The sequence below is a fragment of the Ochotona princeps genome, chromosome 14 (assembly GCF_030435755.1).
Source record: "Ochotona princeps isolate mOchPri1 chromosome 14, mOchPri1.hap1, whole genome shotgun sequence".
Taxonomy (NCBI): domain Eukaryota; kingdom Metazoa; phylum Chordata; class Mammalia; order Lagomorpha; family Ochotonidae; genus Ochotona; species Ochotona princeps.
This window is the reverse complement of record NC_080845.1, coordinates 18387227-18530172: the sequence shown is the minus strand read 5'-3', so window position 1 is coordinate 18530172 and position 142946 is coordinate 18387227. Positions and strand designations below refer to the sequence as shown.

Here is a 142946-nt window from a genome sequence, read left to right as displayed (position 1 = left end):
ACTGCAGGCACATGATTAGCTTGAAACACCACTACACTGCCACCCCTTTTAAAAACAATAAATGTTTATTTTTAGATATTTAAAACTGCACACCATTCATCTTCCCAAAAAGCATGTGCCCACAGTACACATCATGTAAAATATGTTTGTCAAAACTGCAAAAGAGGGGCCCGGTGTGGAAGCCTAGTGGCTAAATTCCTCGCCTTGAACACGCTGGGGTCCCATATGGGTGCCGGTTCTAATCCCGGCAGCTCCACTTCCCATCCAGCTCCCTGCTTGTGGCCTGGGAAGGCAGTCGAGGACAGCCCAAAGCTGGGACCCTGCACCTGCATGGGAGACCTGGAGGAAGTTCCTAGCTCCTGGCTTTGGATCGGCATAGCACCGGCCATTACGGTCACTTGGGGAGTGAATCATTGGACAGAAGATGTTCCTCTCTGTCTCTCCTCCTCTCTGTGTATCTGACTTTATCATAAAAATAAAATATTTTTCAAAAACTGCAAAATACATTAAATATATCACAATAGTTGCCTAGAATAGGAGAAAGAGGAAATTTGGGGCAAGTTTTAGGAGGCGCATAAACTGATAACAGAGAATTTGGCAGATTAGTGGTGATAATAAACTCAGATGGGCTTAGTGTTCAGCTCCTGAGGTCCAAAAGTCAAACACTCACGGTGAAACAAACCGCGAGAGCTCCTCCCCTTCTCTTGGCAGCGTAGACTTGCCAGAGTCCAGAGTCCAGCTCTGTGGCACAGACCGACTACCTCTCCGTTTTTACCTATTTGGCCCATGTGGTAACACCCAGTTGCAGCTTGTCCTTTTCTGTCTGGGGCAGAGAGAGCTGTGGCTGTCTCTGTTTTCTAACAAAAATGCTGTAGAGTTGGCAAAAGAGCAAGTAATAGGATGAATGCACAAAGCCACATACAAAGACTTTAAAATCCTCTTGGGCTGGATATAGCCGGTGGTAGATCGTGCTGGTTGCCTGTCCCTTAAACAGCAGTACCTAAATAGCCAACTTGGCTTAGTGTAGCAATATCAGCCCAGATCTCTACTTCACAGGCCTTTTGTAGTTGGGGTCGTGAGAGTTGTGATCAACCAGGCAGAAGCAGAAATCTGAGAAGGTAGACTTTTTTTTTTCCTGATTAAAATCTCAAGTGACAAACTCACTAAGGCACTCTGATGGTTCTTTCTCCTTCTCTCCTCTTTCTTCCTTTCCCATTTTTTCTCCTCCTTTCTGCCTACAGCGAAGTTCTTGAGGCCATGGAGAAGAAACTCACTACAGACACAGTGGAGGAAGAGCAAAGCACTTGGCTTGGAGCAGGTACACCAGCCCTGAACTCCTTGAATTGGATCCCTTGTTGCACGAAGGAAAAGGTGCTTCTGAAGTGGCTCTGGTTTGGTTTCTAGGATGACAGAATCCACCCTGGATGCATGGAGCCTCTGCTGCCCCTGTATTCCCTGCTGACAGTGTCTGAGTTCTCTCTCCTGGATGAAGGGCATGTTGTCACTGCTCTAGGTTCAAAAAGCCCTCTCTGCTTGCAGAGTGGTTGTCAAACACTTACCTGGTGCACCGGGGATGAATTTTGGGGGCAGTGTCTGCGATGCCCACTACACAATTCAACAGAATTCTGTAAAGTACTGGCCAGCAGCAAGGCCTCTAAACATCTTCATTTTCCTCCAGTCTTCCATGTCTTGATTTTTAAGAAATACTTCAAGATGTAAATATTGAGCACATTTGGGGGATCCAAGCATATCTTAGATATATAATGCAACATATGGTCACTGATGAGAAAAGCATACTGCTTTTGCATATTGACAGAGCTGATAAAATCTAAGTCTTTGCAAACTAATAAATAGGAAAATACAGTGCGAAGACACGCAATGCCTCACGTACCAACTCCCTTGGCACGAATAAGACCTGCTGGCCAAGCCATGTCAAACAAGACCTCGCTTCTATCTCCGTGACTCAGTAAAGCTGAATAAGGGTGATTAGCTGAGTCATGGTGACCAGACAAATGCTCAGACATAGACACCGCTTGCAGAGATGGACTGCGGCTGAAGGAGGCAAGGAACGAAAGAGTCCCTCTACCTTGCTTTGAGAAAAGAAAACCATGTTTTGTGCATTCTGACCTTAGACGTCGCTGAGCTCTGGTCTGGCACCCTGAAGAAGCACTTCACTTAAAACAGTAACTTACACAAGTCATGGAGGTGTGCTTCTCGTCCAATAATCCAGTCATGCTACTGTGTACAAAGCAACAGTCGTTACCTGCTTGGCAGAGGATTCCGCTGAGATAGTTTTCTATGGCGACGCCCTCAAAACAGACTCCACCTTCTCCCTTCCCTACTGCTTCCTCGTTTTAGTCTGGTGAGAATGCATGAAATCATCATAAATTGAATCATTCTTTTATTCCCATAATGTAACTGCATGGATGGGACAGCAGGAGAGAATAAGGTTGGCTGTGCCTCCCCCAGAGCACACAGGAGCGGCGGCTGCCACAGCACCAAGTGTGAGCCCTGCAGGAATAGAGACCTGGGAGTGGGTGTTTATTACCCTCACACAACCAAGGAACATGGATGGCTGTTCTCTTCCTCAGAGCCTCAGCAAACTGTCATTCCCAGTGACAGAATGACTCATATAAGATCACAGAGCCTGTCAGCTGCAGGGTTGAGAGCTGACAACTGGAAAGTCCTTTCTTTGCTTCATCCCATTCCTCCTCTAAACACAGGTGAGCCAGATTCCTCTCACACCTCTGACCAAACCTAGAGAAGGCCACACTTGGGGGATTTTGTAAATTACCGTCTGTAGTGGTGGCAGTTCTGCAGTGCAGATGTCTGAGTGTCTCTCAAGTCACTATGTCCCCTTAAGTCACTCCTCCCATCTATCTGGCTGTGTCTTGGCAGGGCTTCCTTCTGTGCCCTGAGAGCCAGAGCAGGGTGAGAGCAGGGAAAGCATAGGAGGGAACTGAGGACGGAGCCTGGTGGGGAAGACTTGCACGTATCACCCTGGAGAAGCTCGGTGCCATTCCAGGTCCTGCCTCCCGACTCCAACTTCCCACCAGTACATACACCTTGAGACAGCAGTGATGGCTCAAGTGATGGGTTCCTGCCCTTCACATGGGAGACTGGATTGTGTCCTGGGGTCCTGCCTCCAACCCTGGAACATTCCTGGCCAGTGGAAGCATTTGAAGAGTTAACCACTAATTGGGAGCTCTCTGTCTTTCCATCTTTTTTCTCTCTCTCATAAACAAATGTAGGGAAATTTCTAAAAAGAAGCATATTTTTATTCTAGTATATAATAAAATATGCAAAATATAAGGGAAAATAATAGGATCCTAGTCCAAGGGTACAGAAGTCATCTTCAAGAAGCTTCCACTGGCCCAGTTTAAGACAATTTGAACATCAATGCAAATTTTAAAATTCCATATTAGCAATCATATAATTAACAATAACCATGTTTGTGAAATTAACCCACTCAACCACCCATAAAATAAGTTTCTCTGAATTCATAAACAGATAAGAGAAGAATCTGCTTTATAGATGAGTGCCAACTAATAAATGCAGATAGGATGATAGAATTAGTTAATAATTGACTCAGGAAACAGTCATGAAAAATGGGTGAAAGTGTGATGACAGTGGTCTACATGTTTCTCTTCAGATTAGTTACTAATAGGGAGAAAGGTAACTGAGTACAGCAAACCTGTGCAGCATGTGGTCAAAGTCAACATCATCTATAAGGGTAACTGATAGAATCTTGCGTTTTCTGCCATTAGGCCTTGAGAAGGACACATTAGCTCTGTGGTATCCTGTTTAAAAAAATGTGGCAGCAAAGAAGATAGCATAAAGCTTGCCATTCTGACCATTTCTGACTACACATTTCAAGAGTGTCGACTCTGCTTATGTTGCTACGGAGCACATCTCCACACCTTTTTCATATTGCAATCAGAAGCTCTGCACTCACTGGACAGCAACTCTCCAGCCCCCTGCTCACAGCCCCCATTCCACTTTCTGTGTCTCAGTTTGACAACTTCAGGTATCTCCTCTAAATGGCATGATGCAGTATTCATTCTTCTGTAACGATATAACATCCGTGTCATAGCATTTGACAAGTTTTTTTAAGGGCCAAGTAATAGTCCATTGTATATGAAGACCACATTTTCTTTATTTGTCTAGTATTCAGCTGTGGTGAATCATGCTGCCATGAACAACTCAAATATCTTTGAGAGATCCTGCTTTCAGTTTTCTTGGGTGAATACCTGGAAGAGGATGGCTGTATCACAGGACAGTTATTTGTTTTATTTTTTAGAGGAACCACCATCCTGTTTTCACGTTTCACAAACCCACAATGTTCCAAGTTTACAATTTCTCCATAACCTAACCAGCACTTGCTATTTTCTCACAGAGACACTTTCTCTTTTTTTTAGATTGCTGGACAGCTATTGCTTAAAAATATATTATTCTACTTTTATATAGGATTTATTTATCATCATCATCATTATTATTATTTTGGAAAGTCAGACTTACAGAGAGAAGAACCAAGGCTGGGAGTATCCCAGACAAGGTCAGCTTACAGTATCTGTCAGCATATACATGGGTCAGGTCTGGGGTGGGCCAGGTTGGACCAATTCATAGCTCCCACTAGCAGAAGTGAGAACAAGGAATGTGTGTAGGATGGACTGGGTTGGGCCACAATGCCAGCCAGTTTACATTAGAGCCAGAACTGAGGGCTGGCTGGGCTGCACTAGGCTATAGCACCCACCAGCATGAGCTACATCTGGGGACGGGCTGGGTTGAGCCAGGCTGCACAATGCACTGGTGGATGCTGAAGTGAGGTGAGCCGTGCCAATCTAGGCCATAGCTTCCTCCAGCACACACAAGACCCAGGATGGGGGTGAGCCCAGCAAAGGAGCCCCTGCAGTTCCCCTGCTGGGGTGCTGCTCCCACTGGTAAATGTGAGAGCTAGGACTGGAGGCAGACTAGGCTGGTCAGGACTACAACACCTATTGGCCCACATGTGAGATGAGCTAGGGTAAAGCAAGTCTGGGCTAAGTAACTATATTCACTGGTGCATGCATGAGCCAGAGGAAGTGCAGGCTGCTTGGGGCTTTGTTGCAGTATCAGCTGGCAAGTGCTGAAACTGGATGCAAGTCCTGTCAGATTAGACTGTAGATCCACCTGGAAAGTGCAAGATCTAGGGCTGGGAGTAGGCCTAGTAGTGAAAGGTACCTTTCTGATGGTGAACATGAGAACCAGGGCTAGGGGCGGACCTGGATAGACATGTGGTGGTACCTACAAGCATGAATATGGGCTGGATAATGGGGTTGGTTGGGTTGAGCTAGGCTCTAATGCCCCGGATGTGTATGAGAGCTGAATGAGATGTAGGACAGACTGGACCAGTCTGCTGCACATACTGGCATTTACAGGAACCAGGTCTGAGGGCAGGCCTAGTGGGTGTGATTGAGGGTTACTCTGACTAGGCTGCAGTTCCCACTGGTGTATGTAATGGTCAAGTGTGTGGTGAGCACGGTTGGGCTGTGTCACAGCATTCATTGGTTTGTGAATGAGGTGGGGCTGGGGATAGATGTGACTAACAACTGCAACCTTCAGTGTGTGCGTAGGTTTATGTGAGTGTTGGACTGAGCCAGACCATGCACTGGCTGACACATGTAGGAGTTAGGCTGGGGTCAACTCTGGTGAGGTTTCTTTGGGGAAACCCCTCCCCCACTGAATCACTGGACTCAGAACTCCAACCATGGTGAAAATCACAGGATCTGTAGTCTGACCATGGAGTGCATGTGTCAGAACTAGGTTTCCGTGGTTGCTAAGGTATGTGCGGTGGACAGCATGCTCAGATGCTAATGGGGAACATGAAAACCAGTTCGTTGAGGCCTGCAAAGGACATCTAGTAACATGGAGGGCAGAACGAATTGTACAGCTCTCTTAGACAGGTAGCTGGGTGAATGGAGACTCTAAAGTGGAGTTTGTCAGCCAATGGATCATGGAAGGATTTCCTCAACATTGGAGCAATGAAATCAATAGCATTTCAGAACTATCAAAACCACTTGAGCAGAACACTTGGAGCATGCTGCACATTGGGAACTCTGGGATGACATCAGGGACTGCTTCCCATCCTTGGGTACTGAGGCGATTGGGCTGCTGGGAGCAACCCTCTCTCCTTCTTTGTCCTCTTTCCCCAGATACTAGAAGAAAAAGGAGATTGGAGACAGTTGTCTCATCCACGTTCTCCCATTTCTGAACGCTCCCCACCTTAATTGGTGGTCCATGAATCCCTCCCAGCTATGTAAACATTATCAAAAAATAAAATGATTCCATTATATTTTCAGCAAAAAGTCATCCTTTACGCTGCACTAATAATAGAATTTTTCAAGTGAGTAGCCTTATTTGGTGCTTTTGTGAAATATTAATTGGAAGTGTCCTTAAAAGCAAGAAATTCTTGACATGCTATATCACAATTTTTCTTAACAGGGAGTTTATCTTTTGTTTTCGGGGGTGGAGTTGGGGTGAGGAGGCCAATGTGCATATGGATAACAAATTGAAACCCACACAAATAGTCCCCAACTTACAACAGATCAGCTTAACATATTTTGCAGGCTTGAAAATGACCTATGTTCAGTAAATATCGTGCTTTGAGTTTTCACTTTAAGCCTTCTCCTGGGCTGGCACTCTGCTGTCCAATCATCTGTTGGGATGCTATGAACAGCAACTGCAACGTCCACTCAGCCAGGAGTTCAAGGGAAGATAGAGCTAATACGTTGTCATCAGGTGCTGTGTTACTCAGTCAGGACATTTGGCAGGTTAAGTGCATTGAATGTGTGTGTGACTGCAATATTTTCAATCTATACGAGGTTAATTGGTAATGTACCCCCATTGTAAATGGAGGTGCATCTGTAGGAATACATAACTCGTCATGGTTTCCTGCTTTACGTTAGAGCCAAGAAACTCAGACTCCAACCCAAAATATGTCTGGTTACACTCTTCTCTATTTCCTACGAATTCTCTCTTGTGACTTTCAATTACCATATGTTCATGTTTAATTGCCATGCTGCCAGTCCTTTTCAAAATAGGCAATACTTTTTTTGAATTTTAAGTTTAAAATGTTCTTCCTATAGAATATATCTAAAAGAGTAACTGCCAAAGGCAAGTTGATTGAAACTGATGGTAAAAGTTTCATTGCAGTCTCTAATTTGTGGTAAATATCATGTCCTGAAAGTAGTCTCAAATGCTAAGGATTAAATCATTTACAAAAGGAGGATGCACTCTCTACTTCCAAATCAAAGAATGGACTCCCACTGAAACTGCTGGATGTAGTTGACAATAGGATGCTGGGCTGTCTGCCATTGTCTGTACCAGAAAAGTCAGAACACACTTACATAGCAGAATGATGGACTTATGACTACTTATGAAGGACTATACTCTTATAATATGGGGGAAATCAGTTGGGGAGAAGGAAATTTAAAGAGCAGGTAGGAAAATCCCAGACCCTATGGAATTGTACCATAAAATTAGAAATAAAATAGAGCAAAGAGAAAAACAGAACTGTAATACTGTGACTCTAAACAAAACACACATTTCAATACACTTAACGCATGGAATTGACTTTAAGTGGGTTTATAGCGTAACACAAAAAACAAACAGAAAGAAGGGTGCACACAGAAGCATAAAAGGTTTTGAAAGGAATGTGTTGAGAGTGGAAGGACAACAGTAAACTCAGGTTTCAAATTTTTATTCAAGTATCTAGAAAATACAGATTTAGAGAATGGCTATTAGATTGATTATTATGATCCAATTTTCTTTTTTTTTTAGGTTTATTTTGTTTATCTGAAAGGCAGAGTTACAGAGAAATCTCCAGTCCCAGATCCACAGATCCCATCCAATCCTAATACAGATCCCATCCAGAATATTCCTTAACCATGCATTTTTCCTTATTACCTCACCTACTGTGTGCTCCAAGCCACCATTATCTACCACGATAACCTACTACTCGTCCCCTTTTGTTTCACTCCCGACCATTTCCAATCTTTTTACTTCTAGAGAAGGAACTTGTGAAACACCAGCTATGACCAGCCTTGTGGCACACTGGGTAAAGCAGCTGCCAATTATGCTGGTAATCCATAAGGGTTCCAATCCAAGTCGTGAGCCCCAGTTGTGTGAAGCAGGCCTCGATGTTGTGGCCAGCTGGTGGAATGGGCCAGCAGATGGAAGCTCTCTGGCTCTCCCTCAGATAAATAAATCTTTAAAAATATTAAAATGAAATTTACATTGTGCAACTCCTTTTGAAAAATAATTTTGTCCCCCTCCCTTCTGTCCCTCTTTTGCTTAATACTTAGCACTTCAGCATTCCTAACTGATTTCAAATCTTGGTGCCATTTTTCCTACTTCCACTTAACCATTACACTCATGCCAAGATGGCTTTCAATCATGTCTACAAAAAATAAGTTCTTTGAAATCTTTGTACATGTTGTTTGTCTTATCTAGAATATTCCTTCTGTTTCCCTTTACCTGGCTGCCTCATGCTCATTCCTTAGATTTTTGCCTAAATGTCAATCTTCAGAGTCCTTGCCAGGCCTTCCCTATTTACCTGTGTCATCATGCCTTTTCATGATTTGTGATTACCTAATTATTTGGTTTCTCATTTACTATCTGTGTCCATATAACTTATGAGAACAATAGTGGCTGTCCTGCTCATTGCTGTATACCCCCTGTCTAGCCAGACCTTGGCAGCAGAAGGTCCCTAACACAGTCCTTGAACGCATGAATACCTCAGTGTCACCCAAGTTCTTGGGCAGACATGCTGAGACTTCATGGGTTCGTAGCTTTTCTTGACAAAGACTTAAGAGGAGTCCTTGCTTCGGGAGCACAAATACTAAAGTTGGAATGATACAAAGAAGGTTAGTATCACGCCTGTGCATGGGAAGACTTCAGAGGAGCTGGGACCTGGGATCGCAGCACAGAAGGCTAAGTCACCAGGTATGGTGCTGACATCCCATAATAGAGTACAGGTCAAGTCCTGGCTGCTCTGTTAATGTGTCCTGAAAGCAGATGATATCCCAAGTGCTTAGACTCCTGCCAGCCTTGTGGGAGACCAAGAAGGAGTTCCTGACTCCTGGGAACCATTTGGGAGATTGGTAATACATAGCAGACCTCTCTCTTCTGTCACTCTGCCTTTTAAACAAATAAGTAAACAGATTGTTTTTTCAAATGAGGAATTGATTTGGGTTCTGCATATAGCCAAGGGGTCCTATTTAAGGCCCCCATTACTCAGGCAACAAGGCAGTATTTCCCCCCTTTAAGAGGCTGGAACTATAATTCCTGAGAATTATCTTTGACAGTAAATGTCTTACCAAGAGATTTCATTTGGAGTCAAGGAGTTGTGCTACTACAGGAGATGGGCACAGCAGACACTCAGGCTTTGTAGGGCACAATGAATTGCTTTGCTGAGGAGAAGGAAAGCAATTTAGAATACCAATTTTAGAAGAAAAAAAGCAGTGAAAGAGTGGAAGAAAAGGCCCTGTGTTGCACAACAGATTCCTTCTCATGGTCTCTTAGTTATTCGCAAAGTCATGCCAAAGATTTCTACGGATCGAATGAGTTAATTGTGCAATCTGGTGAAGAGATCAAATGCCACAGTTTATCTTGGAACAAAATATGAAAAATCTTCAAGAAGATCGTGGAAAATGAATGTTAAAAAATGTGAATTAAAATTTTTTTCTACCAAAATAAATTTATCTTTTAATTACATTTTCCATGAACTTTCTAAAATGCTCTTACAGAGACTGCAGATTTTAAAAATAGTAATATTAAACAAAACAGAACAGGAGAGATGGCCCAGAACTCACTGCGGGAGGACTCTGGACCCCCACGGAACATGGACCTGGGACTTGAGCCAGGTTGAATCAGATCTCTGCAGGGCACAAGAGCTTCCCACAGCTGGTTTGGGATTATATCTGGGTTTTCTTTGTCAGATTAGGGACATTGTTTAGTCACTAGGTATTAGTCAAGGTGGACTGTAAAATAAGAGCCTTTAAAAAAATGCAATTTGAGGGCCCGGCGGCGTGGCCTAGTGGCTAAAGTCCTCGCCTTGAACGCCCCGGGATCCCATATGGGCATCGGTTCTAATCCCGGCAGCTCCACTTCCCATCCAGCTCCCTGCTTGAGGCCTGGGAAAGCAGTCGAGGACAGCACAAAGCCTTGGGACCCTGCACCTGCGTGGGAGACCCGGAAGAAGTTCCAGGTTCCCGGTTTTGGATCGGCACAGCACTGGCCCGTTGCGGCTCACTTGGGGAGTGAACCATCAGACGGAAGATCTTCCTCTCTGTCTCTCCTCCTCTCTGTATATCTGACTTTGCAATAAAAATAAATAAATCTTAAAAAAAAATTCAATTTGAAAGAGTTGCAGGGTTGAGGTGGGAGACAGATAGAGGTCTGCCATCCACTGGATCATCCCTCAGATAGTCGCAACAAGCTAGTGCTGGGCCAGGCTGAAGCCAGCAGTCAGGAGCTTCTTCCCACGTGGTTGCAGGGTCCCAAGGACTTGGGCCATCTTCCGTTGCTTTCCCAGGTGCTTTAGGATGGAGCTGGATCAGGAGTGAAGCAGTTGGGACTTGAACCAGTATGCATACGGGCTGCAGGCAGTGCCTTTACTGGCTACACCACAATACCAGTCCCAAGGGCTGTTTCCTAATTGGGATTTGAGCAGCAAGCAGAAGCAGGACACCTGCTGGCGGGGATTACTCACTATCTAGAATGAAGAGAGCTTGGGGGGAGCTTGTAAGCGACCCTCACTAGTGTTTCATTTGAGATCATTATTTCATTATTCGAGATTATTATTTCATTCAGATAATTTTGAGAATTCATGTGAGAATAAGAGCAATCTGTAGGAAAAGAAAGCTTGATAAGGAACAAGTCCAGGCTCAGAAAGCACAGTGAGTCATTCATGGTCAAAGTGCCTCACTTCAGTCCACACTTGGGCTCATGCTCAAATTCCAACATAGGGAGGCTCTAAAAAACAAACAAACTAACTAAAGAAAAACCCGAAAACAAAAAAACAAAAAACAAACCTTCAACAAGTGGTTTCATCGAAATTGGAGGATGTTTGAGATTAACCCATGATTTTCTTAATTGTTTAATTTATACAAGGTGGATAGATTTCATGTATTTTATATATACAGATTTAGAAGCATACTGATACTTTTTCCCTTCCTCCTACTTCCTTTTTTATTTTTCTCCAATTTTAACAATGACATACAATTTATTTTATGATCACAAACTTAACCGTCCACTAAGTAAAGGATTTAATCAACAGTAAGCAGATAAGAAATGCATCACTGTTCCTCAAGGGTATAGACAAGGGTTGTGAACAATAACCAAATCTCAAAATGTCAATTTTGCAAATATAAATTACTTTTCTATACGTTGTATTTTGATTATCAGGAAAAAGCATAGGATACTTGTCTGTTGAGGACTGGCTTATTTCACTAATTTCACTGGCTTATTTCTTAATTACGATTATTTTATTTTTCAGTTTGAGAGGCTGAGAGGAGGATAAACAGACAGATACACAGACAGACAGACACACAGAGGGGGAAACGGGAAGAGAGAGAGAAAATTCCAATCTGCTAGCTCACATTCCAAATGCCAGCAGTGACTGGGACTGGGCCAAGGCTGAAACCAGGATCGAGGAGCTCCGTCTGGGTGTCCCAGCTCAGTGGCTGGAACTCGATTACCCGAACCTTTACTTTCTTGCTCCCAGGTCTACAGAGCCAGGGACTGAACCCAGGTACTCTAATGTGGGATATGGGCATCCTCATAGAGTACTAGACATAGGTCAGATGTCTGTGCAACCCCTCGTATTTGCACGGTCACCAGGACTCACAAGCCTCAGTACAGAATGGTGCTTGCACCTGGATTCCATGCAGCAGTGTAGTTAGGAAGGAAAAGGCTCAGGCGCAGTCTGAAAACCTTCATGAGCCGAAATCCTGTTCCTTCCCATGAGGAACTGCACAGTGTGTTCCCTGGCAATAAGCATTGGAGGTTTCTTCCCAGAAAAGGGTCTCAGAACTCAACATTTTTCCTGGGGAGCTGATCATGTAAGCTCCCTGGTTAGGATGTGCCAAAATCCAGACTCCTGGAGGGAAAGCAGGTATCCCACATAAAGCACACTGTAAAGATGAGTGAGTTGCCCTATCAGTTAGGCAATGGTGATAATTCTCCAAATCCAAGCCCTAGATGCTAGCCAAAGTCAAGGCTTGTCTATGACTCCCAGTCTCAGGCCTGCTAGGATAATTCTTCTATATACCAGTAAAATATCCAGCAACAGTGAAGTCATGAAGAGAAGTTTCAGCCTGGGCATTTTCTTTTGGAATTGCTAATGTCATGTCATATCTGTGCAGAAATTAAGACTGAAGTTAGGGCAGCTTTTGTAATTGTTCCCTAAACAAAAAATATAATTAGAGCTTGACACTGGAAAAAGAACATAAACAAGGATGTAGCCACTACTTCCACATTTGTTCCTACCAGCACAGCTGAAAATTAACCCTTCCTAATGGACTTTAATGTCGGGGGGACAGGTGGGATCCTGGCAGATGATGTGCAAGGTGGCTTTGATGTGCATGGTCATGTTAGTGGGCACTGTAAACATGGCACAATGTAGCCAGGAATGTTTACCAAAATATCTAAACTTCTAGCAAAATAGTGCCATGGAGTGCAAGTAATTTGAGCGAAAACTGATTTAGGGCTAGATATTACCCCACAACGTAGCGCCATATGGCAGAGACAGACATGGTTTCAGAACTGAGAGCTAATGGGGCAATAGGAGGATAGAGGGTGAATATTTCAGAACAATAGTCATTACTTTGAATTTATCAGGCCTTTCTTCATGCATACAGAAAATGTCAAAGTAAGGAAACATAAAGAAATCATTTCACAGGCCCTGTATTCTCCAATACAGAAATTTAAAAGAATAGGAGTCATTCCTGAAAAAGAAACCAAAGACCTAGGACAAGTTAGAACAGCAATGGACTCTGGGCTGCAGCCAGGTACCAACATGAATTCTGAGGACAGACATCTGGAATAGTCGTTGAGATGCCACTTGGGACCCACATCTCATATGGCAGTGCATGGTTCCAGTTCTGGTTCTGTTCCTGATTCAAAACATCCTGCTGATGTGCAGCCTGCTAGGCAGCAGGTGATGGGTGAAGTCCTTGGGTCTCTTCCACCCCATAGAATACATGGATTGATTTCCTGGTTCCTGGTGTAGAGGTCACCCAGCTCCAGCTGTTGGGGAAGGCTTCTTTCATTCTCTCTCTCACTCTTGATCTTAGCCAAAAGGCTGAGAAACAATCTTTCTCTCTTCTTTCCAAATAAATTAGGTGCTTTGAAAATAAGATGAAACTGAGACTTCTGTAGACCTGTCTAGGGGAAGAAGAAATGCAGATTAAACGCACGCTGAGCAACACAGCAATGTTGTGTTATGGGACGGAAAGTCAAGGAAAATGAGACTAAGACGATGCAGAGCTATGTGTGGGCAATATGAACGGAAGCCAGAAGCTCTGACACTTCTTAAATGATGCCACCTTCGGAACAAGATTTTGGCAAAGGAGACACTACCGAGGAAGTGTGAACTGAGCTTCCAAGCCTCCCCATTGAGCAAGGGATTGCGTGAAATACTGTGAATTCTGCTGTCATCTGTGAAGTTGATCTCAGAACTTTCACACAACAGCAAACTTGTTTATGGAGTTATAATTGTCTCATCCTCCTCGCTGATATTTTTCAACTTCAGGGGCTTTTCCTTTTTTTTCTTTTTTCTTTTTTTTCTTTTTTGTAGCATTTCAGAGAGAAAAAGGCATTTGTGGGTTTGATTTGAGCCAAATGGTTTTCCCATTTAGAGAGAAAAAGACAGTAGTGATACATCTATGCAGACAAAAAAAAAAAAAAAAAAAACAAGTGAGAAAATTAGAGTTGTCATGAACATGATCTGCTTTCCAGCACAAGTGCCTTGAAAACAAAATTTATCTTGAATCCTGTGTATACAACACGGTTGTTCTTAGATTGTGTGTGTGTGTGTGTGTGTGTGTGTGCATTTTAAGAAACACTGATTTAGCATCTTTGTTTCTACTCTGTAAAAAAAAAAAAATCAAGAATTTCACATTGTGGCCAAATGATTAAGTCATGAACAAAATTTTATTTGCACAGCCTGTAAGTGGCGACGCCTAGACTCAAAATCAGAGCTCTTGCACAGTTTCTGATACCAATGAACTTAATGACAGCAGACCGAGGAGGCCATGGTCGAGTCTATCTCAATGATAGTAACAAACTCTATTTCCTAAAACAACATTGATAATCCGGAGAGAGAAAAACAATCAAGTCTTTTAATAATTTTCTAATAGTGATTCTACATGGTCTTGGGGTTACAGCTTGCGGTTAAGGCATCACTATCTTTGCTTAGCGAAATTTAGAAGCATACTAGTTGCTCACAAGAGACAGAACACGTAAAAATGTAAACCATATTATACCTCTCTTGGCTGAGAATCTTTTGTCTTTGACAGTGATATTTCAGAAATCCCCATATGCCAGTAATTCATAGCTGAAGAACCTGCTGCATTCATAAGCCGCATGGCATGTAGGCTGTCACTCCAACCCAATGAAGGCAAAACACAACGCCCAGACCAGCATCCTTTGGACTCAGTGCTGAGTAAAATGCGTACCGGCAGCAGTGGGGATAATGATAACGGCCATGGGCCTGTTGCTGCTGCTGAGTTTCTTGGCAAATGCAGTTACAGAAAACACACTAGGATGAGGCAGAGCAAATGCTCTCAGTATCCAAAAAAAAGAAGACAGAATACATTCCACCAGACAAAAACTTCTCAGGTGGTCAGGGACCCTTTGGAACAGATCGGGGCAGTTAGGAAAATTCTTTCTAATGCTCTTATGTTGACTTTATTAGAGATCTTAGACTGGTGTGGCCTGGGAAACATATATGAACATCGTTATGCATACATCATTTTCTGCATTCTTTCTTTTTTTTTAAAGATTTTTTTTTCATTATTATTATTGGAAAGCCGGATATACAGAGAGAAGGAGAGACAGAGAGGAAGATCTTCCATCCGATGATTCACTCCCCAAGTGAGCCGCAACGGCCGGTGCGCGCCGATCCGATGCCGGGAACCAGGAACCTCTTCTGGGTCTCCCACGTGGGTACAGGGTCCCAAAGCTTTGGGCTGTCCTCAACTGCTTTCCCAGGCCACAAGCAGGGAGCTGGATGGGAAGTGGAGCTGCCGGGATTAGAACCGGCGCCCATATGGGATCCTGGGGCTTTCAAGGTGAGGACTTTAGCTGCTAGGCCATGCCGCCAGGCCCTGCATTATTTCTTTTTTTTTTTTTAATTTTTTTTATTAAGTATAGCAAACATTTATTAAATTGTGATAAAAACATTCCATCAAATTACAAAACCTGAGTAAGAAAAACAAACAGCACATGCTTAACTGTAGTTGACATTCAAATAAAATTTGCATTCCCAAAATATTATACAGTAATTAGAAAATACCAGCCAAAGTAATATTAGGATACTTATACGTGCGGTCTCAACAAATTTGAACAGAAGCAAATTTTAACAAAGGTAAATTTTACAGTGAAACATAGCAGTAGATTAAGGATCTTAACATGTTTGTTTTACTGCTATTTGACACTATGATACAAAAATAAGAGGATTTACTTGACATTTTTAATAAATATCTCATGGGCTGTTGAGTGCCTTACTGGTGGAAAGATTTAACTGGCTAATCTTATCAATCCATTTTGTACATTTAGTAAGCATCATCTCTGCCCTACATAACTCTTAATGCAATTCACAGCACACAAATGGTTATCTTATTAAATACATAATCAACTCGGACTTCTCAACAACGAGGAAATTAGTAAACCATCAAATGGACTGCTTACCATACACTTTCCTCATAACTAAATAACACACAAAAAATCAAAATAATATTTGTCTGCATTATTTCTTTAAGATATAAAGTACAAGGTCAAAGGATATGAATGTTTTCTGTGAACTGAAATAATACCCGGGGTTTTCTATTGCAAGTATTATAGATACTGTCTACTACACGTATTACAGATATAAAACAGATTACTTTGCAAACAGTTATCCCAGTTATTAATTTATGAGTCCCCAAGAAAAGTGGAAACCTACCCTTTTTCACTGACCATGTTAACATTGGCCATTGAAAATCTTAAAGTCTTGGCTAATTTTGTGCATTAATGATAACTTGTGGCTATTTGCATTCCTGTAATAACCAGTCAAATCAAGTGTTTCCACTCTACTAATTTCTTTATCTTCTTTTTCTAAGAATGTCTATTCAAAAGCATTGCTGTTCAAAATGACTTTACAGTCTTTTAACTCATAAAAGTATTTGTAGAATTATTTATATAAGCCTACTAACCCTTTGTCATATTTTTTTTATCCATTTGCAACTTGCTATTTGTCTTTCAGTGAGTTTTAAAGCACACAACTGTTAAATTTCACAAAATTCATGTAAAGAAAATGGAACCCTTGTCACAGAATTTAATCATCAGACATTTGAACAGTGTGTAGGAATGGGCAGCACCCTCTGCTGGACAATATAGGTACTGGTATGATCTCTGATGGATGCCCTGAAAGTGGGTTGAGGGAGGTTAGCAGTCAGGTTGTTGTTCTGCAAAAGTCTTTGGCAAAAGTCCTTGAAAAGACAGATCCACAGAGAGAGAGAGAGAGAGAGAGAGAGAGAGAGAGAGAGAGCGAGAGCGAGAGCGAGCTGGGCATCAAGTCAGCAACTGGTTTCTGCATCTCTGATGAGCAGGTCAGGATCTAAACCCAGGAAGATGGATGGTGTGAGCTCTATGATTCTCCTGCTTGCCCCAAATACGAGAAAATTGCCAAATGAGTTCCTCCAGCGAAGTGACCCAGTGGGCTCAAGAATGAACGGCAGTGGATGTGGAAAGTACAGCTGACGCTGGCAGATTCCCTCCTTTCTTCAAGTGGGTGCGTTTCAGGAGAGAAGATTAAGAGCCGGATACTTTGAAAAAACAGCCACTACATTGGGGAAGGCAGAGAGCACACTCATATTCACATAAGTCTGGCCAAAGTACAAATTAGGGTGGCAATGAACCTGGAGGTGTTCCAGTGCCTATATCACTCCATTCTCTGCACAGCCCACCAGCCTGGCAATCCACCTTCTGTGAGATGGACAGGTCATCAACATGACCCAAAAAGGACATTGAAGGACAATGCTGATTTTGCAAATTTATGATCAAAATACATGTGCATGGGAGCATTATTTTCTTTGCTTTAAAAAGAACGATTTTGAGACATTCTGATATGTATGCGAACTAACCGTGAGGTTACTGGCAAACTTGCAAACTCTGATTACTAACTGAGACCTGTATTTTGGAACTAAGTGTGCACACTAAGTCTGTGATAAGTTAGTATCAAATCAAATGAGCTCATGGAAGTCCCAAGTCTATATTGACACTAGTAAATGTTAATTGTGTTCCATACGCACTACCATTATTGTCTATAAAATTTCAGAGATGCTGTACAGGTCAGTCCAGAATCTGAACCACAATTGTAATCAAACTGTTAATCACAAATTCATGCCAGCCTACAGGTTCACTGAGTCATTGAGGTTGTCTGGCCAGAGCATCTCTGCAATCTTTGTTTGCTGTGCTGATTAGTTCTCCCTTTATAGACATTGCAGAGAAAGGTTGAGTGCAAACAGACCACTAAGGAATGGAGCACAGAGGCTATATACCAAAATACACCTGTGGTCATCTAATCTTGAACATTGGACCAAAAGAAACAGAATCAAAGGCCAGAATTTAAGTAATAAGAATGTTTGGAGTTAGCCTGTTATTATTCAACAATACACACTGGTCAGAAAACAACCCTTTTATTTTTATTGCATTGACTTACTGAACACATTGACCTAAGCAACTGAGCCAAGAGTAATAAAGAACCCACACTGCAGTCTTTGGCCTGACCTAGTATTAAATAAGACAATAAATGATAAGCTTTCTGCCTCTTCTATCATGACCTTGGGAAAGCCTGAAAGAGGGCAATGTGTTCTGTGGGCAGAGATTGCTGGGAACACGTGATGGTATGACCCTGACGTTGCAGTCACATATCCAGACTGTACCTTACACTGTAGGGCTCTCCCTAAGATTGGGAAGATAAAGATAGTTCCAGGAGAGCCAGAGACATTAAACTTGCCATAGATGACACTATTTCAAACATTTAACAAGCATTTTTCTTGCTTTATTCATAGCTTGCTAAACTCTTTACAAACAAAAACCTACAGAAAAGTTGTGCTTAGCAGAGAATTTCCTGTAAGACCAGAGCCGGAGGGGGAAAGCGCCATTGCAATATATTACTATTGCAATAGAAGGATTATAGAGGACAATATAAATTATCAATATTTGCAAATGACGTGAGCATCTAGAAAACTAGCAAAATCAACAATCAAGCTATTATATAAGGTTTAGCAAGATTATCAGATTCAATCCAGTGGAATTAATGCCATCAATCAGTATTATCAATAACCAACTATAAAATATGTTGTCTACTACCAAATATACAATATTCAGCATATATAGGTTCTCAGTAAATGCTTGTTGTCTTTTTTTTTTGTGAAATACCTATTCTGGTGCTTTGACTATTTCTTTACTGGGTTGTTTCTTTTTTGTTGCTGATATCTTTTCTGTTAGTGTATTAATTATTAATTAGTTGAATACAAACCATTATGTTCCTGCAAGACTCACACTGGATCAAGACCCAGAATTTAAACAAAATGGATCCAGTTAACTACTACTACTGTCTTCTTGTTTTGCCCTTATTTGGTTTTAAGGCTAGTATGCCACTAACCTTATAAAATGAGTGATGCTTTTTATTATTTGTGATGGCTTTTTTTTTTAGGAGAGATGGTCTCTGATAACTGAAGTTTCCATTACATTAATACAAACACTGACTTTGATGTTCTGTGTTCTAGAAACTGTTGCATTTCATCAAATTTTCAAGTTTCCTAACTACCCAGTGGCTTTCTCAGGACTTATTCCACATTCTTAGAGTTTCCTGCTGTGAGACAGGTACAATAAGAGCTGGAGCAAGCAGCTTTTTGAAGCACATTTCTTCCATCTTTGTGTAAGGCAATCTCTGCAGGATGTGTCCTACATTATTAGTTTAACGTCTGACCTTGTTTGACCTGGAACTCCTTCCTGGCTTTCCAACAGCTCATGTATGTTCCTATCTAATGCAGAAATCGGTCTCTGCTGAGATCCAACACCTGCTTCCAGCAGGACAAAGCCTTAAGTTGCATTAGTGTCTGCCTCCTGTTGAAATAAATTACCACACGCTGGATGACTTAAAACCACTGAAATTTACCATCTCACAATAATGGAGGTGACAAGTCTGAAATAAAGGCATCAGCATGTTCTGTTCCTTCTAGAACCTCTGAAGCTGTTCCATGCCTCTGAGCTAGCTCCTGGTATTACCAACAGATCTTGGCATTCCCTGGTTTGTGGCAGCCTCACTCCAATCTCCGCTTTTATCTTCATAGGATAATCTTCTCTGCATGTCTGTCCTTATTTTGTCTTTTTATAAGGACATGAGTTACTGGATTAAGATGGGACCTCATTTTTTTTTTTTTTTTAAGATTTTATTATTATTGGAAAGCCGGATATACACAGAGGAGGAGAGACAGAGAGGAAGATCCTCCATCCGTTGTTTCACTCCCCAAGTGAGCCGCAACGGGCCGGTGCGCCAATCCGAAGCCAGGAACCAGGAACCTCTTCCAGGTCTCCCACGCGGGTGCAGGGTCCCAAAGCCTCGGGCCATCCTTGACTGCTTTCCCAGGCCACAAGCAGGGAGCTGGATGGGAAGTGGAGCCACCGGGATTAGAACTGGCGCCCATATGGGATCCCGGGACTTTCAAGGTGAGGACTTAGCCACCAGGCCACGCCGCCAGGCCCAAGATGGGATCTCATTTTAACAAAATACCTCTGAAAATACCCTATGTATTTCCAAATAAGATTGCCAGCACAGCTACCAGGGGCTAGAACTTGAACCAACCTCTTTTGAGTGATGAGAAGACATAATCCAACTCACAATGTGGAAGCCTTCACCAATGTAGTATCAAAGAACTGACACCAAACCCCTGCAGAACTCTGCCCTTTGATCTGATCGTTTCAGGAAGAAATGTTCCCTTTTCCATTTCCATCCTTGTAATGTCCTCCAACTGTCAGCTGGTATTGGGGAAAATACAGTCTATAGAGTGTAGTTCCTGGAGCAAGGGGTGAGGGAGTGTCATCACGTAATGACTGGCACAGCCAGGAATCAAAGCTCTGGCCGCTTTCACAAGCGCCTTCACTCACCTCACTATATCCTCTGTTTACATCTGTAGTTGTATTTTATTGTGAGAACATGTACCACAAGATCCACCTCTTAACAGACTTTTTTTAATTGGAGAAAAAAAAAAGGTAGAGGTGAGGTAGAGACATGGTAAAGATGGAGATATATACATCCAGAGAGACAGAGAGAGAGGGAGAGAGAGAAAGATTGGGTTCTTGTCTCAGCCTCATTGTCCAAATGCCCAGCACAGCCACTGCTGGGCCAGGGTGAAGCAAGGCACCCAAGTCAGCTCTCCCCCACGGATGGCAAGGACCCAAGTACTAGGGACAGCACCTGATGTCTCCCAGGGTCCACATTAGCAAAAAGCTGGAGGCAGAAGCCCGAGCTGAGTGCCAAGCCCAGGTAGGATGCAGGCATCTGAAACACTGGGCCAAGTGCCTTCCCCTCAGGTTCTTTTTATTTTTTAACAAACAACAGATTTCTAAGTATACAATCACACAGATTATAATCTACAGACACAACGTTGTGCTGTCATCTCTAGAACACGCTCTTCTTTTGTAGCTTCAGCTTCCTCCCTGTTGATGAGTAGCTCCTGTTTCCCTTCATCCCCAGCACTTGTTCCTTCGTTTCTGCGAGTTTGACTGTTTTAAGTACCTCTAAATCAGCTGCGGGACTCTGACCTGGAAAAGGCAGAGAGTGTCAGGGAATGTCTTCCACACAGAGGAGACATGTAAGCTAAGTGCTGCAACGCAGGGGAGTGCAGAGCACGAGGCTGGGGGAAGGCTGCTTCCAGGCAGAGGAACTGGAATGAGACAACACAAGTGTCTGGGTTTTCCCACAACCCAGAATGTCATCTTAGCCTGTTCATGCTATTACAAAAATACCATAGATGGGCGATTTTATAGATAACAGAAATTTCTTTCCCATAGTTTTGGAGGATGGAAAGTTCAAGGTCAAGAAACTGAAGAGCCCAGTTGGGCTTGCTCCTTGCCTCCAAGCTAGCATCTTGTTACTGTGTCCCTTAAAGAAGAACATGATGTCTTTACTTAACACATGGCATAGAAGGGTGAAAAGGGGGAGGTAGTTAGTTCCTGCATCTCTTCTATAAAAACATCAATCCTTTCTTGAGGGAAGAGTGTTCACATCTGTTAGCTCATTGCCCAGATGGCCACAACAGCTAGGACTGGGGCAGGCCGAACTCAAGAACTTGGAGTTCCATCCAAGTCATAAGGGTGGCAAGAGCCCAAGCTCACAGGTTATCTTCCCAGGAATATTAGCTGGGAGCTGCATTGGAAGTAGAGCAGCTAGGACTAAGGCTGGAGCTCAGGTGAGTTGCCAGGGTTGAAGGTGCCAGATTAACTCCCTGTGCCACATGATATGCTGTCCTGTTCGGAACAGGACTATAACATACGAATGTTGGAGAGACACTAATATTCATACTGCAACACCATGCTAAGGTCTTTGAATTCTGAAGGTGAAGTTTGGTGGTGGTGACCAAACCTGTAATACAGAAGATTTCCTCTTTCTCAAGGTGGATGGGAATTTTTCCAGGTGGGAAAGAGAGCCCCATATAGATGGTAAGGTGCTTCCATAAGAGGAGCTAACCATGGAGGAAGTGGATTGGGCAACCAGCATCTCCTAAAAGCCAGTGTGGGATGGCTGGCATCTCACACATGAAAGCATCACCCTAAATCAAAAGACTACTCTCTGTGGTCCCTACTTCAGGGATAGTACCTGGGCTGCCCCAAACAGAAACCTGAACATGACCCCGATTCTCCCCTTTTCCTCGCTTCTGTAGCATCAATGACTAATTGCCCATTTTGCCTCAAAAATGTCTCTACCTTCTTTTTTCTTTTTCTGCTCTCAGTGCCACTGCTTGGAACTAGGTTATGTGATCTGCTTGATACTGTTATATCCTGTACAGAATATTGTTTTTCTGACATTTTCCAATTTCTTTCCTGAAAGCAATTGTTCTGAGATGATTGTTCTTTTTTAAGATTTATTTTATTCTTATACAGAGAAGAGAGACAGAGAGGAAGACCTTCCGTCCGATGATTCACTCCCCAGGTGGCCGCAATGGCAGGCGCTGCACCAACCTGAAGCCAGGAGCCCATGCGGGTGCAGGGTCCCAGGCTTTGAGCCATCCCCTACTGCCCTCCCAAGCCACAAGCTGGATGGGAAGTGGAGCCTCCAGGATTAGAACCAGTGCCCACATGAGGTCCCGGTGAGTGCGAGGTGAGGACTTTAGCCACTAAGCGGGGCTGAGATGATTGTCGTTAAGATAAGGAGCAACATTACTGCAGAATACAGTGACTCCCTCAAGCACACTTCTCTAATTCACCTCTTTGCTCCTGCTCCTTGTTCCTAGACATACCCGCTTTCATTTCCTGAAGAGCTTCACTTCTCAGCCTTACCTTGGCACTTACAAGGCTCTTACCCTTAAATTCTCCTCCCATCCCCACTCTTCAGGTCATCCTCCATTTGTCCTTCTAGGACAGTATGCAGTCAAGAATCAACATTCATAGTTGACTCTAACCGTGATAATACGGATCAGATGGCCTTCGTACATGCTTCCACTAATTCTGTGTCTTTCCTTTTTTGCACATTTATAGTGATGATGCTGAGGCTATTTAATGACTTGTTTCTGAAAGCATATTTGAAGGTAGAATGTCCGTCTCCCTCCCCAGAACACACTCTCTGAGACGCAGCGCCTTGCCCGTCCTGCTCCTTACAGCATGTCCAGCGCCTGGCTCAGCGTAGACACTCAATAAACTGTATTTGAATGGCAGGTATAATCTTTGAGATAAAGTTCTAAGTGTTGCTATCCGGAACATATTTATACCCAAACTATTACTTACTGTTTATCTGAAATTCAAATTTAACTGAGCATATATCCACCACCTCCACCACAACCACCCCGGCCCTGGAAACCCTATCACCAGTAGATGTTTTATCATCTCTAGGAACGTTTGTGCTTGTCAAGCCCGGGGCTTGTGGTTGTAACTGCAAGCCAAGTGGATTGTCCATCTTCCATTGCATGGGACAGCCATTCCAAGGCAGAGAATGGTCTGGTCCAAATGGCGAGGGGTGAGAAAGCCTGAGCTATGCGGTTATGAACTACCAGGGTTCCTGGGAGACCACGCTTAGAACTCTTCCAGGCCCATTGGTTTGGAAAGCAGTAGGGGTTTACTGAGAGGAAGCTGTCCTCGATCAGAGATATGCTTGCTAAACCTTAATAACAGACGCAAGAGAGGCACCAGGCTGAAGTCTCGTGTCTTACACAGATAGTGTCTAACGGGCACCTGTGCTCGGCCAAGCTCTCTGCACACCCTGGCCAAGGGCGCCCAGGACACAGAAACATCCTCCAGGTACAGCCCAGTACCAACCCTCGGGCTGCTGGGACCCAGCAGGCGTTCCGGAGGAAACCGGAAGCGGCCGAGGGCCGAGGCGTCCTTCTCCCCTAGCAACGGGTCGTGCAGGAAGCGGCCGCGTGCGCCTGCGCGGAGGCCCTGCCTGCAGACGTGGAGCTGGGCCCCGGCGGCCGAGCCGGGCGGGCGCGCAGGGTGGGAGGGCGGCCGGGATGGCGGCGCCGCTGGGCCGGCCCGGGCGGCCCGGAGCTGGCGGCCGGCGCTGGGGGGTGCTGCTGCCGGCCCTGCTGCTGGGGACCATGCTGGCGCGGCCCGCGGCGGCCCTGGTGGAGGGGCTGTACTGCGGCACGCGGGACTGCTACGAGGTGCTGGGCGTGAGCCGCTCGGCCGGCAAGGCGGAGATCGCGCGGGCCTACCGGCAGCTGGCCCGGCGCTACCACCCCGACCGCTACCGGCCCGAGCCCGGCGACGAGGGCCTGAGCGCAGAGGCGGCCTTCCTGCTGGTGGCCACCGCGTACGAGACTCTCAAGGTGAGACCCGTGGGCGCGGACGGGCTGTGGGCCACCTGCGCGGGGAGCGCGGGGCGCCGCTCCTGCGGCTACCAGCCCCTGGCCCGCGCGGACAGGTCCTCCGTGGCCCGACACCTGCTAAGCGTTCCCCACGTGGTCCTGAGCCCTAAGAGCACAAGGGAAGGGAGCCCATCGGGCAGGGTGGGGTTGGGGATGGAGGGAAGCCAGCCCCCAAGCTGCTTTTTGGTGACAGTCGCTGTCTGATGCTTTTGGCGACCTTCTGATAATCTGCAGTGCATGCTCAGACAGCGGGCTCATTCTTACCGGGATCTGGGGTAGGACAGCGGGAAAGATCTCGAAAGTTGAATGACCCTGATTGCGCAAATTTGAAAGCGCAGAAGTTGGGATTCTGGGACGGTATTGACGACGTGTAGCTTGGGTTCCGAGAAGTGGGCCAGCACTAAGCACAGCGAACAGCCTTGGAAGCCGGGATGGCTGGCTCTTGGCAGAGACCCCTCTGATTGACTTTGGACCTCTCATGTGGAGGAGCGGTTTGTTCTTGGGCAGAATTAAGGCCCCGGTGTCACCTCGCACCAGATGGCAGGGCTGGGAAACCCCTTGAATAGCACCCGTACGTAGGTGCTCAACCTAGGCATGAAACAGAATCTCTAGCAGGAAGTATCTTGTGAATAAGTTACATCATTTGGCCAAGGTTTTGTGTCCCATAGCGATGTGGAAACGTAGGGAGATTTAACCTGACACTTGTTCGTTCCATGTCTGTAAAAAGTTAAAACCATATAAAGAAAAAAGTCACCAAGCGCATTTCCTGCTCTAAGGGTCCAATTCATTCTAGGTGGTTTCCTCATCTTTATTTCCAGGCCCTAAAAAAAGCCCAAAAAACACACCTTCCCGAACTGTTACAGTATATTTCTTTCCCGCTGTGCTGTGCGTGGGCATACATAACTTGGCCATGGACTGATTCCTGCGGAGTGGCTTCTCTCGAGCTGAAAATACCTCATCAAGAGATTCTTCCTTTACACCTTCTAGAACTTTTTTCTCTCTCTCCCTCTCTCCATCCTCAATTTTTAAGTGCATGGAAATATTAAAGAAACTTTTTAGAAACCTCTTATCTGGAGACTGATTCAGATAGGTTGGAAATGCGAAGTGGATGTTTGGCCTTTTGACAATGTCATTCCCTTTGCTGTTTCACACAAATTAATTCTAAAGAATGCTATAGGTAAGTAAGTTGGATGATTGTGAATGAAAAATTGCTTGCATGAGAGGAAAATTACACTTTTAAAAGTCCCGAGGATTTTTAAGTGAAAGTAACCACTTTTGGCTGCAGATAACTTGGGTAAAATGAATGAAATATGAGAAATGGTACAGAAATAAGCAAATGTGGGTGTAGCTAGTGAGACTGCACTTAGAAAAGCCATGACTGGTAGAAAATGGGAAAGTAGTAGAATGGGATAGCATTTTGCAAGATCCCCAGAGAACGGCAGAGAAAAGGACTTGGGAATGTCATGGGCCTGAAGGTGCTCTGATGCGCTGGAGAGGAGGGGTGGAGGGAGCCTTCTGCCCCTAGCTTCTCTCAGGAGACGTAGTCATGGCAGCCTTCAGCATCTTGTCACTGGTCTGGGTGAGGCGGCAGGGCAGGGTAGGGCAAGGCAGGGCATCAGCACTTGCGGGGAGTCTGTCAAAGAGGGGAGCCCTGTTGCATTCCTGCTTGTTGGCATTTCTTAGTGCATTGTCTGAACAACTGGTACGGACAGAAGTACTGAGCAGGAGACCGTGGAGTGGCACAGTTCCTGACTTGACGCGCAGGAGACAGGTAGCTTACTGTTGGATGAGTATGTTAGTTATGTAATGAAAGCACTTGTGGATTGCATCGCAGCGCTGGGAGGAAGCAGTGCTTTTTTCTTGGGATTAGAGAAGAATGTGTTCTTTGAACTAGAACACAGTTACCCGGATTGACAGTGGCGGGAGGTTTCCAGAAGAGGGAAAACCAGATGAGTAGAAACGGGCAGTCATAAATAGGCAGAGTTCGAGGAGTGAGAAACTTTGGTGAGATTGTAACAAGCGTTTTGTCCACCAAGAATCACAGGGACTCTCATTTGGGGGGAAAATTCAATGTAGGTATTAGTGTTACTTCTCAATGTCTAGGTTTTAGTCGGTCATCCATAATGATTGAGCAGTGCCAACTCTCTGCATCTAGATTGGATTCAACCAAGCATAGAAGGAAAATATTTAAATATATATTTTATATATAAATTATATAATAAGTATATAGCATATATCTACATATTATATTCTATATTATATAATAAAACATGCATGAATATATGGATATATCTTTAAATAGCATTATGTCCTGAAAGTATGCAGACTTCTTGTCACTATTGTATAAGCAGTGTAACATTACAGCTATTTGTATAACGTTTGCGTGGCATAGATGTTACAAGAGATCTAGGGGCCAGGGCTGTGGTATAATGGACCAAGTGCTGTCTGCAGTGCTGGCATCCTGGCTAGTGTCTTCCAATGCAGCTCCCTACTAATGCTCGTGGGAAGACAACAGAAGTCCCCAGCACTTGGGCCCTACATTGACAGGGGAGACCTGGATGAATCTCCCAGCTCCTGGCTTTGACCTGGCCCAACCCCAGCCATTGCAGCCATTTGGAGACTGAACCAGCAGATAGGAGATATTTCTCTCTCGCTCGCTCTCTCTCTTTCTCTGCCTTTTAAATAAAATATTTTGAATTGTTTTCAGAAAGTAATCTAAAGATGATTTGAAGTATATAGGAGAATGTATATAGGTTATATACAAGTATTATGCCATTTTATATAAGGGGCTTGAACGTCCATTTATTTTGGTATTTGCAGGGAGATCCTGGAGCTAATCCTTCTGGGGTTCCAAGGGATGACCATATTCATGGAAGGATTATGCAGTTCTGTACATTTCTATGATAGTTACAAGGCTGATGACCATGTCAAGCAAGTCTGTCACTGTGAGGGAGGGGCAGTGGTTTTCATTGCCGTGCTCTTCCCAATTGCTTGTATGTAATCATTTGAAGCCTTTTCCTGCTCTGGGGTTAGTGGGAAAGAATGGCATGTTGGTGGTGATCTTTCCCCTGGGCCAAGTGGAACTTGGTGGCCTGTATGCCACAGTGACCGTTTTTGTTGTGAAATCCCAGTGCTGTTTATTTTTTGTGGAGTCCCTAATTTCAGTTGTTACTCCCTACTTAGGACAAAGGTTGATTATATACCAGATGTACCTAATTTCTGTTCTCTGATCGCTTGACACATGACATCATCAGCAACCAATCAGAGCTCTCGAGCAGCCTGAAAATTACTGAGCAGTCTTTCTAGCCAAAACCGAACACTTGGTGTTTTAATTTAGCTTGTGCAGATTTCTTCTGGGAAAATGGGACATTTGGAGCTGTTCACAGAGCGCAAAGATCCTTGGTGTGCCTTTCTTGGACTTCTGGAACACTGCGTCTTTTAGACTGGGAGATGGGAGGGACACTGCTTCAGGAGCTTGGAACCTAGTTTGGGGTCAGATGAGGAATGACCCCTTCAGCTGTGCTCAGGAATTTGAGCTTTGTGTATTTTAGAATTACCCGAGTCTTTAAAGTGGAGAAAAACAGTCTTAACATCTGTTTCAAAAAATAATATGTGGGGGCCCGGCGTGATTAAAGTCCTCTCCTTGCACGTCTGTGATCCCATGTGGTCACTGGTTCTGATCCCGGCAGCCCTGCTTCCCATCCAGCTCCCTGCTTGTGGCCTGGGAAAGCAGCTGAAACGGCCCAAAGCCTTGGGACCTGCACCCGTGTGGAAGACCTGGAAGAGCTCCTGGCTCCTGGCTTCAGATTGGCTCAGCTCCAGCCGTTGCAGTCACTTGGGGAGTGAACCATCTGATAGAAGATCTTCCTCTCTGTCTCTCGTCCTCTCTGTATATCCGCCTTTCAATAAAACTAAATAAATCTTTAAAAATAATAATAATAATAATATGTAGGCTTGGCCAGATAACATAGTGGTTAAGGTTCTCGCCTTCTATGCCCTGGGATCCCATATGGACCCTGGTTCTAATTCTGGCAGCTCCACTTCCCATCCAGCTCCCTGCTTGTGGCCTGGGAAGGCGGTCGAGGACGGCCCAATGCATTGGGACACTGCACCCGCGTGGGAGACCCAGAAGAAGCTCCTGGCTCATCTCTGATTGTTGTGGCCATTTGGGAGTAAACCAGCAGAGGGAGGATCTTTCTGTCTCTCCTTCTCTCTAAAAATCTGATCTGCCTTTCCAACACAAACTTAAAAGATCCTAAGTCAGCTGCCTCTCACCTGTAGCACAGTTGCCGGTAAGTGAGCATGCCAGAAATGAGTCTTGTTACCCTTGTTAGAACATGAACTTTAAACAAGGCTGTAATATACCCCACTGCAAAGTGACCATATGTGGCAGATTTTCTCTAACTCATTAGTTAATGGGAGGACCAGTAAGAAACGTGGACAGGTTCAAGAGAGGAGTCCCACACTTTTGTATCAAGCGAGGAATTCTGGCAGGCCTGTGAGGTTGGCCAGTGCCCGCCAAGCAGTGATCAGCTCTCTTCCACTGGACACCATTTTTTTCTTCTTGATGAGCAGAAGTTATTCAGGCTATTTCCAGTTTTTCCCAAGTTCCTTCTGTTTTGACATTTAAACCTAATATCAGTGTTTCTCTGCAGGCTTCAAAGAGTGAAAGGATTTACAGCAGTTTCTTTTTTTCTCCTCCATTTGAAAATCTCCCAAAGTTTCCACACTTGTCTTCACATTTGCTGTCCTCTTCCCCACTTCTGTACTGTACAGAGAAACATGTCCACAGAGCAGCTATGATTGGAAACTTCAGCGCCATGTTCGACATTCTTTGCATTCACCCGTACCCCTTCATGATCAGGGCCCACTGTTGCGCTTCTTAGCCACTGACACATGGACTCCCTCATTCTGCCTTTTTGCAATAGTGCCAGAGTAGTCTCCTAGAAATATACTTCTACTCAGGGTTATTTTTCTCAGACTTTAAAAGATTTGTTATTGAGGGCCTGGTGGCTAAACTTCTCACCTTGCACGTGCCGGGATCCCATGTAGGCAGTGGTTTGCGTCCTGGCTGCCCCACTTCCCTTCCAGCTCCCTGCTTGTGACCTGGGAAAGCAAAGGAGTATGGTCCAAGGCCTTGGCACCCCGCACCCACATGAGAGACCCATAGGGGAGGCTCCTGGCTTTGGAGCAGTTCAGCTCTGGCTGTTGTGACCACTTGGGGAGTGAACCAGAAAATGGAAGATCCTTCTCTTTGTTTCTCCTTCTCTCTGTAAATCTGCCTTTCCAAGAAAAAAAAAATCTTAAAAAAAAAAAAAGATTTATTGCTTGAAAGGCCTGACCAAGTAAGGGAGAGAAAACTCTTCCTTCTGCTGGTTCACTCTTTGCAGAGCTGGGAGCAGGCTGAAGACAGAGCCAGGAACTCTCTCCTGGTCTTCCTGGTGGTTGGCAGGAGCCCAAACACTTGAAACATCTTCCACTCCCGTCCCAGGTGCATTAGCAGGGAGCTGGATTGGAAGCAGAGCAGCCAGGACTTGAACCAGCACTCTGATGTGGGGTTCAGCATTTCAAGTGGCAGCTTAAGCCACAGCAGTGCAACTCTGGCTTCAAACTATCTCATCTTTTAATAGTATGCACAGTAATTCTCTGTTTGGTATGACATGCAAGACCTTTCACGGTTCTTATCCAAACTTACTTTACTTTCTTAGCTAAATTTCTGACTCCTTTCTGCCTAAGCTTCCCCGGTTCTCAAGTTTCAGTGGAGCTGTTCTGTTCTTGAATGCCTCTGTTGCTTAACAGTTGCTGTTTCCTTCACACTCATCACACTTTAGACCCAGCTCTCATGTCTTCTCCCTGGGACTCCCACGGCCCTTGGCCCAGGCAGTCCGTCTGTCCCTTGTTTCCTGGTGCAGTGACTTGTGCTTTTCTACATGGGAGGGTTTTTGAGGCTAAATCCTTATCTCGTCTGGCTTTGACTCCTCTTTCTGTGCTTAGCACACAGCCTTGCATCATCATTTGGTGAGTCAAAATTGACCAAGGTTTTCAAAAGGTCAGGAAACTAAATAGAGGGGGTGTATTAATAAGTTTGGGTTCTGAGCATATCGAATTGGAGATATTTATTTTACATTTAGAAAAGATGGGCCATAGCTGTAGTATAGGAGCAAGCCAAAACAAAAACCCAGATTTGCCTCTAGTGTTCAGGTAATGTTCCAAATGGTGCAGACTTTTGAGACCACAGGTGGAGTGGGGAGTGAAACCCCACGGGCAGGTAGCAGCGCTGAGGACCGCTGGCGGGTGCAGGAACAGAGCTGGAGTTGAGAGCAGTTTTCTTCCTCTGTAGTGGGACGTAACAGCTTAGAAAAACTTGGAAGAGGACAAAAGTTATTTTTCTAAATATTACTTGTGCTGGTGTATATGTTTTTTTAAATAATATATATTTTTAAATATGAACAACCTATTTTAACATTTTCCTATATTGTCAGTTCCCAGCCTCTACCATTTCAAGAAGGATTTCTGTACTCTGTCATAGAAGCCATTCTCACATAACACTTGCTGCAATATTTGCTTATTGCAATTGACATGTATCTCATGATCAGAGAAGTCATCATTTATCTCAAGGGCGCAGGCGCGTCTGTTGGCCTCGGGGTGGGGGATGGCATTCCCGGCAGAGGAGGAAGGATTCCGTGCTCTCTGTGCTCGTGGGTTTCCTCTTGTTCCCTTTTGACCTAGATATTGGTGGTTATGTTCCAGTCCTCCTGCCTGTGTCCACGAGGATTGGGAGTGGAGTGGACACCAGCAGCAGTAGAGATTAGAAACAAGGAGCTTATTGCCCTGCTTGTCCAGGCTCAGGACAGAGAGGAGGACGAAGCCAGTGTAAAGGTTTTGGTTTTGGAAAGAAGTTGGAATCTCCTGACCCTGGGACCTTAAAGATCCACAAAATTGCTGAAAGGAAAAAGTACTACCTTATTGAAAGGTAAGATATTAAACTGTTTTAAGGTTTAAGCTATTTTAGCCACATAAAGCATATTTTCTGAAGCTGTAAATCCAAGCATTCATTTTTGGCAAGCTGTGACGTAATCACCCATCCAGTCCTGCTGGTGAAAGTGGAGAGCTGTGGCTAGTGAGGGAACCCCTGTATAACATGTCACTTGTTTTTAAATGCCAGGCATCGTGCTAGGCCTTGGATATACAGAGGTTAGGGAGCTGGCATGCCTACCTTCTGAAAATTCTGGTTCTGGGGAAAGAAAAAGCTGGTGGTTACAATGTGATAAGTGCTACCATGCTTAGCAAGAGAGGCCCAGCTGGAGCTGAGGCAGTAACATCTGTTCTCAAAGGATTCATAGGAACACATGAAGTTGGAGGGCAGGAACAGGCTTGCAGTGAGAAAGAATTGTTTTCAATAACTCAGATGGCAAAAAGCTTGTCAGAGGAGAACATATCAAATTCCAGAAATTGCTCTCTGAATGTTTGTTCTGGCTGCAGGGGAAGAGGGTGATAAGAGAGGTTGTTAGGTAGGTGAGTTTGGGCCAGTTGTGGAGGTCTCGTTGCATGCTGAGGAAATTTTCGCTTTGGCCATGGGGAAGCAGTGGACATAAAAAACAAACCTTAGTCTGGGATGGATAGGAGAAACCCAAAATATGTGCTGTTAGCTCTCTGATTGGGTCCTGGAAAGAAAGGTAGCCCTTGTTTTGTCTTTACTCTGCTAATATCCTCATGCTTACTAAATTAATCCTAAACTATAGGTTGCTAAAGAGGGCTTTTTGATTAGGCCGTTGAGAGCTCCTTTATTACCTATGTGTGTGACCTTGAACTGCTGTTAAAGTGTCTGCATGCCTCAGCCTAAGGATCTATTTCCTTTTGTGTAGAGAAAGCTGGGAGTCCTACAGTGAAGAGAGAATAGATGATGAGATGCTATAGCAAGGGTGGTGGTCAATTCCAATTAAAAATGGAAGGTGTTGGGGGGAGGCGGGCAGGGAAGGTTTTTCTTTTTGAGACGCAGGTGAGGGAGAAAGCTCCCGCTTAGTTTACTCCGGAAATGTACCCAGTTGCTGGGGCTGGAGCTGGGAGCTGGCAGCACAGTCCAGGCCTCCCACTGGAGAGGCCAAGGTCTGAGCCATGGCTGCCATCTTTGTACTGCATCTGAGGGAAGCTGAGGTCAGGAGCCAGAGGCAGGAAGCTGACAGGACAGCAGTGGCTTACCCGTCAGCCTGATGCTTGCCAGGGTGGCCAGATTTCTAGTCTCTCCAATCATGACCCAAAAGCTGCCATCAATTTCATGACTTTGAAGAAAAGTAAACCACCCTAAGAGAAGTCTGACTTGACCCTGAAACCTTTTGTGGGAACCAAGTGGTTTGAGGACTCGATAGGGGGGGGCCTGAATGGACCCAACAGGCTCCTCTCACTGTACAGAGGCCAGGGGAGAGAATCTGGAGCCGCTGGTGCAGAGGATGGTTGACTGTCCTCTTGGAGGAGCTCAGGGTGTGGTGAAGTAGCAGTGAGATGACGACAGTAACCCCTGGGGCAGATCTGGGCAAAAGGCTTGCAGGGTTTGGGATCTGCAACCTACAGTACATGACCTTCACCTAGATAAGAGAAGAGTGAAGGGAGGGCCACTGTTGACCACATGACATGCATTGAAGACCTTGCTGTCTGCTCACAGCCTGACTGGGCGCAGGGCTCCGGGTAAGCCCTGCCCTGCTGGAAGATCACTGAAATCTGATCTTAGTGTTGCATGTACTCCACAGTGTGCCTAATCCAGTGGGAAGAACCATGTTGAAAGAAATACATTTCAGAAGGTCTCTGCCAGGATTGGGAGGATGAGTTAAAGTCAAGGATTTCAGAACACAGGGCAGTATTTATAAAATTACTCCAAAAAAAAAAAAAAATGAGGGGAAGAAAAGGATATTTTGAAATACGGGAAAGGAAATGAGACAAGAGCTGTGGCCGTTAGTCCTAAAGACGGCCTCGGTGACCGCTGTGTGCTCCTTCTAGAAGGGAGGCTTAAAGACAGTGTAGGGATTGAGCCTAAGGCAGTTGCTGGCAGAAAACCCTTTAGAACAGAAGGCACATCCAAGGATTGAATTGAAAATATCTTCTCCTTTTGTAATGGGTAGCTCTCATACTGCCTTTTCGTATCTATAGTACCATGTAGTATTCTTTAAATATATGCATATCTAATTAAACTAGATTTTTGAGTTAGTATAATCTTTTGTTTCAAATTCAAATCCTGGATACAAAATGTTATAATGACTTAATGGGTATATTTTGACACTAGCCAACTTCTTATTGTAAACCTCAGAAATGACATTGAAGAAGGCCCTGAACAGACCCCAGAACGTCTGCGTGGGTAGCAAAGCACTAGGTTTAGATCTAGAAATGGTTTTGGCTGAGAACCCACAACTTTACAGATTTGGAGTAAGTTCTTCTGAAAAGAAATTTTCTCAGTTAAAAAAAGATTTTTGATTCTACAGTGGCCTCTACTTTAGCCAAATATAGACAGTAAAGAAGTTTTGTCCTAATGCTTCACATTTTTAAAAATGGGCTAAGGTGAAAAATAGGAGTTCCTGTGAGAAACAGATCACCTTCGTAACCTACTAGAGTAGCTCCTCCTCCTAAGTAATGCACTACAGCTTCGGCGCTTATCCCTGTTAGAAATGGATCCAAGTTAGAGATCTCGTGAAATGCTCTGTGAGCATGCGGAGCAGCACTTCCGAAGGCTATAATTCTTGCATTGATCTGTGCGTCACTGCGTCTGTGAGCTGGGCTGTGACAGAGTGTTAAAGCAGTATGCACATCTTGGGTTTGTAACTATTTTTGTAGACTGTATGTCATTTGTCCTTTAAAGCAACCATGTAGAAAAGGTAGAGTGACTGGCATAAATGAAGAATGAGGCTCAGAGAGGCTGAATATTTTAACCAGGGTGCAGATGGACTTTGACCATTCTCCTACATCAGTGAAATGGGGCGTAAGTCAGGGATATGGGCGCAGATTTCATCTGCGTTGCGCTTAATCATTGCTTTCAACAGAAACTTGAACATGAAACTCAAACATCATTGTGAATATGCATGTATATGTAAATATAGATGATAGATATTTTTTCTGACGGTCCTGGAGAATAGATGTCAGCCTGCCGTAAAGGAACATGTGACATCTTTATGAGCACCACAATAAGGGCACCATTAGTCATTATTAAAACGTTGCTCCTTTCCAAGCAGGAGTAGCAGTACTCAAGAATCGGGGAAGTATTTCTAGTGTGCTGTTATACCTCACGTTAAGGTTCCGGAAATAAACTTACGCATGCCATTGAGAACTTTGTTGATTTTAACAGTTTCCGTTCTTTTTACTCAGCTTAAAATTCTAAACAGATGATAAACTGAGGCCACTGAATGAACTTGCTATCTTGTCATGTTACAGGATGAAGAAACGCGGAAGGACTACGACTATATGTTGGATCATCCGGAAGAGTACTACAGCCATTACTACCACTATTACAGCAGGCGCCTGGCCCCCAAAGTGGATGTGCGAGTAGTGGTTCTGGTCAGTGTGTGTGCTGTCTCAGTGTTTCAGGTGTGTATCAGTGGACGTGTGCACGTGGCATAGTGCCAGCCGCTGAAACTGAGCTGCAGATACTCGTCAAATTTTACTTACAGTGAAAATTTATATTTTACACTAGAAGAAGATTTATTTGGCCAACTAAGGGTATTGAATTGAGATCTTTGCCGGGGGATATTCAAGAAATCAATAGTAAATAGTATTATGTAACTCTAAACAAACAAACAAAATACCTGAGTTTTTTGGTTCTCATTGCTCCTGCTCAAGTATTTCCCACCTAGCAACCAGAATGAATGGCAGCCAGCTCGTAGCATTGACCTGTGTATGCCTGTCAGTGATTTCCTGTTAAACCTGAGAAGAATCTGAGTTCTTTAATGCTGTCTCAGCAGTGCTGCCTCCCCTCCAGGAGTGCCTCTGGCATTTGCCATCACTGGCACAGTCACAGCTCCACTCAGGGTGCTTCTGCTCAGCTGGAAAACCACTGAAATGGATTAGAAGTAACTTTTTTGTGTGTTGTTTTAAAATTCACAAAAATGTAACTCAGTCTAGAGGAAAAGAAAGATGACTGCAATGAAGCAGTTTGCTGATTTGAAATTTACTCTGTGGCTCAGTTCTCAGAAACCATCATCTGTCTGGTGAATGAGTGCCTGTGGAAGCTCTGGTGGTGTGATTTAAACGTGTCAGTTTCCATTAAAGATTGCCCTTCCGGTGGGAGACCAGAAATCACAATTTTCTTATTCTTAATGATTTGCTATGTTACAATTTTAGGATGTTAATTCATTCAGTAATGCATGAGCTGAAATATATAGACATACCTTGCAAGGATCAGGACCGTTTTGACGGCAAAATCCTTTGTAATGGAATATAGTTATGAAGTCAGTTAATGCTTTCCTGTCCAAATCAGAATTCAAACATACGGAATCTTTCAGTTCAGACTAGAATAAGCTTTGCATGGTTCATGTGGATGGCTTCATAAGGAAGTCAGAAAGAACACAGTCATTCGAATGTATTCCCTCTTGAGTTTTTAAAACAAATTCCTCAGCTAGTTTTTGCCATGTAATTTTTCCTCTTGTAAGTAGGATGTAGTTAGAAAAAGAAAACCAGGTTTCTTCGTAGTAATCCAGAGAAGAACCAAATCAATGATGAGGACGTGAAAACACAGGTGTGGTGTGGTGCCATGGGTCCACCCACTGCTCGTGGGCATCTCCTGTCTGCCGCCAGTGGGTTCCCCTTGCTGCGTGAACCCCGAGCTCCCGTGGGCACAGGGGCATTATTCAGCTTTAATCAGAAGGGGTTTCTTTGGTGACGGTGTTCACCCAGCTTCCCTGCTCTTGCTTTAGTTCATGTGAGTTTTGTTGTAAAAATGACATGTTTTTCTTTGTTGACTCTTCCAGTTTTTCAGCTGGTGGAATAGCTACAATAAAGCCATCAGCTACCTCGCCACGGTGCCCAGATACCGCATCCAAGCTACCGAGATCGCCAGGCAGCAGGGACTGCTCAGAAAGGCCAAAGACAAGGGCAAAAGCAAAAAGTCCAAAGAGGAAATCCGGGATGAAGAGGAGAACATCATCAAGAACATCATCAAAAGTAAAATAGACATCAAAGGCGGGTACCAGAAGCCCCAGATCCGAGATCTGCTCCTGTTTCAGATCCTCCTCGCCCCTCTGCACCTGTGTTTGTACATAGCCTGGTACTGCCGATGGGTCTATAATTTTAACATCCAAGGCAAAGAATATGGAGAGGAGGAGAGACTATACCTCATTCGTAAATTTATGAAGATGTCAAAATATCAGTTTGATAGCCTAGAAGATCATCAGAAAGAAACATTTCTTAAAAGGGAACTCTGGATCAAGGAGAATTACGAGGTGAGTGGTGACTGTGCAGTCAGGGACCGGGTTGGGCTCCTTCTGAGGTGGAGCAGTGGCCATTTAACATCTAGTTTCTTTTCAAAGGATGGACTGCAGATACATTATTAATTCTGAAAATAGTTTTAACAGAGTCTGATTTGTCACTACACTGCAGCTGGACAGAGTGTTTGGAAGAGGATGCACCAATTGTAGTGGAGTCCTCAAGGTTTTCTGCGGTTAGTGTAAACCTAGCCACAGATGTTTTTTAAAAATCACAGCAAAACCAAGAGATGGAAATTTTGTTCAAAGAACTGTTTCTTTCAATTGGGCATAGATGGTATTACAGAGTAACAAATATTTGGAAAATTGCTTTTATTTTATTAATATAAATTGACTGTAAAGCCCTTAAACTCAGGCATTTTCACAAATACAAGGCTAGTACACAGTGAAATCCATGTGTCGGGGTGGGGGTAGTTTATTCCAGTTTTCATGGTCATTTTTATAGGTGATGTTTTAAGTAGATTTTAATGAAAGTGAAGTTTTGGTCTGAATGGTATTTAAGTAAACTAAGTTGTCAAGTGTTTCGGAAAGTAGATTTGTTAAACCAGATTATAGCTCTTCAGTTATTTGTAGTTTTCCAAGTAGCCCAGTCCATAGCATCGTGTTGCCCTTTGAGTGTTGCCATGTGCTGATTTACATGTGTGTTATACGAGGTTATTTTAGTCATTGCTTCCTTGTACTTGAAAGTCAAACAGTTGCTTTCTGAGGCCTAAGGTGGAGTAAGCCTTTGGGCAGTGGCCTAAATGCTGCCAGGGACACCTGCAACCCATATCAGTCCCTGCTTTCATGGCTCAGCTCCACTTGTAATTCCAAATTCCTGCTGATGTGCAACCTGGGGAGCAAGGGATGGCTCAGATGCGTGGGGGCTGCCACACACGTGGGAGACCTGGAATTGAGTGTCCTCGTCACCATGGCCTGCCTGGCCTGCCTGGCCTGGGCCAGCCTCTGGTGTTGTGGACACCTGCAGGGTAAACCAGCCAATGGAAGATCTCTCACTGCCTTATTGCCTTTTGAATAGTTTCCATGAAATAAAGTCTGATGTGGCCGTGAAACCAGCTCTGTCAGCTCGTCTGTTTAGCTTCAGGTGACATGCACTGAAGTTACAGAAACAGAGGTTCCTTGTTCTTTATATGGGTGTTTTATTTAACCTTCATTGAGAACTTCAATTAAAAAAAGTTTTGAAAAGCCAATATTTAGAACTTTGAATATAAAAATAAATGCAATGGGCCCGGCGGCGTGGCCTAGCGGCTAAAGTCCTCGCCTTGCAAGCCCCGGGACCCATGTGGGCGCCAGTTCTAATCCCGGCAGCTCCACTTCCCATCCAGCGCCCTGCTTGTGGCCTGGGAAAGCAGTCGAGGATAGCCCAATGCTTTGGGACCCTGCACCCGCGTGGGAGACCCGGAAGAGGTTCCTGGTTCCCGGCATCGGATCGGCTCAGCACCGGCTGTTGTGGCTCACTTGGGGAGTGAATCATTGGACAGAGGGTCTTCCTCTCTGTCTCTCCTTCTCTGTGTATCTGACTTTGTAATAAAATGAATAAATCTTTAAAAAAAAAAAAAGCTGAGAAACTGGTCATCGCAACCTTCTTTGTAGGAATATCAGAACAGGAGACAGCAGAGGTCTAACTTGCCACTATCTAAAAAAAAAAAAAAAATGCAATTTCATTTTGGGGAAAGTGTTTTGTTGCTTCTTTTAGGTCACCAAATCTAAAGTCATTAGTTAAATTTACACAAGCAGCTCGTTACAAATATTAATAGTTGATTCTCTGATATTGTAGAAAGGAATTGGCAAGCTCTTTAAACTTTGTTCATAATTTCAATGAAGAAAAAGTATTCCCAGGTTACCGAAATCAGTGACAAATAAGGTGTTACTTTTCCTTTTTAACAATGAATGCTAAAATCCTTAATTTCAAGCTTGTTATTTTAGAAGACAAGTCATAAAATAAACCCGTTGGAAATTTGTATCTGAAGTTATGCTTGCAAAATGTAAACAAGCCATAAAGCTAACGGTCATGTCACCCATGAGTTGTAAAGTCATTTAGTGTGATTTATTATGTGCGTAGGTGTATAAGCAAGAACAGGAAGAAGAACTAAAGAAGAAGCTGGCCAGTGACCCCAGATGGAAGAGATACAGGAGGTGGATGAAGAATGAAGGGCCTGGGCGGCTAACGTTTGTGGATGACTGAAGACTGACAGGATGCTACTGTGCCAAACATTCATTGTGATGTTATTTTAATAACTGCTTTATTTTAGAAATTTATCAACTGCTCCTCAGCAGTAACTAAAATCCCTCAAGGATCTGATTCAACAGAGCACCGTAGACATTGAAACTTCCCCGTAAAACTTTATACATAAGACACTTATGATTGTTCAATTTTTATAACCTATTTCTGGCTTTTGTTAAAAGATTTGACATGAAAAGTTATTCATTGTCATTTAAAAATTTTATATGTTTAGTTACAAGATTTGACATGAAAATTTATTAGATACCATTTAAAATTTTTATGTGTCAAGTGTTTCCTTATTTTGTGTTGCAGCATCTTTCGGCTTTCGTGGCTTCTATATTTTCACAAAACAAAAAAAATATCGACAGTATTGGACTACATGTTTGTGTCTTTCTAGACACGAGCTTCTTTACCTACATGGTTTGATTGTCCTGTCACCTTCCCATGATCGTGTTAGGGTTCTCACGTGCGTGCGGTCTCCTCTCTCTAGGAGAGTCATCTGCCAGAATAGCTGTGTGACAGCCTCCGTTACTAGAATTCTGAACCAGATCAAACTCTCCAGGAATGTGGGGTGGTCCTCTTGACACTCCTCTCGCAGGACTACAGTGGGGTCCTCTAATGTTCTCCAGAAAGGACCTGGTATAAAAAAAGTCTCTGCCCCTTTCCTTTCAGTTTAAAAAAAAAAAAAAATGGCAGGGCAGAAATTAAATACTAAGCTGTTTCTAAGGTAGTGAAGTCCTTGAGTGGTGTAAAGGCCTTTCATCCGTGTAGAAGGGGCCATAAATGACTCAGAATTCGCTCACTCAAGCATGCTGCAAATCCATAGGCATAAAATGGCTGTAATGTATTGTAAGTTTGTTGGCATGGCATTTTAATTAAAGGTGAAGATACTGCTTTTGCATCCTATAGTTTTAAGAAATGAGTGAAACATAGTATAGATGGGGAATTTGAGCTGCAAAGGTGCAGCTCAGAAATGTGGCTGGCAGAAGGAGGCAGGAGGGCAGAGCTCCATCCTTGCTGGTCTGGCCAGAGACTAGGCCAGTCTTTTGGAACTGTGGTCAACGGTCTCTCTTTGCCAGGACTGTGACTCTTCAGTCCCCTGCCCTCAACAGACTTAACTGTGTATTCAGAATCCTGCAGCAAAGGAAGGGCCGTTACTTGTCGTAGGTATCACTCGTGTTTTCCGAGTATTTCTACTGTTTGCATTCTCTGCCTGTCCCCTACCAATGAAAGCTTTTCCGCTTTAGAAACATTTGAGGAGGAATCTGGATAGAGGGCTCAGAATTCCACTAGTTAAGACAATGTTTCTCATGCTTCGTGTTAGAGTTGCAGCTCTTTGCTCTGTGGTTAGTATTGTAGGATTTAGAGAGTGGCTGATCAGTGCTTGCTGGTCATCCCATCACGTACAGGAGGTCTGCAGGATAGATTCATGTCATGTCCTCGGAGCACAGCCCACTGCTAACCCTTACCTCGTTGCTCTTCTTTCTGAATTCTCCAAGTTCTACAAATCATAGGCTGTAGTGCCATAATACATCTAGAGGTATCCAGCATCCCAGACACTGTATTTGCTGTATAGTTTTTAAATGTTACTGGAAAAAAAAGTTAAATTTGGAGAATTAAATATTTTAGTACCATTAATTTAAATTATATATATATATATATATATATAATTATTTGTTTATTTGGCCCTAGAGGACAGTAAACTTTTTGGCTCCCAGAACTTGAAGGTACTTTGCTCAAATGGAAGCCAGTTGTCAAGCTAACACAGTGTTTAGAACCAGACTGCTGGCTACAAATGGAAAGTTCTGTGGAAATTAAGGAGAAGTGGATGTTATTAGGCAGTTTGAGTAAATAAAATACAACCACTGTAAGATTCTAAACAGGGTCTGTTGAGTTATAATCGGTGCATTTGAGGTGGACTGATCAAATAAGTTATAACTGATCAAATAAGTTACAACTGATCTTACCTGCAAAATGTTATGCTCTTCACATCTAAATGTGGAGTGAAGCCAAATTTAAAGCTTAGCAACTAGTAAGATTTGCTAACCTTTTGGGTTTCCTATGAAAAGAGAGGGATTTTCTAGATAGGATTTTAAATTGTATAATCTAAACATGCCTGATGCACATGGATTTAAGGCACAAAGTATGTACATTGGCTGCAAATGAGACCAGGTAAGGTGTTAAGTTAGAAATGTAGGTAATTAAGGGGCCAGCGCTGTGGCACATCAGGTCAACCTGCCACTGGTGATGCCACCATCCCAAGTCATGGCACCAGTGGAATTCCAGCTGCCTCGATTACGAATGGGGCTGGGAAGGCAGTGGCTGTTGATGCCTCTTGCCCTCCATATGGGAGTCAGTTTGAATTACTGACTGGCCTGGCCTAACTCAGACACTGTTTCCATTTGGGAAGTGAGCCAGCAGAAGGAAGGTCTTCACTGTCTGTCACTTTCCCTTTCAAACAGTTTAAAAAAGAAAAAAACCTACGTTACTGTTATAAGCTGTAAATCATTTCTTAATTCTTGGAGGACCTAGGATCTGGACAACAGTGTGCCAAATGGATCATGGGATTTTAGTGTGATGGATTTTTTTAGAGTCCTCCTCCCTGATTTCATTGGGATAAAGATGTTGTTGTCACACGACAAACTCTTCCAGAACCTCTAGAAGAACAATGAAATGGCCCTGGCTTTCTAATCAGACATAGACCCAAGTTGATTTGAGATTACTTTGATCTCTGAACTTCGTTTCTAGGGTGTTTTTTTTTTTTTTTTTTTTTTTTTTTTTTTTTGAGGAGGGGGTGGTATGACAACTATGAATTAGAGGGTCATACAGGAGTAAAATACCTGGCAAAAGCTGAGTGTGCGGTACATATTTTTTTAGAAGTTGTTTTTTTTTTTTTTTGGTGGTCGGGTGGGAAGTCAGATATACGGAGAGGAGGAAAGACAGAAAGATCTTCCATCTACTGGTCCATTCCCCAAGTGGAAGCAGCTGCAACAGCCAGTGCTGCGCTGATCCGAAGCCAAGAGTCCGGAGGCTCTTCCGGGTCTCCCACGCAGGTGTAGGGTCCCAAGGCTTTGGGCCATCCTTGATTACAACCATGGTGTCCAGTTTGCTAGCAGGCATGTCCATTCCATTCCTTGTGCAGAGGTCAGAGAAAACTTGGACTGCAATTGTGTGATTGAGAGCCAGCAGCCATCTGGCTTGGTGCCAGCAGAGGCGAAGCAGCTGCGACTTGACAAGGAACGAGTTCAGAGGGATCAGCAGCTGGCCAGCCTAAGGCCTGTGTTTGCTCAAGGGCCATGTGCTCTGAGGAACAGTGTCACCAACAGACATGCTTGGGACAGTTGCCCAAAAAGCTAGTCTTTTTTTTTTTTTTTTACAGTATGTCATACTGTGGTATGTTAAGTGTCGTAAACTTTCCTGTTTCTCAGTCATTTTGGAGAATGACACAGGTAGATGTTTATGTCAGTCTGATAAGGAAATACCTTCCCCTGGCATCATTCTGCTTACATAGCTGGCTAGGCACAGCCCCTTTTCTGCCAGGGTAATTCACTGTTAACAGAAAGGTGACAGACAACGAGGCAAGAACAAAGAATAGTAATAACAGGGAGATAAATGAATGCAGTGTGTGTGTGTTTGTAGGAACACTGACGTTTCCAAATAGCACTGGAATTCTGGGAAACTGGAGCTGTGTGGTTAGTTTTGAGCTGAAGTGTGAAGAGTCTGACTTCAGAAATCCCTAAGCATGGTGCTGGGCAGGCGATGCCCCAGGCCGTGTGTACCTCCTTTTGGGACTCTTCTCCCTGAGGTTGACACTGGGGGCCGAGGAGGAAGCCCTCCTGTGTCATGCCAGCCGGCATGGCGGCGCAGGTGACTCTCACGTCAGCATCTTGGCTCCTAAGCATTTTCTGTGGCTTTCAGGTCATGTGGGTAATGGTCCTGTTGAAGACCTAGTTTCTCCCACTCCTCACCACCAGCCTCATTTCCTCGTTTCTGGCACTGACCTGGCCTCCTGCTTCAGAGCCTGCCTTGTGCAATGCACAACCACCCCAGCTGCTGTGTGTGTGCATGGATGTGTAAGATTTATAACGTATTTGAAAATCTGACACGGATTTTCCACGTGCTGATTCACTCCCCAAATGGTGATGGTGACCCAGGACAAGCCAGGCCAAAGCCTTGAGCCTCAAACTTAGGTCTCCCACGTGGGTGAAGGGGATGTTGTGTCATTTTCCCATGCTGTGCAGGCGCATTCGCAGGGAGCTGCGCTGGAAGTGGAGCAGGCAGGACCCCCTCAGCACTGGCAGGGCACTTCTGTCGGAGGCAGTGCACCCCTCTGCACCCCGTTGCCAGTCCCAGGCTTTAGCATTTGTCCTCTACGTCATTCCTACCCTCGCATGGCCCCATCCCAGGCACTCCTCCCAGGAACCCTAGTCTCACTCCAGCTTCAGTTGCGTCTGCATGCTCAGCACAGCTGAACGTTCCTGAAATGTTTCATCTTGTGGCTCAATGTCTGCTAGAATTTGACTTCTTTTATTTAGATTTTTCATAACTTCTAGTCTTAGCAGCTTTAGATGGCAGCCCTTCAAAAAAGTTAATAGAAAATGTGTATTATCAAAAAACTACATGGATTGAAAAATACTTTTGCACAGAAATAAAACATCATTTATTCTGTTTTCTACAGTATCTAAAGAACCCCCATATCCCCTATGGTTTACTAGAGCCCAATACATTTTTTTAAGTTTTATCTATTTTTAGTGGAAAGTCAGTATGACAGAAGGAGATACAGAGAGACCTTCCATCTGCTGGTTCACTCCCCAAGTGGCCACAATGACCAGAGCTGAGCCAATCTGAAGCCAGGAGTCAGGAGCTTCTGCTGGGTCTCTCAACGTGGGTGCAGGGTCCCAAGGCTTTGGGCCGTCCTCGACTGCTTTTCCAGGCCACAGGCAGGGAGCTGGAAGGGAAGAGGAGCAACCGGGATTAGAACCACTGCTCACATGGGATCCTGGCGCGTGCAAGGCAAGGACTTTAGCCACTGGGCAACCTTGCCAGGATCTAGAGCCCTGCCTTTTATTCATTCTACATGCGTGCATGGCCATCTGCCCTCTTCCACACTGGGACGTTATTTCCCAGTCCACTTGCCAGATGTGTGTTTTCAGGTCCCAGTCTCACCACTGACAAGGAGCCGTTCCTCTCTTCCTACTATGTCCTGAGTTCTTTGTCAGGTCTTTCAGCCCTTCTGGTTCTCTTCACTCCTACTCTGAGCACTCTGCTAAAATACATGTAAAGGTCTTTGTGAAGAGGAAACTTGTCCCTCAAGAGAGGGACAAGACTTTTCAAAAGAACAAGTCTGCTTTGTCACTGAGGAATAGCTGCTTGCCACTCTAAAGGTCATGCCACGTACCTCATGGAATGAACACAGGCAGTGTTCAGCCTCAAACAGTTAAAACTTCTAAAGGAAGTGGTTTTTTAAAAATTATTATTTGAAAGATAGGATGACAGAAAATTAGGAGTTATGGAATAGAATCTGCTGGTTCATTCTCTAAATGCATAGGCCAGCCAGAGCAAGAAGCCCAGAGTGCCACCTGGGTCTCCCATGTGGGTGGCAAGGGCCCAATCATCTGCTGCCTTCCAGGATGTATTGGCAGGAAGTTGGATTTGAAGTGGAGCAGCCTGGACTTGAACCAGCACTCATGCAATGCACGTGTTCCAAAAGGTGGTTTACCCTGCTATACCATGACACCTGTCTCAGTTAAGACACTTAAGAGACTTGAGATAACATTTTTTATCTATCAAATTGGCAAGAAACCACAATATGGAGTTGTGAAGGTACACAGAATACTTTTACAGCCTTTCAGAGTATCAGTTTATACAACCCTCTGGAGGATAACATAAGGAATTTTGAAAATTTTTTATTTTTAATATTGTTTACATGGTTGAGAGGGATGCATGTCCATGTGGACCTCTGATTACAGTGGTGAAGTTCAGGCATGGAGGAAGATGGGTGGGACAAATGTTTCCATTTTTTGGCTTGTTTTTTTTTTGTTGTTGTTGTTTGTTTGTTTGTTTTCTCCTGTGTCCACAGGGGAAGGGTGGAAGGGAGTGTTCTTTGCTGTCAAACTACAGCACAGCATTAAGTTATGGTCATTTGATGATGCCTGAGAGACCTCAGTGTGAGGAAGAGTGTTTCAAGGGTGTTACTTGAGTGGTTTTTATGGTTATGAAAAGTTGTTGGTTTCATTGCTCCAGCAGTGAAAAAAAAAATCTTTCCAAGGTCTGTTAGTTGAGAAAGTCCACCTTAGTGCAACCACACATCCAGGAACATGCTGCAAAGCTTGGCCAGAATTGTCCAACATATTCTGCCTTTCATCCTCTGAGAAGGCAGTCAACATCCCCTGCTGGTCTAGATGAGCTAGTTGTCATGTCCCCCATGTGCATCTGGGCATGCTGACCACTGCACAGGCATCAGCAGCTTATACAACCCTGTAGGCCCAGTTCCAATACATACTCTCCAAGGTTGGACAACACATATTGTGATTTTTTTTTCCCTGTGGCATGTCTGAGTCCAGCAGTTGAGTTGTGGAGTCCCCCACCAAATTTTGCCTGAGGTGACCTCACGTGTCAGTCAGTGCAGACTTATTTGTGGCTTGCTTGACCCAACCTGACCTTCTCGTATGCCAACAGGTGTTACCACCTTGTCCACTGTGGCCTGTCCCCAGTCCTAGTTTTTGTGCTCACCAGCAATAGGTATAGCCTACCAGAGGAGTGCCCACTGTTCCCTTGCCAAGCATGTTCCCAGCCCCAGATTTTGCACCTGCCAGAGGATACTGTGGTCCAGCCTGACAAGACTTGCCCTCAGTCTCGGCACTTGCCAACTGCTGCTGCTGCTGCAACCTAGCACAGCCTGACCTGCCCCAACACCAACCTGTCCCCAGTCCCAGCTCTCATGCTTACTACTGGAAGCAGCTGCCCAGCAAGAGTTCTCAAAGTTCCCTTACCAGGCATGCTCCCAGCCCCGGGTCAGCAAGTGCTGTGGCCCAGTCTGAGATGGCCTACCTCAAGTCTGCTTATTTGTCAGTAGATGCTATAGCCTGACTCAGCTGGGCTTGCTCCCACACCCAGCTCTCACCAGCAACCCTAATGTGAACTGGCAAGTGTTATGGTCCAGCCCAGCCTGACCTACACCTTGTCCTGGCTCTCACCAGTGTGCTCTGGACTGACCCTGTCCACTCCGGCCTCAGACCCAGCTCACATATATGCATGGTCTAGCCTGCTAGCAGTCCCAGCTCTTGTGCTCACCAGCAGGAGCTGTGCCTGGCAGGGAAGTTTCCCTATCAGGCCTGACCCCAGAAACAGAGCTTGGATATGTAGATGAGTGCTGCTATCCAGACATGGCCAGCCCTCAGTACTGCACCTAGCCCAACTGACCTGTACTCATTACAGCTCTCACCTAAGGGTGCTGGATCTTAGCCCAGTCTGGCCCACCCTCAGACCAGCGCACACACTGATGCATGATGCAGCATTCCTTGCCTTGTCCACCCACAGCTCTGGCTCTTGCACTCACTAGTGGGAACTGTAGCCCAGCAGGGGAGTCCCCAGAGTTCCCCTACCAGGTCAATTCCCAGCCCACGTGTACTGGAAGGTGCTGTGACCCAGCCTGGCACGGCCCACCTGCAGCTTCTCAAGGTGGGTGCTGCAGGTTAGCCCAGCTGGGCATGGCCCACACCCTGTTGGTACTGAGAACTGGCCCAGCCCTGAATGTCCCAAGACCCAGCTCACACAACTCTGAGCGTTGCCCGTTAAAGTAAAGGAAAATCAAAAGCCCACAGCTCTGGCTCTGAGGCAAAGGTGGCAGAGCCCCACTGCACATCCTCCTCTGTGTCCCAAAGATGGGAGGCCTGGGATTTCACTCCAGATCCCATCATCACCTTACCACACCGGGTGCTAAGATTTCCACAGAACGATTGCAGGCTCACAGACCACCCGGGCACCGGTTCCTGGAAATCCTGGGACTGCTCTTCAGTGTCATCCTCACCTGGACCCTAGGTGACAGAATCCCAGTTCTCTCATTGAAAGGTGTATAGGCGTCCTCCGCACTCTGCTCCGTGCCCGTCTCCAGCTCGCTCACCGCGCCATCCTGTGGGCCTAGGATAGGCGGCATCTGGCTCTCCTTGGCCAGCCAAGGACCCCGCAGTGTTCCCTTGGCTTGCGGTTCCCTGCGGGCTCAGGCGTCAGGGGCGGGCGCCACTGCTACCCCGCCCCGGGGCGGCGCCGAGCTTCGGGCCTGCGACCCAGCCTCGCTCAGCTGCCAAAAGAGCCCAGCGCCGTCGCCATGTCTTCTGGGGCCAGCGTGAGCGCCCTGCAGCGCGTGGTGGAGCAGCTCAAGCTCGAGGCCGGCGTGGAGCGGATCAAGGTGCGGGGTCGGCGGGAGCGCGCTCTCTTGGCACTGCCGCCCGCGGTTGGCCGCCGGCCCGCCCCGGGCGCGCTGGGGGAGGAGGCCGGCGGCCCGGGAGGAAATGGCTGCTGACCCCGGCCCTGGAGCAAGCGGGAGGGCACTCGGGCGGCGGGGAGGCCTCCGGCCGGCGCGGACAGCTCCGGATCGGACGTGGGGGCGGCGGGGTCCGAGCATGCGGAAGGCCGAGCCCGGGCCTGCCAGCTCTGCGCGCGGAGGCCGGGCCTGCTGGGCCCAGCGATGCCGGCCGCCTCGCGGGCGTGGCCCGGGACGCAGTGCCACGGGAGCGTTCCCACTCGCGAAAGCTCGGCCTGGTTGTTACTGCGTAGACGGAGCCTGGGGCGCTAGGCGGGTGGCCTGCAGCTGGATGCCGCAGGAGCACCGGGTCCAGAGCTGAAAAGGCCACTGCGTGGTCAGGACTTGGTGGCTGATGGGGCGTGAGCAGGAGGATGCTCGGGTTTCTGGCCTGCTGACAGGAGCCATAGCGCTGCTCTTGCGTCACGTAGCAGGGTGGTGGGGAGCGGGTTGGCTTTGGGAACTTGAGGCGCGTAGTGCTGGCTCTGTGGACCTTGAGGAACTACCCAGGAGGGGTTTAGCACAGCCCAGGGCTGCAAGAGGATATTAACATGTGTGGGAGTTGAAGACGTGTGCTACATGAACAGCGCAGAGGACCGGGGACAGACCAGAGAAGCCTGGCCAAGGAACGGGATGCTAGGGACAGGAAGGCCGTCGACACGAGGATGGAGGGACATTTACAACCACAGGGTTGTGAGGGGCACGTGTGGTGGCCCCCCGCAAGGCCTATGTTGGAGTGCCTGGGATACATAGCTCCTTGTAAGGCTCCTGGGAGGCAGCGGGGATGGCTCAAGTACTGGGGTTTTCCCGCCAACCCACATGGGAGAGGAAGGCCATTGTCAGTGCCTTCTAAGTCTACTCAGTTGGCTAAGAAAGTGCCTGTCGTGTGACTGTTGAGCCACGAGTCGGCATGGTGTACAGAAGGTAAGAGAGACACTGCTGTGGCCGCCCCCTGGATGGGGCTGTGCCCTTTCTGTGTGCCCGGCCCCGTGCTAGGGAGTAAGCGGATTTGGTGGGGAAGATGTGCAGCAAAGGAGCCCGTCTGTCAGAGCAATAATAACTCAGGATCATAAATGGCACAAAGATTATAAAATTTAAGGTGGAGATAAGAGAGGGTTCTAGAATGCAGAGAGGTTTCAGAGAATCTGCATTTTTAATAGATAGTGTTGGGTTTAATTGCTTACCCCCCCCCCCAAAAATGTCTTTTAAAGAGGATTTTTAAAAATGGGAAAAGTCATATATTGGGTGGAGAAGTGCAGGGGAAGGAGCTAATTCTAGTTTTAGGTCAAAGGCAAGTTGCAGCTGGAGAATGGAGGGTGATGATGGGTGCTAGAGCCCCTGGGACTGGAGAGATGCTGCCGAGACGGGAAATTAGGAGGTGGGATATATGTAAAGGTATGTTTCTAAGTATTGTTCCCTCCATTGGTTCACTCTCCAAATGGTGTAGAATCAGGAACTCCATTCTGCTCGCCCACATGGGAGGCAAGGGCCTGAATACTTGGGCCATCATCCACTGCCTTCCCAAGCGCTGGGTTCACTGAGGGAATGTGCTAGACAGGTGGAGGTGGACTTGGAGGGCACCTATCCCTGGTGGTGGCTGGAACAACAAGGGAAGAGGCCATGCCTAATGATAGTAGTGAGGTCAGAGAACACGAGAAGAAAGGGAGTAGTGCCTGGCCAGGGGGTAGGGGACTGAGGTGTGCAGGGTTAGAGTGGTGCAGTTTCTGGTGTTTGCTGTAGCTAGACATATCGAAAAGAAAGTTGCTTAATTAAAAAAAAATACTTATTTTTATTGGAAAGGCAGATATATAAAGAGGAGGAGAGACAGAGAGGAAGATCTTCCATCCGATGGTTCACTCCCTAGGTGGCCACAACAGCTGGAACTGAGCCGATTCGAAGCCAGGAGCCTGGAGCCTCTTCTGGGTCTCCCAAGTGGTTGCAGGGTCCCAAAGCTTTGGGGTGTCCTCAACTGCTTTCCCAGGCCACAAGCAGGGAGCTGGATGGGAAGCGGGGCCTCTGGGACTCAAACCAGCACCCATATGGGATTCTGGCACATGCAAGGTGACGCCTTTAGCCACTAGGCTACCGCGCCAGGCCCATGTTTGTTAAATTTTTAAGATGCTTTTGGGACCTGAAGTGGAAGGAAAGCTGAGTCAAATACCCTCCTATCTTGTGAAGTCACTAAGAAGATATTATTTATTAAAAAAAAAAAGATTCAGGGTTGGAGGAGGTGGCAACACTGTAATACGGCAAGTCAACACTTGCCATTTCAGCATTTCATAACAAGTCCCACCTCTTCCACTTTCCATCCAGCTTCCTATTAACACCCACAGAGCAGCAGATAGTGTCAGCTGCTTGGCCTCCCAGGAGACAGATGGAGTTCCTGACTCCTGGCTTCAGCCTGGCCCAGACCTAGCCGTTTGGGCACTGAACAATCCCATTGAAGATTGAGCTTCTCTTAAGCCAAACTCGGCACTTCTCACTTGGGAAATCACAGATTGAAACAGCCTCATCTTGGGACTCCACTTCAGCTGAGCACATCCAGAGATGTCTCCCTCCCCCACTGCTTAAAAATTTGTTCTATTTTACTTGAAAAGAGTTACAGATAGAGAGGGAGAAACACGGAGAGGGATCTTCCATCCACTAGTTCACTCTCCAAATGGCTGCAGTGGCCAGAGGTGGGCTGGTTCGAAGCTGGGAGCCAGGTGCTTCTAAGTTCCCACAGGAATGAAGTGGCCCAAACACCGGGGCCATTCTCCACTGCTTTCCCAGTCCATAAGCAGGGAGCTGGATTGGGAAGTGGAGCAGTAGGAACACAAACTAATGCCCATATGGGATCCCAGTGCTGGCAGGCAGAAGGTTAGACTGCTAACCACTACGCCAGCCTGAGATGTTTTCCCTTTGACAGAATTGCTATCTGAAAATAAACCATAACACCAAATCACCACTAGACAGTGGAGGCCACACCTTCCAGTGACTGCAACACCTGTCATCCTGCCAGGACTCCTTTGGGGAAGCTTTTTAGAAGTTTCTGGGTAACCTGGATACAGCAGCCAGGTGCTGTGGGTGGGGAGTACCCACCTGAAAGGGGACAGCTGGCGTAAGTCCTCCCCATCCCGAGTCTCTGTCCCTTGATCATGACACAGAGCTGCTGACCATTCATCTGCATATTTTCTTTTTATGTCCCTCTGCATTGATCTGGCTGACCACGGGCTTCAGGCTAGGTTCAGATTCATTCATGAGAATGTGTCCTTCGGGTCCTGGGAGACGGAGTTCAGCTGTTCCTTGTCACGCAGAAAGTAAGCATGAGTGCAGTTGGTTCCAATTATTATTGTTTTAAGTTATTTATTTTAAAGGAAGAGTTACCGGAAGAGGGAGGAAGAGACTCTTTCATTTCCCAAATGGCTGCAAACTCCAGATGGAAATGAGGAGCCAAAACTCCATCTGGGTGTTCTCTGTGGATGACAGGGGCCCAGGCCAGCCTCTGTTGCTTTCCCAAGTACATTCAGGGAGCTGGATCAAAACTGATCCAGCTGGAGCTGGAACCAGTGCTTGTGTGGGATGCTGGCATTGCAGGTGGCGGCTTAACCCACTGTGCCTCAATGCCAGCCCCTCTAGTTCATCTTGAATTAGCAATTCATATACAACAATTGACTCCATTGATAACTAATGTGAATAACTCGGAGCTTCCATGGACCAAAGAGTAAGCCTAAACATTACTCTGGTAATATTCCGTGTCTATATAGTGTAAGCTTATTACACAAGTGCAACCAAAATTCCTCAAGTAATCCAGGAACCTGACAGTGATTATAGCATAAGCAATTGAAGTTAACACAAATGAACGGTAATATTTGAAAAACAGTTGGAACTGTATTTCATACAACACAATTGAGTTTCTGCAGCGGTAGCTGCAAGAATATTTGTAAAGGGAGTTTTAGAAATGAGCTATTTCTTTACCAGCTGAATCTCAAAATTAGTCTTCTAAATAGATCAATGATGCTGTTTTCTTACCTTTGTTGAATAAAAATTAGATTAAAAATATTCTCAATTGGGGTTCATAGGAATTGTACTCTTTCTACTCAGAATTCAGTTGTTAGAACTCTACAAAATGTGGCATGGGGGGGGGTCACAGCAGGAGTGACATTGCTGCCAATGGACCGAGGCCGTGAGCCGGGTCATGCAGCCGGTGGACGCGGCATAGACCGTGGCCGTGAGACTGGCTCACGCTGCCGGTGGACGCTGCATAGACCGTGGCCGTGAGCCGCCAGTGGACGCAGCATAGACTGTGGTCGTGAGCCGGGTCACGCCGCCGGTGGACGCGGCCGAAGCCATGAGCCCGGATCACACTGTCTGCTTTGCTGCAGGTCTCCCAGGCAGCTGCGGAGCTTCAGCAGTACTGCATGCAGAATGCCTGCAAGGACGCCCTGCTGGTGGGTGTGCCGGCTGGCAGCAACCCCTTCCGGGAGCCCCGATCCTGTGCCTTACTCTGAAGACCGGTGAGTAACACTGCACAGTATCACCTTGGCCTTGTGGCCACCTGTCCCAGGGCTTACCCAAGGGTTTGGGCAACATAGGTTTGCATAGCTACTGATCTCACAGACCAGTAAAATGTACACGTGTCCACTGTGGGTAACTCTTGCCTACAGTGCTCCTTGGTGCTAGTTTGTGATGCTGATCTTAGGTACCGGAGCTCTGTAACTGATCGCGGGTAGCAACTGCATCACCTCCTCAGTGTTGGGATTTGCCACTTGGTTGCAACTCTTGTGACTGCGACCTTCCAGAGTAGGGGGCATGATCCCTACCACCGCTGTGATTCCTTTCCTAATGGCTTTCTGAATATACTGCTGTGTGTTAATGGAGGAAGAGCTGCAACTACCAGGGAAAAGTTTTTCACAAGGGTTAAAAGAGCTTTAAAAATAACTGAACTGGGTCCTGGCATAATAACCTAGTGACTGAAGTCCTTGCCTCTCACAGAGCAGGATTCCATATGGGCACCAGTTTGTGTCCTGACTGCTCCACTTTCCTTCCAGCTCCCTGACTGTGGCCTGGGAAAGCAGTCAGGGATGGCCCAAAGCCGTGGGACCCTACACCCATGTGGGAGACCCAGAAGAAGCTCCTGGCTCCTGGCTTTGGATCAGTTCAGCTCCAGCTGTTGTGGCCACTTGGAGTAAATCAGTGGACGGAAGATCTGTGTCTCCCTCTTTCTGTAAATCTTTCCTCCAATAAAAATAAACAAGTCTTTAAAAAAATTAATAAATGCATAAACAAAAATAACCGAACTGGGGCTGGTGTGACGGTTCATCTGACTAATCCTCCACTTTGCAATGCTAACATCCCATATGAGCACCAGATCATGTCCCAGCTGCTCCACTTCCCATCCAGCTCCGTATTATGGCCTGGGAAAGCAGTGGAGGATGGCCCAAAGCCTTGGGACCCTGCACCCGCATGGCAAACCTGGCAGAAGCTTTGGATCAGATCAGCCCTTGTAATCATCTGGGAAGTGAACTGGCAGGTGGAAGACTTCTTTTTCTCTCTGTAAAAATCTGTCTTTCCAATAAAAATTAATAAAGCTTTAAAAAAGATAACTGAAAACACTTTCAGCTAACATACCAGAACTTGCATAGTTTCCAGTACCATGTTTTGAGGTATTATTCACATTTTCACTGTCTTAAGATTTGTTTATTTGAAAGGCAGAGTGACAGAAGGAGAGGAAGAGAGAGAAAGACATCTTCCATTTGCTGGTTCACTCCCCAGAGGCTACAGTGTCCGGAGCCTGAGCCGGACCACAGCCAGGAGCCTAGAACTCTCTCTGGGTCTCCTTCATGTGTGGCAGGGGCCCAAGCACTCAGCCATCTTCTCCTGCTTTCCCAGGCATCGGGTTTTTATTTGTTTGCTCTTAGATTGTCTTATTTTTATTGGAAAGTCAAATTGACAGAGAGGAGGAGACACAGAAAGATCTTCCATCTGCTGGTTCACTCCCAAAGTGAGCGCAGCAGCCGGAGCTGATCCAATTCAATATGAAGCCAGGAGTCAGGAGCTTCTTCTAGGTCTTCCATGCAGGTGCAGGGTCTCAAGGCTTTGGGCCATCCTGCTCTGCTTTCCCAGGCCACAAGCAGGGAGCTGGATGAGAAGTGGAGCAGCCAGGATACGAACCACTACATACATGGGTTCTTGGCACATGCAAGGCAAGAATGTACCCATTAGGCTATTGTGCCAGGCCCTCCCAGACATCTCAAACCTGGGCTCTGTTCTGGGATGCAAAAGTCCCATGGGGCAACTTGCTTTGCCATAGTATCAACCCTTTTGCTATTTTTTTTTAAGATGGTCAAGAGCATGGATTATTAGAAGTCTAAATATTTAAAATTATGTGTTCAGTTTATATAGTAAGTAATCATCTTAGTGTCCTTTTTTCACATAATTGCAAGAACAAATTTTTCACACTGAAAAAGAAGTACTTCTACTGTCAGGTAAGATTGTGCCTTTTAGTGGGGATGGGTATTAAAATACTATTCTTGTTTTTGCCTAGCATTTCGCTTTTACAAAATATTTTGTATGATCTGGAATTTGGAACTTAAAATTAACCTGCTATTTCCTACTGTGTGGATATTAAAGTGCCCTGTGAAATGATGAATAGGTAATTCATGAGTAAATCATCACTCAACTGAAACCAACCATTCTTTCCCCAGTAGGGAAGAAGTTCAGTGGGGAAGGCCTTCAAGCAAAAAGTGATGCCCACTGCCTCCAAATCTCCAGAAAACACTCCGGCCAAATGGCCTGTAGACATGGCAGACCTTCCCCGTGGCTCGGTCCCTCACAAGGTCCTACAGAAATCCATGAGTTTCCACTCAGTTAAGGAAATTGAGTGAGTTTTAAATAATAATGGCCTGGTTTATTTGGTGAAGTGTTTTATATCAAGAAAAGCAGAACCCTTACTACCCAACACACACATGTTTTTCATACGTGAATGACTGGTAATTCTGAACCTGGAATGGTTTTATACACTATACATTTACATCGTAGAAAGAAAAACATTTTTGTTTAAAAATGAGTATTTGTAAGATTTTTATACCATAACAAAATTCTTATGAATTTATAATCACTAAGTTAACAAAGTATAAAATTAGGGGACACAGTAGGCTTTACTAACCAAATTATGTTGATTTTCTAAATGAGAAGATTGTTACACTTTTAACACTAAATGTGGTAGATGTATCATAGCAAATCTGTTTGGAAAGATTAGTGTTCTGTGTATTAGGTTGCCCCATTCTGTGTGTGACACAGATTTTATTTTTGTCTTCTTAAGTTTATTTATAATTGTAGTGGTACTTCTAAAAAATGTATTACTTTATTCCTATAAAAATGTTTAAAATTTGGCCTATGTATAGAGCATTGCAAATTGTTAAAAACAAATTAATGTGAAAATATTATAACCTAAAGTAATTCTTCATTCACAAATGTTCTACTTTGATGATGTGCCTTTGATTTAATGTGGGACACTTCTAGGATACTTGTGTTTGTAATTATGTTTGGAGAGCTTGGAAATAAAAGTTTGTGTTTAATTAGTCACTTTCTATGACAACAACATTTTGTGTCTGATTTTGTTGCAAGTTTCATGGGTTGCTCTTTCCTTGTGGGATTGAGCGCTCGAAGTGGAATATGAACATTTTGGTTTTATGTATTTTTTTAAAGATTTATTTTATTTTTATTGGAAAGTCAGATATAACAGAGAGGAGGAGAGACAGAAAGATCTTCTGTCTGATGATTCACTCCCCAAGTGACCGCAACGGCCAGTGCTATGCCGATCTGAAGAATGAATCGCTAGGAGGCAGGAGATGATAGTTCAAGTATTTGGACTTCAACTACCCACACAACCCATACAGAAGCTCTGGGTGAAGTTATAGCCTGTGGCTGTTGTAGGCATTTGGGGGAGTGAACCTGTGGAAGAAAGATCTCTCCCTGTCTTTCAGATAAACAAATACATATTTTTTTAACTGAAAACTCTCTACCTTCAGTTTGGCCCTAGGCTTTCAGCCTTTTGGTGGAGTAAGGTTGTCTGTGGTAATCTTCAGAAGTTGAACTGTGACGATGACTGATTTAAAGATTGTAATGTTCCTGTGAATCTGGAAGCCACTCTGATTTTTATGATGATTATTATGCTAATTGGTACATTAGAAATCTTACTAAGATGCTAGCCCTAAGGCAGTAAATGTGACAACGTGGTAACACTGAGACATTTAATAATTGCATTTTCTTTAACATTTGAGAAAATAAGATAATTTTGCCAATGAACTTTCACCACAACCAGCAGAATATGGGATGAATCTCTGCCCTTTATGCATTTCAAAAAAATCTCAGCCGGGTTTGTCCATCAGCTCTCCCAGGGACTTTTTCATATGTGAGACGTCGCTTCTTGAACTGTGCTAATTGTGGGTACATGAAATCTGTTAAAAGCAGAAAAAGGAAAATTATTTTCTTGCTTATAATAATAAAATATAATCTTCCCCCTAGCTATTCAAGTAGATTCTCTTTGACAACTATCTTGAAGTGTTAAAATTTATAATTTGGGACACAGCGATAATTAAAAGCAACATTTTAATCATAAATACACCAGCACTTAATCACCCAGTATTAGAAACTAGTGCTAAATTACATGTATTTGTATGCCTATGCCTTGTACAAACATCTCTCAGGACTTCAATTTTTTTTTAATTTTATTTTTTCATAATACAATTCTGTAGGCTCAGGGATTTCCTCTTCCACCCTCTCTATTTCCCTCTACTGCCCTGAGTTTTCTCCTATAATAATATAATAAGATGAAGAGACCTCTGTGATATATCTGAAGGTTTCTAACACACCCTCGTTAATTAGCACACAAGTTTCCTGTGGCCGTTGAATCTAACGCACTGACACCGTTACAGGTTCCTGTGTGCCTTCTCTGCATCTGTCTGTGTGATGACAATATGTAAGTCTGCCACTTTTTTTTGTTTTTGTTTTAGTTTGCCTTTCCTATTCCTGATTGTAGATTTTTTTCAATTGATTATTCTCACACATTTAAATTCTTTAATCTTTGGGAGATCATATTCACTGAAGATGTGTTTCTTTTCTTTTGGGGAGTAATGTTCTTAGGAATCTGTCTGAAAATTCATATTTGGTATGTTTACAAACAAGAATAATCAGACAAAACACAGGGGAATAGATAGGAGAGTGGTCCCATACTGTGAAGCTTAGGACAGCCTGTGCTGGCCCCAGCAGTAAGCTATTAAATGTTTAATAACCAGCTCTTGGGGTAACAAGAAAGGGAAGGAGTGAAAGCCTGATTCGCAGTATTTGTTGATTTCTGTGGTATTAAGATCTCCATGGAGAACCAGAGGACTCTCCTGGTTCTTGGTTCTGGACCAGCCCAGCTCCAGTCACTGCAGCCACACGGGGAGTGAACAAGCGGATGGAAGATCTCTAACTCTACCTCTCAAATAAAAAAAAAAAAAAAAAAAATATATATATATATATATATATATATATTTTAAAAGGACTCCCATTATGACTGATTTACACCTATCAATGTAATATGTGTAGACTGTATTGGTACCCAGATATCAATACTTTTCCACTAATTATAAAATTTCTGAAAACATTTCAATTTTTATAAATCTACCAGAAAGCTTTCCCATGAAATATTTATCTTCTGCATCTAATTTCTATTTATTATCCATATACTATTTATGTATAGATATACATATATTGCTATCCAATATAAGATTTCATCGTAGAGCACCCACAAATTCAAAGTGAGCTAATTCAAAATGTCCCAAGGAGCTTCATAGATGTGAGAGCAGCCTCACAATATGAGCGAAATTTGGTACATCTGTTGCCTTTGCAATTTATCAGCAGGAAGCTGACTCAAAAGCAGAGGTGGGGCTCAGTCCCAGATGCCCTGATATGGGATGTGAGCATCCCAAGCGGTGTCTTAGTTGCCATGCAACACTCATCCCTTTAATATACCATTTAAACTTGGTTTTGAAGCTCTCCCATGTTAACCATGTGCCTTACCCTATAATTTAGAAAGTGTCCTAAACCCTTGGGCAAGATAGGTGATGATAACATGGACATTAACCTTATATACTATCATGTCTGACACATTAGCCTGAAATACACTAGACTTGAATACTTACAAAGGTCATTTGATTAAATACATGAAAAAAAGGATATTAAAAATTTAATATTTATCTACCTACCTCTCAAGCAAATATTTATGTTTAAATACATTTTTTAAAGCAATTAGATCTTTGTACTTATTTTTCTGGACCCAAAAGTTTTGATTTTCTCTTTGGTCCTTTCATACAATTTAAAATGTGGTAATTATAATTTTTTTCTTAATTTGGAAACGGTTCTATCAAAATTAATTTGAGAGTAGTTTTAGCACCTATTACATAGTGTTACCTGTCAGTGCTTCCTTGACTCCTGAGTTAGATGAACTTTCAAGATGTCTTTTCTGACCTATATATTCTCCAGTTCTTTGGTATAAAGAAATGTTATTGAATTCTTTCTTATTTACATTAGAATCAGGAGCATGGGGAAAATCTAAACTGGGAATGGACGGGAAGCCTCCCCTGGAAGTCCTTTGAATCCCAGCATCTGGCCTCTGCCACGTGAAGTCTCCTGACTCCCCCAAGCGGTATTTCGGTTGATGAGTGACTGCGTTATCTGGCTGAAAGCAGCACTCCTGCCATGTAGTCTGTTCTAAGCCACAGTGCAAGTGGAACGAGTAAGCCTGTGGTGCCCGTGCATTTCTCTTCAAGTTCAAGTGAGGAGACTGACAGCCCATTAGTGAAAAGATGGGGGCAAATACTTCCTTGTTTGTGGGTCCTTTGGCTTCCTGTGCTTGCTTTTTCTGATAATTTGTAAAACGAGGGGCAGCTCCCTTCTGAGGGTCAACTGGTGGCATTGTGTCTTCACAACTGATCTGTGTTTGACCCAAAGAAAAGACATCTGAATCTGAATCATTCCGGTTTAGAAATGAGCTCCAAGCCGCTCTCCTTGGTGCCATATTCACTGGACAAGGATTATTTGGGATTATGTCAGGTCTACAACCAAAGTCTTTCCAGTAGTTGTTCTGGTTATAAGAATCTGCAGATGATAAAATGGGAGGCATTTTTCTTAATTCCACGTGGGAAATATTGTAAGTTGAAGTGGTGTCTGTGTCCTCCGGCACTCTGGCCCCTGAATCTGAATATTGGTAAAAGGCATTGTATTGTTTAGTGATGGAGTCTGAAGAGTTGCAAGGTAAACTCTGAGAAGTAAAGGCACTGGTCTGATTCCCGTCTTCCTGAGGTAATGAAATTTGAGGTGATTCTGTTGTGGAAGAATTAATCTTGAACAAGGAAGTGATGCTGCAAAAATGCTAAAAAGTTTAAAAATTAGTCTATACACTACTACTAATTGGTTCAGTAAATTCAAATAATTATGTTTACAAGGAAAGAAGGTAAGATATACATAAATAATATATGCATAGGTATACTACATTGGTCCATGTATTAAAAACAAAATAGAACATTTTATTGAAATATTTATAAATATTAAGAACATAAATAAAAACGTAATTTTCATCTGTTTTCTAATCATTTATATAGGTAATAGTAACTGTCTTTTTTTTTTTTTTAGAACAGTGATAGGTTCACAGCAGGTGTAAAAGGATTTCTAGTTACGAAAGTTACACATAAACACTGCTTCGTTAAAATGGTAGCAATAAGACTAAAGTTCTCTCTACTAAAGGTCACCAGGAATGTTTGGGAGAGGAAATATAAACACATGTAAATAGGATGCATAATTTACTATTCATGGCACAATATTTCAAAATAACTTAAAATGTGGTAACCTAACTGAACATCTATGTAAAATACCTTTAGAATATATGTGGTTGATAGCCAATGAGAATGCTATGTGAAACTCATTTTACGTAAACTATTCTTTTTGCTTCATGAAAGCCAGAACAATGAAATTTGTATACTTTAATCTTGAAAATTCTGTGGTTAAAATAGATTCTCAAATGGAAAGGACAGAAACTTACACAGGAATATGAATTTCAAATAACTGACCTTTAACACTTTTTCTGGAACTTCAGGGAGAACTTCCTGAAGCTGACACAGATTCGCTAATAACAGCCCATGCAGAGAAGATCCTTTATTTAACATGAGCTGAGCCACCAGCGGGTTAATACTGGGGAAATCAAGTAAATACAGTTCTTCCTAGAAAAGAATTTAAAGAATACTCCTGAAATATCATTTTACTCTATCATGGAAAAATGGTCAAGGAAAAATGGAATTAAAAGATAAGTTTGGTGCGAAAAATTTTGAAATTTATGCTTTTTTAAAAGGTAATTTGTATTTTTCCATCAACTTTCAGAACAGCCCTTATTTGTATTTACTTTGCAAATATCTGGCTTATACAGTTAGGAAACAAACCTTAGATGGTGAAATTTCAAGCCAGGATTTATTCAACCAATCATGAGGCTCTCTCTTGGAGGTCATTAAACTGTGGTCAGCAATTTGTCGAATTATCAGTGCAGTTTCTTCTACTCCTGGGGCAATTATAAGCTAAAAAACATATTTTTACATGCTAGATTACAAAAAAATATTGTCAAAAATAGTCTTTAGTCAGAAAATAAAATTTTAAGTGGCAGATTCTAATCCTTAACACTATATTAAATATAACTGAATTTATGTACATGAAATCCAGGACAATCATTTGTGAGGCTTGTCAATTTTTCTTTCCTTCTTTAAACATTACATACTTGTGTTCCAATTTTTTTGTAACTAAATAATTTTTCCTCACTTACATTTTGGCATTTACTAATAGTTTTTTAATATATTTAGTGTTATATTTCATCTATAATAGAACAATTTTACTACATTAGTAATATCTAATATTTTGCTTTTATAGTTAATTGAAAGAAAATTTTAAAGTATGGCACAAAATTTTTCAAAACAGATTATACTTTGTACATTTAAATCCAGTTTGAAAGAAAATGTTAAAGAAGAAAAAAAGGATACTTGCAAGTGAATTTGATGTCATATTTTTAAAAATAAGATTTTGGTTTAAAGTATTCATTCAGGGCTGCTGCTGTGGTGCAGTGTGTTAAGCCGAGTTCTGGTGAGTCAGCATCACATGGGCCAGTTTGGGTCCTGGCTGCTCCACTCCCTTCTAGCTTCCTGCTGGTGTGCCTGGGAAGGCAGTGGAAGATGGCCCAAGTGCTTGGGCACCTGCACACAGGCAGCAGAGCCAGAAGAAGCTCCAAGCTGCTGGATGCTGCCTGACTCAGCCCTAACTGTTGCAACCATTTGAGGAGCGAACCAGCAGACAGAAGCTCGCTCTCTCTCTCTTCCACCTTTCTCTTCCTTTCAAATAAATAAAAATAAATCCAAAAATAGTCATTCCCACTATTTTAATAATCGTTTATTAATGTTGGTTTATTGGAGCCTAAGACATACTAACCATAACACTGGGATGGGGAGGCACAAGGAGTATAAACCTAACTCTAAAAAGGAGTTTTCTAATAGCCTCCACTTGCTGTCTGTAACTGTTTCCCCACCCCCACTCATAAAGAGTTATTTATTAGAAAGGCAAAGAGAGACAGAGAGAGAGAGAATTATGCTCAGGAATGAAAGTTACATCCATGTATGTTTGAATCTATGAAGTGGTAGCAGAAGAGTATTGAGTCCTGATATGTCAAAAGATTTCCATTATGTAACAGATAAAAGCTTAATATGTATCTCATAAGGAACATTTATGATAAAGGGCTATTTATGTTAAACCATATCTTGCCATGCTTTTAAAACATTTTAAGTAGTAATTAAGAAACATTGCTTTATGCTTTAAACTCATTAAACTAAAAGCTTTTAGAACAGAAACTTAAGTGATAAGAATTTTAATTAGAAATTGTTCCTAATTGGGTTTTTAAGAAATTTTTCACTTACCCATTTGATGTTTCTCCCAAGCAGGCAAATGCATTTGAGTGGCATTTTCATTTGTGAAAAATATTTATAAACAAATGTACTGGAAAAGAATACCTTTACATCCAGTTCTGCAGATTTTAGCCCAGATGAAACCAAAGCTGCATATATCAGTGCTAGATGATGAAGCGTCTTTTCTGTAAGATGGTACCTGAAAAGAATTCTATTACTATATTTCTACCCAGTTTATATCTGATTGTATTAAAAGTTCATTTTGTTTCCTGTGTTTGGTAATGTTACTAGAACAACCTGGCTAAAGCATAAGATAGTGGACTCTTGAACAATGATTCCCACCTTCTTTCTTTAATAGTACTATTAAAGCTAGCAGATGTTGAGGACATGAGCTTGGGCGAGGTGTGGGAGTGTGGGAGTAATTTGACCCATTTCTCTATTGATTCCACTATGGCTGTGACAAAACATAAGCAACTAAAATATTCCACCCCAATGGTCAGACTCAGATATGAACACATGACTAAAAACAAGATACCTAGAATCTACTTTGGGTCTTATTCCTGAACTAGACTCACCTGTCTATAGCTATTACAGTCCAGAGTGAGCACTGAGCTGTGGGTGGTATTTTATCATGTTTACTCCATATACTCTTTGCCTACACACAAAGTATTCGTTCATGTTACTAAGAAGTCCTGGGGAAGGCACTATTGGATCCAAGGGCTCAAAGTCATTGAGATCGGGGTGGGCCAAAGCTTTGAGCCAGGAATTGAATCTCCTTCTCCATCTGGGTGGCACGAATCACTTCCTTAAGCCATCACCGATGCCTCTCCTGGTCTACATTAGGAGAAAACTGGAATCAGGAGCTTTCTGGTCCTGACTACTGAATTCAGGTACTTTCCTTCCCAACCTTGGTTGACATTTTAAAGTGAATGCCTTGAATATTAAGGCAGATAGCACATATGCATTCAATAATTAAAGAGGAATCAGTGAAGGCCTCTTAACATACAGAAAGAATCAGCTTTATTTTAGATACTGACTGACTATATGACAGATTGTAGACAGGAATATCAAGAGGCATCTGGGGGTGCGAAAAAAGCAGTCTCATAAAAAATCACATGAAATATGACATTCTGAACTGAAACACTGTTAACAAGTGGAGGGAGGGAAAGGATATTTAAATCTACAGGACTGTTTCCCAGACTTAGTGATTGAAAGCAACACGTACCCTCAGAGACAGCAAGTGATGGTTCTAGTGCCTTGGGTTCCTGCCACCCACATGCGAGACAAGGACTGAGTTCCCAATCACCCCCCCATCCTCGTATTGCGGGCATTTGGAGTTAACCCAGTGGATAGATCTCTGCTTGCCAATCTTCCTTATTAACATATTGGAAATATATTATATTAAAATTATATAAATCATTTATACATTATTAAATGTATAAATATATTAAAATAATATATATGAAATGTTACATTAAACCATATTAAAACACCTAAAAGCAGTTAAAGAATACAGATAGTTTTTAAGATGATTATAAGAAAGTTACAAATGACCTCTGAGTGACAGGGATCAGTGTAGAGGCAGAGAGAAAAGCCAATGGCAGGGGAGAAAAGGAGAAAGAGTATTTGGTCTAGCAACACTCAGAGACAAGGGAAAAGAGAGACACATGCTGACTACTTGAGTCAGTGTTTTGAAACGGATTATTTTAATGCTTTTTCATTTAATCACATCAATAAGAAGGAAGCATAGAAATATGATATTTAACTAGGCTAAATTCTTTCTGTAGAAGACAAGTCTAGAATTTCAAAGTAATAGAACACTTGCACAGCATTTCTTACTGAGATAAGGATGGGACATGTATCGGCCCCCAGATCACAGTTGATTTTCCTGTGAACATTCCTCCATCTTGAGGATCTTTGATTTAAACCAGATGAGCAGCAGAAAATTTGCATTGCTATTGCTATACAAAAATAGGACTGAATAATTTAAGAATTATGAATATGACTTTGGGTGAAGAAATGTTTACTTACTCTGAATTTATTGTTTCTTTTTTATATAAAATTAGCCAACAATAGCTGTACTGAAATGACAAAGCCATGAGTCTCATAATGATATTGTCTGATGCCTTCTCATAATTCAGTTCTTCTAGGTTCTATCAGAAAGTAAATAATATATTAGCTGTTACAAAATTATTATTATTTTTTAGGAATCAATGATATATAAATAACAATCTGGAAAAAAAATCCATAGAGGTCCAGGTCCCCATTGCACAGAATAATTAAAATCACACAGGAAATGACAGGAGAAAAAGCCACAGTAGACAGACAACCACTAATGGTAGCTTCAGTGTGTAAGGCTCAAGGATCTCCCAACATCCAAGATACAGAAAAAAACAGCCTACAAAATAACCCGATTTTGGCAAGGGGATCTGGCTACTCCAGAGGCAAAAGAAAATACATTTTAAAAACTATAGGATCATTTCCTCTGCACGTTTATTCTAGAGAATTGAGAAAATAACAGTAAACAATATAACTTCATTACCTAATGAACTGGTATCCCCTAATTCTTTAACACAAGTGATTTTTGATAGAGTAGTAATTCAGTAAATGTCTTTCCTCTTAAAATAAGCTATATAGCTGTGGTTTAAATCAATTCTGACAAACAGAAAAAGAATTGCTTAAGAAATTTAAATATCCAAAGCAGTACCTCTTAGGAACCTCTCAGAACTGTATTTTTCCATCTTGTAATTCTTACACAGAAACATTTGCTGGCAAATCAGATTTGTACATTACCATGTTTGCCATTAACTTTCACTGTGTAGCATCAAACCATCCAATCTGTTCCCCACTCCATTCAGATCAATTTCTTTGCAACTGGTGCTCCAATCAAGGAAACACACCACAAAGATTTAGCCAAGATTTTACATATCTGAAACTCTAAACTGTGTGGATATTTGAAGAGAGTTTCTCTGTTTAGAATCCAGCTTTCTGTGGCCTGTATGGAGTCACAACAGGTCAAACATAGTTTGCAATGACGGCCTCCCATATGAACACTGATTATAGAGTCCCAGCTGCTCCACTCTGCTCCAGCTCTCTGTTCATGCACCTTGGAAAGCAGAAGATGTTCCAGGGCAGGGCCCTTTCCTGCCATGTAGAAAACCTGGATGGAGGCCTCTCACTTCAGCCAGAAGCCTCTGTTGCAGCCATTTGGAAAGTGAACCAGCATTCAGGAAAACTTGTTCCCTTTCTCTGTCACTCCTTGTCTTTACCTGCCTTTCAAATAAATAAGTAAATCTTAAAAAACAAAACTAGCTTAGAGGAAATTCCATATTACCAATGATCAATTATACAGTGGCTGGGATTTGCTTTTTAAAGTTTTCAATGCTATAGTTATCCTTTATTTGTTTTTTAGAGATTTATTTACGTTACTTGAAAGTCAGTTACAAAGAGAAAGACAGGCCCCAGAATGATAGCCTAGTGGTTAAATCCAAGGATGAAGAAATCCTTCCAAGGTCCATTTGTTATCACAGTCCACACCCAGAGTTTCCATTCACACAAATATCTGCAGTCAAAGCTTGGCTGAGGTAGCTGACCAATTTCTTTTCTTCCTCTGCTATGGTACCAGATGTCTTCTGTCGATCCAATGTGTTTCCATATCCTCCATGTGCTTCTGGGTACACCATCCACTGCTCCATCTTAGCCATTGAGGAGGCCCAGTTCTGACACATGCCCTCCATGGTCAGATCACAGGTCCTGCTATTTTCCCCATGGTTGGAGTTTTGAGTCCAGCAGTTTAGTTGAGGGATCCTCAAATGGGTGCTGCAGCTCAGCCCAACCCTCCCCACCACATGCTTGGCCCCCATGTCCATCAGTGTGAGCTACAGTCCAGTTAGAGTGAGCTCCAATAACCCCCACCCCAGCCCGGGACCAACCGCAGCCCTCGTTCCTGTGCCTGGCAGCATGTGCAGCAATTGGTCCAGTCTGCCCTATATATCATTCAGCTCCTATACCCACACCTCTTGTAATAAAATGAAATGTAAACAAAACACAAATAAAATCTCATAATAAATAAATAAATCTCGTAACAGAATCTTAAATAAATCCCATAATAAAAGGGGAAGAGACAGAGAGAAGGATCTTCCATCTGCTGGTTTACTCCCCAAATGGCTGCAATCTGAAGCCAGGTGCCAGGGGCTTCCTCTGGGTCTCCCACATGGGTGCAGGGGATCCAAGGTCTTGGGCCATCCTCCACTCTCTTCCCAGGCAATAAGAAGAGAGTAGACTGGAAATGGCACATCTGGGACTTGAACCTGTACCCATATGGGATGCTGGTGCCATAGCCACAGGATTAGCCTGCTATATACCACCATGCCAGCCCCTCTATATTTGCTTTTAAAAATAGGTCAACATACAATATTAAGTATTTGCTTTTTTAAAATGTTATATATTATAAGGCATCAAAAGACCTTGGTAATCAGTTTTCTACACTAATGATTCTAGCATTTGCAAGCTACTCACAAGGTTTAAAAGAAGTCATAATAAGTTAAGGTGAGCATCCTGGTCTTTCATATACATATATGTATACCTATGCATATGAACTTATATTGTTACTATATAGTTTTACCTGCAAAACGATGGCAGTGTGCTCATCGACTGTCACCACTGCATAATGCTCTGTGCTTCCAAAGAGCTTCAACGACTCACTGCAGCCTCTCTCCACCAGAAGGATATTGTAACTGTGAAAGACAAGATTCTTGAAAACATGAAACAGCTAAGAAAAATTCTTCAAAGATGCATTGTCCTGCTGCATGCTAATGTACATGAAACATTGTGCTTTTTCCTTTCATAAATCAATGTATTCTATTTCATAAGCTTGAGAAATGAAATTATGATTTATTCAGCATATGAAACAAATTAGTTCAGATGTGTTGCCTAAGGCAAAGTGTTAAATATTATTTCACATAATACCATTGTAAATGTCTTGACCAATTTATTAGTTCCTTAAGTAATAATGTTTGAAATCAAAGCACTGTTACAAGACTGAAACACTGAACATTTGCCATAATTTTCTTTTTCCTTGAAACTGACCTACATTTATCCACCTTTTATATAAATATAGTTTTCTATGAATTCCCCTGCCTTAAGGTATATAAAGCAAAAGCATGGCACACAGACTTGCATTTCATTAACTTCACAGCCCAGTTATCCTTCTTTAATATGCAGCCCAAGGCCCAACATTTCTGTGACAAGTTGTGTGCTGAAATAAAGCATTTCATGATTTCAAAATAGGATCTATGTGATCTTAGCACTAAAGGTCTACAGACTGCAGAATCAATTTAGAACTTCACAGTCTTGATTTCCCAGGTAGTGTTTTAGGTCTCCCTAAACAGGGAGCAGTGTCGTAGCGTGTGGGTGTAGCGGCCACGGGATGATATCAGCATTCCATAGGAGGAGATGGCTGAGTCCTGACTGCTCCGCTTCAGATCCAGTGGAAGATGGCACAAGCACGAGGACCCCCGTCATCCATGTGGGAGAGCAGGATGGAGCTTCTGACCCTTGGTTTGGCCTGACCCAGATTTGGCTGTGCAGCCACTTGAGGAGTCATCTCATGGATGGAATAGGATGTGTGTGCGCTCTCTCTCTCTTCCTCTCCCTCTCTGAGTTACTTTTTCTTTCATATAAACAGATTTATAAATTTATTTTATTTCAAATAAAATATTTTTTAAATGTTCCCCACATAAGAATACTTATTTTCAATGTTATCATTAACCAAAGATATGACCACATAATTCACTGGGAAAAAAAAATCATATTAGCAGGTAACAAAAGAAGCATATACAAAGCATAAATTAAATAATTAAATGTTATTTTGCCCGTAAGTAAATACTGTCAAAAAAGATATTCAATAATTATAAGGGTATAATACAGAGAAAAGATGTATAAATCAATATAAATTCTCTGGAAAGCTATTCTTATGCGATATAATTCCAGGCTTGAATCAGAGAGGTAAAAGGCCACATACAGAGCTGAATATAGAGCCTGACAGAGCATGCATACATCTTCACTATGATTAGAAAACCAACAGCCTACTTGGATTCTAGCAATTGAAGTATTTCCGGAGTATTAAGAAGTCCATCAGATGCAAAAAACACATATGGAATCTGAATTTCCAAAGGAAAGCCATGAAATGTATCCAGTGAAGTACTTCCTAAGAAAGAGAAAATTTGTGATTTTTTTTGTGTGTATCATCCCATCTCCCCTCCCCATTTCTTTTACTTTAAATCTGAAAATAATAGATGGGTACTTCAAAAGTTCATGGAAAGACATATTATCTTCTAATTTTGTACTCCCACAACCCCTCATCCTCTTTTTAAAGCTCTCTGAGAGGCAGAGTGAGAGACACAGAAAGGCAGAGAGAAGCAAAGCGTGAGCTCCAGTAAGCCATGCTTACACAGGCCTTCTCAAATGCTCACACTGACCATAAATGGGCCTGACCAGGCAATCTAAGCCTCCCAAATGGGTGGCAGAAACAGTTGTGAGCCACTGCCACTGTCTGCATTACCAGGAAGCTAGAGACAAGAGGAGCTGGGGACAGAGGAGTGCTTGCTTCAGCAGCACATATACTAAAATGGGACAGAGGGACGGAGCATTTTTTTTCTTAAGATTTACTTGAAAGACAGAGACCTTTTTTTAGATCTTCAAAATTTTTCAAAAGATTTATTTTGAGAGAGAGAAGAAGAAGAAGAGCGAAGAGAAGAGAAGAGAAGAGAAGAGAAGAGAAGAGAAGAGAAGAGAAGAGAAGAGAAGAGAAGGAGAAACACACCCACACAGATGTTACATTCACTGGTTCTTTCCCCCAGTGCTGGCCATGGTCAGTCTGGGGCCGGGCAAAGGCCAACAGCTCAGAGCTGCACCTGGGTCTCCCACTTGGGCCATCCCTGTTTTCCCAGGCACATTCACAGAGCTGGTTAGCAAGAGGAACAGCTTAGACTTGAATCAGGCTCAAGTAGGAGACTGGTGTCACTACAACACAACACACACTCCATGGGAAACAACATCTTGTCCACTAGGCTAAAATCTTTTGAAATAACCTTGTAGTTGTTTCTTCAGCGAGTAGCATAAAAATCATAATCATTCTAAAAAACAAAAGGCAGAAATCAGAATATGGAAAGGTCTGAAGCAGAAAGTAAAAGTCATCTTATCCTCCTTAGAAATGAAAGTGTTGGTAATTCTTACTAAAAAAATAGAGCTTGGTCTATATATATTTGGACTTTTTCCATATTTTTGCTTGACTGTACTCACACATGCCACTACTAAAAACGAGAGGAAACCACATGATCACTCCCTACATGAAACATTATATTTGTTATATAAATATACGCTGATATACATCAAGACCTTTAATTATTTACATTAATATGTGGGAGAAATATTTCACAGATAAATAGGTAAATAAAGATTTGACTAGATAGACAAAGACATAAAGAGGCAATTAAAAAATGCCTATGTAAAAGAAATCATAACTGAAGATACGAATAGTAAAATATACAGAAACTACTACGACTATAAAGTGTTTTTGCTTATAATTCTGTCAATGAATAAAAAGACTAGTAATACACATAGTACAGATGGGGTAAGAAATGTTCTCTCTCTCTTTTTTTAAAGATTTATTTATTTTTATCACAAAGTCAGATACACAGAGAAGATCTTCCGTCCGATGATTCACTCCCCAAAGACCACAATGGCTGGTGCTGTGCCGATCCGAAGCCAGGAGACAGGAACTTCTTCCAAGTCTCTTCTAGGATTTTCTTCTGGGTCTCCTATACAGGTGCAGGGTCCCAAGGCTTTGGGCCGTCCTATACTGCCTTCCCAGGGCACAAGCAGGGAGCTGGATGGGAAAAGGGGCTGCCAGGATTTAAACTAGTGCCCATATGGGATCCTGGCATATTCAAGGAGAGGACTTTAGCCACTAGGCCACTGCGCCAGGCCCAGAAATATTCTCAAAATTTCGTCCGTGTCAATGTGCACAGCATTCTTGGAAGGCTTTTTACCAATACATCAAAGTGTATATATCTTGTATCTTTGACCCAGTGTTTCTTCTCACTTCTTGGAATTTGCAACATTTAGTACACAGAAAGATTGTAAATAGAAAATTTATTAAAATAAATGAGTTCATCTTTGAAAGAAGACTCTCAATATAAATTAGAATGCTTCTTATATTTTACCCTTTTGTAGTTCCACATTGAAATTATTTAATCAATTTAATATTTAATTCTACATATAAAAACTCCAAGAACGAACTTTTAGTGTATTTTTAGGATTGAGTTGCAATATCTCACAGTCTAGTTAGATTCCCCCCCCGTATTTGATAATAATTACAGCAAGTACAGATAATAATTACAGCAAGTACAAAGAGATACATCATGACTAAAAAATATATAGGATTTGGGCCTGGTGTGGCAGTTTAGTGGCTAAAGTCCTCGCCTTAGATGCACTGGGATCCCATATGGGCACTGGTTAATATCCCAGCTGCTCCACTTTCTTTCCAGCTCCCTGCTGTGGCCTGGCGAAGCAACTGAGGATAGTTCAAAACCTTGGGACCCTGCACCCATGTAGGAGACCCAGAAGAAACTCCTGGTTTTGGATCAGCTCAGTTTCGGCTGTTGGAGCCACTTGGGGAATAAACCAGCAGATGGAAGATCTTTCTCTGTGCCTCCTTCTCTCTGCAAATCTGACTTTCCAATAAAAATAAATAAATCTATTAAATATATACATATATATATGTATTCAGCATTTATGGATCTGAGAACTTACAGCATTGGTCATAAGCAGAGTTACTAAGGAATACAAAGAAATCAGATAATGCATGAAGGAGTTTTTGATTTTATAAGTATCTGTGAATAAGTTTTGTTACATATTAAAATGCTTGTTACTCAACATATCATTACATAACTTTCCCCTAAAATTCAACAAAAATATAACAACAAATAACAGCATCAGCTTGAGATTGGATCTTACTGTAATACATTATGCTATTATGAATAAAATGTTAGAAGAAAAGATGAATACAAATATAATTAGTAGGGCCCGGCGCTGTGGCCTAGTGGCTAAAGTCCTCGCCTTCAATGCACCGGGATCCCATATGGGCGCTAGTTTTAATCCCGGCAGCCCCGCTTTCCATCCAGCTCCCTGCTTGTGCCCTGGGAAAGCAGCTGAGGACAGCACAAAACCTTGGGACCCTGCACCCGCATAGGAGACCCAGAAGAGTTCCTGGCTCCTGGCTTCAGATTGGCACGGCACCAGCTGTTGCAGTCACTTGGGGAGTGAATCATCAGACAGAAGATCTTCCTCTCTGTCTCTCCTCCTCTCTATATCTGACTTTGCAATAAAAATACATAAATCTTTAAAAATATATATAATTAATAAGTCTTACTTTACAAATGACAAGAGACATGTCAGTTCATGACTTGCCTGAGATCATACAAATGTGGTGCAACCACAGCTTGAAGTTAACACTTCATGCTGCAGCTTATTTTCTTCTCACAGATCATAACCAGAAAACAGAAATTTTTTTATCCTAATGGTGCAGCAACAGGACATGTTCATATACTTACCCTGTAAAACTGTGTCTGGAAGAATCACTTTTAAGCGTACGTAAGGGATATTCAATTTTTTGCAGTGTGTAGTCCAATAAGAATTTTCTACGTAATTGTATTCCACCACAAATGAGAAATTTCCCCAGGGGAAGTTGGCTCCAATATATTGATTGTGTATAATTACACAGGAACTTGTACTGAAAACCAAAGAGAACCAAGAAAATGTAATGATATTTATCTCACTATTTGGAATGCTAAAAGAGGATTGTTTCTTGCTATTCTTTTCTATTTGCTCAGTTAGGGAAGACTCTCCAACTCCTCTCATCCTTTCTGAACTTTCTTTTTGATGATGACACCTTTTTAATACATCTTCAAACAGCAGAGAACCTGAGCATTATCTATAACAGAGATCATTACAAGAAACCAATTTCATTTTCTTACATAGTCTGAAACTTTGAGAATCTATGTAATAAAATATTATCCAGCAACTTTGAAAACAGGTTATGTTCTTCCTCAGTGAATTTCAAGTTATTTAATAACAGCAAAAATGATGGAGGCTTAAAATAAGTTTAGCTTTCCTAATATCAAATTTCATATATCAGTATCTAGGGCCCGGCGGCGTGGCCTAGCGGCTAAAGTCCTCCCCTTGAAAGCCCCAGGATCCCATATGGGCGCCGGTTCTAATCCCGGCAGCTCCACTTCCCATCCAGCTCCCTGCTTGTGGCCTGGGAAAGCAGTTGAGGGCGGCCCAATGCATTGGGACACTGCACCCGCGTGGGAGACCCGGAAGAGTTTCCAGGTTCCCGGCTTTGGATCGACGCAGCACCGGCCTGTTGCGGCTCACTTGGGGAGTGAATCATCGGACGTAAGATCTTCCTCTCTGTCTCTCCTCCTCTGTATATCTGGCTGTAATAAAATGAATAAATCTTTAAAAAAAAAAGCTGCTGGTAAAAAGGAGGCTAAATCTAAATAGGTATTTGTGCACTACTGCTAACAGTAACATCAATACTTCACAGATAGTAAAATATGACTGAACCAGATCCCTACACATTAACATAGGTGATACACACAATTTCTAAATTAAAATGTTTTATTTTAAGAAAGCTGTTTTTTTTTTTCCAGGAAGAGAGCACAGATATTTGTTAAATTGCAAATTTTATTAAACTTTGTAAGCTAAATTCTAGGAGAAGTCTTGTTTTTCTAATGGAATTGGTATGTTTGCTCTTTGTAGATGAATAAATACATTTTTACCCATTTAAAAGAGGACTAGATTCCAGAAACTCTTTTCCTTCATCCGAGTGATAGACAGTAAGTGTTAAACCTGTTGAGGGGAAAAGAGGTCTCTTAGTACGCTTTTTTGAATGCTAAAACACATTTTTGATGTTTCATATATTTCAATACCATATAATAGATTAAAACATCTGTGGACAAGGAAACTGCTAAAAGTGTAATTTGCTGAATTTTCCACATCTAGTATATTAAGAATATTTGAGCTATAAGAAATATTTCTGATGTGTGTGTGTGTAGAGTGTGAGTAGACATTCTATTTTTAAAATCTGAAATAATAAAGTAGATCAAAAATGTAAAGTAACCAAATTAAGCACCCTATAATCTTATTGGCATTAAGTCTATTTTGTTAAAGATGGAAAATTTTACCTTTTTTTATAGTCAAAATCTAACTACATAAATAAATAGCAGAGATTGTATTTTAAGTTGTAATAATTCACAGTAATGGTTAACAATTTCATTTAAATTTATATGACTTCGGGCCCGGCGGCGTGGCCTAGCGGCTGAAGTCCTCGCCTTGAAAGCCCCAGGATCCCATATGGGTGCCGGTTCTAATCCCAGCAGCTCCACTTCCCATCCAGCTCCCTGCTTGTGGCCTGGGAAAGCAGTCGAGGACGGCCCAATGCATTGGGACCCTGCACCCGCATGGGAGACCCGGAAGAGCTCCCAGGTTCCCGGTTTTGGATCGGCGTGCATCGGCCCGTTGCGGCTCACTTGGGGAGTGAATCATCGGACGTAAGATCTTCCTCTCTGTCCTCCTCTGTATATCTGGCTGTAATAAAATGAATAAATCTTTAAAAAAAATTTATATGACTTCACAACTTTTGACACATTAGCAGGGAGCTGGATGGGAAATACAGCAATTGGATTTTAACCAGCATTCCAATATAAGATTCTGGCATTGCTAGAGTGGCTTAAATCACCATATTACAATGCTGGCCCCCATTTCTACACCTTGAAAACACATAGAAAGTGGGACCACATTTTTACTTCATAGCACTACACAGAAAAAAGAGATCTGGTTTCTACTGGTCTGGGTTTACAGATTCAGTAAATAGAGTCAGTATGTCAATATTTTTGTCAATAGGCATTATTTGTGTCAAGATAATAACAGGAATAATAATGATATAATCTCAAATACAAAAAGAAACAGATATTCAGCAGGCATCCCAGATAAGACATACAGCAGTAATCTATCAAAATAAGTATATCCCAGATGATATTAAAGGAGAAGGTGCCCAGAACTTACATGGTAATATTCCTCTGTGGAACAAGGATGTTTACTGAGCTTCTTAAACATGCCTTTGGTATTCAAATCCATGTGTTTATAAAATGCTAATCAGCATTTTCTTGATTAAAAAATAGAAACAGAGAAACAGAGCTCCATCTGCTGGGCCACTTCCTCAAAGCCAGCAAGGATCAGGACTAAGACAGGGATGAAGCCAGGGGCCAGGAACGCAACTCCGGTCTCCCACCTGAGTGATGGGAACTAAACTCGTTGAGCCATCACTGCTAAAATTATTAACATTGCTCTAATATTCTGATAGTAGTAGAATCTTTTTTTAAGATTTATTTATTTTTATTGGAAAGTCAGATATACAGAGAGGAGGAGAGACAGTGAGAAAGATCTTCCGTCTGATGATTCACTCCCCAAGTTACTGCAACAGCTGGTGCTATGCTGATCTGAAGTTAGGAGCCAGGAGCTCTTCCAGGTCTTCTATGCGGGTGCAGGGTTCCAAGGTTTTGAGCTGTCCTCGACTGCATTCCCAGGCCACAAGCAGGGAGCTAGATGGGAAGGAGGGCTGCCAAGATTAGAACCGGTGCCCGTATGGGATCCCAGTGCATTGAAGGCGAGGACTTTAACCACTAGACACTGCGCCGGGCCCAGTAGTAAGAATCACAATGATTTTAGAAAATATGACTTATGTTTCCCAGAAGTGAAAAACTGAATAAAATAATTAGAAAGACCAAGATTGCAAATGTGGACTCTGGGCACATGATCACATAATTAAGAAACAGCTCCATGGGGTTGGAGTGTAGCATAGTGGCATCCCACAGGGGCACTTGATTCAAGTCCCAGATGACCCAGCTCTAATTCAGCTCCCTGCAATGTGCATGGGAAAGCAGCAGAGGATGGCCCAAGTGCTTATGTCCCTGCACCCAGGTGGGAGATCTGGAAGAAGTTCCTGGCTCCAACAGAACCCAATTCCAGCCTTTGCAACCATTTGCAGAGTGAATCAGCAGATTGAAAATCTGTCTCTCTACCTCTCTCTCTCTGCCTCCATTCTCCCCTCTCTGTCTCTCCTCTCTGTAACTTTGCCTTTAAAAATAAATAAATCTCCTTAAAAAAATTAACAGAAATAGCACCTTATACTGCTCTGCTTGAAAGAGCTTTCTTCCCTCACATTACTACATTTTAGAACAGTATGTGACTTGACTATCTCCACTGAGGCCTGTTGCTTTGTATGTATAGGTTTCAGTCCAATCATGTCACTAGTCTTACTTTGGACTAGGTATAAAACAACTCTTTTATACATTTATCTAATAAACTTCTACTGAGTGTCTTCTCTACTGTACACATTTTCCTGAACTCTAGGAATACAAATTACTCAATAATCCTTATTCCTCAGAAGCTGACATTCTAGTGAGGAAAACAGACAAGATAAACATGATTTATTCAAGGCTGAGGTTTAAATGGAAAATAAAACAGAAGGACAAGACCAATTAAAGTGATGGATCAAATCACTAACTGAGGAAATTAAAGAAAATCAAATACAAAGGCATTTATATATTCTAGATCCCTAAGATGTTGGAGATCATGAGGGAGCTAAAGGTAGCAGTGGACAAAAAGAGACTTAGGATCAAATCTTGATTCTGGTATTTACTTACTGCCTGACAGATTTGCCATGCTGTGTCACTTTTATGAACTTCAGTTTCAACAAGTTTGTAAAACTATGTTAATAAAGTTTGTTATTAGAGTTGGGGGCTGGCACTCTGGCAAAGAAAGCTAAACTTCTGCCTACGATACAGGCATCCCATTTGGCCACTGGTTCAAGTCCTGGCTGCTCCACTTTTGATACGCTCCCTGCTTGTGGCCTGGGAAAGCAGCAGAGGATGGCCCAAGTCCTTGGGACCATGCACCCATGTGCGAGACCCAGAAGAAGCTCCCGACTCCTGGCTTCAGCTCAGCTTAACTCTGGCCGTTGCAGCTATTTAGGGAGTGAAGCAGCAGGTGGAAGACATTTGTCTCTCCTTCTCTCTCTGTTACTCCGCTTTTCAACAAAAATAAATAAATCTTAAAACAATAGAGTTGTTGTAAGAAATCAATATTATTTAGCAACAAATAAGCAAACTCTAAAACATGTCAATTATTAATAATACATATATACATATATACATAATACATATATACATATAATACATATATTACATATTTATATAGCCAATTAATAATCCAGATTGATTTAAACATGATTACATCTGAGTTTTATTCTTTTAAAGGGTGAATTTTATGGTATGATACTATCATATTAATTAAAGAATCTGACTACATCAAAACATTTTTATATATTCAAGCATTTGTTGCCAAATAAGTATAATTTAAATTTGCCTACCTTCTATTTTGGATAGGATTTTAATGAGTAAATGTTTTTCAACATCTGAATCCATTCTTATTATAATCAGCACCTAGCCAAAAATAAGAACTTCATGTTTATGATGTGAAAAATTTTTCATAGTTTTGTTTCCATGGCAAAATAACAAACTGATCACATGAACCTAATATAAGCTTACAATGTAAATATTTCTGCAGTAAAAGATGTCAATGCTTAAATAACACAAATAAATAAATTTTGACAAGACAATGTCACCTCAGGGAGGAAAATACTGAGGATTAGTATATTATTAGCTTTCTTCAAGAATTCCCACATACAAGGGGTCTTTAAAAATTTTCATGGAGGGGTCCGGCAGCGTGGCCTAGCGGCTAAAGTCCTCGCCTTGAAAGCCCCGGGATCCCATATGGGCGCCGGTTCTAATCCCATCCAGCTCCACTTCCCATCCAGCTCCCTGCTTGTGGCCTGGGAAAGCAGTTGAGGACGGCCCAATGCATTGGGACACTGCACCCGTGTGGGAGACCAGGAAGAGGTCCCAGGTTCCCGGCTTTGGATCGGCGTGCACCGGCCGTTGCGGCTCACTTGGGGAGTGAAACATCGGATGGAAGATCTTCCTCTCTGTCTCTCCTCCTCTCTGTATATCTGGTTTTCCAATAATAATAAATCTTTAAAAAAAAATTTCATGGAAAATAGATCTTATGGAGAAACTATGAAAGTATTCAAATTTTTTACACCCAAGGAAAGTTGTCTTTTCCATTTTTCTATAGCCTTTTTAAGGTGTCCTCATATGTGACTATCAACACACAAGTTATCTCTGCCTATTTTCACAGTATTAGTGTTAACCTCAACCCAGACATGTTTGAATGGTTAAGAGTCAAGCTAATTATTTGCTGCTGTATTTTCCCAATCAGAAAGGCAAATAATTTTCAATTAAAATTCTTTTACTTATTAATTTGTCTTAATAACTTAAGAAAGCTGCACCACTTAAAAGGGGCATAACGAGAAAAAAGGTGAAAACGGTCGCAAAAGTTTATATCTAGATTTAGTATAAGCAAATTGAAATGCCTTTCTGTTTGATGTTTAAAAAGCATTTTCTCAAAATGTTCATTAACATAACATAAAGATGCTTGACACAGCAGGTCAAATGACTTGCAGTACACCAATATAAACTAAGTGATACATATGAGTTGCTGGCTCAAGAACCAAAAATAAATTGCTGTAATTCTCTCTATACATGTTCTTGGAAGTATATGAGGCACCAGATAAAATTCTTGACAGCTAAAGAACTAATCCATAAAAAAAAAAGAATAGAAAGAGAAATATTGTCTAAATTAAGAAACACGAATAATGATGCCAATTATCCTTTTCCTGCACCTAAATTCTATTTTGTTCCCTTACATAAGGAGAAAACTGTCAAGTGACCAAATAGTACAGACATCCTCATCATTTCAAACTGAAACGCAAAATTTTATCTGACATAGGTTTCTTATTTAAACTGGTTATGTTTATCTGCATTATCCCAATACCTAACCTTAATTTGCTGTTGATCTTGCATCCAGTTTAAAATCTGACATTGCAATTCCTGTATTCTGTAGTTAACTTCAGACTTTTTGTCATTAGTAAACTGTACAATGTCCAGCTGTCTCCAAATGTCATCCAAACAAGAGCCCACAATACTTCTGTAGACATCTTTTGCATTTGACAAATATCCTGTTACAGCAAAATCATGAAAAAATCATAAGCCTTTTTGTTGAGAAAATGCATGGTAAAGATATAAAAAGAAAATGAGTCGTAACAGCAACTGTTAAAATTTTATTTAATATTTTATGATTTTAATTAAAGATACTACTAGGCTGCGCCACCTACTGGTAGACGTGAAGATCAGGTCTGTGGCAAGCTTGCTGGGCTGGACACCAGCACCCACTGGTTCACGTGAGATACTGGCCTGGGGTGGAACAGACCAGGCAGGTAGCTGCATTCACTGGTTTATGCATTGCAGGGAACAGACTGCACTTGACCCTGCACTGGCTGCCACACCTGAGTCAAGTCTGAGTGAGGTCACCCTAGTTGAGGTTTCTTGTGGGCCTCCCTAACTAGACCAGTTGACTCAGCCCCAGCCACAGGGAAAATCACAGGATGTGTGATCCAACCTTGGACAGCATGTATTGGGAACTGGCCCTTCAGTTGCTTATGCCTGTGCAGTGGTCAGTGTGCCCAGATGCACATGGGGGATATGACAGCTAGCTCATCTAGGTCAGCAAGACACATCAACTGCCTTGTCAGGGAATGGAAAGCAGAACATGTTGGACAGCATGTTTCTGGGTGTGTAGATGCACTAAGGTGAATTTTCTCAACCAACAGACCTTGGAAAGATTGTTTTCAACCCTGGAACAACGAGACAACTTCTCATTACTATCAAAACCATTCAAGTAACACCCTAGGCACACTATTCCTCATCAGAGTCCCCAAGGCATCACCAAATGACTGTCCCCACATCTCAGATGGTGATTTAATTTGACAACAAGGATGGCCCCCTCCCTCTCCTCTCCTGCAGACACAGGAGGAAAAACAAATTCATTCCACCCATATTTTCCTATACCTGTTCCTCCCTACTCTAACCACCCGTCTCAACCATGTAAATTGTTTCCAAAAAAATCCTAAAAAATTAAAAATTCAGTGATATATCAGGGTCATAAATTTGAAAAAAGCTTCTTGAGTTTTACATCAGAGGAAAAGTATTTACTTTAATTATTTGAAATAAGTTCTGGAAACTCTAAATCATAAAACACAACCTCACAAGCATATCATCATAAAATGAATATAAAGAATCCTGCAATAGGGAATTCAAGTAACAATACGGTAAAACATATATTAATTTGTTTGGATACATTGGGAAAAATCCCCCAAATTTTCAAAATTTCTGCTATGATCCAAAGTTTGATTTTGTTATTTAAGAATATTAACGTATGCTACAAATAAAAGTGAAAGATCATACTCTTTATAATTTAGTTGTATTTTATCTAACAAAGAATCAGAACTACAAACATGAAAGGAGAACCTGAAATGTGTATAGCAGCAAAATGTCAAACCACACATTAAATAGTCCATCATGTCCTCATTTTGGCAGCGCATATAAAAAAAAGTGGTACATGATAATGATTATGCAATCAAAACTGCTAACAGCCATTAAGATTCTCTAATTCAAACCTACATTATTGAATCCTGAACTTACTTTTCTAGATGATTATGGTTGTAAAGACAATTTCTCTTAACAAAGATAAGCAAAAAAGTGTGTATTTTGCTATATTATGCCAAAAAGTTTATAATAGACAATTATATTAGACATATCTTTTTCAGAAAAATTATTTCAGATGAAATGTGTCAATAGAAAGGAGGAAGTAAGATTTCCCCTACCAACCTAATGCTGTGTCTAAGCTGCACGTTAGAAGCACATCCCTAGTAGTTACCAGAAGGTGCAAGACAGCAGCGTACTTGAACGTCATTTCTCTTTCATCATTTGTACCTAAAGCAGCAAAAATATTTAAAAACATAGGCCATGTATTAGTTTTGTATATATGCAAATATATCAAAATCTGCTTAGTAATAATAAGTAACATTTATTAATGAGTGCTCAGTAGATTCCAGGCTGTATACAAACTGCTTATTTGATTTAATCTACAAAAATAATCTTATAAGGAGAATTCATTATGAGTGTCATCTTATGAATGAGCAAATACCAACAGTCTTACTGAGGTTACTAAGAGTTCAAGGTCAACTAGTGAGTAAAAGGTGGAACTGGCATTCAAATACAGACAGCTAACCTTAGAGTTCCTGCCCTGTTGTTTCCAATGATTATTTCTATTGTTGGGAAAAGTTCAAAGATTATTAGCTATGAAACAAAAAGGAAATTAAATTCATAATTTTGCAGTCGGTTAAGACAAGAATAGAAGAACACTGCATTAAAATACTTTCAATTGGAGGTGTGAACCTGGGGATATTTTCCAAAGATATGATTCAAACAAAAGATACATTCATAAGAATAGGCAAATTGCCTGATTATCGTGTCCTATGCAGTTTCAGAGCTTTCTGAAACCAAGAGATGAGCATTTGGTCTAGGAGTTAAGATGCTGAATGGGACACCTGCATCCCATAACAGAATGCCTGGGTTTCAGCTCCAACTTTGCTCCCAACTCCAGCTTCCTACTAATGTCACCCTGGGAAAAGCCAGGTGATGGGTGCAGCACTGGGTCTCTGCCACCTACCGAGACACCTGTATTGAATTCCTATCTCAGGTTCCAGCTGGCCAGGCCCTAATCACTGTGAGCACTAGAGAAGTAAACCAACAGATGGTAGCATTCTTTCATTCACTCTCTCTTTCTCTCCTCCATCCCTCTCAAATAAATGTCTAAATAAATAAAATCAATTATGCTCCAGATAACATAGACTAAGCACACTGTGTCATGTCTGAGCAATTATCAGTGGCATAGAACACATGGAAGAATATCTGAGGACTCTGAAAAGTAAATGGTAGTTGCAAGATTGGAGAAGGAGCTCAGATTTCAAACTCCCACTGAACAAGTGCTGAGTTTCCTTTATGCCCTATTTTAGGGCCTGGACGAAGTGCCACTGTCATTTTCAGATAACTCTGCTACCTTCGTTAGTTCTGTTATTTTTTTTTTTTTAAGATTTACTTTTTATTTGAAAGGCAGATTTGCAGACAGAAGGAGAGAAAGATCTTTCATCAGCTGGTTCACTCCCCAAGTGTCCTCAATGGCCATAGCTGAGCTGATCCAAAGCCAGGAGCCAGGAGCTTCTTCTGGGTCTCCCATGCAGGTGCAGGGTCCCAATGACTTGGGCCGCCCTCAACTGTTTTCCCAGGCCACAAGCAGGGAGCTGGATGGGAATTTGAGAAACCGGGACAAACCGGCACCCATATGAGATCCTTATGCGTGCATAGTGAGGATTTAGCCACTGACACATCATGCTGCGCCCCTGGGCTTGTTTTGATTTGTTCTCATTATAAGCTGATTTTCCTGACTCTCTGTGTGAGAGCTAAACTAACTGGATACCAGACACTGCAGATATTTCCTTGGTAAAATATCCAGATATTGCAGATATTTTCCTGGTAAAATTTCCTTGGTAAACTATGTATTTTTCACATGAAGGCTCTAAAGCTTTGTTACCATATGCAAAACAAAGTTAGTTCCTTGGAAACAGATTTTTTGGGTCTTGCTTTTATCATATGTTAGGCAGCTTCAGAACATGCTAAATCTATGGACAATTACTCCCTACCTCTAAGGCAAGACTTTTGTAGGTATCTGTTTCAACCTGATGAGTTATGAGCGTTTCCAGTCCAGCTAGTGGGAACATGTATTATCCCCTGGCTTGTGTGACTGTGACACAGTATTCCCTCTAATTCTTTAAATGATTTACTTCCCCAGCCACAGGCAGTGTCCTCACGTATATTCTTTGATCAGTTCTCTGCAGAATACTTGAGTTCATGTGCACATCTCTAGGATTGTCTATGTGAGGCTGTCTGCTCTCTTATATTCTAGTCTTAAACCATACCCAATTCGATTCCTTCAGACTCTCGCTTTGTTTCTTCAAAGTCAGTCTACCCACTGGACTCTGCCTTAGGCATTTTCCCTGTATCATGGCTTGGCAACTCTTCCAAGTCAGTAATCTAGGTATAGGTAGGGCTCATCTACTTGTTTCCCAGGATCAGGAACCACTGTCCCTCATTGTCTGATGTCTATAATCTTAAATGGTTTCTGTCTTTTGTTGTTAAATAACCCCAGTCCATTTTATTTCATCTTTGCCAAAAGAAAAAAAAATCTTAAAAACAGATATTTTTACTCCTCTTTCAAGAGGGGACCAAATAGTTCAGATTATAAAAATGATAGGTTAACTAGTTTCTGTTATAGGATTTTGATAAGATATATATGTTTATTTGCAACATACTAAGAAACAATGCCAGATAATATTTCTTACCCTTTTCTGCTCAGTTTATCCTCCAGTTTTGGTTTAGGGAACCAGAGTAAGTTAAATTTACAGTAACTTCTTTCCATAGCTAATGTCTGTATCTTCTATACTCAATTTTTACCAACTTGATAGAATGAACCATAGACACTTAATTTTAAAAACTGTGACTCTGATTTGACCTCACCTTGGTGAACAGCATCATTTATTATTTTTTCTTGTTCCTTTAAGAAGAACCTTGTTTCATCAAAAGTGACAGTGGCAAATTTCCAATTAGTGACAGGGAGAGGCCAGAGGCACGCAAGCTTTTTCAAGACAGGAGCAGCTGCAGCTTCTAGAAGACAGTATGCTTGGCACTGACTCTCTACAGAAATAAAAATATTAAAAACAGTGTTTTCATTATGACGATACGCTCTTTTTTGATAAAAACATCTGAGTATGTTACTTTAAGAAAATTTATACAAATTCTTTGCTGAGTTAAAAATGATGAATTAACAGACTTATTTTTGCGATATTTACGATAAACTTACAAAACAAATAATCATTATAGAGTTAAATGGTTTTATGATTATCTTATTTATTACAAATAATTTATTCAATAAGTAGCATGGCATTTAGGAAGTGTCAGGGTAAGATAACCACAGTTTTTGAATAATCATTGACACAGCAAAAAAAATTGAACTGAAAGGATAAAAGGATACTGGAGGATTAGTGTCATCAGTTCCTTACTGATTTTAACGAAAACATGCTGCTCTTAAGCAGATCATGCTTTGCAAGTCAGAGTATTCTCTGCAGCAAAAACAGAAACATTAAGTGGAGAAACTGGTAGCGACTTCTTGATGTCACTCTGAGACTGTGGACTAGAACAGAGGGGGCAGCCGTGAGCAGTTCATTCTCCAGGCTGAACTCCCTCCAGCCGGAGGAGTCCCAATCCACAGGTTTTTCTCTGTTACAGAGAGAGAAAGAGCAGCAGTTTAAACCAAAGAAGAAATGACAGAGTACATAAGGGCAAAGAGCAGGGGCAGAAGAAATGCACACGGTATTCTCAATCTGAAAAGAAACCTGAAAGAAGGAGTGGAATGAAGAAATATTTTACACAAAGAAAACTACGTAGAAAATAAGATCTGTCCTGGATATCTGACAGGGCTTTCAGATCAAATAACTCCAAACACATTTTAAAAGCATGTAGCATACCTGATGCTTGAATTTCAATGACATTATCTACTCCCCATTTTGGAATTAGGTTCTCAGGGGTTTTATCAGCAGAGACAATAGGACTTTTTTCCTGAAGAGGCAATGAATATTCTTCTTTATCTTGAAATTCTAATAAAATAATAAATGTAGATGGGTAAGGGAAAACTTGATGTTGCTTTACCTTACTATCTTCTAAAATATGATCACAGCTATTACATTTCTTTACCCCGACACATCAGTAATAAGTATCTATTTCGGTTTTCTGTGACCTTCATTTACTCTTCAGCTGGCTACTACATCATCCCCTCTGCTCAAACCTGCTCGGTCTCACGTTCCCACTACTCACCTTCAGCTCCCAGACACCCTCTACTAGAAAGCTGATGGAATAACCGCCTTACGCCAGGCCAACACAACGCCCTTTCTATCTGATCCTTTAGTACTCTGTGTATGCCTCTCTCTGGCACTTCTCACATCATATGGAAATGACTTATTTGCAGATGTGGCCCACTATGCTATACCATAAGCCACTCAAGGTCAGCATCAATATCACATTTATCTCTAAATGTAATTTAGAGTAATGCAATTCCCTAAATGTAATTCCCTGGCACAGCGTACTCAATATATGTTAGTTATAGTTCTTTGGTAGGATATGCATGCGTGTGTGTATATATATAAATATATTTTTTAAATTCTGTTTAATTATATAGCAATGTTGCCCATCAATATATAATTACAAGATAACTTGAGAAACATCATCTTAAAACATTTTAACATGTTTAAAAACTAAAAACTAAAATGAATATATAAAACTGAATTATGATTTCCATCTAATTCTCTCAATTAACTAAACAATTGGATTATATATGAACAAATGATAATAATTTTTGGAAATTTTGAGGTACATAGTAAATTATAACATTTTTTGCTCCTGAATCAACTGTAAAATAAAACAAGAAGTAAAATAAATACCAGAATGTTACTATTATTGTTAATAAAGACTAACTAGAGAACAGAGTTTAGTTTGAAAGTCAAATGAGCTTGGTAAGTAAATAAAAGAATCCCCTACCAAGTCCCAGAATATGCTGGACTGAGATAAGATTTTCTATTTGGAAAAGAATCATGACACAGAGCAGTAAAGGATGCCTGTTCCTTCTGGGCTGCTCAGTTCCACAAAGTTACTCCCAAATTATTTTCAAATCTACAGTAGGTAAGTCTTTCCATCCCTTAGGAAAGAATGTATAACGGGGCAAGGAGGCTAGGGACGTAATAGTAATTGAAGAAATATAAGGGGTACTGAAGCATTCCCATCTAACATTAATATTTCTTTAGCGCTTTTGTAAATGAATGTATATTTCTTTTTTTAAAAAAGATTTATTCATTTTATTACAGCCAGATATACACAGAGGAGGAGAGACAGAGAGGAAGATCTTCCGTCCGATGATTCACTCCCCAAGTGAGCTGCAACAGGCCGATGCACGCCGATCCAAAACCGGGAACCTGGAACCTCTTCCGGGTCTCCCATGCGGGTGCAGGGTCCCAATGCATTGGGCCGTCCTCAACTGCTTTCCCAGGCCACAAGCAGGGAGCTGGATGGGAAGTGGAGCTGCCGGGATTAGAACCGGCGCCCATATGGGATCCCGGGGCTTTCAAGGCGAGGACTTTAGCCGCTAGGCCACGCTGCCGGGCCCGTATATTTCTTTTACTTGAAAACATTCTTTCTGTTTTTCCCACTTTCTCACAGTTTTCCATCATTTTCTGTCACTAATACAACTATTAAAAGACATTACCACAAGCATGACAACCAGAAGAGCGTATCAGTATTACTTTTGGCATGGAATCTTCTATTTTATGGATGAACAGAATTTGAAAATATTAACCAACCCAAGAATAACAAGTCCTTTTTAAAATTTCCATTTTTGTAGCACAATTACAATCTTTTGTATTTTACTCATTCTTTTATTTAGAAGTTAAGCTTATATTGCAAATACTGGTTAGAGGGATCTCAGTTACACTAACCTACTAAAGTAAGTAATAAGGTGATCAAACTATTCCATAGAAATGTAAGGTGAATATCTGTAAACATGTTTATATAATATTCCGTATTTTCACCAAATATTTTGCTGTGAAAACTATACTGAATGAGAAAGCAATATAACGTTAAGCAGATTTTCAAAAGGTTCTACTATGTTTCAATCTTGTGTCTCTCAGTGTTACATAGGACAGAAAGCCATACTCTTGATCACATAAATGGGCAAAAAGTCCTAAAGTGTATACTCAAAAATAAGTTAAATCACTGAAAAAGGAGTTTCAATTAAAAGGTAATAAAGAATGGCAGTATAATCAACAAAAATTAGAAGGATCAGGAATATTGATAGGTCAGTTGTAGACAACAAGTTTTATACAGAGTGCCTTCCAATACAAATTCGAATACATCCTTAAAATTCTTGGAAAACACATTTCCATATTCAGACCAATCTATATATTTATAAGAAATATCAAATTGGGCCTGGCAGCGTGGCCTAGCGGCTAAAGTCCTCGCCTTTAATGCACCGGGATCCCATATGGGCGCCGGTTCTAATCCCGGCAGCTCCACTTCCCATCCAGCTCCCTGCTTGTGGCCTGGGAAAGCAGTTGAGGACGGCCCAATGCATTGGGACCCTGCACCCGCATGGGAGACCCGGAAGAGGTTCCAGGTTCCCGGCTTCGAATCGGCACAGCACCAGCCTGTTGCAGCTCACTTGGGGAGTGAATCATCGGACGGAAGATCTTCCTCTCTGTCTCTCCTCCTCTGTGTATATCTGGCTGTAATAAAATGAATAAATCTTTTAAAAAAAAAGAAATATCAAATTAATGAGATTTATTGTGAAAAATATGCAATCTCATTTAGAAGAATTTTCTGACTTCTGTGATAAATTACATACTAAGTCCTTGAACTTACCACATTAATACCAAAATATTATGAAATTACCCACCCTCTTTTTCGTCATTGTTTGTGACTTCAGTTCTTGATGTACAAGTCATATGTTTATTTCTCAGCATAATAAAATCGCTTAGAGGGTCCAAACATTTATCCCACTCTTTATGGTGCTCACAAGGTGCTTTGCTAATTCTTGAAGATAATTCAGTAGATGGTCCTATGCACTCAAGTTCAAAGAGATCGTTATTTTCATTTTCATGGATTATTCCATCAACTAGCTCTTGATCATTCTTTGGTGTTTCTTCTTTTGTTGGTATTTGAGTAGAGACAAAACCATCAGGAAAACATATTTCTGTCACTTCTGCCATAGGTGGACTATTTTGTGGAGGTGAAAAATGAACATTTGTAGATTTCTCATTATTAAGTATAGTAGGTGATGAACAACTTTTATTCTCTAGACATGCTGAAAACAGAAAACAAACAAACAAAAAACCTTAAATTATCTCCATGCCTAAACAAGCATTTGATTGGGATAACTATTAGTTGCATGTTTTTATTAATAGGATTTGATCCTTAGGAGTACTTTATTTCCTATTTTTTTTAAATGTTAGTCTGAATAAAATAAATTTCTAAAAGGATAAAAATTTAGATCCTTTTTTCCTGTTATATAAAACCAGATTAAAAAGCAAAAAAATTAAAGATAAGCCCTGTTGTTACACAGTTTACATTTGTACTAAAAGTCAAAAACATATATGACAAAAAAGCAAAAGAATGAAAAAAAAACCCACATGAAACACAAAATTTGACAAAGAACTGTATCCAAAATATATAAATACAATATTTAAAAATCAACCTAATTGGGCCTGGCACAGTGGCCTAGTGGCTCAAGTCCTTGCCTTGAATGCTCCAGGATCCTATATGGGTGCAAGTTTTAATCCCGGTGGCTCCACTTCCCATGCAGCTCCCTGCTTGTGGTCTGGGAAGGCAGTCGAGGACGGCCCAAAGTCTTGGGACCCTGCACCCGCGTTGGAGACCTGGAGGAAGTTCCTGGCTCCTGGGTTCGGATCTGCAAAGCACCAGCTGTTGAGCTTACTTGGGGAGTGAAACATCGACAGAAGATTTTCCTGTCTCTCCTCCTCTCTGTATATCTGACTTTGCAATAAAAATAAATAAATCTTAAAAAAAAATCAACCTAATTAAAAAAATGCCAAAATGGGCATTTGGCACAGTGCTTAAGACCTAAATTGGAATGCTTGTATTCCATACAGGTTCTGGATCCCCTTCTAATTTCAACTTCCTTTAGTCTATACACTAAGAGGTAGCAAGTGATACCTCAAGTTCTGGAATTCCTAACTATACGAAAGGATCGCTTTGAGTTCTAGCATCTTGGTTCCAGCCTGGTCCAGCTGAGGCTGTTTCTGGCAGTTTAGGAGTTGTACCAGCAGATGGAGGATCTCTTCCTGAGAGAGAGAGATATCTTCCATCTGCTGGTATACTCCTCAAATGGCCACAACTACCAGAGCTGGGCTGATCCGAAGCCAGGCAGTAGAATCTTTCTACAGCTCTCCCACATGGGTGCAAGGGCCGAAGGTCTTGGGCCATCCTCTGCTCCTTTCCCAAGCCATAAGCCGGCAGCTGGATAGGAAGTGCAGCAGCCAGAGCAGGTCTGACATCCATATAGGATGCTGGCCCCATTACTGGTCCCCGCCAAAGTTTTGTTTTTAAAAAAATGTATAAAATAGGGGTTGATGCCATGGCGTAGTATATTAAACCTCCATTTGCGATGCTGTCACTTTATATGAGCAGTAGTTTGAGTTTTGGCTGTATCACTTACAATCCAGCTCTTAGGTAACAGGCCAGAGAGGGAAGTGGTGGTGGTGTAATGCAGTACTGCGGTCTACCATATCCAGATGTGAGGGCATAATACAACATGCATCCCTGCTTCCAAACAAAAGATGGATTCCCAATGAAGCTGTTGGAAATGTGTAGACAATGGGATACTGGACTGTCTGATACTGGCTATACCAGCAATGTCGGGGTACATTAAATAAGAGACTGATGGAATTATGATTCCTTACAAAGGACTATACCATTGTAGCAAAATTGGAAAATATGTCGGGGGGGGAGTTTGGGGGGGTAATTCCAGTATATACGAAATTGTACCACATAATTCAATATATATATATATATATATATATATATACCAGCACATTGTAAATCTGCCAGTGTGGAGCCAGAGCTAGCAGAAATTCCTCCAGGAGCATCCCAGGAGCAGTTAATATGGGAATGAATAGACAGGAGCTTCCTTAATCCACAGGTTAACAGATTTAGGAAAGGAACCTGCTAGAGGAACAGATTGTGTATTAGGGGACTGCCTCTTGCTGTTGAAATGTAAATGCCTCAAGCCACCCTGATTCCTATGCGACAACCTCTTTTAAAATCTGATGCTATGCCTTGTTAAAGGTACAAGCCAGTTTGGACTATCCTAAAATTCACCAAGTTCAGTAAAAATTATGCTTCAATACTATAAACTGCTAAATATAAAAATGAAAATAGACATGAGACAGCTGAATAGTACCCTATAGTCATTTTAAGGGGTATAGCAGCCAGTTGTATATAAACTAAAATTGAAATGTCAATGAAGTAGTCACAGGATGTGGCTAAGAACTTGCATTTTAACATATTGGTCACTCAATACCATGTCAATTAACTCCACAATGCTGTAAACTGTTGTTGAAGTTATGTTGTGGCTTTTCATTGGAGGGGATGATATTCTGCCAGCTCTACTTTCAGACCAGGGTCTCCTAAAGAAACTGTTGAATTTATCTGGACAATAAGATGCTGGACTCTATGCATGGTATATGCTTGCAATGAAGGAATCATGACTGGATTTGAACTGTGACACTGCAACAAGGTGGAGGAATCCAACATGGGGGGAGGACATGGGGAGGGATTGGGGGAGTCCCAGAGCGTATGGAACTGTGTAATGAAATGAAATTAAATTTAACAAAAATCTGATGCTAGTCCACGCGTGTTATTATCTTCTCCATGCAAGTCATTTGCTGCAGGACAGCAAACACAGAGGCTACTGTTTTTGTTTTGTTTTTTTGTTGTTGTTTGTTCTTTTCATCCTGAAAATCTTTAAGTCAAATTTAATATTATGCACTTACATTCTATTTGAACAATGTTTTCTGGCAAAAGCATATCCATTTCGGTGTCACTGGGATCATGACATAAAGGCATGTCTGGGTTTTCCAAAGTTTCTGTCTGGTTTTGAGTCAGACTTGCTTTCTCCCAGCACTCTGCCTTTCCAGGCTCAGCTGCAAAGTGTTCTTGAATAGAAAGCATATTTTTAAAATATGTAACTGAACACTGATTGTTGTACTCACAAACAATGGTGCTTAAAACAAATAACCAAAAAACAAATAGCCAGAAATAGCTCACAAGGCAAATAAAACAAAAAACACAATAAAAAGAACCACCGTAGGATTTCATTATGGACTATTTTCACGTTACAAAAAGATAAAACTTGAAGTTATAGTGGTCATTTGTTTTTAAGATACTGATATCTGTAAAAAAAAAAAGTCAAGCCATATGACAATAAAAGTCACAAAGAATTTTTAAAAACTATAACTATCAAGAAGTTAATTATTTTACATTTAATAGGAAAAATAAGCCATTATTTTATTTGACCACTTTTGATTACAAATTAATATATTTAACTATATTTTGGGGGTCAGTGCAGTGACTTAGCTAGCTAGTCCTTTGACTATGGAGCCAGCATCTCGTATGGGTGCCAGTTCAGTTCCCAACTTCTCTATTTGTGATCCAGTCCCCTGCTTATGGGCTAGGAAAGCAGTGGAGACTCAAGTCATTGGGCCCTGCATCCAGGTGAAAGACCCAGAATAATCTCTTAGATCCTGGCTCAGCTTTGGCCTTTGTACCCATCTGGGGAGTAGACCGGCAGATGGAAGACCTCTCCCTGTGTATAATTTGCCTTTCAAATTAAAATAAAAGCAATATTTTGGTTATGAGATTTATTCAGTTAGAAATTCCAATTCATTATAGTTAGTCTAAGTAAGAAAACATTTATTTAAATTTTATGAGCACAATATTGAATACTGTGGCACACAGATCTCTGATAATTACCTTTTAGCCTACACAGGGATAAATAATAACATACTGAGGAACTGAAATTCAAGGTTTCTGGGGCTGGCAGAAACCTATGGAGTGGAAGTCAGCTTTGGTGTTTACTTGCTTCCCAGGGTTCTTGTTTTCATTTTGGTTTTGGTTTTTAAATGCAACTTAGTAATTCTTTAAAATTTTTTTCAAGAACATTTTACTTAATGTTCCATTTCCACAACAGAGTAGCTAAGACACAAAAAAGAGTCTAACTTATTCAGATATATTTTAAGTACACATGAGAATTTTACATTCAACTAAAAACTATTTGGTTAAACTGTAAATACACCTGGTTAAAATATTTTTAAATACACTTATTTGAAATTCTTAGAAAGCCAAGAATTTTATCCTTATTTTTTAACATTAGCTATGTGGACATTTTAAGTTTATAACCAAGTTAAAAACTTGCAAATACAAACTATACGTAAGGGACTGCTTGATGTATTACCTTTATTTTTTCTTCTTTTTTCCCTGTACATGTATGAATTATCCAGAAACCCAGAAAAATATAAATGCAAATAATTCAGCAAAATTAAGACCTTGTCGTATCTTCCTTTTGAGAGATCGTTTAACTTTGAGATGCATTATACTCTACATTAAGAAATGGTCAGAGAAAAAATGTTTTCCCATATTTTTCTGATTGCACCTTTTCACCTGTGCTTCTTATTCACCATTCAAAAGCAATCACTCTTTACCAGCAAGCATGAGTGTGTCTGAAGAGCTTGGGCATCTTTCTGGTGGCTCCACCATTGAGCATTTCTTAGCTGATTCTTCAGTAGTAAGCGAGCTACTAAAAAGAGATTAATGTTAAACACACTGATAATGAAGTTTTTTTTTCTTTGCATGATAAAATTTTAAGAAAAATATTTTTCCAAGACTTTTCCACATTCAAAAGCAAGTGAAAAATTAACTATTCTATAAATGTAAAAACGGAAATAGAGTTCCATAGACCAAATTTCACTTATTTCTTTGTTTCCTGGAAAAAACTCCTTAACTGCCTGTGTTTGCCTATAAATTCCTCCTACCCCTACTTCCTTCAGTGGAGCCTGGGGACACAGCAGGCCAACTTGTGAGCGTTTTAACACTTTCCTTCATGACTGAAGCCAGCACCAATCCTATAAAACACTTTGGATAAAAATACACAATCTACCTAAAGTTACGTTTTACCATGCAAATACCAGCTTTAACAACATTTTCGCAAAACTGCCATCCTCAATCTATTCTATATAGAAATCCTGGAGATAAAAACGAAACAAACAAAACTCTATCTGTTCTACCTACCTTCTTTGGAAATGGCAGATTCCTAAGGTTTAGTTTACGTCTTTCAATTTTAGTGGATATGTAATATTCATCTGTGTAGGCATGCGTCTTTGGGGGAGGAAATATGCTTGGCTATCAGTGTAAATCACTGCTCATCTGGCTACATATGAAGCTATTACTCTTGGTAGAGAAAAGTTAATCACTCACAAACCTTTCACTACATGTCCCAAAAGCCAGTGGCTGCAGTGAGTCACCAGCTCATCCCTACCTCAAGACACCCCGCCTGGGGACCAAAGAAAAAAAACAGAATTAGAGAAAGAGGAGAGAGAGTGGATCACAGCATTGCCTGATGTAGACTCACAGCCCACACTGACTCTGGGTTTAGACTGCAGCCAGAGAAGGGAACGGTTCTGGCAGATCGCCTCGGGAAAGGAGTACACTTCATTCTCCCATTCTCCCACAAAGCTTGGACCAGCCAAGAGAAACCACAGGTTTGAGGGCAGCCGGGTCCTGCCGGGATTGATCACCACCTTGAGTGTGAGACAAATGAAGGTCTTAGTGGTTGCAGTGGCTGTGGCACAAGCCTGTCTGCATGCTGCACATGATTAGGATAAATCCACATTCCCCACTGTGTCTGAGACAGGGCTGGTGACCTCGAAGGTGGAGGCTCGCGCATCTGGGACTGTAAGGCATGCACACACCCTCCCTTCAGCCTTTCACAAGCCTCAAGAAGAGGCGTGGCAGCACAAGCTGCTAAGGCGGAGCACTGAGGCAGCTTCTGCTGAGAGCACCTCTGCTGTGTGAAGTCGGGGCAGCAAGGTCGAGGGGAGTTCAACACGCTGCTTCGGTGAAAGTCTTAGGCACAAAAATTAAGGAAATGTGAAAAAATGTAAATACCTTGGAATAGATTTTAACCAAGGATGTGAGAGTGCTCTACAATGAAAACTGCACAACATTAAAGAAAGAAGATAACATGGAAAAACCTTCCATATTCATATTCATGGATTGGTGAGTACATATCAAAATATCCATAATACTGATAGTTATTTGCACATTCAATGTGATACCAATAAAAATGCCTATCACATTCTTTAAGGATCTAGACAAAATGACGCTAAAATTTATGTGGATAGGGCCCAGCATGGTAGCCTAGTGACTAAGTCCTTGCCTTGCACATGCTGGGATCCCATACGGACGCCAGTTCATGTCCTGGCTGCTCCACTTCCCTTCCAACTCCCTGCTTGTGGCCTGGAAAGCAGTAAAGGATGGCCCAAAGTCTTGGGTCCCTGCACCCAAGTGGGAGACCTGGAAGGAGCTCCCAGCCTCTAGCTCTACATCAGCTTGGCTCTGGTTGTTGCGGGCACATAGGGAGTGAATCAGCAGATGGAAGATCTGTTTGTCTCTCCTCTCTATAAAACTAACTTTCCAATAAAAAAGATAAATCTTTCAAAAAAGTCAGGTGGCTACACAAGAGACCAAATAACTAAAGCAATCATAAATAACCAAAATAAAGCTGGAGTCTTCACAATACCAGACTTCAAGACATATAGAGGGCACTTGGGCAAAGACAGCAACAAAGCTATAGCAGACCCTACAAATGGCAAGGTTGCAGGACTGTCAAACTAAGATACTTGGGTTGAAATGAGACTGCAAAGACTTGGCCCAACAATATGAATTCTAAGATTACAGGCCTTTCTCGGCAGTAACAATGGGGTACTAAGCCAACTTGGGGATCAAGCCCCAGCTCTACTTGCATGATTTAACACTTAGACCATATTGATAGAGGTGAATGAAGTCAGAGGATATCCTCCATTAGAGATAGAATATGACACTTGATACTCCTATGGGAAGTAGGTTGATAGTCAAATCTATCCATCAACCACTGTCCATTCTAATCTATGATCCGTGACTATTCCCAGACAGGGATCATGACATAAGTTGTAGAAAAACTCACGGCCACCGTATGAGGTGGATGCTACTATGACTCCAGTATTACAGATAAAGAAAATGAAACACAGAGCAAATAAAATTCTCTCAGCTGGTGGGACAATTTGGTCCTAGTCCAGAGTTTTAAAATCTCATTACATTCTGGGATACATACAACCTCCTTCAAATTCATATGTTGAAGCCTTAACCTCCAGTACTTCAGAATCAATACTTGGAGACAGGGTTTTTTAAATGATAGTTAAGTTAAATATGGCCATTAAATTGTACCCTAAGCCAACATGATGGTGTTCTAATAAGAAGAGATTAGGAAATATAAGGATGGAGAAAAGAATGTATGAAGACATGGGGGGAATGGTTATCTGCAAGCCAAAAAAAGAGGCTGTTTGAAAGAACCAGCCCTGTTGACATTTATTCTTGATTTCTAGCTTTTATAATGTGGGGAAATAGATTTCTGTTCCTTATGCCACTTAGTTTATGGCATTGGTTATTGCAGCCCTAGAAAACTTATACATCATTTATATATAGTGCCTGCCAACAGAGGTAGTGCCATTGGCAAGTATTCAGGGCAAGGTGCTAAGCATATTATTGTTAATGGCAGTATCTTAACATTTTCAAGGTATTTGTTTCTAATAGTGATACATTCACATTAAAAATTTTAAATATATGAAATGTCATGCTGTAAAAAAATCTACCTCTATTAAATTGCTACCCAGTTTCCTTTTAGACACAGTCAATGTTATCTGATATTTTGTGCTCCTTTCTGGAGACAGTCTATGCATAAAATCAAACATACACATACATATTCATATAGCTTTTCTAGTCATTTACCATATAGATATGATACTATCTCTTACATTTTTCATAAGATATCTTAACAACTGCTTTTATGTGAAAAATTTTAAAGACAGCTTGTTCTAATTAAAAATTTGGTTCTAGATATAATCTTCACGTACATTTTACAAGCAGGAGATAATGGAACTGTGTGAAGGCCTGCACATAATGAATTCACTGAAGAATGTTGATTTGAAAGGTGTGGCTGACTTAGAGGAAGTTCTAACTCTCCTGAAATACATGAAAATTGAAATTACATAAATATTAAATAAAATTAAGTATAATTTAGAACCCTTGTAAGCATTATGTTATTTCACTCTCTCACCACAAAACTACTTCAATAAAAATAAATTTTGAGGACCAGCATTGTGATACAATGGATAAAGTTGCTGTCTGCGATGCCCACATCCCATATGGATGCCAGTTCATGTCCTGGTTGATTCACTCCTGATCCAGCTCCCTGTTAATGCTCTAAGAAAAGCAGTAGCAGATGGCCCAAATGCTTGGGCCCCACCAACCACATGGGAGACCGGGATGAAGCTCCTGACTCTTGCCATTACCTGGCCCAGCCCCTGCTGTTGCAGCTAGTTTGGCAATGACTGAAACAGAAAGATCCCTCTTTCTCTTGCTCTAACTCTGCCTTTAAACTGTGTTTAACAAAGTTCAACAAAACTTTTGTTATGAATTAAACAGGATATGGCTCTCCAAATTGACACAAATGTCTGAACCCCAAAGTGTTACTATTAACAGTTAATGGATTAGTGCTAACTGTTGATTGAAAAAGATGTAACTTAATCTAACTAAGGCAGCCAGGAGGTTTTTAGGTCACTAGAGGCATGTCCATGGAAAGCAGTTCTCGGCCAAGGGCTGATTATTTAAACTAAGCTCTACCTTCTCTATGCTTCCTGGCTCACCATATGATCTCCACAATTGCCAGCCTCCACTAAATGAGACCTCTGGATTTTGACGAACCTCCAAACCTTTTTCTTCCCAAGAAGCTCTTCTCAAGTATTTTAAGAAGTGAATATCTGACTAATACAACTGCTTACACTGAGATAAAACCGAAAATTCTATTTGAGGTGCAATATTTTAAGATCTCTATTTTGAATATTACGTTTCCTTCATTCCTTTCCCCCAGGCTTTGTAACTCTGCTTTGTATTAACTCAACCTTGGTACTGGTAGGATTCTGAACTAATGATAGTAACAAAGACAAATGGACAAAATTTTGAAAATTAGGTTTACAGTAATCAAATTTTAAACATGAAAACTCATAGTAGAATATTTTGTATTTGCACATTGTATATAGGTAACGCTTGATAAACTCAGTGACTTATTCAAAATTTCTACCTGGTTCATCAGACTCTGGCTCACTCTCATTTTCAGTGGTCCAAATCTTTGCGGAACTGTATTTCTTATCCTCAATTTCAATTCCATACTTGAAAATAATGTCTAAAAATATAAGAAAATCCATTAACCACAAAAATACCATTAAGTTAGCATTTTTATAACTTTGCTCCACAGCTTTTTCCTTCTGAAGTTTCTTCAATGCTTTGATGGAGGAGAATGCTCCTTTTAGACAGAAGTGCAGATTTAGCTTCATGAAGAAAATGCGGACTTTTAAATAAATTTGCATTATCTCTCATCTGTCAATCAAAATTATCGAAGCAAATTAAAATGGAAAAAGTTACACAGTCATTAGAAGCTAGGTTGTAAGTCACAAATTTCAAGAATAAGATCACTTTGAAAGATTTATTCGTCATCAATATTTGACTACTTCTATGTTCCATTCAGCTGGAATTCTATTTGTCTGTATAAATACTGCCACTTCGGTTGCTGGTCTTTTATTTTTTTTAGCTACCACACACATTTTTTCTGTCTCTATTTTTCACTTTTTGGCTTTCTTGTTAAGATACACCCTCTTTAACAGTAAACATGATAGTTCCTTGACTTTAAGACACAGTTGTTCCTGTTCTTTTGGTTATGAAACTACTATGCATCTGACCATCAGTATGTGCGTTTAGAAAGTTTCTTTTATATGTCAATATTTTTATTAAGTTGATAATATGCTTCGAGTTGGTAGGATCTTAGAATCACAGAAATATGGTAACTACATTTACTTTTTAAAATTTAACTTAAGGGGCCTTGGTTGGTGGTCTAGCAGCTAAGGTCCTTGCCTTGAACGTGCTGGGATCCCATATGGGCACCAGTTCTAATTCCGGCAGCTCCACTTTCCATCCAGCTCCCTGCTTGTGGCCTGGGAAAGCAGTCAAGGATGGTCTGAAACCCTGGGTACCCTGCACCTGCATGGGAGACCTGGAGGAAGTTCCTGGGTTCTGGCTTTGGATCGGCTCAGCACCGGCCATTGTGGCCACTTGGGGAGTGAATCATTGCATGGAGGATCTTCCTCTCTGTCTCTTCTCCTCTCTGTGTGTCTGACTTTGCAATAAAAATAAATAAATCTTAAAAAATTAAGAATAGATCTTTTTGCACATACATTTCAATTTTGACTTTTTCTTTCAATAGAAAGGCAGCATTCCAGTTCACCTAGTCACATGTAGCACATTCTCCCACTAACACTTTTCTCCCCTAAGATCTCAGTTTCAGTAGATTAATCTATATTTCAAAGCAGATGATCATAATTAATTTCTTTCAAAATTATATTTCTGGCTTCTATCAAGACAGCACAAAACACACATTAGCTCTGCTTTCTAAATCCTAATGGAATAATGATGAGGTAAGAAGGGAGGGAGGGAAAAATGTATCTGTTAATCAGAATAACAGGAGAATAATAATAGGAGTTTAAAATTAAGATGAGGGCTTGGCAGCATGGCCTAGTGGCTAAGGTCCTCGCCTTGATCCCATATGGCCGCTGGTTCTAATCCCGGCAGCTCCACTTCCTCTCTATCTCTCCTCCTCTCAGTATATCTGACTTTGTAATAAAAATAAAAATAAAAAAAATTAAGATGAAAATTAATACATAAAACAGAATGAAGGCAGTTTTGCTACTGACCACAGCTTCTAGTGGACTAATATTTCTCTAGAAGATCTAAAATTCTGAATAAAATGACCACCTCAGGTACCCAATCTAAAACAGGTAGAAACTGGAAAGGAATTGTCCGTCATTAAAGGATTTTCCCATTTTTTTTTAACATTTTCCATCTTAAGGGAAAAATAAGTTGATGCTACTTAGCGTCACTAGAACACAAAACAAAACAAAAAACTCCTGCAATCTTATTAGCTCACAGAATGAGAGGACACTTGTATCTGAACTGAGTTCAGGATTAACACAGCAGCTAGAAAATGAAGGTGAGAAATCCATGAAAGGGTAAAATAACAGAGGAGGAACTCCAAACTCCACATCGAAATTCTAAGTCTCTGGCTGTTTTTTCAAAAACACCTGTTTCAGGCAGATTCCAACATATGAGCTAAGGTTTAAAATTCTGAACACAGATTTTATTTCCTCCCCACCAAAGGGGAGAGAAAAAATTTACAATTCGAGTTCAGAATAGTTAACATCCTACTAAAACAAAACAAAGCCCAAACAAGACAAGACAAAACAAAAAACTCAATTCTTTTCACCAGACCATATTGGAATAGTTTCTGTAATCAATCAAGTATCATCTCTGAATACTCCATATATGTTCAGTATACTAAAAATAGAGAAAAATGACAAACTCAACAACAAAAACAGGTCAATGAATATCAAGCACCTAATGATTCAGTTTTTGAAATTAGCAATATGAGGGATTTAAAGCTAGGAGCAGGGGCTTGCTTGGTGGTGTAGTGGGTAAAGCTGCCACCTCTGACATCTCCGTGCCATCTGGGTGCTAGTTCATGTCCTGGCTGCTCCACTTCTGATCCAGCTCCCTGACAGAAGGCCAAGTGCTTGGGCCCCTACCACCCATGAGGCAGACCCAGAAGAAACTCCTTGCTTCTGGCTTTGGTCTGCCCCAGCCCTGACTTTTGCAATCATCTGGCAAGTGAACAAGCAGACGTGTCTGTCTGTCTGTCTCTCTTATTAGAATATTAAATAAATAAATATTTAAAGAAAAGAGCTGGAGTAGGTATTCAGTTTAGTAGTTAGGAACACCCACTTCCCACATTGAGGTGCTTGGGTTTGACTCCTAGCTCAAGCTTGTGACTCCAGCAATCCTGCCAAAGCAGACCATGGGAGGAAGTGCTAATGGCTCCTGTAACTGTATTCTTGCTGTCCATGTATGCTTCCAGTATTACATTGCTTGTTTCTGTGTTACTCACACCCATGCTGTTGCAAACACTAGGGGAATGAGTCAGCAGATGGGAGTTCCCTCTCAAATTAACAAACAGATCATTTCAAAAAAAGTATGTTATTCCCTGATGCGCAGCATGGGTCAATACACATAAATCCATAAATGTGATATATGGCATTAGCATAATGAGGGATGAGAATCATATGATTATCTTGATACAGAGAGAGTACTTGGCAAAATTCAATACTCTTCTGTGATTATAACACTCAAAAAACATATTTCCACTCAGTATCTATGCAATATACATATACATATACCTCCTAAAGGCCCTACCAAAAGTCTATTAGAATAAAGGAATTCAGGAAAAATGAAAGATACATAATCAATATACAAAAATCAGTTGCTGTGCTTTGCACCACAGAGTAGCAAGCTAAGCCTCCACCTGTTGCGTCAGCATCCTGTATGGGTGCCGGTTTGAGTCCTGGCTACTCCATTTCTGATTCAACTTCTTGCCAGTGCAGCTGGGAAAGCAGCAGGATGACCCAAGTACTTGGGCCTCTGCACCTACACAGGAGAATATGAAGTGCCTGATTCCTGGTTTCAGATCAGCCCAGACCCAGCAGTTGCAGACAGATATTTTGCATTTAGATTTCGTAAACGGATGTTCTCTGTCTCTCCTTCTCTGTCACTCTGCTTTTCAATTAAAAGCAAACAAATCTTGTCAAAAAGTCAGTTGGGTATGTATATATTCACAATGAATGATCCAAAAAGGGGAGCGGGGTTGCTGTCGGTCCTTATAAATTGATGCAACCACTATGGAAAACAGCATGGAAGGGAGAAAGGGAGGAAGACAGCAGGAAGGAGATAGGGAGAGAGGGAGAGAGGAAGAAAGAAAGAAAAGATCTAAATGAAAAGACTTGTGGAACAAACCTCAGGTGATTTTTCTAAGAAATGCATTTTAAAATTAACTCTCACCTCCTTGTAGCTGTTCATTTTCATCTACATACTGTATGTTTTCTGGCATTATGTCTAATGACTCCTTTAGGTCTGACAGTGATGAAATACCAACTTCTTGTTCAACATGTGCAGATATTAAGGATTCAACGGCAGGAAGAAAAAGCAATGACTGAAATAACATGCAGTTAAAATAATTCTTAAAATTTTTTCCAAATACATATTTTTAAATAAAAAATGGATATAGTTGTTTACACAGTATACCAAATTTTAAATTAATCTCATACTAAAAAAAAGTTTTAAGGCTAAAAATATTTTTTAAAAAGTAGAAATGTAGCAGCAAAAAAATATACTTATAAAGAATATTGTCCCTGAAAAATGCATTTTATGGTCACTTGTCACATGAGTGATATACAACACATGCAGAGGCAGAAATATCTTCTTTCTGGCTAGTAGCAAACTTCTAAAATTCTAAATTAAAATCTATCACTTCATCAAATGAGAGGTGGTGAATGTAGACATACAATGCATGAAAATCATGTCTGGGAAACCTGATAAAAAGAGGATGGCAAGCGGGTTGGGAGCAGGGGAGTCGGGAATGTGTGTATCTTCTTGGAGTTGTACTGAATGCATACATTCTGTTATCTTGATCTTAAAAACTGGGGAGATAAGTAGAGATGATGCCATGGAGTAAATCTAAACTGTACTCAAAGAAAGCTTTCCTTTCATTCATGTAGAACTGGAATCCCTTACACCATGTGAGACGACACACCCATTGTCTCAGTGTTGATGGGGAGCATAATAGAGTTGGAGATAAGAGGCCAATCAGAGAGTTAGTATTTTTACTATGTTAAGTTTTAACTTAGTTTAATTTTAATATTTTAAGTCCACCTGATACACATGCTTTGGACATATTAAGAAAAACCCCAAATGTAAGATGTTTCCCATTGTTCTCCCCATCGCCAGCAATTTTTAAAGTAACTCTGAATGTATCTAATCTAAACAGTCCTAAAGTTTTGAGTCTAATAAACCGCATAAAGTTATCTGCACTTCATCTGTGATAATTTGTTGTTTACTTGTAGCACAAAAACAACTTTGCGTACTGGAATTGTATGATGCAAAAGGAGAGCTATCCGATAATTTTAGCTTTAACCAGCAAGGATGTTATCTGCCTACTAGACACTGACAGTACCTAATATTCGGTTTTGAGTTACCCAGACTCTCAGTGCCTCAATACGAAGAATGTCACTTCTACAGTTCAAGTGCTAATCACTTTGTGTATAAATCACGTATCAACCTTCCAAGCACCAGCCTCTAATTTCAAGGTAGACGTAAGTATTTACTTTCTTGGTTTTAGTATTTTTTATACCTTGGCAGCTTATCACATCAATTAATCTCTCTCTCTCTCTCTCTCTCTCTCTCTCTCTCTCTCTCTCTCTATATATATATATATATATATATATATATATATATATATAAAATATATAAAAATTCCTTAGGGAGTCCTACTGCACAACCAAGGCTAAGAACCAAACAAGCCACTATTGAGAAGTAAATTTGATTTCTTAGTTGATTTATATTCAATCTATTATCAAATGTCTTTAGTTCATCACAAATAATGAATTTTAATAAAGTTTATAGAAGTATACCTCATTGCTTTCACAAAAATAATACCAAATATAGGGGTTGGCACCATGACACAGGAGGCTAAGGCTCTGCCTACAGTGGTGGCATCCCGCAGAGGTGCCAGCTCATATTCCAGCTGCTTCACTTCCTGCTCAGGTTCTTGGGCCCTTGCTCTCACATGGGACACCTTGGCTTAGGATCTGCCCGGCTCCAGCCTATTGCAGTCATTGGGTAGCGAACCAGGGAAAGGAAGATTGTCTTTCTGTCTCTTGCTCTTTCTGTAACTCTGCCTTTTAAATAAAAATAAATCTCATAGGAAAATATTACTGAAAACAAATATTTTAACCTCATCTAAATCTTCATCTTCTAGTTCCACTTTACAAAAGGTCTCTGCAGGCACAGAAAAATCTTCTTTTGTAAAAACTTCCGTATTTCCTTCAACTGATAAAGATTCCCTTAAAAGAAAAACAGCATTAAATAACTTGTGATTATAAAAAGTAAATTTTGTGCCAAATATTGCCAGTTAAAGCACATCATGACTAAAATTACACCAATATGAAGAAAATATTATTGATAATATATAAACCTGTGATCATACAAAAAATAATTTCTGTTCTTAAAAACATTTATGGCACTGACCAATTATCATCTTTGAAGATCTGTTTGAAATCATCAAGCGGATCCTTTATGACATATAGTTTTAGTCTACTCAAGAGAGTTTTCACAGTTGGTAGTTGATTTCTATAGTTCTTCAAACTATCCACAAAAACAAATTCTTCATCAATAAATAAATCTGAAAATAAATAAGAAACATAAATAAAAAAGTAAAAAAACTCAACATTATACAAAGTGATCTGCTATTTATTATAATCAGCTCTTAGATACAATCGGGTTTGCAAACACATTTTTAATTCCTTAGTTCTCCACTGTACTGTGCACATAAAGTGTATGGGATAGTACAGAAACACAGGAAGAACTCTATAAATTCTAATATTATGTGTTACACTGAGGAGTAACCAAGAGATATTCAATCTGCTGGTTAACTGCCCAATGCTGCCAACAGCAGACATTGGGTTGGCCAGCTTAATCAATATGGGATGCTATTACCACAAGCAGTTACTTAACCCACTGCACCATGATGTCAGCTTTGTTTTCTCTTTACATCCTTTCACCTCTTAATGTCTGCAGTTCAACTACAAGAGACCCTGACATTTTAGGAAATGAAGACAGTTTATGCAGCCTACCAATAAGACCAATCCCAAGTCTGTTATTTCAAAGTTGCTCGTGCATGGACGCTAATAGATCAGTTACAACAAAAGTTATATAGCAAAGTATCTGAGAAGTGTGGTATATCTTACGTATTAGGAAACACTACTGCTTACAGTAAATTGCTGGAATAAATTCATCCCTATTATGCCCACCCTGCCATCTTTGGGTGACCTTTGGGTGCTGGCTTTAACAGTCTCTGGGCCACAGAAAGGAACGTAACACCTTCCCACACTCTTTAGTAAGCTCCTGAGTACAGAGAGAAAGCAAGATTAGTCAAAGAACTACTCAGAAAGCAGAGCTCCCCAAAGGGAGAGCAACCTTGAGGGAAGAAGCAATGTTCTCTTGCTCTGTATAGTGGCCTTTCTGTTAAATGATGGTAGGATGGCATGAGAGAGAAATTCTTGGTAGTTTCCAGTTGACAATGTCTCCTATGTGTGTAACAAATGTGTGGTCCAAGATAGTCAGCCAGCTGATAGTCCTTTGCCTGCTGAAGGCTAACTAGATATGCCAAAAGAGAACTTCTGATAGAAACTAGCCCCCCCACCCCAAAAGACTGTTTACGGGCCTGGCGGCGTGGCCTAGCAGCTAAAGTCCTCGCCTTGAATGCGCCGGGATCCCATATGGGCGCCAGTTCTAATCCCGGCAGCTCCACTTCCCATCCACCTCCTTGCTTGTGGCCTGAGAAAGCAGTTGAGGACAGCCCAAAGCTTTGGGACCCTGCACCCGCGTGGGAGACCAGAAGAGGTTCCTGGTCCCCGGCTTCGGATCAGCGCGCACCGGCCCGTTGCGGCTCACTTAGGGAGTGAAACAACGGATGGAAGATCTTCCTCTCTGTCTCTCCTCCTCTGTATATCCGGCTTTCCAATAATAACAAAATCTTTACAAAAAAAAAAAAAAAAGAGACTGTTTACATGAATCTGTTAAGTTTCTGATGATCTCAAGGCCAGAACACACCAGAGAAAGCTACTCCATCAATTTCATGTCTAAAAGGGTATATCTGAGAAAGTTAAAGATGACCAGTAAAATCTGTAAGTATTAATGAAGTTATTAATAAAAACCCAAACATCATTTATTTATATCTCCAGCTCCACCAACCACTTCCAGATACTCTCCAGCTGTCTTCTTTACACAGAACATCACTCTTTCATTATTATTATTATTTTCTGAGATGCAGTTTTGTAGGTACAGGGGTTCATTGCACCCCCTCTTCTTCCTCCCTTCCCATTTCACTCTCCTGGCATTTTCCCCTGTATTATTGTAGTAGTATACTCCCTTAGCAACAGTTACAAATGTAATTTTCTGCTATTCAAATGTATTCTGATATGGAATAGGCAAAGGCAGAAAATCTGGTATTCTGTTCTATTTAAATGTATATTTAAAAGTCTCCTCAGGAGTCCTATTTTTATTTGGGACTAGAGACGCATACTGTAAAGTACCTTTCCTTCCAGATATGCTAGTCTTCTTTGTACAGTTCAAATACATACATGTATTCGCACAGATGAACATCATTCTTTCTGGAAATACGCAGACACACTCTGTGTCAGTTAAGAGGCTCAATTTCCAGCTCCTGTTTGATGTAGCCTCTTGAGGGCAGCATCTCACCACAGCAAATGCCCTTAGTAATTCTAGACAGGTTTTACCAAGGAAGCTACTTAATTCTTTCAGCATTCAGGAGAGTTTCTGCTTTATTACAACCACTACATGTTCTACATTGATTTAAGGAAACTTTTTGTTATTATATGGGAGTGTTAAGTTGTCACCAGAAAACAAAATTATCACTGGTAATCTATGGAAAAAAAAACAGAAAAAAAGGAGGCCTATTGGGAGGGAAAAAAGACAAGTTTATTCTTTATAGAAGATAATTTTGTCTGCCTTAGAAAACCCAAGGTAATGAAATGAAAACAAAGGAAGTTACTAAAGTGTCTGATAAGGACAGTAAAATTAATGTTTTTCTGCCAGTCTCCAAAGACACACACGTTCTTCCTAATGTGTGATAACTGGAGCACAGAGTACAGGGAAAAAAATGTGACCTGGAGGTGCAAGAGTGAATTGCTGGGATTTGATAACTGTGTATAGCCTTTGATTATAAACCCAGGGAACAGAAGATTTTTTGCCTGTTTGGTTTTTTTTGGTTCTGTTATTTTCTGTCATGTGATATCATTATCTAATGGAATGCTAACCCTATAAAAATTTAATTAATGGTTTCCAATACTTAAAATTTAGTCCTAAAAATCAATGGAAAAAATTCTTCATGGCTACCAATATTTGAAATACAAAGGAGCAACTGTAATAAAAATGCTCGGAGAATACATGGAAGAAAATAAAAAAAAATTTTTTGAGGACTTTTTTTTCAATTAATTTGGAGAGCCATTTTTTTTCTGGCTAAAAACAAAAACCGTGGTAAAAGTTTAGAGGATCCCAACACTGCTTCAATTTCCTAAGAGTTTCAAGTTTGGAATCTTGAAACTTTTCAAAGTAAAACTGGAAGAATCTCATAAAATTACAAGAGCAGCAAAAAACAATGAAGAAAAGGAGACTGTTACAATCATATGTTATATATTATATATCTCACACCATATGATCACAATAACAGGTAAAATAATAAAATAATAGAAAATTCAGAGATAAATTCTAATGTGGACAAGGATTTAGTATGACATAAACAGCATTGCTAATCAATAGGAAAGGAAGAAATATTCCATAAGTTGTCATGGGACAACTGGTAAAATATTTGGAAAACATCTTGATTCCTACTTTTAAATATATACCAAATCTGAAATAAAATAATACAAAAAGTCAAAGAAAATACAAGCAAATATCTACATTAGAAAGTACAAAGTATAAAAGCAAATAGAGAAATCAGAAAACCCTGAACTCCTTAAGTCAAGTTAAATTTGTCTGCAGTTGATTCCTTTACGTATAAAAATGACATACGGGGACAGAAAAATGGATAAAAGAGAGAATCACCAAAAGATACAGCTGCAGACTATCAATAAATACCAGTCATTTTAAAAATGCGAGTAAAAGTACATTTTTTTTGGTCTGGTACACTTCTTTAAATAGATTTTCACCACATCAGCAACAAAAGGGCCAATGATGAGGTCAGAGTTGTGGTACAATGGGGAAAGCAATCCATAGCAGAGCACCAGTTCAATGATAATCTTGATAACTGCTGGTTCTACAACTAAAGTCTGAGACTATGAGGACACTTGATGCATGAATATATTAAGAGGAGATTTAGGTAACCACTAGACAGGTTCAGTATCATGTTCTACATATGAAATACGAAGAAAAATAAGAGAAACAGGAAAGAAGCATTAACTTCCTGGAGTAAACTAAAGAAATGATTAAGACCACAACTCCAGGAAGATTTCTCTCTCTCTCTTCTAATTTCTCCCGTCTGTAACTCAGCCCTTCAAGTAAACAAACAAACAAACAAATAAATCCTTTTAGAAAAGAATTCAGAATAAGTTAACAAATTATTGAAAAAAGACCTTAAAAACCACAAAAATTTTCCTCAAGTCATACGACGACAACTTTTCCACTTCTTGTTCTAAAGGGGAGGCTGCCTTTGCTGCTTCAGGTGCCTGGAGCAGCCAGGGCTAAAAGACTCCAACACGGGATGTGGTTTCCCAAGCAGCATTCCACAAAGTATATTGCGCTGTACCACTTGCAAGCAGCACATTTGGATTGAAAATTTGTATCTTATGACTCCAAATTCAGGCTTTTTCTATCATATTATGTTCTCAGGTTTAGTCTTTAACTTCTTTATCCTCAAATTGAAAGAATTTCTGTATATTTCACTACTCACCTATTTGCCAACACTAAAACTTTTACACATAATTTTTGTATATGCATAATATACAATAAAATAAGCACATTAACTTCCTTACTCCAGCTGCAGCATCTCTTAAATAATCACATCTTAAATAATCACAGCAATTACATTACAAAGCCTGAAGTTTGACACTTTAAAAAGGGAATAGGCTATTTTATACACACCAGCAAGGCAGTTCTCCTTAGCATCTCACATGGTTGACAGAATTCAGCACCCTCTAGTCAGATGAAATATGTGGACTATAGTTGGGATAAAATATACTTTTAATCATTATTTAATCTATAAAACTGAGTGTGTATATCCTGATTTTATGCTACAATGACTCCATCCCTATTTTTGATGTTTGGTTTCAGACAAATTAGAAGACACTGAAACATTCAGCATGTTTTGAAAAATGAGATTAACCATCACATTAAAATGCAGTAAGCTATCATCATATTGAATTGCTATGTCATAAGATTTGCAAATACAAGCTAATACTACAACAGCACTATGCTGTAAGTACATTAAGATCAAATCTCGTAGATTATTTTGCAGTTCAATAAAGTCCAAAACTAACCCAACTGATAAAAGAAGATTAACATGAAAGAGAAGATGTTTTATTCAGGTAATAAAGCTTAAAACTATGATTATGTAGGTAGATGTCATTAATAAAACAAAAAAATAAAAAATCAATTAGGCACAAACCTTTGAAATAAAAATCTTGGTGTTAGAACTAAATTATAAGAATTAAATACCAATTATAATACCTTGGACCTTCGACTGAGGTGACAAGCATTCTGAGTACTTGACAGGTGTGAAGACCTCAAAGCAGTCCTTGTGGATACAAAACGTGTTTTCTTCTTCCTCAGGCTGCGAGTTTGGATTTGAACTTGGAACGATTTCTTCAGATTCACAATTAACTTGAGTCACCATTCTTGTAGGTGTTTTTCTATGACATTATCAAATTATTGATTTTACAAATGTCTTATTCTAGAATATTTTTATTAATAGATTGTCTATAACAATATCAAATTCACAAAGACACAGAAAAATTACATTTCAATTGAGATGAATGCAGAAATTATACAAATGTTTGTCGTTTTTGAACATGTTAAAATTAAATCGACTGGGCCCGGCACGGCCTAGCAGCTGAAGTCCTCGCCTTGAACACACCAGGATCCCATATGCGCGCCGGTTCTAATCCCAGCAGCTCCACTTCCCACCCAGCTCCCTGCCTGTGGCCTGGAAAGCAGTCGAGGGCGACCCAAAGATTTGGGACCCTGCACCCGAGTGGGAGACCCAGAAGAGGTTCCAGGTTCCAGGTTCCCAGCATCGGATCAGCGCGCATCGGCCTGTTGCGGCTCACTTGGGGAGTGAATCATCAGACGGAAGATCTTCCTCTCTGTCTCTCCTCCTCTCTGTATATCTGACTTTGTAATAAAATTAATTAATTAATTAATTAATTAAATGGACTCAGTATTCTGCAGCCTGTTTTTTTTTTTTTTATTATATTGTTGACAATCTTTACATAGTTAATTACGGTATAAAGGTTCAGGGGCTATAGGGAAGTGGGTAAGACTTTTATGTCCATATTGTTTCCTTCATGTATCTGAGGTAAAGGGGGATATTGAGGGAGAAGCCCCACCCAGTTTCCCACCCGCCCAAAGTCCCGGATGTGGGGCATGCTCTGAGATCCTTGCTCAAGTGGTATTAATAGTTCTCCAGTTCTGGGTCATGCAGCCTGTTCTTTTGCACTAAATAATAAAGCATGAGAATACTTACAAGCCACTCAATTACATTCACTTCATCTTTGAATTTGCATCAGCAAATCATAATTTATTCAACCAGTTCCCCAATACTGGAAATTCAAATTTTATTTTGTTATTATTAGCACTAATGCAAAGAAAATTTTTTACACCTTTCCAGACACTTTCTTTAAAAAAAAAAATCTCCTAAAGGCAGAAATAATGAGTTTAAAATTATACAGTTTCTCAGGTTTTGCCATGCATTGCAAAACTGCCTTTATGACACATAGTCAATGTTCCTTGGTTTCATCATCTAACTTTTTGTATTTTGATCTGCAGCCTGAGAGGCTGACCTCTGTGAATCAACTAAGATTCCATGCCTATGGCGTCTAGTTGGGCTTAGCTAATGAGATGCACTGGTAGGAAAGAGAGATGAATCAGAAAGCTATTCCATCCAAATCTTCTGGTCTAAGCCACAGGTAAGCAGCTGCACCCTTCCACCAATGGTTATCTGTCTTGGCGGATGGATTTCTCCGTTAGCTGCAGCTCCTGCTCGATTTCGCTCAGTTCCCTTGCTTCTACAGGCTTGGGACAGTAAGAACATCTGCTGTCACTAGTGCTGGGGATTTTGACTTCCTTAACCTTCCCCATACTCATTTCTTAATTGTCAGGCAACTGATTGAAGCAAACCAGAAAAAGTCATGTAGTGTATGACTTTTTATATAAGAAGAGAAATGGGAAACAGAGAATGACTGATTCCAGGTATAGGATTTCCTTCTGTTTTGATAAAAAATGTTCCAGTACCGATTGGGATAATAACTGAACAACTCCACGAATGTATTAAGAACCACTAAGTTGAACATTTTAAATATAATGTATATTGAATTACATGGGATATAGCTCAACAATGGTGTTCTACTCAAAACACATAACCACAACAAAAGAACAAAAGGTTTGAAGTCCCATAGACTAGGGCTTAATCTTAATTCCAGTTATTTCCTCACTGCATAAGCTTAGACAAATCATTTATACCTTTGATCCCTAACTTCTTTCTACAACACTGTGATAGTAATACTTACATCACATAACTATTAAGAGGAGTACAAAAAATAAATACACGTGCAATGTCCTGCATGCTATTGAATGCAGTAAGCTACAAAGAAATATAAAGTAAAATTATGTTGCTTTTCTTGCTCAGTTTGGCCATGTGCTTTGTCTTGAAAACTATGAAGTTTATTCCATAGTTTTACCTAATATTTTCACATTTTTCTTTTTCATAATTCAATAGCTTCAATGCCTATTTAATCTGTCCATTAAGCTTTCTTCACCTTTTTTTTTAAAAAGTCTCATATCTATTTTAATGTGTATTTACTTGCTGTAATGTAACATGTATTTTAAACTAGTGTGGTGTTTTTAAAATTAAATGAAATAAAGAAAGAAAGAAAGAAAAAGAGAGAGGGAGAGGAAGGGAGGGAGGGAGAGAATAAACAACTATGCTAGCATACTGGTATGTTAATACAGATTTGGCATTAACCAGGCCCAAAACGCTCAGCAGCTACTGGCTGTTTTTCTCCCACCAATGTTACACTTGCCTGGATACGAGGCAACCTAGGCAGTTGCCTACACCTGAGGTGTGTGCGTGTGTGTTTAAGTCATTATTAATGTCTATTTGTCTCATACAGTAAAAAGTAAAAATTTGTTTTTTAATTAATTTGGGAGCTATTAAAGTTTTTCAGTGGAACTTCAGAATAAACCTCTGGCTATAGTTTCACATAGATTTCCTAAATCTTCCTCTATTTCTCTTTCTCATCTTTCTTTTTTCTTATTTTGGCATTTCTTAAAATAGATTTCTTTCTCTTTGTTTTTTCTCCCTCCCCTCCCCTTCCCTTCTTTCTTAGCTATGTGGAGAAGGGAGGGAACTAGAACACACCACCCTAGCCTCCAAGCAGTGAGTGGGGGAGGGGGTGACTGCAGATTACCCAGAGATGGGGGATCTGGGGATGTATTAGAGTGGAGCAACTAAGGTGCATCAGGCTGGACAAGGTAGCAGCACCTGTTGGTGTATGTGAGGGCCAAGTCTTGGGGAGGTTGGGAATTGGGCTGAGCTTAGCTGCAGTATCTACATGAGAGTCAGATGGGATTGGGGCTGAATCAAGCCAGACTGCCAGACTGCCAGACTGCAGCAGAGGCTGGTACATGCAAAAACTAGGGATGGGGGCAGGCCTGGTGAGGCCTGCTAGGTCACAGCATCCACTAGTATGTGTGAAGACCAGGTCTATGGCGGGCTGGCTGATTGGGCTACAGCACTCATAGGTTCTATGGAACTGGGGCGGAACTGAAGTAGGCAGCTGCATTCACTGGTATGTGTGTTGGCTGGTGCAGGTAACAGACCACACCTGATTGCACAAGTCTGAGTGATGTCACCCCAGGAGAGGTTTCTTGGGGGGACTCCTCAACTAGACTACTCCTCAACTAGACCCTGACAAGATGTGTGGCCTGACCTTGGAGTACACGTATCAGAACTGCAACTCCTCAAATGCTGGTTGTGAGGTGGACAGTATGCCCAGACGCACATGGGGAACATGATGGCCAGCTCTCCTAGGACAGTAGGGGATGTCAACTGCCTCATCAGGGGATGGAAAGCAAAACAGGTTGGAAAATTCTCTTGGCCAAGTTTTTTAGCATGTTCCTGTGTGTGTGGATGCACTAAGGTGGTCAACCAATAGACCTTGGAAAGACTTTCTCAACCATGGAGCAACGAAATCAACAACTTCTCACAACTATCAAAAACACCCAAGTGACATGCTCAGAACACTCTCCCCCAGATCAGGGCCCCAAGGATCATCATAACCGTCCCCTATCCCCAGGTGCTGACATGGTTTGACAGCAAGGAGTGCTCCTTCCCTTTCCTCCCCTGCAGAGGGAAAAATATTTTGTCCCACCCACCTTCCTTGGTATCTGACCCTTCCCAGCCTAGTCGGAGGCCCACATGGGCATGCATCCCTCTCAACTATGTAAACAATATTTTAAAAGAAAATAAAAAATTAAAAAATACACGCACACACAAAATTCTGGAGGTTATAGGTTCATGTCCCAAAAGGCAAGTTTCACAACTTGTCAGAACCTGGGGCTCCTTCTGCTTCAGTCCACCGTTCCTAGATTTGGTTCCTATCAGCACAGCTGAGGTGGTTGCTGGAGACAGTCACCACATTTGTATTTCATTATTAGAAGGAAAAAAAGTGCAGGATGAAAATACATCCTTTCCCTTTAAGAACATTCTGCAGACTGAGCTAGAGATCACGTCTTACTCGTTTTTATACCATGTACCCAACACATAGGATGGTACCCAACAAACATTTGAGGAATAACCTAACTAATAACATTTTGACAAACTGTTAGAGAAAATATAGCTTTAAATTTGCACTTATTCTACAGAGAAAATGACTAATGTTAATATAAAGGATTTCCTATCGGCACTTTCTACAGAAAGTTTACTTACTAAAACCTAATGACTGCTTCAATTCTGTGTCTCTTTTTCAACACAAATGTGCACACACACCGCAGATAAGATACATCAAAAATGAGGGAAAAGATAAAAAGAGGATGCAGACCACTTGTATTAACCTTTCCTGTGTGGAACAATTACAGCTTTTTCTTTAGATAACTGAAGAAAATCTGAGGAGATAAAGGAAGGGTTTTTTTCCCCCTTCTTAAGTGTCTGAAGAACTTACAGTTAATCTTCTAAAGGAAAATCTGAGATTAAGGACACATACTTCTCGACGGAATCCTCCACAGGGAATACTGCTTTCCATTCATCCCACACTGTGTTTGTCTCTCCCCAAACCGAAACAGCTGAGACTAGGGAAAAAAGAACAGCAAACATTAGTTTCTAGAATATTTTTAAACATTTAGCCTAAAGGAACTTCTATATCATGGTGCTCTCTTTAACGTTTACAAACTTAATTTTTTCTAAATTATGCCTGATAATCATTACATTATTATGACACACCCGTACTCCAGAACTCAAATACATTCAAAGCAGTAACACCAGAACATTCTAGCCCCAACTTCACAGCTTCTTTTGCTTGTGCAGCACTGCCATTCCAGACAGTCCCATTCAACAGGGTGTTACGAGGCTCTATTAGCCATTCCAGCTCACTCTAACACATGCCCCTCGAAGGCCTACAATGCTGTTAGTAAGATTCTTTCAATATGTAATACGATATTTAAAATTTTAGGTATCTGTAGCTTGTCTCTTAAATTATACTCATGGTTTGTTAAGCAGAGGTACCAGTGACATAAAAATCTACTAGAGTCAGAATAAGTGCATAAATTTTAAAATTTTATATTTAGTATAACCAGTACAATTTAAAGTAGTCCTCAAACACTGAGAAAAATCTTAGTAACACAGGAAACACTTCTAATATTTCAATATTATGATATTTAATAATCTATACCTTTTATTAGTTTTATTCATAATTGGGACAAGTTTCCTAAATTATCCTCAAATTTTGTGATAAGGACAGCATGTAATTCTGACACACATAAATGCAGTGAATTTTTATTTAATGAGTGAAGCACTGCATTTTATTAATAATTGGCCATGCTAAACTCTGGAATAATTTTTAAAATACATTTTTGAGAAGTGAAAACAGAACATACTTCTTGTCCATGGCCTCCTATACTTAGTATCAGTGACTCCCACAAGATAATTTCCACCTTGATAGAAACTTGAAGGCACTCGCAGCATTAAAGCATCTCTGTAAAATCTCTTTCTAGCTTCATTCTAGGGAGAAAATTAAATTATAACATCTTTTTACATACAGTATTTTATGCATCAATATTCAGAATACTAAATTCATTGGTCCTTGAGACATTTCTTTTTTTGAAACATACTCTTCTTCAAAAGTAGTATATGCTCATTATAAAATATCAAGGGAACACAAAATTGAGAAAGTCGAGGACCCAGTATAGCAGTAATAGATGTTATTTTCCTATAAAGTTTTTTCAAGATTAGTCTGAAAAATGTGTTTGACAAAAAATGGGATCACAAAACTTACATCATTTAAACAATATACTTTTTTTTTGCAAAATGGTATAATGCAGATTTCTAAAATTTTACTTTCTATACCTACATTATTTTCCTTTTTTTTCAAGTTTTATTTTAGATTTTTTATTCAAAAGGTTGAGTTACAGAAAGAAGGAGATCAAAGCGACAGATCTTTCACCCTTTGGTTCATTCCACAAATGGCTGCGCTAGCTGGAGTGGGCCCCTTTGAAGCCAAGAGCTTCTTCCTGATCTCCCACGCAGGTCCAGAGGCCCAAGGACTTGAGCCATCCTCCACTGCCTTCCCGGGCCATAAGCAGGGAGCTGGATGGGAAATGGGACTTCTGGGATTAGAATCAGTGCCCCATATGGGATATGAGGCAAGGACCTTAGCTGCTAGGCTACTGCACTGGGCCCTAAGTCTCAGTCTCTCTCTCTCTCTCTCTCTCTCTCTCTCTCTCTCTCTCTCCCCCTTTCTCCCTATGTTTTTTAAAGATTTATTTATTTTTATTGGAAATACAGATATACAGAGAGGAGGAGAGACAGAGAGGAAGGTCTTCCGTCCAATGGTTCCTAGGCTTTGGGCCATCCTCGACTGCTTTCCCAGGCCACAAGCAGGGAGCTGGATGGGATGCAGGGCTGCTGGGATTAGAACCGGTGCCCATATGGGATCCTGGCGCATTCAAGGTGAGGACTTTATCCACTATGCTATTGTGCCAGGCCCAATATATATTTTGTAGGATTTATTTTATTTATGTGAAGGGCAGAATTAGAGAGAAAAAGACAAACGGAGACAGGTCTTTCACCAACTGGTTCACTCCCCAAATGCCACGAGGCCAGGGCTGGATGAGGTCAAAGCCAGGAGCCAGGACTCCTTTCAGAGTCCCTAGCCAGGTGCAGGGGCCAAGCACATGGGCCGCCCCTGCTGCTTTCCCAGGTGCATTAGCAGGGAGTTGAGGGGAAGTGGAGCAGTCAGGACTTGAACCGGCTTCCTTCTGGGATGCTGGCATTGCAGGTAACAACTTAACCAGCTATGGCCCATTTGTCTTTCATTTTAAAATACATACTTAGTAGAAAATTTATTTCTTTAAAGGACTTAGTTAAATAAATTTATAAATCAGTCAAAATTCTCTCAGATTTGGCTCTGCCCTAATTTCCAAACATTATTCCAACTCATAATTTCCAACTCACTACTCCAACCATTCTCTCTAAATGGACTAGTATCTCCACGAACCTCCCTTAACATTCGCAATGGCTCCTTCAACAGCACTACAGAATTCATCTTTCCATGTATTTGTATAAACAACAGTCTCTTGTACTTTAAGAGTTTTGTGTTTGCTGAAGTATTAAATCACAGTTTCTCATTATCCAAAAATAAATGTTAAAGATCACCTATGATAATTTACATAAAACGAAAATCAAAGGTTCATAGTAAACAGGAAACAAGGCATGATTGATCCTTTACATAAAACTTGGCCTTTCAAATAAATAAAATTTTAAAGTTATAAAAAATAAGTTTGATATCTAACAAAATATTGTTTAAAATTAGCTTTGCAATTGGTTTTTCATAATCATTTCATAAATTGTATGATATGTATATTATTTAATTTTGATTATAGAGAAGATATTTTTAGAAAATTTCAAGGACTTTCCCAAAGTATCTCCGACTCTTCGCATTCAGACATTTCTCTTCCCCTTCCCTGTTAACTGATCTAATTTGGTGCAAGATTTTCATTTGATAATAGCTTGACTCAATGCTTGAGCATTTTTTAACATTATTCTCTTGCTTTTCACAAGATCCTCTTTTGCAAGATTCGTGCCCTATTGGAATCACATCATGGAGAGCGGCACACCAGCAGGAAGCCAGAGACCACGAGCAAGTAGAGAAGTTGGAGGATGTTTGAGTCTAGCCTAACAGTGCAGCTCGCTGCACTATGCACAGATACGTCTGTACAATCATTTCCGATTTTCTGTCACACACTTCACATTTGCTTGCTGTCCTCAGTTGTGAGGGAATAATAAAGATTGGAAGAAACCTTTAGTCATTTTTATTAACTTTATAGCACAGCTTCCGTCATATTGGAGTAACCCCTTTTGTTCCTGACAGATGAGGTTAGTATTATAACAAAAACAAAAATGCAATTTGTCAATTAAGATCGTAAGAATCACCAATGGACCTTGGAAGGAGTTCCTCAATCTTTCAGCAATGACATCAACTACGTCTCAGAACTATTGAAACCACTTAAGGCAGTACCCTCAGAACCTGCTGCACATCAGGGGCCCTGGGATGACGTGTAATGGCCGTCCCCCGGCCCCAGGCACTGATGTGCTCAGGCTGGGAGCAGCCCTCCTCCCTTCTTTCCCCTGACTCCCAGATACAGGAAGAAAAAAAAAAAACAAAACTGGAACCAATTGTCTCATCCTCTCTCCCCCATTCCTGGGCCTCCCCACCCTAATCAGCAGTCCCTGTGGGTATACATCCTTCTCAACTACGTAAACATCATCAAAAGTAAAATAAAGTCATTTTAAAAAGAAGGATCATATGACTTATTTTATGGCAACTACGGGAATTTCTCTCAGCTCTGATACTGTTCCAAGTTATTTCACCTCACTTGACATAAGTTTCCTAACCTGCTTAATTGTAAAACTTGTACAATAACTATCTATGTGCCACTGTGAGGATCAAGTAATGTTAATGAGAAGAGCAGAGTATCTGGACGTTCTGAGGGGTGAATATGCTCTTACTATTACAGTAAGAGAAGTAGGATTGCTTTTCCCCACTCTTTTCAACAAAAATCATTTCAGATATTCATAAAGATACACAAAATTTCAGAGACTTTCATTTTTTTCTATTAAGAGCTCAATTCATTTACATTATTTAGATTCAGCAATTTTATTTCCAAAAGTAAATTATTTTCTGGTACATTAAATGCAGTAAGTAATGTTGAATTAATTATAAAGCAGTTAGCTAAAGGATTACTACAAAATCACATACACTGACTGCAGATAACTTTTTATGTCACAATTCTTAGCAAATAGGTAGTAAATCAGTAATGCATACCTCATATTCATAATTTATTGCACAATATTTGAGTGCTGGAAACATCTGTTTTTCTAAAGAAATGCAAATGTCAACATCTGGAAATATAAAAGTTATAATTAAATGCTAGTAAAAAAAATGAGAAAATCTCCCTTAGCACAAAACTGGTTCACTCGTTTTTAAAAAGACTGACAAAAATTAACCACAGCGAGACATTTACAAGAGTATCTCAAAATGTCTGTAAAAGGTAAAATTTGAAAACTAAATTTATTTTGGTGGGTTAAAAAAAATGGAAATCCATGAATTGCTTTTTCCTAACAAGCGCTTTCACTGAACTGCTACTACCCTCTCTCACTCTTAACGCCAGCACTACATTTTCTTACTGATGATTATTTCTGAGAATATTTCAATCTTTGCACTTTTCTGCTTTTTTCCACACAGTGCATCAATAATATGTTTGCAGCAAATACTGATTAGGATTTCATTTTTTTTAAACTACACTTTCAGCAAAAAAAATTACCTGATTCTCATTCTAGAAGACACTTCAAAAGGTGAAATCAACCCCAATTCTTCCTAGTTTATCTAGTCAGTTTGTTACCAGCATTTGTCTTAAATTTTCCTTTCCGTGAGGCTAATATCAGCTCTCGATGCATCGCCCTCATTCAACTACTTTAAAAGAATTATCTTGGTATCAAAGTCAATCATTGAAATTCATGCTAAACAGACAGTTCTAAAGAAAGATACCACGTTATATTCACAGTGTCCGAAATTCATTAGTCAAATTCACTTCATTGGATTACAACTAAATCCATCTTACAGTGACGGATGAGAAGTAAGAGGAATTGTTTCCACAATCAAAAAGCTAAGTTATTTCTAAAATCAAAGGCACGGAAGAAACAAGCAAACTCACGGATAAAGTTCTTTAAAACGATCAACTCCCGATTTGCACAAATCCCTGCAATCGCTCCCTAGGCTGCTTGTAAAGTTGGCTTTCCCCCGTGCTCCGCACTGGCCCCTGCCGGCCCACAGTGGAAGCGCGGGGGCGCACGGGGCGTCGCTGCCCTGACGCCTCCCGCTGAACCCCGCGAGCCCGCGGCTTCCCACGCTGACCGGTCCCTCAACCCCCGGCGGCGGGCTCAGGTCGCACCGGCCTTCCTGCACTCCCCACGGGCAGGCAGAACGCCGCTTGGGGCTCTTGTTCCCACATCAGCCAGGCCTCACTCTCTTCTTCAGAGATTTCTGGCTTTCCATACGCGAGGCCTAGCCTGAGGTTTTGTTCTTTTCAACCCCAATATGCCTGCCCTTCTCCTTGTCATCAGCTCCTTTTACCTGAGGTAAAATCGCCACCGGGCGTCGCCACGGCTCCAAGTCTCCACATGCCCCAGTGGACACTCGACCACTGAGCCTGAACTCTATGTTTTTATACGCCCGCCCTTCGACTTCCGGGGACTTCTTTGCTTATGTGCCCATTCCCCGGATCCCTCCGCCTGGAGGCTCTGAGGTCCTGGCAGGTGAGTAGACAAAGATGGTGCCGGGTGGGCCCTGAGACGACCGTGGTGAAGGGCCGGGACGCTGGGACCCCAGGGGAGTGGGCTTCCTCAGCAGTGGGGTTCTCGTGGTGTTAGAGCTGGGAAAGCGTGACAGGCCAGCACAGAGGGCAGGGGTGGAAGTGGTCCAGAGGCCACAGTGACAGAAGGTTGCCGTCAGCCATTGAGGGAAAGCAGAAGGGAGGAGTCAGTCCCGCTAAAACAGGCTGGTTGCGTCTTCATGGAAAAGAAGACGATATGGGCCCAGCACAATAGCCTAGTGGCTAAAGTCCCCGCCTTGCACGTGCCAGGATCCCCTTGCCTTGAATGTGCTGGAATCCCATATGGGCACCAGTTCTAATCCCGGCAGCCCTAGTTGCCACCCAGCTCCCTGCTTGTGGCTCAAATCCTTGGGATTCTGCACTGCGTGGGAGACCTGGAGGAGTTTCCTGGCTCCTGGCTTTGGATTGACGCAGCTGCAGCCGTTGCGGTCACTTGGGGAGTGAATCATCGGATGAAGATCTTTCTGTCTCTCCTCCTCTCTGTATATATCTGCCTTTCCAATAAATAAGTAAATCTTAAAAAATACAGTGATACTTCCAATCCTACCCCCTTCCTTCTGCTGTCACTTCCCTTCTGACATTCTCTCAATTTGCTTTATAATCACAATGTAATCCTTCACTAAATGAGGAATTCAGCAAGCAGTAAGTGGGGAAAACACCGTGTCTCAGGAGTATAGGCAGGGGCTGTGAATATTAGATCTCAAAATGTCAGTTTCATTCATATACACTCATTGCTTATACTTGGTTACCACAAATCAGAGAAAACATGACATTTGCCTTTTGGGGACTGGATTATTTCACTAAACAGAATGGTCTCCTCTTGCATCCATTTTGTTGCAAAAGACAAGATTTAATTCTTGTTTTGTGGGTGACTAGCATTCCATGGTGTATGGATGTACCCCGTTTTCTTTATCTGGTCATCTGTTGATGGACATTTGGGCTGACTTGAGCTGCACTGCCATCCGGGTACAGATACCTCATTTGCTGATTTCACTTCAGTTGGGTAAATTTCCAGGAGTCAGTGGCTGGGTCGTATGATGTATTTTCAGATTTCTGAGTAATCTCCATATTGTTATCCGTAATGGTTGCACTAGCTCACACCCCCACCGACAGTGTGGTAGCGAAGTGTTTTCTCCACATCTTCTCCAGCATTTGTGGTTATTTGGTTTTGGGGTTTTGTTTTTTTGGGGGGTTTTGGTTTTTTTTGTTTTTGTGGTTTTAATTTGCCTTTCGCTGATGGCAACTGGTTCTGGGCATCTTTTTCATGCGTGTGTTAGTCATTTTTAGTTCCTCTTTCAAAGAACGCCTGTTCATATCCTTAGCCCATTTCTTTACTAGATTATTTATTTCATTATATTTTGAATCCTTCTACATTCTGGATATGAATTCTTTGCCCGATATATAGTTTGGGAGTTTTCTCTCTCTTTCTGTCAGTTGTCTCTTCACTTTGTCCAGTGTTTTCCTTGCCGTGCAAAAGCTTCTTAGTTTGATATAATCCCATCTGTGATGCTGGAGTCAAATCCAAGCAAATGTCTTGGCGTGTTCTCTCAATATTTTCCTTTAGTGATTTGTTGGTTTCAGATCCTAGGTTTAGGCCCATGATCCGTTGTGTGTTGATTTTTGCATGGAGTATAAGGTAGGGATCTTATTTTGAGTTCTTCCTGTGAATATTCAGTTTTCTGCATACTATTTGTTTAGCGACTTACTTTTCCAGGGAATGATTTTGGTTTGTTTGTCGAAGACTAATTGGTTGTAGATGCATGAATTAATCTCTGTGGTCTCTAATCTGCTCCATTGTTCCACATATGTATTTTTGTGCCAGTACCAGGATAGTTCAATTATGACTATCCTATACTTGAAATATGGTAATGTAATGCCTTAAGCTTTCTGTTTATTGTTTAATTTTGCTTTAGTTATTTGTGGGTCCTTTGTATTTACCTATGAATTTTAGGATTTTTTTTTAGATATGAATAGAATGTCCTTGGTATTTTGATTGGGATCACATTGAATCTAAATTTCTTTGGGTTGTATCAACATTTTTATTACATTAATTCTTCCAATCCATAAACATGCAAGATTTTTCCCTTTTGGGGGGAGTCTTACATTTCTTTCCTTATGTTTTGTAATTTGCATTGTAGAGATATTTCACGTCCTTGGTTAAATTTACACAAGATATTTGTATCTTTTGTAGCTATTATAAATGGAACTGATCTTACAAGTTCTTTCTCCACAATGGCATGATTGTGTCTAGGAAGGCTACTGAATTTTGAGTGTTAATTTTATAGCATGCAACTTTGCCAAACTCTTATGAGTCCCAATAATTTCTTTGTCGAGTAGTTTGTTCTGGAATGTACAGGATCATATCACCTGCAAACAGGGATAATTTGATTTGTTCATTTCCTGCTTTCCCAGGTTACAAGCAGGGAGCTGGATTGGAAGTGGAGCAGCCGGGACACAGACTGGTGCCCACACAGATGCTGGTCCTGAAGGTAGGGGATTAGCCTGTGAGCCATGGCACCAATCCCATATAAAGTTCTGAAAACAAAATACTCCCTTTCTGCCTTTTGATGCTGTTTGTTTCCAGTCCTGTGTTTAATGAGCGTGATGAAAGTGAACATTTTTCTTGTTCCAGATCTGAGAGGAAATGTTTTCTTCTCTCCCTCACCAGTATGGTATTGGCTGTTGGTTTGTGGTATACAGCCATCATGATTTTGAGGAATGTTGTATACTTAACTTGCGGAGTGATTTTTTTTTTTCGTCACAAAGAGGTGTTGAATATTACCAAGCACTTTGAATCTACTGAGAAGACAGTATGATTTTCATCTACTGTATTTATGTGATTTAAATAGTTTATTGATTTGCAAGTGTTGAACCATCCTTGCATTTCTGGGATATGTCCCACTTGACCATGGTATATGATGTTTTAGAAAGATGTATTTACTTATTTAACATGAAAGTCAGAGCTGTAGGCAGAGAGAGAGAGTTCTTCCATCCCATGGTTCACTCCCAGAATGTCCTCAACGGCCACGGTTGAGCTGATCTGAAGCCAGGAGCTTCTTACGGGTTTCTCTTGTGGGTTCAGGGACCCAAGCATTTGAGCCTTCCTCCTCTGCGTTCTCAAGCCATAGTCAGGGAACTGGATCAGGAAGTGGGGCAGCTGAGACTTGAGCCAATACTCGTAGGGGGTACCAGCACTGCCTGTGTAGGATTATCATGCTGTGCCACTGCACCGGCCATGTACGACCTTTATGTGGCTTTGATTTACTGGGATTTTGTTGAGAACTTTTGCATCTATGTCCATCAAAGATATGGGTCTATAGTTTTCATTTTGTGTCTGTTTGTTTTTGGTATCAAAGTAATGCTACTCTTTTTTTTTTAAAGATTTGTTTATTTTTATTGCAAAGTCAGATATATAAGAGAGGAGGAGAGACAGAGAGAAATATCTGCTGGTGGTGCGCTGATCCAAAGCCAGGAGCGCAGATCCTCTTCCAGGTCTCCCACGCAGGTGCAGGGTCCCAAGGCTTTGGGCCGTCCTCAACTGCTTTCCCAGGCCACAAGCAGGGAGCTGGATGGAAAGTGGGGCTGCCGGGATTAGAACCAGTGCCCAAATGGGATCCCGGCATGTTCAAGGCGAGGACTTTAGCTGCTAGGCCACAGGGCTGGGCCCTAAAGTAATGCTATTCTTTAAATATATATATACTATTCTTTAAATATATATATACTTTTATTTCTTTTATTGGAAAGGCAGGTTTATAGAGAGAAGAAGACACAGACAGGAAGATCTTCTGTCCGCTGGCTCACTTCCTTAGTGGCCACAGCAGCCGGAGCTGAGCTGCTCCAAAGCCAGGAGCCAGAAACATCCTTCGGGTGTCCCACCTGGGTGCAGGGTCCCAAGGCTTTGGGCCATCCCTTAAGGCTTTCCCAAGCCACAAGTAGGGAGCTGGAAGGCAAGTGGGGCAGCCGGTACAAGAACCAGTGCCCATATGGGATCCCAGTGGTTGCAAGAAGAGGATTTATCCACTAGGCCATCGTGCTGGGCCCAGTAATGTTGCTCTAATAAAAAAGAGTTTTGCAGAGTTCCGTATTGCCAAATGTTTTGTAATAGTTGGAGGAATATTTGAGTTATGTCCTCTTTGGATGTTTTCTAGAATTCAGAGGTAAAGCCATCAGCCACTGAACTTCCCTTGCTGAAATAGTCATAACTGCTTCAGTCTCACTCTTGTGATCGGTCACTTCAGGTGTCCGTATCTTCTTGATTTAATGTTTATGGGTTTATGAAACTATGTCATAAAACAAAACTAAATAAAAAAATGTTGATGGGTTTTTGAATCCAGGAATTTATCCATTTCTTCAAGGTTTTCCAGTTTATTAGTTTATAGTTCTTCGCAGTGGTTAGTTTCTTATGATCATTTGTATTTCAGTGGTGTCAGTTGCTATGTCTCCTTTTTCATCTTTAATTTTATTTATAATTTTTTTCCCCCTGTTGGTCTGGCTAGAGGCTTATCTCTTTAAAACCCCCAACTTTTTCTTTTGTTAATCTTTTGTATTTTTTTTAACCTTCATTTTCATTTGTTTCTGCTGTAATCCTCTTTATTTCTCACTTCCTGCTGATTTGGAGTTGGGTTTGTTTTTATTCTTCTGAACCTTCATGATGCATCATTAGATCTTCAGTCAAGACATGTCCTTTTGTTAATGTAAGCATTAAATGCTATGAACTTCTCTCTTGATACAAGCTTATCTGTGTCCCACATGGAGTGACAAACTGTGTTTTCATTTTCGTTTATTGCAGGAAAGTTTTTGATTTTCCTTTTGATTTGTTCAGTGGCCCACTGAGCGTTCAGTAGCATGTTTATGAGTGTTTATGAGTGTTCTCTCCTTGTTGACTCCTAGTTTTACTCCTTTATGATCTGAAAAGATACCTGGCAGCACTTCAATCTTTTAAAATTTTCGGACACTTCCTCTTTGGCCTCATGTGCGATTTATCCTGGAAACTGACCCATGCGCTAACGAGAAGAATGGGTCTCCCGTAGCAGGTGGACACAAGCCCTGGGAGCATCTTCGCTGCTCATCCAGTCCCCTCCTGGGTGTTGGTCTGTTGAAGTTGTCTGGGTCTTTGTGCCTCAATTTTGGAAAGTTGTCCAGAAATCTACCATTTCTTCTAGATTTTTCAGTTTACTGGCATATATAGCTGTTTGTGGTGATTCCAGATGCTTCTTTTCATTTTTTTTTTCTGGTATAGTTGTAATATCTTCTTATTTAGCTCTTATTTTGTTAATTTGAGACCTAATTGTCGAGGGAGCGTGATATTTGAACCAGTGGCTTTTCAGTTTTGTTTCTTCAGTTAACTGTTCTTTTAATCTTTTTATTTCTTTTTGTTGTTGTTGTTCTCTGATTTTTATTATTTCAGTTTTTTCTACTGAGTTTGGGTTTGTTTTTCTCTAGGAACCTTATAATGTGTTGTTTTGTTTTAATTTTATTTTTACTGTTTTTTACATAGCTGAAAATGCAGTTACATTGTTTACTTGATGCCTTTCCAATTTCTTTTTGTAGACAAGAATTGCTATAAACTTTTCTCTTTTTATTAACATTCTTTTGCTATATCTCACAAGTTTTGGGATGTTATGCTTTCATCTTCATTCACTTCTGGGAAATTTTTATTTCCTTTTTAAATTTCTTCTGTGATCTAATGTTCATTCAGGAGCATATTACTTAGTCTCTATTTTGCCATATTTTCTAGAGTTTCTTAAGTTACAGTTTTCAAAGACACATGGTATCATTTCATGTTTTTGTCTCTTTTTTAATGGAATTTGTTAAGTCTTTTCTTATGACCTAGCATGTGATCTGTCCTAGAATAAGTTCTGTGCTCTCATCAAAACAATGTGTATTCTGCAGCTGTAGGATGAAATATTCCGTGGATATCAATTAGATCTATTTGCTGCATAGTGTAGCTGTGTTGCTTCTGTGTAGATTTTTTTTGTCTAGTTGTTCTGTCCATTAATGGAAGTGGAGAATTGACATCTCCTATTATTACTGCGTTGGATCCTCTGTCTCCGTTTAGATCTGTTAGCATTGACTGTGAAGAAAGAACTGGGTATGCTAGCATTGGGTGTGCACTCATTCACCACAGTCGTCCTCTCCTGTTGAATTGGCCCTTTGTTCGTTACATATGATCTTTTTTCATCTCTTAACAGGTTTTAAAGTCTATTTTGTCTGATATCAGGGTGGTTACTTCTATTCGTTTTTGATTTCCGTTAACATGGAATATTTTTTTCCATCCTTTCATTTTTAGTCTGTGTGTATCTTTGTTGGTGAGGTGTGTTTAGTGTAGGCAAAAAAAATCCTAAATGCTCATTTGTATGTCTTTTATTTGGAGAATGAGGTCATTGGTGTTCAAGGCTTTTCACGACAAACAACCTCCTGCTCATATTATTTTCCTGTGAATATTTCTCTTGTTTCTTTTCAATATCTTCCTTTTACTTGGAGTTGTTCTGCTTTTATCTTCGTTCATGATGCTGATTACCGTTTTCAGTTTCTGTGTGTAGTACACCCTTGCGTGTCACTTGTAAGGTTGGCTGAGTGGTGACAAATTGTTCCAACTTCTATTCATTTTGGAAACTATTTTGCCTTCATTTATAAATGAGAGCTTCATGGGTATAGTAAGCTGAACTTAGGTGTTTATGTATCTATTCATTTGAAAGGCAGCATTATAGAGAGATGGAGGAGACAGAGATCTTCTACCTACTGCTTCACTCTCCTGATAGCCGTAAGAGCCGTAAGGGGCCAGGCTGAAGCCAGAAGCTTCTTCCAGGGTCCAACCTGAGTGACAGAAGCCCAGTACTGGAGCCCTAACAGGGAGCTAGGTCAGAAAGCGAGCAGGCAGGACTTAGAATCTGTGCCAATATGGGATGCTGTTGTTGCAGATGGCTGCTTACTCTACTTTACCACAGTGCCAGCCCCTCTTTTGTACATTTTAGGATCTTTATCTTTTACTTTTAAAGTTTGACTATAATTTGTCATGGTAAAGTTTTTTTTCTCATGTTTCTTAGTTGTTCTGAGTACTTCCTGTACTTGGATATCCATATCTTTCTGCAAATTAGGGCAATTTTCTGCTATTACTGAATAAATATTCTAATCCATTCTATTTTTGTATATCTTCAGAAACTCCTAAAACATATATCTGGCTGTTTGATGGTATCCTATTTTTGAGATTTTTTTAATTTTTGCTTTTTTTTAAAATCTGAGATTTTTTTTGTTTGTTTGTTTTAAGATCAGTTGAAAGAGAGAGAGAAAGAGGGAGAGACAGTAAGACCGTCCTCTACTGGCTCACTCCCAGGATGGCTGCAGTGGCCAAAGCTGAGCCAGTCTGAAGCCAGGATCCAGGAGCTTCTGTTGGTTCTCCCATGTGGTGTAGAGGCCCAAGCACTGGGCCATCCTCTGATGCTTCCCCAGGACTTTCATGGGTAACTGGATCAGAAGAGAAGCATCCAGAACTTGAACCGGTTCCTGTATAGCCTCCATCACAGACACTGCAGGCAGTGGCTTTACTGGTAAACCAGCCTCTTGTTGAGATATTTTCAAAGATTTGTCTCCTCACTCAGATACTTTTTCTTTTGCCTCCCCAAATACGTTATTAAGGATTTCCACTATATTCTTTTTTTTTAAAGATTTATTTATTTTTATTGGAAAGGCAGATATACAGAGAGAGGAGAGACAGAGAGGAAGATCTTCCATCTGATGGTTCATTCCCCAAGCAGCCGCAACGACTGAAGCTGAGCCAATCTGATGCCAAGAGCCAGGAGCTTCTTCTGGGTCTCCCATGCCGGTGTTGGGTGCCAAGGCCTTGGGCCACCCTCGCCTGCTTTTGCAGGCCACAAGCAGGGAGCTGGATGGGAAGCGGAGCCTCCGGGGTTAGAACCGGCGCGCATATGGGATACCAGTGCATGCAAGGCAAGAACTTAAACCACTACGCTCTCGCGCCAGGCCCAGATTTCCACTGTATTCTTTATTTGACATGTTGCATGATTTATTTCTAATGTTTGTTCTATTCTTTTTTTTTACTTTGTGTTGGTCAATTTATTTTTTTTAAATATGGATTTTTTATTGATTACATTGCAATATGTGACACAGTTTTGTTCTATTCTTTTTTCAATGTCTATCTCTCACGTACCCTTGGCAGCCAGGGCTGGGCTAGACTGAAGCCAGAAACCCAAATTCAGTGTGAGTTTCCCACGTAGGCGGCAGGGACCCAAGCACTCCCTCCTTCACTGCCTCCCAAGGTGAGCATTGGTGGAAATTTGGATTGAAACTGGAGGATCTGGACCTTTAGTCAGGCATCCCAACACAGGATGTGTCGATCTGGCGGCAGGTGTCCAAATCTGTGTTTTACCTTCTATGCCAAACACTTGTTCTAACCCAATTTTTTTTTTTAGATAAGATTCATGAATGTGCCTCAATTTATCTAAACATTCCACTACTGGTGAATTGTTTCCAGTGTTTTATCTTGACAGATCATGGGGTGGACATGTGCTCTTGAGTAATTTTTATGACATAGATTGGTTTTAGGTGGCTGGCTTGCATAGTAAGAACATTCAAAATTTAATAGATTTTTGCCAAGTTACCTTCAAAAAAAGTTTTTTAGAAATTTGCTCAAAAATACATGAGAGAGATTGTTTTCCTGAGCATTGAACAGTATTGTATATATTGCTGTAAAGAAAATTTTACCAATCTGATGCCTGAAGAGTATCCCCTTAATAATGAATGCTTACTAATGCTTAGTAATCCCTTACTAATGCTGAGATTAAACACTTTTTAGGCGTTGATAAGTCCTTTGGGTTTCTTTTGTGAATTGTATAATTTTATCTGTTCATGTGACTAGTTTTGCAGAGTCAATATGTTGTATATCAGTGTGTGGATATGTGTGAGATTGGGTGATTTTTTTCTATTGAGGAGGTTATTTTTTGGAAACTCCATATCCAAGCATGTTAGTTAGAATCAGATTCGATAGTATACATAATGAAAAATTCTGAGACACTGTATAAATTTGTCTCCCTTATATGTAAATGAAGCTCAGAGGTAAGGAATTTCGGACGAATCTGGCAGTTCCGCTCCCACAAGCCCCTCCGAGACTTCATCTTTGTTCTGTTCATTGCTCTGATATTTCTGAGGCCCTTGTTCTCATGGGCTTAGGTAGAAGCATGTATGTTTCAGGGAGCAGGACAGAACAAATGTATAAACAAGGACATATCAAAGGCAATATGTTTCTTTGTGGATCTATCATTTAACCTGTAAAATGTAATGTTTATATAGAAAAATGCATACAACAATGTATGCATTTGTAAAAAGTTTTTAAAGAAATATCCGTGGACCCTCCAGTCCAGTCAAGAAACAAAACATTGTAAGGGTTTCGGAAGTCCTATGTTTCCTTTTCTAATCACAACTCTTCTTAGAAGAAGCCTCCCCCAGGCCTGGAGATTGCTATAATTCTGATTTTGCAGTAATCATTGCCTTGATCTGCTTTACAGCGTCTCACCCCAGTATGCATTTCTAAATGACATAGTTTGCCTGTTTTTGAATCTTTGTGTCTGTGTTATTTTGGTTCTTCTGTTCAGTGGATGTTGTTGTGTATATGTATATTAATTCAATTTCATTGTTGAATTCTATTGTATAAGTATACCTTAGTTTCTTTATTCACTGTCCTAATTTTTAAGATCTATTTATCTTGCATGAAAAGCAATTAGAGAATCTTTCCTCTACTGGTTCATTCCCCAAATGACCACAGTGGTCAGGGCCAGCCAGGCTGAAGCCAGGAGCCTGGAACTCCAGCCAAGGATCCCACATGAGTCCAAAGACCAAACACATGGCCCATCTTCCCTTAACTTTAGCAGGTGCATTAGCAGGCAGCTGGATTTGAGATGCAATGGTTGGAATATGAGCCAGCATCCTTATGGGATGCCAGTGCCACAGACAGCAGCTTAACTCACTATACTACAGCAGTGGCTCCTAGCCACTGTACTGTTGAGGGATCTTTGGATTATTGCAAATTGGGGCTACTATGAATAATGCTAATATCTGTATCCTTATACATGTATCTTAATACACATCTGCATTTTTGTAGAGTGTGAATTTATGGAAAATGTATGGATTGTTGGCTACATATCCTCACATCTGTTTAATATTGGCAAACATCCCCCAAATAACATCAATGGAACATGCGCCCACCAGTGCTTAGGAGTTTCTTTTCCTCTAGGAGTTGGGGCCTTTTTCTGCCAAAGGCCATTTGGATATTTATGACATCATTCATGAGTCATACACATTTATCAACTCAAGAATTAGTCTGGTATAGATTTACTGAATTTTAGGTCTCATCTGTCTTTGCCTTGGCAGGGCAGACCAATGATTTCATGGGCCTTATATGGTCTGTAAGCCAGGTATTTCCCACCCCTGAATCCTTGCCAGCGCTTAGGAATGTAATAATGTTGAGAATGTTGTAGGTACTTTTTTTTTAAGTTTTTCATAAGCCTTCATACTTCTGCTTACATCTCATCGGCTTGGTCCTGGTCACATGGTCACACTTAGCTGCCATGAAGGCTAGAATTTACCTTGTTTTTTAGTGTTATTATTTTATTTACAGAACTTTTTATTGTAGTGAAAGTTAAAATGCTGTTACAGTCTCAATGTGACTGGGAGCCACATGTGGCTGACTCATCAATCACAGCCACCCACGCTATAGTCTTACACAAAAACCTAATGCTTAGGAGTCTGTCGGGGAGAGTCCCCAGGCTGGGTGGTGGGTGACCAAGAGGGACACCTGGAGGAAGGCCCAATGTCCCAGGAACTATTCTTTGGCCTAGTGAGTGGGTGGCTGTCCTTGGGTTTCTATCATAGCTACCTTTTTTCTCTCTTAAAAAACAAAAATGAAAAAACAAAACAAAATAAAACAGCAACCAAATCCATGGGCAGTCCAACCATTTCTGCTTAGGCCATCTTTTACTGCCTCCCCAAGCACTTTAGCAGGGAGCTGACTCAGAATAAAGCAGCTGGGACTCAAACCAGCACCCACATGGGATGCCAGTGTTACCGGCAACAGCTTAAATTTGCTATACCACAATACAGGTCCCATCCCTGCACATTTTTAATTTACCGTTATTCACATCATTGTTATACTGAATCGATATGGAAATAAAATGTTTAGACACACACTTGGGTACAGACTAAGCCAAAGAGCTACGATATAAGTGGAGCAAACTCTGCTGTTCAGGCCAATTGCACCAATTTATGGAAACCTCTTGGTGTGATACTAGGCTTCACTTGCTGCCCCGTTGAGGCCATAGTCATGATGGGTAATGTTTATTGAGAACATAAGTTGTGTCAGGCATAATACTAGGCATTGAGGAGTTTGAGAAATGTAAAAATCTTACTTTCAAAAAGATAAGAAAAAATATCCTTAGCTGAAGTTGTTCTACTTTCTGTCTCTCCGGACTTTTGCACACTGTGGCTACCAGGATAACATTTCTAAAACAACTGAGAACATGCCGCTGCCCTAGACACACGCCTTTAGCTCTCGGCAGCTGAAACTCTGAGACCCTTAACGTGAAACAGCTACTCATTCTGCTGCTTGTGTGGAACCCTGGATCGGTGAACATTCAGCACATCTTTTAGATTTTCCCACTCAGCTTTTCCTGCTCTTTTAGTTTGTACTCTGATTACATGTTGAAACCTTATTTAGTCTCTGTTTCAATTCAGCTGCTTTGAATTAGTTGCTAAATTTTGCCATTCCTAACAGTTTGGAGTCCGTTTCCTGCTTTGGGAAGTTTTACAGGCAGTTGTTTTGTTCATGACTGTCACTGTGATTTGAGGCTATAGGCCATGGACCATGTCTTAAATATGTTTATGTATTGCAGTAATTAGCACAATGCTTATCCAGATTAAACACAGAAATGAGGATTTTATCTCACTCACTTTTTATTATTATTATTATTTTTTAATAATCTTACTTAGTTGATTAGGGAACAAAGTGTCAAGGGCTACAGGGTGAAAGTGGGTAATACCATTGTTTCCACTTCAATATCATTTTACCCTGTATCTGGGATCAGGGAAAAAAACAAAGGGAAAAGCCCCACCCAACCTCCCACCCATCCCAGATCCCCAACGGGAGGCGCGCTCTGAGGGTCCTGCTCATACAGTTTTGATAGTTCATCAGTTCTGGATTGCTGCCAATCTCTCAGTTCCAATCGCAATGAACCCTATTCAGAATCCACTGGCTAACAGTCTCTTCATGGTTGGGGTTCTAAGATCAGCAGTTCAGTTGGAGGGATCTCCAAAGAAACTTCGTCTGAGATGATCCCAGGCCTGATTCTTGTGCGAGTTTGCTAGTACAGAGTCCGACACCGTCCGTCACACCAATCAGCTTATGTTCATGCTGGTCGTTGGGATTGCTGGGTTCGTTGTGTTTCCAGTCCTGTCTTCCTCGTGAACTAACGGGTGTTGTAGTCCAGTTCGATCCTGCCCACTTCATACTTGGTCCTCATGCAAACCGGTTGGAGCTGCAGCCTGGTTGGGGCGACTCCCCATAACCCCCACCAGGCCTGTTCCCTACCCTGGTTCCCATGCTTGCCAGTACGCACTGCAGGCTTGTCAAGTCTGTCCCACATCCTGTTTAGCTCTCGCACGTGTCGATGGGTATTGAAGCCCAGCTCAACCCAACCAACCTACTGTCCAGCCCACACACCTACTGGCAGGTGCCCTTCTGTACAGCCACCCCTGCCCCTGTCCTGGTGTTTGTGCTGTCCAATGAGTGGTAGCCCCAAAGGAGGTGCCCACTATTTCCCTTCTAGGCCACACTCACTCCGAGATTATGCACTCTCCAGGTAGTTCTGGCATTTGATTTGACAGAATTAGCTCCCAGTGCCAGCCTCTGCCAGCTAGTACTGCGGCTAGCCCAACCAACCCTCACCCACTCTGGTTTTTGCTTGCACCAGTTGGAACAGTCAGCCCACCATGGCCCTTCCCTTATCTAGTCCACATGAGGCCCACAGGTGTAACAGCCCTGCCTATTCTGATCTGCCCCCATCCCGACTCACGCTTTCCAATGGATGTAGTTGTCCAGCAGGGGAACCCACATTCCCCTGTCAGCTTTACCTCCTCCCCCTGATTATCACATGTGCTGTTTGGGCGCTGCAATCACATCTGGTACGGCTCATCTCACCTTGGCATTCCTTATTGTGTACTAGTATGTGTCGCAACCGAACCTGGCTCGACCCACACTCTGTTCTGGCTCTCGGACTCACCAGCGGGTGATGTGAACAGGTTCAGCCTGGTCTGCCCCCAATCCATGCCATGTGTACACCAGTGGGATAATTTCCATAACCTGTTCTGGGCTGTTTCCTATTGTGCTTCTTGCGCTTACCTTCAGGGACTGTGTGCTGCCAGAGGAGTTGCCCAGGCTCCTCCATCAGAAACTCTCCCAGTGCCAGGTTTCACACATACCAGTGGGTCCATGAGCCAGCCCTGTTCAGTTCACCTCCTGTCCTAGCAGGAACAGTGGTGTTTCCTGACTGTTCTTCAACCCAATCTGGTTCTTATTGTTGGATGTTTCAACCCAGCCATGGCTCTTCCATACCCCCATACAGCTTACACATGGTTCAGTAAGGGCTGAGACCTAGCCTAGTCTGTCATACATTTCCCCTGGTCCTGCAGAGCACCAGATGGTGTTGGGGTCTGGCCCAGCTTGGTACTTCCAGTCCCAGTCCACACCTGTGCCAAGTGGGATTACACTCGTACCCTGATTGGAATGCAGCCCCATTTACAGCCCATGCGCTCATTGGTGGGAAACTCAACCCAGCTAGAGTATCCTCTTAGCTGCCCAACTGGGCCTATTCCCAGCTTGGATCTTGTGAAGGCCAGTGTTTGCTCTGATTCAACTTGGTAGAGCCCCTCTCTTGTCCTGTCCCCTTAGATGCTGTGGCTTAGCATCCCTGTCTTACGCAGATCAGTAGGCGCAAGGACCTATTGGCATGACCTGTGCTCCAACCTGATTTCTGTTGTTTCTTGTGAGTTAAGATTTGCTAGCCCTGCCCATTCTTTCCCCTTCCAGTGGCAGCATTGCCCACCCCACATCCTGTTAAAGGATGCACTTTCAGGTGCTGCTGCCTTGACCTGCGCTGACTGTTTTGGGTTCCTGCACCCGTGTGTGATGGCAGGTAGCATGGTCACATCTAGCTTAGTCCACCCCAACCCCAACTTGCGAGCTAACCAGGGGGAACTTGTATTTCCACAGGGTTGGGCCCACACAACCCCATAGAGTCTACCCCCAGACCAAGTTCTCTCGCGTGCTGGATAGAGTCTTGACCCTGCCAGATGTGACCACTCCACCACTCCACCAAACAGTTGGGTAATGGTACCCATCACTGCCAAAGAGGCCCCCATCCATAGCATTGGTGTGGGCTAGTGTGTGACGATCAGTGATGTTCTAGGCAAAAAGGCCATTTCTGTATTCCGAATTGGGTTGGTGTATCTGACTAACCGTAAGTGTCTCCTGGGTACTTCCCTCCAAACCACCAGGTCTCAGTCCCCACGCCTGCCTAAAACTTCCATGACCCTGTCACTGGGAATCACCCAAGATTCACTACTCACCTACACTAAAATTGGACTTAGTCATGGGTGTCCCCAGGCAGCAAACATATCTTAAAAAACCCCAGAGTTTGCCGCCAGGCGGCCAGCAGGCTAAGCCTGGCACCACTTGGTGCACTGGCCGCCCTGGGGGAGGCCGGGGACTCGTTCACTGCCTTGCAGCAGTGTCTTTGGCGTGAGCCCCCAGCATTGGGTCCAACCCGGCGGGGGCACCCCCCACAGCCGCCACACTGTGAGGAGCGGCACTTGCCCCCAAACCCAAGGCCCGATCTCACTCACTTTTTAAAACTTTGAAATAACAAGTAACTATCCTTTTTTTTTGCATTTTTTTTGTTAGACTTAAGTTTCCAGCACTTTTGAAGGAACACTAATATACAGGAAGTGCCACACCTACATACACACACGTACACATTCATGTGCCAAAGCGAACATGGCATGAAAGGAACAGACAATAACTCGAGACAAAATTGACAATGAGCTCAAACCGGATTATGCAGAAAATCTGGATATCTAGAATGAAAAGAACATTGCACAAATGTGTTGTGTAAGTCACATATTGTCTTGTGGTTGCTAATTTATAGGTGTAGCCTCATGCACTATCATTTGATCATCATTAAGGGAGTGTTTTGCATTAAGAGATTGAGATAAAATGTTTTAGCACAACTGTATTCAGTGCAATTAAACTAGATAATTGCTGCAGAAAGCCTGGCTAGCTTCAGCTTGGAAAGGACATCTAGCAAGAAGGCGAACATGTCATATTCATGCAATTTCTTTCAAATACAAGAGACCAGTGATAGCCTATTTTTGTAACATATGTCTCTGCCAATCACTTTTCTCTACCTCAAATGTTAAATCCCTAAACATTTTTCTTATTAGGAACCATCTCACATCCATCTGTTTGCTGGATGTTTTATATAATTTGAAAACCAAAATTACATAAACTAAGATTCTGGCTAGTAAAAAAGCTTACCCATGCCTAGACTTGCCTCTGTAATGCAGAAGAATCATTGTCTGGAAAATACAGGGATAATTGGGTCACTTTTTTTTTTTTTAATAGAAGGCTAACTCATAAGTTCTAACATTTCCCTGGGTAATACTAATTCCCATACTTCTCACATTTTATGGTCAAGTGAAGTTAAGCTATTTGCCCCAAATTATATAGGTAGATGTAGAACTCAGATTGTCCAACTTTTATCCAGTGAAGTGTGTATTTATCCACTCATCGATTTACCCATCAGTTACTTTGAAGCACATGTTAAATGAAAGAAGGTATGCCAGCTGCAGAAAGCAAATGGATTCTATCTACTGCAGTGTGGTGGGGAAAAGAAAGACATTTACATAGAACATAGAAGTATAAAAAACAAGTAATACTTATTGTTTTAACAAATAAGTTGTAATGATGCGAAAGAATAAGATTATATTATTCATCTTTTGGCATTTCACCAGATTAATCACACTTACAGAAAAAATAATTGTTCGAACAACTACAGCCATAAAATAGCACCTAATGGAAAATAACCAATTCGCAAAGTAAACAACATCCCATGAGTTTCAAGCTTGCAAAGTCAAACTAAAGTAAATTACAATAAGATAGCCAGCACCGTCCTTGTAAAATGTAGAAAAACTATTATTTCTTTTTCTTCCCCAAAGAAATCAATGTTGTTTGAGGTGTTGCTGATTGATTTTATATCAAATATTTCAAAATGGAGGAGATAGAACATTAAATTGCGTTAACTTGGGAAGAAGATTATTACAGTAACAATAATTCCATAAGCAGGAAAAATAAGGAAAAGCTGAAATGGTCCTTTTCCATTCATCTAAAATAGCAATTCTCATTACCTCATATTTTAAATTTTCGTTTGTATCTTATATCTCAGGATATAAGTTAGCCAATTTTAGTATCTCTGTGCTCATAATGTGCAAACTCAACAGGAGGCTATACAATTGGTATTGTCTCTTACAGGAAAAAATATAGCTAGAAGCGATCATTTCTAATACTATTAATCTCCTCTTTCAGATGGCTTCCTCCTTTGGTTTCTGGCTTCCTGGTTTCTTTCACTTGTTCTCCTGTATCATTTCAGGAGAAAAAAACCAAAACCACAAAGTCAGGCTTATTGGTTTCACTAGAAACAGTTGCTATACAACTTTGGTTGGACCTTCAATGCCAATTATCAGGCACTCACACTTATTCAATATATAAAGAAAGAGTGCTGCAAAGTATCAGCAACATTGTAAGTATGAGAAATAGAGTCTCAGATGAGACACGGCCAATGTGTTCATTTCTAAATGCCTCCTGATCATATTCCAAAAACATTCAAACCAGTGTTTGCCTGTTCTAACTGGAGGGAATCTTGTTCCTCCAGGGGACATTTGGGCATGGCTGGAGACAAATTTTGGGTTTCAAAATGGAGGAAAACAGTATTACTAGCATCTAGAGGCTAGGCAGGCTGCTAGGCATCCTACAGTGAACAAAAGAGTCTCCACACTAAAAGCTCTGAAAGAATGAACCGGTCCTAAACATCAACACTGTCAAGAAGGAGGACTCCTGATTAAAACAACCTGTTACCACAGTCTCCACGTTTCTTGTTCTTTCCCTGCAGATGACCTCACTTCACTCCAGTGGGAATTTGTGTTTATTTTTCTTTCATCTCAATATATCCATGTATCTTTATGTGGCATTTTCTTTTTTTTTTATTCTAAAGATTTATTTATTATTTTTATGGGAAAGTCAGATATACAGAGAGAGACAGAGAGAAAGATCTTACATCCGCTGATCTACTCCCCAAGTGGCCACAATGGCCAGAGCTTAGCCAATTTGAAGGCAGGAGCCAGGAGCTTCTTCCAGGTCTCCCACATGAGTGTAGGGTCCCAAGGCTTTGAGCCATCCTCGACTGCTTTCCCAGGCCAGAAGCAGGGAGCTGGATAGGTAGCGGGGCTGCCAGAATTAGAACCGACACCCATATAGAATCCCAGCTTGAGCAAGGCAAAGACTTTAGCCATCAGGCTATCATGCTGGGCACTGTGTGGCATTTTCGTACTCCTTTCTGTAACTATTCCTCTTTTGTTTTGAAGACCACTCTTTCAATATTTATGCCCTCTTATTTCTCAAAGTATACTGCCAACAAAAATGCATTCTGTATTGCAAGATGAGAACAGAAAAGAAATAGGGCAAAGAGTACTATCTCATTCCTGTTACCTCTCCAAAATCTGGCTGAAACATTTTTTCTCATGTGTATTGTCACTGTGTCCCCAAACATGACTATTCTCTCTGGACTTAAAAAAACACTTCATTATATTCTATCCAAAGATACCCTTTCCTTGTGACAGTTACATGGGCTAATAGTTAGGGTTAGATCCTGTTGGGATGAAGAGAGGGGAGTCCCTTTAAAAGTATACATGATGCTTGTTTCCGCCCAGAAAGCGTTTTTAGCAGGATGAAAGTGACATCTTCCCATGTGAGTTTCTAGTTTTATCATGAGAATAAAAGTATCAATCATGCCCTTCTGATGGCTTTTTGCTTTATCTTTTTTTTAAAGATTTATTTATTTTATTTCAAAGTCAGATATACAGAGAGGAGAGACAGAAAGGAAGATCTTCTGTCCGATGATTCACTCCCCAAGTGAGCTGCAATGGTCGATGCACGCCGATCCGAAGCCAGGAACCTGGAACCTCCTCCAGGTCTCCCACGCGGGTGCAGGGTCCCAAGGCTTTGGGCCGTCCTTAACTGCTTTCCCAGGCCACAAGCAGGGAGCTGGATGGGAAGTGGAGCTGCCGGGATTAGAACCGGCGCCCATATGGGATCCCGGGGCTTTCAAGGCGAGGACTTTAGCCGCGAGGCCACGCTCCCAGGCCCGCTTTTTGCTTTATCTTGAGCAAGCTGTACAGTATTCAATTCCAGCCTTTTGACGTGTTTTATCCCCTCCTTCTCATTGATTCATAGCTGCTATTCTTATTATTTTTTTTTCAAAAATTATCCTTGAAAAACTTCACTTCGACCAAATTTTCAGGTCTTCCTCCCCTGGAGCCCTTAACTGCTGCAGCAGGAGGTTGTTGTATTTAATAAATATCTCTTTGCTCACTGATAAGTCTGCATGGAAATTCTTCTTTTATGTGAGACAAGATCTAAGATCATCTTTCCTGGTTTCCCATACCACTGTTATCTTGGTCCTCCTACCTTTTTACTTTTCTGTATACCCTCGTGCTCCACTGCTTCTTGCCTAGACCACAGTTATTTTCAAGCTCTTCTAGTCTTTAATCTAGTCTGCTTAGAGCTATAGAGTTGAGACTGCAACTCTCATCTAAGTTCTTAGAGTTGACCAGTGCCTAGTCTGAATAACTATGATATGCCGAGATTCCTTTACATACAAGCTACTGTGTTTGAAACTTAAGTTTGTGCCTCCATTCCACAGAAGTGGAAACAGGTTTAGGCAAGATAAATGGCTTGCTCAGAATCAAACAGCAAGGAAGTAAGGAGTCAGTATTCAAATCCAAGTCAGTCTTCCTCTAAGCTCTACTACACATGCCCAAGGCATCAGGTACAACTTCTTTAGCGAGGCCTTCAGAACTCTTATGTTCTGGTTCAAAAATGTTCTCAGGTACTACTGACCTTCATCCAAGCCACGTTCATGTCAAATTACCAACCTCTCTGCATCCCTCCCTTGCTCACTCATTGTGTCTTCTGTCTACATTATCCTTCTCATACAATTTTGTTTGCATCTTTATGTGTTCAGATACCTACCTATACCTTTCAAAGCCCAAATCAAGTGTACCAAATTCCCTTATCTTCTCTCACCTGTCATGAATTTGTTTTGTAATATAACTTTTCTCACTTTCAACATTTTTTCATAAATGTAATATATATTTTTTTTTACCTTTCCCTTCCTTTTCATTACTTTAGAGAAGGGGATAATAACATCTTTGTGCAGCACTCTACAGGCATGTTTTCCTATACACTGAGAACCTAACAAAAAGTGGGAACTCAACAAAACTCTGTTTGCCCATTTGGCTCTAATGTTCACAACAACTCTAGAAGTGAAATGACTTGCCCAGGGGCCCCAAGTGTTCCAGGCACCAAGGGCCATCAGGGAGTTACATGCTCAATTGAGAGCTCTTCCTACTGCACTACCTGTACCTTTCAAGTTTCATTTACCCTGAATATTTTAGTTCTATGTCTTAACCTTAGTATTGATTGAATAATGTTGAACCACTAAACAGAAGCTTATTAAGAATATTTTTTTCCATTGAAAATCAGGAGAGATTTGTTGGTCACCAGAATCAGAATATTCTGGGGTATGACTCATCTTCGCACCTGGTATTTATTGTTCATTTAAGCAGAGGAAAATAAAGCCTCCCATAATGATTAACTATCCTAGCCAACATTATGCAGAGGTCTGTGTCATTCACTGAAGTACCTCACATCACACACCTTTTTTTTTTTAAAGATTTATTTATTTTATTTCAAAGTCAGATATACAGAGAGGAGGAGAGACAGAGAGGAAGACCTTCCATCCGATGCTTCACTCCCTAAGTGAGCCTCAACGGCCGGTGCGCGCCGATCCGAAGCCGGGAACCAGGAACCTCTTCCAGGTCTCCCACGCGGGTGCAGGGTCCCAGGGCTTTGGGCCGTCCTCAACTGCTTTCCCAGGCCACAAGCAGGGAGCTGGATGGGAAGTGGAGCTGCCGGGATTAGAACCGGCGCCCATATGGGATCCCGGGGCGTTCAAGGCGAGGACTTTAGCCGCGAGGCCACACCGCCGGGCCCAACATCACACACCTTTAACAAACATGTATTTGTGTGTTCTTTAGAATCAGTGTATAGAAGATGGAGGGATTCAGTGTTTGTTTTTATGGTACAAAATTGATCGTGCTTCTCCTTGCTGTCTAGAGCTATGCTTAGAAAAACCACCTCCATCGTGAAGATTCTATAGAAATATTCAGTTGTATTTCTATTTTGTCACATCATTCTTTACACTTAGAATATCTAGGATTCTGTGCACATGTGTTTGCATGTGTGTGTGTGTGAAAGGCATGAACTAAATTTATAATTTAGTATTCTTATATACTAGTTGTTACAACTTTGATTTCCCTTTTTCATGTAAATGAAGTTTTTATAATCTATTCCTGTGTGTTAAATTCATGTATTTGTAAACTTTTAGTTTGTTCTGTTGATGGTTTACTCTTGAACTAATATCATTGTTTTGATTATCAAAGCTTTAATTTTTGATATGGTAGTCTCACTCATTACTGTTTAAAAAATATTTGTGTACTTATTTATTTGCAAGCAAAATGACAGAGAGGAAGAAACTGAAAGGTTTTTTCGTTCTGCTTGTTATTCCCCCACATGACTACAATACCCCGATTTAGACAAGGCGGAAACCAGGAACCAGGAACTTGGCCATTGTGAAGCTAGAAGCCGGGGACTCCAGTCAGATCTTCCACATGGGTTGCAAGTGCCCAGTCCTTTGGCCATCATCTGCTGCTTTCCCAGGTACATTAGCAGGGCACTTGATTACAAATAGAGCAGCTGGGACCCTAACCAGCACCCCAATATAGTATGCCAGTGTTATAGGCGACAGTTTAATCAACCGTGTCACAATACCAGCAGCTACTCTTTTAAAAAATATTTCTTGGCAGTGTTATGGCATATCAGGCTAATCCTTCGCATATGGCACTGGCATCCCATATGGGCTGCCAGTTCTTCTCCTGGCTGCTCCACTTCCCATCCAGCTCCCTTCTTATGGCCTGGGAAAGCAGTGGAGAATGGCTGAAGTCCTTGGGCCCATACATCCATATGAGGGACCTGAAGAGGCTCCTGGCTCCTGGCTTCAGATCAGCTCAGCTGCAGCCATTGCAGTTGTTTGGGGAGTGAACCAGTGGATGGAAGGTCTCTCTCTCTCTCTCTCTCTCTCTCTCTCTCTCTCTTCTCTCTATAAATCTGCCTTTAAAATAAAAATGAAAATTTTTTTAAAATCTTGGCTACTCACTAAGGCTTATTTTTTAAAAATGTAAAAAAAATATTTTATTAATGGGCCTGGTGCGGTAGCATAGTGGTTAAAGACCTCGCCTTAAATGCGCCAGGATCCCATATGGATGCCGGTTCATATCCCGGCAGTCCCGCTTCCCATCCGGCTCCCTGCTTGTGGCCTGGGAAGGCAGTCAGGACAGCCGAAAGCTTTGGGACCCTACACCAGCGTGTGGGAGACCCGGAAGAAGCTCCTGGATCCTGGCTTCGGATTGGCTCAGCTCTGGACATTGTGGCCTCTTGGGGAGTGAACCATCCATCGGATGGAAAATCTTCCTCTCTGTCTCTCCTCTCTATATTTCTGCCTTTCTAATAAAAATAAATAAATAAATAAATCTTTAAAAAATATTTTGTTAAGATCTTATGCTTGTTTTACTGGGACTTTGATTGAGATAGAATAAAAGTTATGTATTACTATGGAAAATCTACTTATTTTAACATATGAAGCTTCAAAATTAGAGAATGGGTTGTGGTTTCTATTTCCTCAAACCTGATCTCATTTCTCCCAGCTTTCCAGTTGTTTATGCATGTGTTTGTGTTTGTATACATTCAGACTTTAGCACAGCAGGGTGCGTTGGGTTCCAGCCCCATCTTCATCATTGGCTCGTTGTGTTAGCTTGTTCTTTACCCTTTCTTCTTCATTTCCCCCTCCAGTAACAGGAGAGAGAGCCACAGTAATTTCCACTGAAGTTACTGTAAAGGGGCAGGCATTGTGGTATATAGCAGGTTAGGTTGGGAATCCACATGCCATGAAGGCTACCAGTTTAAGTCCTGGCTGCTCTGTTTCTGACCCAGCTCCTTATTGAGAAACCTGGGAAGGCAGCAGATGATGGCTCCAACAGGGACTCCCTACCACCGATGTGGGAGACTCAGGTGGAATTCATTCTGGCCTGACTCAGGCCCAGCTGTTGTGTCTGTCTAGGAAATAAGTCAATGGGTGGAAGATTCTCTCATTTTCTCTCTGTGTCTCTGACTCAACATTTCAAATAAAATAAATCTCAAAAAATAGAATCATCATGAACCTCAAATGAGTTGGTCCATCAAGAGTGCTTGAAACAATCTTTGGCACACAGTGAGGCCTCTATAAGCACTTCCTATTTTATACACATGTATTTACACTATACACACCTCATGCTTCACATGAAGTTTATTTCTTTTTCATATACTATATGAATTAGATCTCCTTTTTTATTGCTACTATTTGCCATTGGCTTAATCTTGATTATGCAGCATAATTTCAAGAAACAATAAACTTTGAAATCTCAGCCTCCAGAGGGCTTCCCTTTCTTGTAAATTATTGCTGTTTTGCACAGATTATTTTAATGTCATTTTTGAGCCAAATAGTGAAGCAAAAAAATAAGTTACTGATGCTAATGAGAGGTCAAGTGCAGACGACAAGTAAAGACCAATAGCTAGACTAATGAAATAACTGAAAGAACAGTCCTTTTGCAAAATCGACGATGAAAGGGAAAACAAGTGAAAATTGCAAAAAAAAAAAAAAGAAAGAATATAAATATCCAGAAAAGGTTTAAAGCAGTACTCAAAGTTTAACTTAAAGCAAAAGTCTTGACAGAACACACTATCTAAAAACATAATCAAGACTCTAAGGTGGACTATGTCAGCCAATGGACTTTGGAAGGATTTCCTCAACCTTGGAGCAACAAAATCAACAGCGTCTCAGCATTATCAAAACCACTTAAGCAGTATCCTTGGAACATGTTCTACATGGGGGACCCTGGGATGACACTAGATGGCCTTCACCCATTCCTGGGTACAGATGCGGTTGGGTTGCTGGGAGCGACCCTCATCCCTTCTCTCTTCACTTTCCCCAGATACCAGAAGAAAAAAGATTGGAGGCAGTTGCTTCATCCACTTTCCCGCATCCCTCAAACTTGCACCCCAACTGATGGTCCACCTGGTATGCATCCCTCTCAACTATGTAAACATCATCAAAATAAAATGAATTTATTGTATAATATTACATATAATTTTATAAATAATTATAAACTATTTTATAATATTACATATAATCATATAATACATTATGTAATATTATGTAATTACATATTATATAATATTGTATAATATTATATACATTTATATGTAATATAATACATATAATATTAGGAGCAGAAAATTGGAACTGAATAATAACCATAGAAGAAATGTGAAAACTACCAAAGATCTAGCACTGAAAACATACATATCAAGACAACTCATTTTACACATGAATTCTCTAACTTGTTTAGAAATAGTGCTGTTTACAGATCTTGGAAAAAGATAGGAAACTTTATCATCCATCATTCTGTAAGGTTAATAACACTTTGGAAAGAAATTAGTGCAGAATAGCAGAAAAGAAGGAAAAAATGTGTACACTAATTTTAATAACAAGAATCAGTTTACAGATTCCAGACAAAACCTTAGCAAACTGAATAAAATGTAATTTTATAAGTTGAATGCTTCATGACCAAATGGGATTTTATCAAGAAAGCAAAGATACTTTACCGCATTAAGAAATGAGCCCTTATGATTTATACTTAAACAACGAGCAAATTTTCGAGTATCTTATAAAGTTGGCTACTTTGGTGACCTCTGCCTAGAACACATTAATTTCTTGTCTAGTCAGCCAACCCTTGCTCAGTGTCCCAAGTCCAGTGTCAAGTCCAGTTCCTCTCCATCTGAGAACAAGAAGCAGCTCTGTCAGTCACGTCTGTAGCACTTTCCGTGTACCTCTATCCTAACACCTGCTGTCCTATGGTTGCTGTAACTTCTTTGGCTGTCCCACAAAGCTACACTTTGTGAGGCAGTTGCAATTTCCTTTCGTTTTCTGAATGCCAGCATATAAAAATCTGGCTCTCAGTAGTGACTGTCAATAATTCTTGGGTGACTGGATGTATTTTTGGCCTTTGTTCCGATAGTAATTATGCTTTCATTATAAGTTGATAAAATCTTTTATAGCAATTTCAAACAATTTGCTTTTTACGCAGTAAGTATGAGTAATTTTATTGTACTTATTAGGTCATAGGTTAAAAATTATTGTAGGGCAGAAAATATTCTTAATGGTTTAATTCTCATAGTGTCCAGAAATGAAAATGATTGTCACAATCTTTCCACCTGCTTCTAACATAATTCCAGTGAGCTCGGTTGTGAGGTTAATTACACCATGAATTCATTAGACAATGATCTAAATTATTATTTTAAAATCTGTAAAATATTAGTGTTCACATTCAAGAGAGGAAGCCATTTATCATCTGCTGTTAATGTTTTCCTTAATATTTCTGAGTAAGCAAATCATTAGTAAAACCAGCTCATTGCTTATGGCCAGGAAAATCAACGGAGGGTGGCCCAAAGCCTTGGAACCCCAAACCCACTTGGGAGACCTGGAGGAAGCTCAAGGCTCCTGGCTTCAGATCAGCTCAGCGCCAGCCATTATAGCCATTTAGGAGTGAACCAGAGGATGACAGATCTTTTTCTTTCTTTCTTTTTCTTTTCCCCTTCTTTTCTTTTCCTTCTTTCTTTTTATAAATCCAATCTACCTTTTCAATAAAAATTTTAAAATAACAGTAAAGTCATTCTGCCAAGGCAGGCAGAGTGGCACAGCTAATTAAGCTCCTGCTTAGCATGCCTGTTAGTCCTAGCTCCTCCGTTTCCAATTTAGCATTCTGCTAATGCATTCTAGAATGG

At 41.3% G+C, this 142946-nt stretch overlaps 3 protein-coding genes across 6 annotated transcripts; 2 read left to right on the top strand and 1 right to left on the bottom strand.

Annotated features, from left to right (window-relative positions):
* The first annotated feature begins 23905 nt into the window (after positions 1-23905).
* On the top strand, positions 23906-39289 carry DNAJC25 (DnaJ heat shock protein family (Hsp40) member C25). 2 transcript variants are annotated; one of them, XM_058672461.1, is made up of 4 exons: positions 23906-24290; positions 34743-34865; positions 36275-36745; positions 38850-39289. In XM_058672461.1, exons 1-4 carry the CDS (start codon positions 23973-23975, stop codon positions 38970-38972), a joined length of 1035 nt encoding a protein of 344 aa, XP_058528444.1. In that variant the 5' UTR covers positions 23906-23972; the 3' UTR covers positions 38973-39289. The 2 variants fall into 2 exon arrangements, with proteins under 2 accessions (XP_058528444.1, XP_058528443.1); XM_058672460.1 differs by having other exon boundaries at positions 23908-24290; positions 34743-34895.
* A 7973-nt stretch (positions 39290-47262) lies between these two features.
* On the top strand, positions 47263-55114 carry GNG10 (G protein subunit gamma 10). Of its 2 annotated transcripts, none has more exons than XM_058672462.1 (3): positions 47263-47418; positions 51897-52028; positions 54222-55114. In XM_058672462.1, exons 1-2 carry the CDS (start codon positions 47338-47340, stop codon positions 52020-52022), a joined length of 207 nt encoding a protein of 68 aa, XP_058528445.1. In that variant the 5' UTR covers positions 47263-47337; the 3' UTR covers positions 52023-52028; positions 54222-55114. The 2 variants fall into 2 exon arrangements, with proteins under 2 accessions (XP_058528445.1, XP_004580964.1); XM_004580907.4 differs by having other exon boundaries at positions 54219-55114.
* A 595-nt stretch (positions 55115-55709) lies between these two features.
* Positions 55710-116136, bottom strand: SHOC1 (shortage in chiasmata 1). Of its 2 annotated transcripts, none has more exons than XM_058672745.1 (27): positions 116047-116136; positions 112601-112724; positions 111712-111796; positions 106961-107142; positions 101744-101897; positions 101451-101559; positions 99500-99650; positions 95643-95744; positions 94417-94525; positions 90952-91043; positions 89245-89406; positions 86130-86537; positions 83158-83286; positions 82151-82327; positions 79403-79507; positions 77516-77694; positions 75988-76060; positions 72338-72407; positions 71105-71283; positions 67581-67698; positions 66115-66226; positions 63522-63643; positions 61596-61689; positions 59991-60122; positions 59625-59774; positions 57970-58930; positions 55710-55973 (listed from the first exon to the last, which is right to left on the bottom strand). In XM_058672745.1, exons 1-27 carry the CDS (start codon positions 116089-116091, stop codon positions 55873-55875), a joined length of 4425 nt encoding a protein of 1474 aa, XP_058528728.1. In that variant the 5' UTR covers positions 116092-116136; the 3' UTR covers positions 55710-55872. The 2 variants fall into 2 exon arrangements, with proteins under 2 accessions (XP_058528728.1, XP_058528727.1); XM_058672744.1 differs by having other exon boundaries at positions 55712-55973; positions 90952-91046.
* Between the last annotated feature and the right edge of the window lie 26810 nt (positions 116137-142946).

Excerpts from the sequence above, each read along its gene's own strand:
- DNAJC25 (XM_058672460.1), top strand. The coding sequence starts at position 23,973 with ATGGCGGCGCCGCTGGGCCGGCCCGGGCGGCCCGGAGCTGGCGGCCGG. Across the intron at positions 24,291-34,742 it reads CCGCGTACGAGACTCTCAAG|GATGAAGAAACGCGGAAGGA; the intron begins GTGAGACCCGTG and ends GTCATGTTACAG. Across the intron at positions 34,896-36,274 it reads GTGCTGTCTCAGTGTTTCAG|TTTTTCAGCTGGTGGAATAG; the intron begins GTGTGTATCAGT and ends TGACTCTTCCAG.
- GNG10 (XM_058672462.1), top strand. The coding sequence starts at position 47,338 with ATGTCTTCTGGGGCCAGCGTGAGCGCCCTGCAGCGCGTGGTGGAGCAG. Across the intron at positions 47,419-51,896 it reads CCGGCGTGGAGCGGATCAAG|GTCTCCCAGGCAGCTGCGGA; the intron begins GTGCGGGGTCGG and ends GCTTTGCTGCAG.
- SHOC1 (XM_058672744.1), bottom strand. The coding sequence starts at position 116,091 with ATGTTTCCAGCACTCAAATATTGTGCAATAAATTATGAATATGAG. Across the intron at positions 71,284-72,337 it reads TCTAGTCCTCTTTTAAATGG|TACAAGTTCCTGTGTAATTA; the intron begins GTAAAAATGTAT and ends TTTGGTTTTCAG. Across the intron at positions 61,690-63,521 it reads AAAGAAACAATAAATTCAGA|GTACCATCTTACAGAAAAGA; the intron begins GTAAGTAAACAT and ends AATTCTTTTCAG.